Source organism: Nymphaea colorata, chromosome 14 (assembly GCF_008831285.2).
Source record: "Nymphaea colorata isolate Beijing-Zhang1983 chromosome 14, ASM883128v2, whole genome shotgun sequence".
NCBI classification, from domain to species: Eukaryota; Viridiplantae; Streptophyta; class Magnoliopsida; order Nymphaeales; family Nymphaeaceae; genus Nymphaea; species Nymphaea colorata.
The window spans coordinates 5,631,280-5,775,458 of NC_045151.1; the positions used below are offsets into that span (position 1 = coordinate 5,631,280).

At 38.8% G+C, this 144,179-nt stretch overlaps 1 protein-coding gene and 1 long non-coding RNA gene across 2 annotated transcripts; both read left to right on the plus strand.

The window, feature by feature from the left end:
• Positions 1-14,842: 14,842 nt before the first annotated feature.
• LOC116267554 (ABC transporter C family member 2-like) lies at positions 14,843-108,201 on the plus strand. The gene is made up of 28 exons (XM_031649346.2): positions 14,843-15,386; positions 16,854-17,032; positions 19,684-19,723; positions 21,572-21,728; positions 21,864-21,978; positions 22,057-22,137; positions 22,598-22,622; positions 23,249-23,305; positions 36,112-36,177; positions 38,692-38,766; positions 48,037-48,144; positions 60,902-61,036; positions 63,975-64,081; positions 64,191-64,284; positions 64,490-64,657; positions 66,129-66,269; positions 91,916-92,116; positions 92,192-92,290; positions 93,439-93,591; positions 94,960-95,360; positions 96,174-96,354; positions 96,483-96,806; positions 98,259-99,015; positions 99,543-99,664; positions 99,965-100,210; positions 103,596-103,697; positions 103,964-104,282; positions 107,673-108,201. The coding sequence occupies exons 1-28, from the start codon at positions 15,054-15,056 to the stop codon at positions 107,765-107,767; spliced, it is 4,881 nt and encodes a 1,626-aa protein (XP_031505206.1). The 5' UTR covers positions 14,843-15,053; the 3' UTR covers positions 107,768-108,201.
• Positions 108,202-132,183: 23,982 nt separating this feature from the next.
• LOC126409239 (uncharacterized) lies at positions 132,184-133,409 on the plus strand. Its single transcript, XR_007572091.1, has 2 exons — positions 132,184-132,561; positions 133,004-133,409. It is a non-coding gene; the product is annotated as an uncharacterized LOC126409239 (long non-coding RNA).
• Positions 133,410-144,179: the final 10,770 nt, after the last annotated feature.

Consider the following 144,179-nt stretch of genomic DNA (forward strand, 5'->3'; position numbering starts at 1 on the left):
GGAAGACATCCACAAACTGTTCAAACCATTGTGGATACTAGCCTAGCATGAGTCCATTGATGGGAATGGACCTAGTATCTGGTCTACCTTTAAGAATAGAGTGTACAATGTGGCCTAGTGGAAATATCTTGATCATGGTGATTGATAAAAATGATATAATGGGGGTCAAGACAGACATGCAAATGAATGCACAAATAAGAGGTTTCAACTGAAATGACAATTTTGATCAACCCAATATGAAGTTCCAATTGAAATAACAATTTTGATCTCGATTGGCTGAAGGGACCCAACACATTGACAAATGAAAGAAAATCCTAGAAGATTTTGACACAATAAGACAAGGGTTTCTTGAAAAATATGTCTAGTTTTTTTATGAAAAGTTTGGTGCATAGCATTAAATGAAATACATATAGGTAAACCTGTAATCAAACAAGATACAAACAAAAAGCTTCAAATAGCACTTCCTAATGACACAACACTATCATGCACTTGTTGATAATAGCTTGGTCACTTGAATTGGATATATAGGATTTCAAATCCTTAGTTGTTCCATATGCCAAATATGTCTATATAATTGAATAAGAAGTCCATAACACATAGCATGGACTCCTCCAAATGGGTCCTAAAGGGTGTGGATCTTTGTTCTTCTTGATCACCCACCAATATACTAGGTCTGCCTCAATACGAGTGAAAGAAGGACGAATACCTACCTCCAGTATGTTTTCTAGGCATTGAACCACCTTCATCTAATGCATACAAGGAATACTCCATGACGTGATGATTCAGGCATACAGGTTAGAAAAAAATTTTAAATATGCAAGCACATGCACAAACAGTTGGCTCTAATGCAATGGGCCTAAGATGGGGGTTAAAATGAAGGTGAAAAGCAAACATTGCTTTCAGACAACTCCTAAATTGAGAGTGGTAATATGTAATCTTGTACCTATGTGAGCATGAATTGTCCTAATGCACATCAAAAATGTATACATATAGCAAATGAGGGTACCTAGATGGCTTTAATGGTCAGACGATTAAAATATAGAAAAGCAAAACATTCTTATCTAGACAGACAGTGGTAGGTCCATCATGGTTGTCACTTTTGTTTACACGAAAAATTATTCAATCTTATATGCAGACCATATAAATGAAATAAAATGCATGTACTCACCTCCATTTCCCTATGCTGGACTCTGAGAGACAGGACCTGGCTTGTTGATATGAGGTCTGACCATCCCTGGTATCTTTACTAGGGGTAATCAGACCAAGAACTAGACTTAGTGTTCCAATTCTTAAGTCTAAATGTCGTCCATATTCTAAAAAAAAAAACAAACATGCCCTCATTTTGAAATCATACATGTTTTAAAATCTAAATAGAACTTAGAAATAGAGTGAACAACAAAGAATGTAATATGATGTTTGTTTATGTTGGGATCATCATAGACCAATCAAATTGATGACCTAAATATAATATGATGCATGAGGAACCTAGATCATTTACACTTGGAGTCTAGCCTCTATTAGGATTTGGGTGTAGGACATGGACCTAGGAGATAAATTGGATCCGAACCCAAAACTTGTGGTCATGATTTGTGAGACTATATAATTCTTGTGTTAAATTGAGATAAGAAATGTCATAGAACTCAAAAATATCATGTCATGTTGTGAAGATTTATAATTCAAGATCCAAGGTTCAATGGTCAGAGATCCAATAAATTTGATCTTATATCTTATAATTTGATCATCTAAAATCCAAATTCTAAAAGAACAAAACTAAATCTGATGATTGTCATGGTTTAAAATCTTGTATTTGGGCATGATTCTATGGGAATTGATCTAAGGTTTTATGATCTAAAATTAATTATGTGAAATCCAAACCAAAATCCAAATTCTCAAATCCAAGATCCAAAACATAAGATTTGAGATTCAACTCTGATATCCCAAATCAAAATCCAAAATTCAAGACCTGAGATCAAAAATTCAAAATTTAATATCTAGGATCTAAGGTTCAAGATCCAAAATCTGAGATCTGCAATCCTAGATTTACAATCCAACAATCTATAATCCAATTTTTGGGATCCAAAATCAAATACTTGAGATTGAAGCCTAAGTATGCTAAAATTGGCTCTAATGTCAAAGTATAGATCAGCATAAAATTCATAATTTGAATCCAATGCCTTTGAGTCAAAATCCAATGTTTGAGTAGACTAGGGGTGGGCCGGCCAAGAGGGCGGTCTTGCCTACACTGGGTTTAAACCTACTAGGAAATTGCTTTGACTGCAAAATGTGTTTGTCTTAGTTAAACCGTATGATATATGATATAAACTTCATTCAATTCATATAAATGTGTGTTTAACGAAACTTTTACTAGACTTAGGCTATAGGACTAGGTTCACAAGTAGTGGACTCTAAGACTGGTTAGGGTGGGCCTTAGAGAATTGAACTAGGTTTGGACTCTATGTCTACATGATTTAGGGTTTTTTAAATCATTTAAAAAAATTAATTTTTGAAAGTATTTTAGAAAAATCTGTGATTTTGAAAGGGTTCTTAATGATGACCAAGCTGGATTCAGGTTTTCATGTACCTGGGCTAATGCCACATCGTATGCTACTAGGCTGACCAAGTCTGGTGCTAGACAAAGGGTGAACGTGGGTGCAACGTGAGTTAGTGCATATTAAAATCAAAGTTCAATGCATGACTAATGAAAGCATAAGAGAAAACTACATTCTCTATGCAGGCCTCAAGCAAAAACTAAGTAAATACAAACATGAAAGTAAAAGTAAACATGTAAACTACTTGTGTCTGACCCCTATGCCTACCCTAAAGACATTACAATAAATAAAATTTAAAAAGTAAACATGCTAAACTACAACATTAAACCAACTAAGAGACATCTAAGACCTAAGCATGAAATAAACTAAACTAAACATGCTAAAAGTAAAAAGAAAACTAAAACCTGCATAAAGAAAAAAAGAAAGAAAGAAAGAAGAAGAAAACAGAAATTACCTAAAGCTAGAACCCCAAATGAGCCTGCTCCCATGACCTCTACATCAAGCCTGGTTAGCTATAGGTTGAGTGTTAATGGGGTCTGAACGAAGACTTAGACCAAGATCTGAAAATTTAACTTGTTTTGAGCTAAACTTTATGAGTTCTTATTTGGAATTTTACCATATAGTGGGCTTCTCAAGGTAAACTCGTGTGTAGAGAGAGGAGGGGAAGCCACTATTTATAGGAGAGAGAAGGGGCAAGCTCGGGGCTGCTTCGCTCGCCACTACTGTTCTTTTTTTTTATGCAATGTCATGTCATGGGATCCAGACGTCCCGTGCAAAATGCCTAGACCCTAAGCCGACGTCGGACTCCCTCTCGTGCTTGCCGACCGTCCTGCTTCTGGTTCATTTGGTTACTAAAAACGGAGGAGGAAACTCAGTACCAAATGCTTGGCAATCCTTGGTAGAGCTGATTCATGATTTTGTGCCGAACCCGGTGAACGAACAAATAGGTGGTCATACAAATGAGTCTTGACCATAACGAGTCTTGACCAGAAAGTCTGGAATCTCCCGCCCTCCACTATCAGAATGGTCTCCGCATCACATGACATATCACATGACATGAATCATACACACGTCATCCGGACTTCGTTCCTCGACTGCCCGACCAATAGAGATCGTTCCACCAGGTGAGGGAGGCTCTGTCCAAAGTTCCGTCTAACTCCTTTGTGTCTGTACGAATCTCTGACCGCGCGAAAGATTATCGGTACATGACTAAGCATTTTCTCTTCCTCTCTCTCTCTCTCTCTCTCTCTCTCTCTCTCTCTCTCCCCTCTCAAAAGCACAAACCATATTTACAAATTGTGCTTTCAGTCAAAAAAATGTTGATGCATTCTCATTCGGACAATGAATTCAATTTTGCAAAAAGTCATGCATGCACAGAAAAGTGTTGGTTGATTCTTGCTAATGGATTTGGATTGACATGGAGTGTGGAAAATGAACTATGCGATAATATGAAGAGGAGAAAACACACATTTGAAACCATAGATCGAAACATGATATGAAACAGAAAATGTTCACTTCGACCACATACAAATACTGATTTTGATTTCGTCTACACCCGAGTGCTCAATATGGAATTCCACATTTTTCAAGTACTATTGTGCATATTAAGCATGTAGTGAGAAAATCACGACACATTATTTGAATATAATGTGCATTAAACTCACATGTGGATCCTGGATTTGAGTTTGATACTTGGGACCTATATCAGGGTCTAGATCTAAAGAAAATTCTAGAAGATAGATCCAAGTAGGATAATAATATTTGGATCATGATTTGAGATCCGGGATTGGAATTTGGAATAAAGGAACTAGATCTATAAAGATGGATCTCATACCAAAAGCTTTGGATATGAGATTTAGATATGGAAATAAGACTTGGATGTGAGATCTGGATTAAAAATCTAAAATGGAGATATGAAAATAGCATGAACTTGGATTCGGCTTGAACTGACTAGGTGGGTTCAGTTTTGAAAATAGGGTTCAAGCCTAGATTGGGTGTTGGTTTACTAGGCTCAGCCTGGGTGCTACTTTTGGAAAACTTTGTTTTAGTGTGAAATTGGGATAAGCTAAGTCTAGGCTCAGGCCTACTAGATCCATGTGAATGTATAAAAAAAAGCTAAACTTAGGTTCATGTGACTCCTAAATTAGATTTAATAGAAAGTTCATGCATGATGTTAAATGACCAAAATACCATTGTATGCAATTTTTGACTGAAACATGATCCAATAAGGAGACTAGTTTAAACCAAGGTACCAAAAATCAAAGAAAATCATAGCCCAAGGTATATGCAGCATATACACTATATTTACATAGAAGAATATGGCACAAAAAGTGATCATTTAACTCCTATGTGCATTTCTACAGCTCTATATGAGCTTTCTCAATTTGATTGAACTAACCTATGGGTGTACTCCTAAATAGGCTTGGATTGAAATCATGTAGAAAAATTCCTCTAAGATTGCTCTAAAAATCAAAAATAAATTTTTACCAAATAGTACATGTCATGTTTATAAAGAGAAATCAAAGAGGGCCATAAAATTTTGATTTTTGTTGGAATTTTCATAGGTGCTGCTGGTGGTGCTTCGACAAACTACTTTTAAGAATATGTTGAAATATTGAAAAAAATTAATTTGATTATATAAATTTGAGCTCGGCAGTAGTTTACATAGTGTAGCAAATACTATGAATGAACTCTACAACCTCAGAACTAAATTAAACTCAAACAGGATGAATAAACTCAAATCAAGTTAAGGAAGCATTGATTTACACATGGAAAACATAATCTCAACTCGATTTCAGCTCACTCTATCAGGTTGAGTTCAAATTCAATTCAAACCCTGAAAATAGGAGAGAGAGAGAGCTTGAAACTTAATTGAACTCAAACCAACCTAAAGGAAGCTTGATTTATACATGATAAGCACGATCCAAGCTTAGTTTAGCTCATTCTATCAACTTGAACTTAATCTAGCTCAAACCCTTAAAAATAGGGTAATAAAAGTTCTTGAACTTGAATTGAAATCAAATCAGCATGAATGAAATCAAATCGAATTAAGGGAAACTTGATTTATACATGATAAATATGATCATAACCCAGTTTCAGCTTACTCCATCAGGTTGAGCTCAAACTCTTAAATATATGAGAGAGAAAGACCAGTGGCAATCTACAAGTTAGTATATGACTCGAAGTAAGTGAAATAAAACATTCTCTCAATTAACGTAAACTTGTTTTGGACTTTGTTGAACTACATATCATAGTTTTAAGTTCTTTTGAGCTGACTTGAGCTAAAAGAAAGCTGAATTCAAGCTGGGATAACCTTACTGAGTTGACTCTGATGACTATTGGGATCATGTAAAGTTAGAAAATGTCCTAATTGCTCAAATGTGAGGCAATTTTCAAAAAATTGGTGAAAAGTTGCTACTTTCTAGGTCAAAATGCCAAGATGTAGGGGCAAAATGGTAACTTTTAGCTTGAACGACCTAGGCGATCCATATTGGTGTAAAAAGTGTTTGTTTGGCTCAAAAATGACTCTTTGTTCTTAAAATTTGGTCTTTGGAAATCTCATGGTGAAGGGTAAAATGACCATTTGGACTTATGAAAATCTTGGGTGTTCACAATGACCTAGGTGATTTGGGTCGAGGTGCTCAATGATGAAATAAAATGTGCTTGTTTGGTTCAAAAATGATCCTTGTTCTTGAAATTTGGTTTTCAGGAACCAATTTGAAATTTTCATGAAGAAGTGTAAAATGGACATTTGAACTTGTAAAAATTTTGTGCTCAATACCATATAACATTCTACTAGAGTGGCATTGGTGGGAGTTCTGGCTGCAGTCCTATAAGCCCAGGATGCATTGTGTAGCTTTTGATGTCAATCTCAGCCAATACTCATGGTCCTTTCCATGACTTGGATCAGAATCTTGTTGGTGGACTCTGCTAGTAGTTTCACTGTGGATAATAAGGTGTTCAAAAGTGATGCTTGATCCTCAAATTTGAACAAAAATGGTGCATCTTTTCATTGTCGAAATATGTTCCATTATCAGAGACAATGTTGTGTGCCACATCAAATCTGCATAGAATGGTCTTGTGGCTGAAGGAAACAACATGCTTGCCTTCCACTATTCTTAAGGTAATTGCCTCCACCCACTTGAAAAATATTTCATTGCAGCAAGGAAGTATTTACACATAACGATTAATGGGGCCTACCATATCAAATGCAGTGGTTGACTAGAGTCTCATATCTGATATGTCCATCACAAATTCCATCATGGGTTTTCTAGATCATTTCTTGAGCTTCTTCCTTGTTAAGACATCAAAAGTATCCTGAGTAGAAACTATGCTTGTAATATATTTACATTAATATAAAATATCTTTCTGACATGCATTGTATGACCTTTTGTTCCTTCTTGGGCATATCCAAATAGTCCTTGATATTTTGGTACCAAGTAGCTTCATCTGATTCAACTTGATTATTTGGTCATGAGAACGACATGCTGACTAGATTAATCCTCCAACCTTGAAGCCTTTGCATGGTTCATTCTTTTTAAAGGTAATAATAGACTCCAAACTAACGAGGCCATATGCCAACTGATTGAATTCTCTTTTAACATGGAACAACTGAAATTCCCCAAGCTGTTGGACCAAGGCTTGGGTGATTTCTTGGTAGAATTTTAGTTTCAGATCTTTCACCTTTTATTCTTCATTGACTTGGTTCACAATGAGTAATAAATCCCCATATGCATGAACTTTTCTCACATTGAAAATAAGTAGTATCCTCAGTTTATGTATTAATGTTTCATATTCAAACATGTTGTGAGTACTTATGAATGTTAGTTTGAGATAAAAATGGATCATCTCATTTTTAAGGGTGAGTAGAAGAATCTCAATGCATGTTCCTACCATGTTCTTGTAGTTGTCAACATGTAAGACTTGTTTGTCTGAGAAATTGTTGTTGGTCTTTACTTCTTCAACCAGTGGGAAGTCGGCTGATGCTTGTCCTTTAATAGACTTTTGAGAAATGTATTTCAAGTCATATACATGTAAAGAGCATGTCATTTGGTGATCCTTCTTCTGACAAATGGCTACTCTAAAATGTACTTGAGAGGATTGAGTTTTGAAACCACTTTTATTCACACAAAAGTATATAGCGTTTTAGTTTCCAACACATCCACACAAGAGAGACACAAGTCTTCCCCATGATTGAATATATCCTTTTGTATTGGGCAAAGGTCTTGCTGACATAGGCATGTTCGAACTTACAATCTTCTTCATGTTGTGCTAAAAATCCTCCACATGCAGAGTTGTTCATATAGATGTAAAGTAGTAGTGGGTATCCCAAGACTAGCAGCTTCAAAACTGGTATAACTTGTGCATTTGGTCGTAAAAGATCTTTACCATGACTCTTTGGTATGTTCCTCCTGCATTCTTCAGCTTAAATGGCATTATTATATAACAAAAGGTACCCCAAGGAGTGGTAAAAGATGCCTTAGGCTGATATTTGGGAGCCAACTTGATCTGATTGTTGTTGAAATATCTGTTCATAAAGGAAAACATAGCATGGCCAACAATAATGCCAACCAGTAGACCAATATTAGGCAACGGATAGTCATCTTTTGGTGAAACCTAGACCTTCCTGTTCTTTTATTTCGGTGCTACAACTATGTTAGCAAACCATCATGTTACGATAAACTTGGCTGTTAGTAGGTTTTCTAATCATTCATTGACCTTAATTTCAACCTGTGGGTCTAATGTCCTCAGTTTTAGATTAATTGTGTGACTCCCTAGTTTCTGGATCAATCTATGCTCTACTAGCTTTGGGTCCAATTGTAGCGTGTCTTTATATGTCCAGGCAAAACCTTCTTTGTGACTTTTCAAAAATTAAACAAGCTTCTCTTCTTTTTTTTGAATCCAAGTTGTTGTCAACTTGTTATCATTGTGGGGTCTTCTTCTATCCCAATATTTACCTCCTTTGTGGGATTGTTGAGCAGGGCTAACAGCTGATCTTCTTTTTGTAGTTGAGCCAATTCTGCAGGATCTAGCTCTTGCTTTACTTGTTCTATCTATCGGGTTGGTTCTACCTGTCTCTTGATTTGATAAACATGTAGAGTTTTATGTTGCCTAATCTTATTATTTATCACTAACTTGTTGATGTACTTAAATGCCATCTTGATCCTATAAAGAGTGATAAGAAGAAAAGTTGTATATGTATTTAGTATGCATAATGAGATGAATAATGAAAACGGAAGAGAGAGATACATGATTAATAAATTTGAAGAAATGGAGACCCCCATTGTCCCTACAATGATTTAGGAAAAAAACAAGTTAAGGTAAAATAGTGACAACAATTTTCTCTTAAGCTCCCCGTTCCTTCTTGGAATGTTTCTTGGCTTTTCCCTTGGCTGCCTTTTTCTTCTAGCTGAGGTCTGGTGTGCCCTTGTGCCTAGATGCATTGCTAACATTCATGATGCCATCTTCATTAGCTCCCAAGCTCGTATATGGCTTGCACCCCATCTTGAACAACATGTGTAACCCTTTCAGTAATTATGCAAATTTTTCATATAAGGAATGGTTTTTTTATTTTTGCTTCATTAATTTGTCCTCCTAGTTTGCAGAAAATTGGCCCTCTCCATTTGATCTTACTGACATTCCCTGTGATTTCAGACTCATTCATACTCAAACATTCAAGACTATCTTATATGTCTCATATGGGTGTTGGACACTTGGCATGATCATGCATGTGGAACCATAGGCTGTAAGCGCCTTTCTTCTAGGTTTTCTGCTTGGACAATTGTGATGGTGCCTCCATGACTTCATTTTTGCATTGATATACAGTGGAGGGTACAACAATAGCTTCATGGATCCATGGCCATCCAAACAACAAATTACAAGATGGTGGTATGTCCACCACATAGAATAGGATTGTATGAACAGTGAAGTTGATGTGCAAATCCAAGTGCTTGCATGTAAAATTTGCATCTTACATGCAAACCATATAAATAGAACTTGTTAGTTGTACTCACCTTTATTTTATGTGTGGGAAACGGGACCTGACCTATTGGTAAGAGGTTAGACTGGTCTTGGCAGTTTACCAGAGGTAATCTGACCAATGACTAGACTAATCTTCTAATTCCTAACTCTAAATGTTGTTCAATACCTAAGAAGACTAGATCATCATAGATCAATGCAAATTGATATTCTAAATCTGATATGAAGCATGTAAAGCTAAGTCATGTAGATTTAGAGCCCGGTCTCCAGTGGACTTACGAGTAGGGCATGGACCTATTATGGGGAAACTAAATCTGAATCCAAAAAATTGTAACCATGATTCAAAATATTTTAATGAAATTCTTGTTCTAACTTGATATAAGAGATGTTATAGAGGTCAAAATAACATGACATATTATAGAGGCTCAGAATTCATAATCCAAAATTCAAAATAAAAGGTCCAAAATTTTGAACTTGTGGCTATAATTGATCTTTTAAAATGCAAAACTTGGGAAGATATTAAAAACAAAGTCTACGTTTGAGTCTAATTCTATGGGAATTGGCTAGGGTTTACAATCTAGTGCTCACTGCTTCGAAATTCCAAACCAAATCCAAAGTCTAATGTCCAAATCCAAAATCTAAGAACTGAGATCCATAGTTCAAGAATCCATAATCCAACATTGTAATTCTTAAGATATAAATCCAAATTCATTGTTTAAAATAAATCAAATCAGAGCAAAACTCAAGATCTAAATGACCAAGGCAAGACTGGTCAAAAGGATTGTGTTTGGGGGTTCGTGTCTCGCTAAGCTAGGTTGCGCAGACTTGATTGGAGTAAGTGTGTTTGATCTTAATCAAACCATATGATTTCTGGTATGATCTTCATCTATTTTGTTTGGTTAGGTGTTAAAGAAACTGGATAGGTCGAGGTTTGGGGTTAGGTTCACAGAAAGTGGGATCCAAGATGGGTCTAGGCTAGGTTTAGAGAATTAAACTAGGTTTGGAAACTATGCCTGCATGACCTAGAGTTTTTTAAATCATTTGGAGAAATTGATTTTGAAAACAGTTTAGAGAAAAACTATAATTTTGAATGTGATCTTCTATGAGGACTAGACTGGATTCAGGTGTTCACATACTAGGGCTAATGCTGCAGGGTATGCTATTAGGCTAACCTGGTCTAGTTTGAAACTAGGGGTGCACATGGGTGCAAGGTGATTCAGTGCATATTTAAAATACTTGCACAATGCATGATTAATGAAAGCATAAAAGAAATGCGATCTATATGCATGATTCAAATAAAACTAAGTAAATAAAGACATTGAATTAAAAGAGAGAAGGATGGATGCAAAGGGCATACCTTACCCCTACGCCTACTCTAAAGGCATGAAATTAAATTTATCCTATAAATGTGCTAAGTTACAACATTATTAAAGAAAATAAGAAAAATTTAGGACCTAAGTAACAAAAATAAACTAAACTAAGCACACAACAAGAAAAAATAAAAACTAAAAAATGTATAAAAGAAAGAAAAGAAAGAAAAATCACTAAATTACAAATTAGAAAAGAAAGAGGAACGAAAAAAAACCTACTTGTACATAGAGACCTAACTGAGCCTGCTCCTACGATACTGAGCCTGCTTGAGTGCTAATGCAGACCAACCCAAGACTAAGAGCAAAGACTCTAAAAATTGTAACATTTTGTTTCCAAGCATGTTATTTTGAGTACCAAACTGATATTTCACTAGAATTACTAGACACGGGCAGTTCTCAATGTGGAGAGAGGTGGAGGGGCATGACCCCCTTTTATATCAGCGAGGGGGGGGGGGGGGGGGGGGTTGACCGACCCCCTTCAAGATTTTCAATCTAGGACTAAAATTTTGTCCTCTTCTCCTTCAGAAACAAAAAAAAAAACTTTAGTTTAAAATCATGTCTTCAACAGAAATTTATTCGATGAGATCGCAAACTAAATCCAAATTCAATTCTCTAAAAAGCAGTCTGTGCACGAAGTAGTGTTGATTGATTTATGATAAAAGATTTAGATTGACACTGAGTCTAGAAAATGAAGAATGCAAGAATATGAAGAGGAGAAAACACACATTAAAACCATTGTTTTAAACAGATATAAAGCACAAAAAAATTATCATTCCAACCATAGACAGATATCAATTCTGATTCCATATGTGTCGTAGTGCTTACTAAAGAATTTTGAATGATTCTAGCCCCTTCATACGAATTGACATTAAGAACGGAGTGAGAATCACAATGCTTTTTCAAATGTTTTGTGCATTAATCTCAGACATGGATCTTGGATCTGGGTTTGTTACTGGGACCTAGATCAAGGTCCAAATCTAAAGAATACTCTAGAAGAAGGATCTGAATATGATACTGAGATTTGAATCATGATTTGATATTGTGATTTGAGATAATGGATCAAGATCTATGAGAATAGAACTCAGATTTGAGATTTGGATATGAGATCCAAATATGAAAATTGGACTAGGATATGAAATCTAGATTTGAAATCTGAAATGGCGCGAACCGAGACCTAGCTCGAGCTAGGCTAAGTGGGTTCAGGCTGAGAATTATGGGCTAGACCAGGGTTAGGTTCAGTTTTGAAAAGTGAGTTTAGATACCTTAACTTAGGCAACTTCTTCGTTACTGAAATTCTTGACTAAAATGTTCATGACAATTCTAAATTAGCGATACCTTAATTCAAGGTTCTCTCAAGTCAATTCAAAGTATGTGATCGGATGATCCAACTTAAGTAAGTCAAAAGAATTTGATTTATTGAGTAACCAAATTACGTTCAGTAAAAATAAAATAAACTTGGAGTGCATTTGCCAAAAATGTTTCGAAAACATGATGCAAACTAAAATCTATGCTCTAGAATGAAATTGTCAAACTTGAAGTCTAGTCAAAGTCATGATGCACCTTGACTGAATGTAGACTCACTTAGCCCATTGCGTGTAGGCTAGAGAGGTCCAATGAATCTAAAACATTGGGGAGAATTTAATTCTCTTGCCATGTGAGAAATCCTAATAAATACTTCCAGCCAATTAAAGATTAAAGTTTTTTTTTAATTGGTAGATTTTAAAAATAGAAGGAGGTGATGTCCTCACTAATTTCAAATTTTCCTTAGCCACTAGGGAAATGGATATTGGCAAACCTAGACATATCATCCAATTCAACCAATCCAAGAATTTGCAAAGTGAAAATTAAAATTCTCCTTAGTATCATTAAAATCCAACTACGAAAAACTGTTGGAGAACATTTAAATTCTCTCTCTCAAAATTGGTTTCACTTAAAGACGAAGCCTAGCCAATCATAGAGAAGCTAATTGGACATATTCCTCTCTCTCTATCTCCTTCCTTAGAATTATTTTAAGTAATTCTATTTAAGAAGCAAACAATTTAAGTCAAGACTATTTGAGAGTAGCTAGTTTGGGGTGCAGTTCTATTTTAAAATCATTTCAAATGACTTTAACAAATTTCAAAAATCAATTTAAAAGTTTATGTGTTTTAAAAAGGGTAACTTCTTTGAGGCACAGCTCTCAATTTTGAAAAATTCTAAAACCAGCTTTTGGAAGTTGGATTTCTTCAATAAAAAAAAAATGAATTAGAGCAGCCCATTTTGGGCGTGCTCTATCTCTTCCCCTTTAAAATATTTGAGAATTATCAATTTTTAAAACCAGTTAAATTAAAGCTAACAGTTGTCAAAACTAGTCAAGACCAATGAGGCATGCGTCTATTCTCATTTCAAAAAATTTGAGAAAAAAAGTCCGTCTTAGAATGATTAGCTCGATTGGAGCTCATTCATTTCCAATCCCCAATTAAGGAGCCACCCAAATGAGGCGTACTCTCCTCTCTTTTCAAATCTCCCTTGTTTTTAGAAAGATCTTAAAGTTAAAAAAAAAAAAAAAACTAAATGAGCTCAATTAAGGCTGACCTGTTTTTCAAAAAGAAAAATCAGTCGAAGAGCTGCCCAAAGGTGCGGTGCTTCTCTTTTCTTTCCAAGATCTTTTGAAAAATTTCAATCTTCAGAAAATTTAAATCACCCTTAATGGAGCTGATCTCAATTTTCTAAGAAACCAATCAAGGAGCCGCCCAAGAGGGTGCATGCCCACCTCCTTTCTGAAAAACTTTTTTTGTTTTGAAAAGATTTTGAATATAAAAAACAGATAAGTTCAAAGCTGATCTATTCCCAGAAACCAAGTTAAGGAGCAGACCAAATAGCATGCATTCGTTTTCTCTCTTTTGAAAAAGTTGTCCACTAAAATTAAATGCTAACTCAATTAAGTTAGCTGCTTTCTTTTGAAATAAAGAAGAAAATAATGAAGATGGTCCATCTTAGATGGATCATTGAATGGAAGAGGGTCTGTCCAGCTAGGCACAGTCCCCCAAAGGAAACACCTTTTCATTGAGATATTCGTGACAAATCAATCTGTACAACCAATTCACTTGGCCCCCAAGCTAAAGGGACCAAGTTCCAAATGAGTTCTTCAATTTTGAGACCTACACCATGTGAGCCCGGACCTACTCCTGCTCCTCATTAAGTAATTTTCCCAAACTCAAACTCGACACCAGAAAATTCTATTGGTCCCCATCGAGTTGGCCCTGTCGTTTGCTGTCCAAACTAGCAGCCTTTCTGCACGTCGCTACAGCAGCTTAAAGGTGCTCACCAAAACTGCAGCTACTTGCTGCCCCCGATCCCACAGCGGCCCAAAGCTGCTCGCCATCTCCCATTTAGTAGCCTTGCCGCTCCCCACTGGCGAACTAGCTACACATGCTGCAGCCACCTGTGCTTCTCCCAATTTACAAAATAAACAGAACATAAATCAAACATAAAAAAAAAAAACAGACAACAAACAAAACAAACACCAGACAAAATTAACTCGATGATATGTTCTGAAAACCATACAACAATGGACAAAAAATACCCGAACCAACACGATAGAGGCGTGAAAGACGTGTTGTCCAGTTCGTTTTATCCAGTAACATAATTATCAAACCACCTCTAAGATGCTTGCTGCCAAAGGCGCCAAAAGTGAGTCGATTATACGTCAGCTAGCACTCGAACAACAGCGAACATAATAATCACGCAAACAAGAGCAGGGGGTCGACAGATCCTACGGTCAATGTGCTAACAGGCTTCGTCACATCGTATTATATGCGGGCTGAAGGATAAATGGACTTTTCCGCGACGACTTATCACCATATTGCTTGCTTTCCCACTTTTGGGGTCATTGAGGGTAGGTAAATTGGTCATTGTCGAAAATGAATAAGGGGCGGCTACGTCGGACGATGACAATTGGAGCAGCCTCATCCATCCATTACTACCTCTTGACCCTAAATTGTTGATTTAATTCTGCATCCTGCCTAATGGATGCGTAGAAATGATTCCATTCGGTTGTCCTTTCGTTTTATGAGGAGCGGGCGAGAGACTGGGAATAAAAGTGCCAGGGAATCAGCGGTAGTCGGTGGCGAAGGAGCTGAGAGGATTTTCAGTTGCTCTGTGAATCTGTGACAGAATGGGTTTCAAGCCTTTGGATTGGTACTGCAGGCCTGTGGCCAACGGTGTGTGGACGAAGGACTTGGAGAACGCCTTTGGTGCTTACACTCCATGTGGTGTTGACACCTTGGTGTTGTGTATCTCCCATTTGGCGATGATGGGCGTATGCATCGGCAGGGTTTGGAGGCTGAGCAAGGACAGGAGCTTGAAGAGGTATCGACTGAGGTCCCCGTACTACAATTATACGCTGAGCGCTTTGGCTGCTTATGCTGCTGCTGAGCCTCTCTACAGATTGGTCATGGGCTTGTCCATCATGAATCTTGACGGACAGACATCTTTTGCTCCTTTTGAGGTGCACACACACACTCTATCTCTTTCTCTCTCTCTTTTTCTGTGTGTGTGTAGGGTTATTTTCTCCTAATAATATCCTTTATTTTACACGAGTCAGCGTTTGAACGACATGAAAACTGGGTTCCCAGTTTTCAAAAAAAATCAGGATGTACGGGGACAGTGATTAACCAGGCCCATCCAGGTAAGAACAGTGTTTCGAATGTGTCACCCAAACATAAACCATGTTTCAGGAACTCTTTAAGAAATGGCCTTCACTAAACTAAGTTTTCATAAATTTTGCTTTTGGGGGTGTCATCCAAACGCACCCTTAGGTTTGAGGAGATGGCATTAATGGTCCAAATACCCTTCCGCTTTTATCTGACCCCATCTCCATGTTTTAATTATGGGAACAATACACGTTGTATCTCAATTGCAGGTGTCATCCACGTCCTTCTCACAGGGCAAACTAACATGTTCATCTACAGAAGCAAAAAAACACGAGAATTTAGGAAGCAATCCTTTTTCCATTTATTTATGACATTTTACACGCTCATAGACATACACATAGTGCGTTTTTCTGTGTTTCTGCGTTCAACGATTTCCTAGAAAATCTTGAGAGGACCATGGGATTTATCATGTCAAAGTGTTGCGGAAACGAGCTTGAGAAGATGAGTTCTGTTGAATATTTACTTCAAACTAAAAGGACAATCTAATGATTTTAGTATTCATAAATAACAAGTGATTTTTCTTAAATTTTTATCTTATAATCAAATCAGGTTGATCAAAATGCTATTGTTACGATTTTTGTGAAGATAATATCATCAAAAGACCAAGATTGACCTTCCAAGAGATTGAATTAGTAAAAAAGTCAACAGCAGGAAAACATCAGTTTTAGGAAAGCTCACTAAGTAAATAAACTTAAACTCATTCAGGCAACTGAAACAGATACTAGTATTGGGAGTGCTGAAGGTCAGAGTATTAGAAGTTGTGCATATTGATATGCTACCTTGTCTACCTTCATTTAACAGCAAAAAAGGGGTTGTGGAACGTGCCAGCATTTTTATGACTGTTTGGTGCAATTGTACAGGCTAGACAAAGCAGGTTCATTGCAAAACTTTATTGGGCTGCATACCTTTTCTCCATTGAGTGCACATAAAGTCGTCAAACTTTTTACCTTCTTAATATTGCTTTAGAGGCGAAAAGAGTTTGTGTGGTGATTAAAGCGAAACGAACATCAAAACGAGGAGTTGATGTTGACTTATTAGTTTGTAACAAGGTCTATTTGTAATCTGAAACTGAGAATACTTAAAATTATGAGTTACTTATAAACTAATACTGCTAATGGCACATAAAATTTCAGCAGTGCAATGAGAAATTTATTGGGGACACTATCATATTTCATGGCAGATAATTTTCTAGAAGTAATGCCTTGCTTCCAACAAAGAAACCTTGTGGGGTTGTCATCATATTTCTTTGCTGTTATTTCCAGGTGGTTTCCCTGCTTGTTGAGGCTTTTTCTTGGTGCTGTATGCTGGCTATGCTTGTTATTGAAACCAAAATCTACATTTGTGAGCTTCGCTGGTATGTTCGCTTCGGGGTTCTCTATGTGTTGGTCGGAGATGTTGTGATGTTCAACCTTCTTGTTCCACTCAGAGGATATGTTAGCAAGTAAGATCCTAGTATTATTGTAGTTTCAATTATTTTATATCTTCTGTGTCTCCGAAATGTGTTGCTAACTCGAGCAAAAGTTTAATAATGGCTTTTGCAAGTAGGTTGCTGTCATGGCTTTTGCAAGTAGGCTGCTTTGATGAAAGTGAATTGGCAGTGCTTTTACAAATTATACAAGAAATTTAAATCTTTCATGTAGATTATCACTCTTTTTCTGACTGGTATTTGCTAAAAGACTTATGATGAGTGTTTTCTTGTTGTTAAAGCTTGATTTATCATTATGCACTTCAGCTGCTGTTGAAATGAACTTGTCATATATATATATATCATAGTCACAAATCTCATGTTCCGCAAGGTTTCTAGTGATCCTTTTTTTAGGATGTTAATATTTGGGGAAAATATCAGGAAGGTCAGAAGTTTTAAAACATAAACAGATAAAGAAAAATGGACCGAGGAGGCATGGGGAAAAAGGTTGGTGGGGGGGGCTTTGGCCCTGTAAAAAAAAAAAATAAAAATAAAAAAGTAAACAAAATAAGTAGGTTAGTCTTTTGAAAATAACAGAAGCAAAGTGGAAAAATATGAGGGGACTTTTACCGAAGAGCTGGAACAATATTGGGAATGCCTCAAGGTAGCATCATGACATCTTGATTTTGTTGATGTTTTGAAAATTGTGATGTTTTACAAACATTACTTAGAGTGGCTTCAAAATTGCAATGATCTTTTAATATTTTCAAAATATCAGAGATATGTGTAGCTAAGTTATGTATCTGTTAGGGGTGCACATATACATGTATTTACCATTTCAGTGATCAACTCGGACCAAGCTTTTCAGATTGATTGTTCTGTTTGTGTCAATGTTATCAGATGCTATCAACACCTCCTGGTGTAGCCTAGTTAAGTCGGTGTGGATGACATGCTTTTGGAAATGAGATGCTTTTTAGTCCAAGTACAGTAAACATTTTTCAACCATATAACGTTTCTATAATCCATGAGAATCATGGTACTATTTTTCAAAGCAGCCTAAATTTAATAGCTAGCCGTGGTGAAATTGATCCTGTCTCTCTTTGTTTGCTCAAAATTAATACTTTTAAACTTTGACTTGCTTTCTGGAAAAGCAAATTTGTTGACAACTCGGAAAGCATATTTTTTTAAATAGCAATCATGTGGCCTTTATACTATCACACCTTGAGAACCTTAGGTTAGATATGATCACAAACTCATATTCTTGCATCTGTTTGACAAGCATGTGAGTGCCATCTTGTTTTATCCAAAAATATCTATTATCATAAAAAGATGTAGTGATTAGCAAGTTCTAGGTACTTTCAGTATTATGGATATGCCATGGATTTCTGTACTTCTTGTTTTAGGGAGAATAACAAAAAGACTTAATGAAATCAATCCATCACCATCTTGCCGATTTCTGCTGTTTTTTTTTTTTTTATTTTAATATATTTACTTAATTATATTTGTAATATCTAAAATCTAACTTTTCTAAAATATGGAACACTTTTGTCATTATGTTATTCTTTTCATGTCGAGATAATCCAGGTATAATATATCTTGTTGTATTATCGAAAATCTAACTTTTCCAAAATATTGAACATTTTGGTATTAAGTTGTTCTTTTCATGTCTTGGTAATCCAGGTGTAATATGTCTTGTTGTCGGGACTAAACGTTCTTGCTACAAGCATGTATCAGGTACTTTGATTAGATATGATCATGAGGAATGACCTTCCAAGCCACGAGCCAAGATGGGTTCCTAGGCCATTGTACTTTCACCATTTGACTTTCTTGTATGGTTGACAAACTGTCAAGCAGAAGTATGTATAAATCATAGAGCTGAAAGTGGAAGCTTCAATATGGTATTAATAAAACAAGTAAAAGACAATTCACCAGTTAGCTGCTTGTGCTTGGAGGGTTTAAGGCTGAAAGGTTTTCCTTTTTGTTCTAATACGACAAAAAGATAAATCAAGTGTCCTAGGGAAATAACTGAGGCTGCAAAAACTACTGTTCAATGTAGGACAATATTTTAAAGAGTATATTGAGAGATAAATCGATCATCAATGGACAGAGGAAGCAATGCACCAATATATTCTAAGAAAAAGAGTGTTCTTAGACATTGTGTTTATCCTCAACTAATTTAAAACAAAAATGGGTCTTTGATTAATTTTAAACCCATTTCAGCTGAAACAAGTATAACAGAACAAGTTGATAATAATGAATAAAAGAAGAATGCTGACCACATTGAAGGATGTAGACATCATATCAGCATCTAACATTACCATGAAGGTGATTAGAGTGTGATTCTGGTATATGAACCTATTACAACATAAAATGTCACAGGAATGCCTTCAACTATATTGTCAGCCAGGGTGTGAAAAATCCACGTCACATCATCACGCTTTGTTTTCAAATGTTTTTTATACTTAATCTAAGATATTTATAACTTTTTTTGGCTCACTAATTAGGCCACCATTTTGCCTAGCCTATATCTACATATGGAGGAACTTTTGCTGAATTATGTTCTATACTTGAATTTGATTTAATTCAAATTTCATTCTGGTGGCTTGTCATTTGAGATTTTCTGATCTTAAAGCTTAAATAGCCTTTTATTAAATATCAGCTGTTGACCACTCAGAATCTCTTTGCAGCCTTGCATTCTCCTTGTACTGCAGTGAAGTTGTATGCCAGGTATACCAAATGGCAAAATCTACTTTCTTTGTTTATTTATTAGATGAGAGACATGCTTGTTGGCTTCCTATGTCTGTATCAATTTTTATCTTGCTGTCCCGAGGCTGCCAAAACCTTAAAAAGATAAGCAACAAAAGACTGAGCCTTCACAGTATGATGACAGGCCAGATAAATCCCTAACTCTCTAATGTAGAGTCCATCAAACAAAAGAAACATAATCACTATGATATCATGATACACATGTGCTGTCACATAAACAATCATTATAGTCCCTTACAATTAGAGAGGTGCCTACCTGTGACCAAGGCAACAACTGAAGAACGCAAAATGCACAAACGGCGCTAATGAACAGAGCGACACTGCAAGATGCTGTCGCAGGGAACCAACATGGAACACAACAGCAAGGACCAACTGACGCTGAGGAGCAAGAGGCGACGACAGAGTAGCAACAACAGAGAGCTCCGTGACAGATGAGCACCACCAAACGAAGGCAAACAGCAAGGGAGGCCTCAGGCGACAGCAACGGAGCACAGAGTGGCGGGCGATGGTGGCGCTGGGCGATGGATGACGCTAGGCGCTGGCAGATGCTGAGCGAGGGCAGAGGCGATAGCGTCGCGCGAAGGAGAACGTCAAGCGTGAGCTGGGTAGCGATGTTGAGCTGTAGCCAGAAACTAGCATCAAAGAGCAGCCGGAATCGGCGGCAATAGTGTCACAGAGACGCAGACAAGGGCATCGGCAACAGCAGAAGCGGCGACAACAGCAGGAGGCGGCTGGAACAGGTGTGGTAGAGGTTCCTTCAGCGACAGCAGCGGAGGAGCTTCACGGTAGACTCCACCGAGTATTGACGACGGCAGGAGAACTCACAGTAGACTCCACCGGAACTTCATGGTGGCAAAGAGGGGTGACGGTGCAATCCTTCCTCCAACTCGAACACGGTGAAAAGAATCAGAACCAACCTGGCTCTGATACCATGTAGAAACAGTAAAAGCGAGAAGAACAACAGATGTAACGTGGAAAACCCCTCGACTAGAGGGTAAAAACCACGGGTGAGGAGGACTGGTGCCCACTAGCAACCAGACACTCTCTCTCCTAGAATTTCATTCATACTGAAAAGAGAGATTATAGGGGTTTAAATAGAACCCAACAACAATACAAAGCGGATCGGGTCCAGGTCCAGATCCAGACCCGAAACAACCAGACCTGTCAACAGTACTAACACTTTGATTTTTTCTCCTTTAATGTTGGCACTATCTCCTATACTTTGGATTTATGCATGGGCTTCAATTATGGCTTCCATCCATCTATACACGGTAACTTGGATGGTTCAACATTGGTTTATCTATCCTTGTTTCTTCTTCTTGTTATTCATTAATTGCAACCAACAACTTGGGAAACTGGTCTAAACTGAAGCATCAGATTCAGACTGAAAAAATTAATTTTGGAGGCCTTGAGCTACTAGGATTGCTCTGAAGCGGGAGCAGATATTTTTGGAAAATTTTTGAGCATATTCCACACAATTGATGGCATCGAAAATTCTATCAAATTAGTATTCATCACCTAAAACATACATTTTTGCAAGCTGTTGCACTGCACTAAATTCGTATGTTGCTCCACCATGCTAAGGCATGTCAATTCAATTATTTTTTACAGGAATAACTACATCATTGAGTATGTTATAATTGTTCTTAATTCTAAATTTAGCTTCTCCTGACTACAAAATTTTCGATGAGTGGATCTGCATTCAAAATGTATTTTTGATTGGCAGCTTTGTCTGATGCAATTAAGTGATAGGTCCTTGTGCAGGCTTTTGATAGTTTTGGTATTCATACAGTTTTATATTGCATGCAGCTACTATATGGGATTTTATTGCTTGTATATGTCCCAAATTTGGACCCATACTTGGGCTATGCTGTGGTTCAGTCGGAGGTTCCTACTTCAACAGAATATGAAGAACTGCCGGGAGGCGAACAGATCTGCCCAGAAAGACATGTTAATATAATCTCCAGTAAGTAATAGTTGTCCATAGATAGATCAAAGATGTAAAAATTTAATCCAATTTTGTGCTTGGTGTCTGTTAAATTAGTTCGTTAGCTTTGTCGGACTCATATAACCAAGTTCACTAATTGCATGAATGGCTAAGAAATATATTTCAGATGGATGTCTCCTCTCATGCAACTGGGCTATAAAAAGCCCATCACTGAGAAGGATGTTTGGAAACTGGATTCATGGGATCAAACTGAGGTGTTATATAACAAGTATGTATTTATGGGGATTCCTTTTGGCAATTTTTTCATTTCTAGTTGGTTTGTCTTAATTTACTTTTCCTTTTCTAGTTTCCATCGGTCTTGGCTTGAAGAAACAGTTACACCAAAACCGTGGTTGTTGAGGGCACTGCATCGTTGTCTTGGTGCAAGGTATCATCTGATGTTTCAGCAAACTGCTTAATTAAGATCCCAGATAGGGATGCAAAATGGTTGGGTTTAGGTTGTATCCAGGCCATACCAAGTCCTACCTAATCTGGTTTGCATGTGCTGTCCTTTGAAACTGAATTCAAGTCTGCTAAATTAAGATCTTATATTTCCATGCAAATGGATTAGATTCTAGTCAAATTTCACTTCCAAAGTTGGATCCAGAAGAGCATATTGAATCTGAAATCTCTTAGTAACCAGATCTCTTTTCCACCATGCCCTTGGCATCCCTAATTTGAGTTATTCCCTTCTATGCTTTGTAGGATGCAGAATGCCTAAACTCTTGAAAGAATCATCGTAAAAAATTCTTTTTGCATGTTTTCTCATACATTATTGTGCTGCTGTTGCCTTCCTTCTGTCTCAATCTGTCTTTAACATTTTTCATTGTTTCTATTGTTATATGCAGATTTTGGTTGGGAGGGGTTTTCAAGGTGAGAAAATCCCTGTTTAGGTTCACTATTTACCACTTTTTATTTGACAAATAAGCTGGAGCAAATAACTGTCAGTGTTGATGTTGTGCATCTTTTTCTATTTGACACTTGAAAACACTGCAAATGTACATTTGAACCTAGAATCTTATTTTATACGTAAAAATCTTGTTCAATATGGGGCCAGTTAAGTCCATCTCTAGAAGCAAATCTTCTCTATGTGTTGGCTTTGGACTTTATGATTCATTGAATAGCTTCAGATTAGCCTCCGATGTTTTTCTCATAATCATAGTTTATTCATTACTTCTTTGGCAATTGCAATTCAAGGAAATTTCATAAAATGAAATCTGTGAAGTATGACCTGCTGTTATTGTCTTTTTGAGTGGGAAATTATGTAATTTTTATTTTTAATTAGGTTATTGGTTCATGTACTTTTATTTTGAGTTTTTAACTATCATTTTCTGGCTTAATGGGTTCGTGAAGCTTAGTACCTAGCTGTTGGGACTTGCCTTTATATGGGGTATATTTCATTTTCACAAAGAATTGTAGATGTAACTTAATAGGAACGTGTCTTATCTCTGTGGATCCACAGATAAATGTCCTCATCTGATTTTTATTGTCAAATGCAGATTGGTAATGATGCTTCACAGTTTGTAGGCCCCATTATTTTGAGCTCACTTCTGGAGGTTAGTTTATTTTACCTTATATGTCATGAGATACCATATTCAACAAATTAGCTGACTGTTTCTTCACTGTCCTGTTATTGTATTGATGTATGTGATGCAACAAATTTATTCAGAATGGACATGAGGGTTGCCGTGGCAAACAGATAACATGGTGGCTTTTCAAGATTTACCCCAATAATTCCACCCAGAAATCCAAATTCGACCAAGATCATTGTTAATTTGCCTACTCAACTCATGATATTTATTTTCGAATACACATTTGTGGGGTATCACAAGGTCTTTCTTTCATGATTGAAGCTATCTATAGATTATCATTTTTGTGAAATTACATTTGTCTCACGTCACATTATGAAAGTGCAATGGGCCTGCTAATTAATTCTACTCAAAAGGAGGATTCTGATGTGATTGAAAGCAATGGAGGTTGAAATCAGGGGTCATGTCTTCAGGTCTAAGATTGAATCTCATCCTTTGGATTGTAAAATCTGTACTTGCATCTGAAGGCAAAACTTGGGGAACCTCATGAACAATGGGGTTGAAAGTGGAATATAATTACATGCACTTGCTCAAATGCAAAAAGGTGAATTCACTCAAAAGAAGGGGTGCTGCTTCTGAATTCAAGAAAGCCCTAAAAGAAATTAATCTGTTTTCTTGACAGATGTTTCATGTTGTGTCAATGAAGGTCCTGTTTTTCTCACTAGTTGCAGCTGTCTTCCATGCTCAGATCCTGAGTTCTGTAACTATGGTGCAGATGGAGTCTGGCAAAGGAATGTTCAGATTTTTTGTTTTCTGTATGGATCATGATGTGTGAACAGCTGATTTGTATAGGATGGTATACCAGGATTAATAACTGCCCATGATTAGAGTCATGGATAAACTAGAACAGGTACAGATTCTTGCTAGAGAAAGTCGCAGGTGGAAGAAAGAATTCAGTATTGGCAGGATCACCTCTTTTTTTGCTAAAAGTAAAGTTCTAGTAGTTTCATAAAATGATGATGACGTTTCTTTCAGCATGCCTGTTTGGTGTAGTAGTATTGAAGTTTTAAAATATAGCTTTCCAAACATACCTCTTAGAGACCCCAAAACCATTGCTTTTAATGTGCGTTTGCAAGTGTCTGGCCAATATGATGTAGTTGGTCTGCCCTATTTTGGGGGCATTGGGGTTGGGGGAGGGGGGTTGTTTGTTGACAGTAAACTTTGATTTAGAATCTCTTTTTAATGTTTGAAGCCCGAACACACAAAAATGATGTACATAATTTGACTAAAAAATCCCCACATGGTAAAAGTTAAAGATAAAAACAAAGTATAGTTGCCTCCTATATAAGCTGCAATAGATGCTAATTACAAACCCTTGCCTTTTCTTTTTTATTGAAAAATATTGGTTTTGGCAATGGCATTTCAGCTGGCACTGATACCTAATATTATTGAAAGTGTTGAATATTGGAGGAAGAAGGGGACGAGAGAGAGAGAGAGAGAGAGAGAGAGAGAGAGAGAGAGGAAAACACTTTCTTGCTTATTCACGTGACCCTAATCTCATATTAAAAGAGATTAGGGTTGGCAACATAACAATTACAAAATCAGTCCACTAAATATAAGAAAATATTTAAAGAACTACTATTCAACTTTCTAATATTGCAGAAACACTCTTTAACACTCTCCCTCAAGTTGGAGCATAGATATCAATCATGCTCAGCTTGTTACAACCTCTCAGGAAATCGCCTATGGGAAGAGCCTTGCTGAACATATCAGCTGCCTGACCTTCAGAGGAGACATGAATAGTGCTAATAATTCCTTCCTGAACTAAATCCCGAATATAGTGGCAATCCACTTCAATATGTTTTGTCCTTTCATGAAAAATAGGATTGTTAGCAATATAGGTAGCCGCCTTGTTGTCACAATACATCTTCATTGGGAGATTCACTGAAACACCTAACTCTAAAAGTAATGATCTGACTCATGACATTTCAGCCGCAATTTGAGTCATAGCCCTATATTCCGACTCAACACTAGATCGAGCCACCACATTCTGCTTCTTGCTCCTCCAAGAAATAAGATTACCTCCCACAAAGACACAAAAACCTGTAGTAGACTTTATGTCATCTACATATCCTGCATAATCAGCATCACTATATGCTTCAATGTCAACACCTTCTCTCTTTTTGAACCATAACCCCTTTCTTGGGGCTGATTTTAGGTATCTGACAACCATTAGAGCAGCGTCCCAATGAACTTTCTTAGGTTTCCCCATGAATTGACTTAGTTTATTCACAGCGAAGCTGATGTCAGGGCGAGTGACAGTCAAATATAGCAGTTTTCCTATTAGAGATATGTAAGATTTAGAGTCAAAAAGCTCTGATTCATCATCATGTATATGAATGTGAGAGTTCATGGGGAGAGTTGCAGGTTTAGACCCCAATAAACCTGTTTCTTGCAGAAGATCCAAAGCATATTTTCTCTGAGATACCACAACTTCTTTACTACTACGGGCCACCTCAATACCAAGAAAATAACGGAGTTGTCCAAGGTCTTTTGTGACAAAGTGTTTCTGAAGAAACTCCTTTGTCTGAGCTATCTCTTGATCACTTTCCTCAGTGAGAACAATATCATCAACGTAAACAATTAATATCACTATACGAGATGTACCTTGCTTGATAAACAATGAATGATCAAATTGAGACCGACGAAAGCCACATTTAGAAAAGACCTCAGATAGCTTATGAAACCATGCACGAGGACTCTGTTTAAGCCCATAAATAGCCTTTTTTAATTTGCATACCTTGAAACACTCCCCTGGTCTCTTAAAACCAGGTGGTTGCTGTATATAGACAGTTTCAGAAAGATCTCCATATAGAAAAACATTTTTCACGTCCAGCTGAAATAAAGGCCATTGTCGCTGGACAACAAGAGATGTAATAAGTCGAATAGAGCCCAATCGAGCCACTGGTGAAAAGGTCTCAAATATAGTGGCAATCCACTTCAATGTGTTTAGTCCTCTCATGGAAGACAAGATTGTTAGCAATATACGTAGCTGCCTTGTTGTCACAATACATCTTCATTGGAAGATTCACTGAAACACCCAACTCTAAAAGTAGTGATCTAACCCACGACATTTCAGCCGCAGTTTGAGCCATAACCCTATATTCCGACTCAGCACTAGAACGAGCCACCACATTCTGCTTCTTGCTCCTCCAAGAAATAAGATTACCTCCTACAAAAACACAAAAACCTGTAGTAGACTTCCTGTCATCTACAGACCCTACATAATCAGCATCACTATATGCTTCGATGTCAATACATTCTCCATTTTTGAACCATTACCCCTTTCTCGGGGCTGATTTCAAGTATCTAACAATCATTAGAGCAGCATCCCAGTGAACCTTTCGGGGTTTTTCCATGAACTGTCTTAACTTATTCACAGCAAACCTAATGTCGGGGCGAGTGATAGTCAGATATAACAGTTTCCCTATCAGGAATCTGTAGGATCTAGAGTCAAAGGGCTCTAAGTCATCATCATGTATATGAATGCGGGGTTCATGGGAAGTGTGGCAGGTTTAGCCCCAAATAGTCCTGTTTCCTGCAGAAGATCAATAACATATTTCCTTTGAGACACTACAACTCCTTTATTACTACGAGCCACCTCAATACCAAGAAAATAATGGAGTTGTCCAAGGTCTTTAGTAACAAAGTGTTGCTGTAAAAACTCCTTTGTTTGAGCTATCTCTTGATCATTTTCCCCAGTAAGAACAATATCATCCACGTAGACAATCAATATCACCATCCCTGATGAGCCTCGCTTGATAAACAATGAGTGATCAAGTTGGGATCTGCGAAATCCACACTTAGATAACACTTCAGTAAGTTTCTAGAACCATGCACGAGGACTCTGTTTAAGTCCATAAATAGCCCTCTTTAATTTGCATACCTTGGAACACTCCCCCTGTCGCTCAAAACCAGATGGTTGCTGCATATAGACGGTTTAAGAAAGGTCTCCATACAGAAAGACATTTTTCACATCCAGCTAGAAGAGAGGCCACTCTCGCTGGACAACAAGAGATATAATTGTTGATAGATTGTGTGTTTCGGGTCCGGATCCATACCCGACCCGCCTTGTAGCCCGTTTTGGGCTCTACTTAAGTCATGTAACCCTAATCCTTAAGTGTTAATGATAATCTTAAGAGAGAGAGAGTCTGGCTGCTAGTGGGCACCAACTCCTCCTCATTCGTGGTTTTTTCTCCCTCGTGTTGAGGGTTTTCCACGTTACATCGTGATCATTGTTTCTCTTCGTCTTCTTCTTGTTCGTATTTCTACATGGTATCAGAGCCGTGAAGTTCGGCGTTTCTGGTTTGTCTTTTGCCTGTGTTGGAGGAGGATTCGCCCGGCACTGTTCATTGACTCGCCCGGCACTGTTCATCGTCTCGCCCGGCACTGTTCATCGCCCGTGCTCGACGCTCGTGCCCGAGCTTCACCCGACGCCTGTGCCCGACGCTCGTGCCCGAGCTCCGTCTGTCGCCCCGCCGCCGTCTCCGACCAGCGCCGCCCTGATCAGCGCCGCTCAGGATTCCGCCGTCTCCGCCTAGCGACGACCGGCCCAGCGACGCCCTGATCAGCGCCGTTCCTGTTCAGCCGCTTCCGCCCAGCGTCGGCCTGCCCAGCGACGCCCTGTCCAGCGGCGTTCCTCTCTGTCATCCGACGCATCGCCCACCGCCGCTCTGACTGGTTCTGGCGGTCTGCTTCCGCCGGTGCGCCGCTCTGCCTGGTTCCGGCGGTCTGTTTCCGCCCAGCGCCGCGCCGCTCTGCTCGTGTTTTTCTCCGGCGCTGCCTCTCTGTTGCTGTCTCTTCCGCCGTTGAGGTTTAGGCGTTCTCCGTTTTGTCCGTTGCCTGCTCTCTGCCTTTTTTGGTGTTGTTTTGTGCTGTTGCTCCCTGCTGCCCTTGCTGCCTACTGGGCTTCTCCCGTAGCTAGACTGGTCTGTGATTATGGCAGCCTCTTCCTCGTCAACCGTCAACACCAATCCCACTGAAATAGGGGCTTTTAGAACTGAGAATGTTCCCATGCAGGTCATTACTCTTCGCCTCACCAAGGAGAATTATTTCTCGTGGTCGCCTGCTATGACTATGGGGATTGCTGGCCGTGGTCGCATGACCTATATTGATGGGAGCAACCCCGAACCAGCAAGAACAAGTGATGTGTGGCATACTTGGTTTCTTGAGGATAATCAAGTGAAAACTTGGATTGTCAACTCCGTTTCCGCCGATATTCAGCCCCTTATCCTTCGGAAGAAGACTGCTAGAGACATGTGGGTGGTCCTCGAGCAAATGTATGGCCAAAAGAAGACCGCAATTCGTACTTACCAAGTAATGAAGACAGTCTATGGCATTCGACAAGGGAACTCGTCTGTTGCAGAGTACTATGGGGCTTTGAAAGCCAAGTGGGAAGAGCTTGACTATCATTCTGATATTCCTTGGCATTGTCCCCATGATCAGGCGCTCTATGTTGCTCATGAATGGGAAAACAGGGTGTTCCTATTTTTAGCAGGTTTAAATGATGAGTTTGAAGGTGTTCGAAGCCAGATTCTGAATTCAGGGGAGGTGTCCAGTATTGAAGATGTGTACTCCTGTGTTGAAGCGGAAGAACAGAGGAGGCTTGTTACAAAAGAAGGGAAGAGGGAACTTGTGCCCTATAACGAGAGATCCGCTCTCGTGAGTCGTGGTCCTGGCGGCCCGTCTAGATCCCTTCGCCGGTGCACTCACTACAAGAAGACAGGTCACACCGTGGATTATTGTTGGGATCTTCATCCAGAAAAGAAGGGAAACAAAGGGAGATCTTCGATTGGGAGAACGCCTGTGTGTGAGGTGCAAGCATCCAGTGGAGAAAAAGTCTCCATTTCTGCTGACCAGCTTCGTGAACTAAGCGCTTATTTGGGCAGGATCGATGTCAACAAGATTGAGACCTCAGAGGGAACTACAGCTAATCATGCTCTCGCGGTTATTGGAAATCAAGGTAACTCTTCTGTGGGGGAATGGATTGTCGATAGTGGTGCTACTCATCACATGACAGGTAATCCAAAATTGTTTCATGAGTATAAGTTGTCCTCGGGAAAGGAACGTGTTTCTCTTGCAGATGGTTCCTCTACCTGTGTGGCAGACGAAGGCACTCTGTCCTTGTTGGACAAATTTCATGTGCAGGGTGCTTTACATGTTCCCCAGTTTCCTTTAAATCTCTTATCAGTCAGTAGACTTACTAAAGAATTGAATTGTGAACTTATATTCTCTGCCGATCGTTGTGTTTTGCAGGACTTGGTGACAGGGAAGAGGATTGGGATTGGTTTAGCTTCTGATGGATTATATCGTCTTCCCATACGTGTGGCTACTGCTCTGTTGACAGCGATCCGCAAGACAGATAAGAGAAGAGAAGATTGTCTTCAGTCTTTTATGTACTGGCATGAACGTTTTGGGCATTTACCTTTTGGGATTTTGAAACATTTGTTTCCAGACTTGTGTTCCTCCTTTGATTTGTCTTCCATTTCTTGTGATGTTTGTCAGTTTGCCAAATATATGAGGGCTTCGTACCCTCTTTCTTCCGGTTGTGCTAATGAAGCTTTTTCCCTGATTCACTCTGATTTATGGGGACCTTCGGGCATTCATACCCGTCAAGGTTTCCAGTATTTTATCACTTTCATTGATGATTTCTCTCGTGCTACATTTATATACTTGTTAAAAGACCGCAGCGAGGTTCCTCGCATCATAGAGACATTTATTCTTCTTGTGCATACCCAGTATGGTGCGAATGTTAAAACCTTCAGGTCCGATAATGCCCGTGAGTACATGTGTCAGCCTGTTGAGGAGTTTCTTAGACAACGGGGGATTGTTCACGAGACATCCTGTAGTTACACCCCCCCTCAAAATGGGGTAGCTGAAAGGAAAAATCGTCAACTTCTTAATGTCACCAGGGCTCTTTTGTTTCAGAGAAATCTTCCTAAACACTATTGGGGTGATGCAGTTCTTACTAGTGCCTATCTTATTAACCGCATGCCTAGTCGTGTTTTGAATGGTAGGACTCTCCACTCGTTGCTTCCTGGCAGTCGTCCACCATTTCCTCTTCCTCCTCGTGTTTTTGGTTGTGTATGTTTTATCCATGATCACAGTCCAAATGTCAAGAAACTTGATCCTAGGTCTATCAAAGGTGTCTTTGTTGGATACTCCCCTACGCAAAAAGGATACAAATGTATTGATCTTACTACTGGTCGAGCTTATGTTACGAGGGATGTTACCTTCTTGGAACATGCCTCTTACTTTGGTGCGAATCCTCTTCAGGGGGAGCAGTCTGTGGGCAGGGAAGAGTATTCTCAGAGACAGGAACTTCAGTTTATAGATTTTTTGGACTACAAGAAAGCAGAATCACTTAATACCGTCGATGTGCCTGAAAAGGAGGAAAGGGGTGACAATAGCATTGAGAAGGAAGGCCCTCAGTTGTTTGGACAGTTCTACTCTAGACGAGGTACTCGGACAGAGGTGATGACTTGTGGTGCTAGATCTACTTCCAATCCCAATGCCACTCCTTCCCTGGATGAACCAAGTCCTACCAAGGAGACCGTGGAGACTCATGATGAGGTTGAAAAGAAGAATGACGATCTTCCCATTGCCCTGAGAAAGGGTGTCAGGTCATGTACTCAACACCCCATTGGTAATTTTGTTTCTTATTCCAGACTTAGGAAAGATTACAAGTGCTTTGTTTCTACTCTCTCTTTGGCTGTGATTCCCAGGACTGTCGTTGAAGCTCAAAGTGACTCCAAGTGGGCTGATGCAATGAAAGAAGAAATAGATGCCCTAAGAAGAAACTTGACATGGGAAGTGGTGAAGATTCCTGAAGCCGCTCACCTAGTTGGATCCAAATGGGTGTATACCATCAAGTACAAACCAGATGGGAGTGTTGAAAGATATAAAGCTCGACTTGTGGCCAAGGGGTTTAGCCAAAAATATGGAATTGATTACTTGGAAACCTTTGCTCCTGTTGCGAAAATGAAGACTGTGAGGGTGGTTATATCCCTAGCTGTGATGAAGGAGTGGAAGATGTATCAACTGGATGTTAAGAATGCATTCCTCAATGGTGACCTCGAAGAAGAAGTATATATGCATATGCCTCCAGGATATGAAGAACCAGAAAAGTGTTGTAAGCTGAAAAAGGCCTTGTATGGCCTTAAGCAATCGCCCAGAGCGTGGTTTGAACGACTGAGAAGAGTGATGATACGTCATGGATACAAACAAGGAAATGGAGATCACACTCTGTTTGTGAAGAAGAAGGAGAGCAGGGTTACTCTCCTGCTCGTCTACGTAGATGACATGATTGTTACTGGAGATGATGAGGAGGAGATTATCAAGCTAAAAGGGTTACTGGCTACAGAATTCGACCTCAAAGATCTTGGCAAGCTAAGGTATTTTCTTGGTATGGAGGTTGCTAGGTCTAGTACTGGTCTTGTACTAAACCAAAGGAAATATACTTTAGATCTGCTGGAAGAAAATGGTAAATTGGGATGTAGACCTACTCCTACCCCTTTTGACACTGGGCACAAGTTGAGTCTTAGAGATGGAAAGCCTCTCTGTGAAGAAGACAAGGGAAGATATCAACGTTTGGTTGGGAAGCTAATTTATCTTAGCCTCACGAGACTTGATATCACCTTTGCGGTGAATGTTTTGAGCCAATTCATGCATGCGCCAACCGATGCACATCTGAAGGCTGTGGACAGAGTGCTATGCTACCTGAAGAAAAATCCTGGTAAGGGACTCATGTATGTCAAACAAGAGACTGTGGAAATCGAGGGCTATTTTGATGCGGATTGGGCAGGTTGTGGTGATACCAGACGATCCACTACAGGGTATGTGTCTACTTGGGAGGAAACCTTGTTGTATGGAGGAGCAAGAGACAGGATGTTTGCTCTAGATCCAGTGCAGAGGCAGAATATAGGGCAGTTGCTATGGGAGTGTCAGAGTTATTATGGTTGAAGATATTGTTGACTGACATTGGAATAGAGATTGAAGGACCTATGAAGATGTACTGTGATAACAAGTCTGCAATCAACTTAGCCAACAACCCTGTTCTTCACGACAGAACAAAACATGTTGAAATTGATCGTCACTTCATTCGAGAAAGGATTGATGCGAAAGAGTTGATCTTACCTTACATGAAGTCTGAAGACCAAACTGCTGATGTTCTGTCGAAAGCTCTTCCTTCAGCTTCATTTGAGAGGAATGTATCCAAGTTGGGCATGTTTGATATGTATGCCCAACTTGAGGGGGAGTGTTGATAGATTGTGTGTTTCGGGTCCGGATCCATACCCGACCCGCCTTGTAGCCCGTTTTGGGCTCTACTTAAGTCATGTAACCCTAATCCTTAAGTGTTAATGATAATCTTAAGAGAGAGAGAGAGTCTGGCTGCTAGTGGGCACCAACTCCTCCTCATTCGTGGTTTTTTCTCCCTCGTGTTGAGGGTTTTCCACGTTACATCGTGATCATTGTTTCTCTTCGTCTTCTTCTTGTTCGTATTTCTACAATAATCAATCGAATAGTACCCAACCGAGCCACAGGCGAAAAAATCTCAAAGAAATCACACCGTAAGTCTGAGTATACCCTTTTGCGACAAGACGTGCCTTGAACCTTTCAACTGAACCATCAGAAAGATACTTGATGGTGAATACCCATCTTGATCCAACTACATCACAGTGCGTCGAGGGATCTACCAAATCCCAAGTCTCCCGAGAAAGAAGAACATCTATTTCCTCCTGCATGGCTTGTCGCCAACGTGGATCTAACAGGGCGTGATGGTGAAAAGACGGGATAACATGATTAGATAGAGCTTGATCAAACTGCACCAAACTTGTACTCAAACAGTTAGGTCCAATAGCTATATGAAAATGTTTAAAGACCACCTCTCTAACTTTCTAATATTTCAATAAAACTGTTTAACACCTGTAACAAGAATACCCAACTGACTCGAATAAAATCATCAACCAAAACAAGATAATACCAAAAACGCGAGTGAAAAGGAACCCGACTAGGACCTCACACATCCACATGAAGGAGATCAAATGGACTTTGACTAGATGGTTCTTGACTCGAAGGAAAGCTACTCTGTGTATGTTTGCCTAACACATAAGGACTCTGATATAGTAATACCTGGAAGCATGCGACGAAGTTTTGACACTGAAGGATGACCCAGTCTGAGATGCCACTGAAAAGGAGAAGGCTTTGAGGAGAATGAAGATGCAACAACATTTACTGGGACAAACAAGAAATAGAGACCCTCACGTTCATGGCCGCCACCAATCATCTTCCCAGTTAGTAAGTCCTGAAAAGAACATGTACCAAGGTCAAAAATGACTCTACACTTTAAATCAATAGCCAGCTGCTTAACATATAACAAATTAACAGGAAACTGTGGAGCATAGAGCACGTGGGTACTAGTGCCTAAATGTGGGAGATAAATATCACCGCTGCCCAATACAGGAGATAGCTTGCCATCAGCCAGTCTGACATGCTGTGGTGTAGAGAACCTGACTAATGATGAAAAAATATGTGGTTGATTACAACAGGGCCTGGAGGTGCTAGAATCTATCATCCACATCATATCTAGGTCATCGATAGGAGCACCAATAGAGAAGGAAGAGTCTATCACAGTCGTGCAGGCATATGAGAAGGAATTTCCAGCCATCTTGTAGTCATTGGAACCCTCAGACACATTACCATCAGCCATAGTAAAATTCCAACCAGAATTGTACTCACAATATGTATGTATAAGGTGCAGTAGTTAACTTCAACTAACGCACGACAACATAGAAGAATCTGGAACACACTTATGGCTCCAATCATCAACTCAGAAATTCACTAAAACAGGCAACAACATAGGCACTAACTCAGGCAGCAACTCAACAAAATAATTTCAGCCGATGGCTGCAACACAAGCAGGAACTTTACGATTAGCAGCAGCCCACAACTAATGAGACCTCAACTTATAGATTTCATATCCACGATCTGTAGATCATTCTGTTCCTCACGTCAAATTATATCCACAAGCAGTAGATCGACTCTGCCCCACACAGTCAACGTAAAAATCTAATTACAACAACAATAACCTCCACAAGATCCACTTAAGGATCAGGTTGAACACAAACACAAAGCAAATTGGCGGACTGTTTTCAGACGTGGATAGCAGGCAGCACTTTCAGATGTCAATAGTAGGTAGCAAACAAGCACAAGTTTGACAGTAGAGAAAACCTGTCTCACTTCAACGATGCAGAGAGAAAACAGAAATCTGCCTACTCCATACAATTTCAAACTTGTCTCACTTCAACGATGCAGGAAAAAGACTGAACCTGCCCACACGACATACCTTTGCCTGTGAGAATCCACCAGGCACCACACGGCTAAACAAGTCAGACTGCCCTAGCAGATCCGACATTCTTTGGCCTGAACATCTTCCACTGCTGCACTTGAGTTAGATTTGATTTTGCAGTCACCATTTCAGCAACATGATAAACTTCAACGGCAGCAGCTTTCAGCAACTTCACGACAGCAGCAGCAACACAAGGGTGCTAATCACGTTTTCACATGTTAAAAACGTGATTAGCCCCTATCCAACCAACCAATCAACTTGCTTGTTTTGTAAACAACAAGAACCCTAGGTGTGAAACCCTAGTTTCGCGGAAGAGAGGAGAGATGAGAGGAGAAGGGAACCCTAGGCGTGAAACCCTAGATCACACAGCCCTAGGTCTATTGCTCCGATACCAAGTTGAATATTGGAGGAAGAAGGGGACGAGAGAGAGAGAGAGAGAGAGAGAGAGAGAGAGAGAGGAAAACACTTTCTTGCTTATTCACGTGACCCTAATCTCATATTAAAAGAGATTAGGGTTCGCAACTTAACAATTACAAAATCAGTCCACTAAATATAAGAAAATATTTAAAGAACTACTATTCAACTTTCTAATATTGCAGAAACACTCTTTAACAGAAAGTTTATTGTATAAATTATGGCTAAAATAACGATTCATCAGCTTTTTGTCGACCTGTGTTCTAAATCTGATGCTTCTACCTAGGTTTGGCTTCTGGAATTCCAAGAGTAAAAGAACCTGTTGGTGGTGAGGTTACACCATGCTTGTTCATCCATCAAACTACCATTTTTACATGCATCTACATATCAATTTACTGTTTTTCTACATTGACTTTATCCCACACTACAGAAAAAGCTAGATTTGGATCAATTTGGAATCAGTGTGTATCAATTCTTACATTTATATGTTGAGCAGGTATATAGATGTTACCAGACAAGTGATAAGCATGTGCCTCAGCATCTACAGATTCATTTCAGATTTTGGTTATATATATCCAGCGCAATAGCAATAACATATTCTACCAGATCTGCATCTCTTAGTCTTACTGCATCTTACCAAATTTTTTGTATGACAGTAATTTAAAACCATGTCCCAAAAAGATTGATATCTTTTGAATGAGTAGTTTACCTATATCATTTTAACATTTAATAATGCTCTCTATTGTCCAACTGTTCATCTAATAATAGAGTAATAGGATCGTAGTTTATCATGCATTGCTGGGATGATGGCATAAAATTTTTGGAATTTGATTCAGCATTTTCAGGTTTGTAATATTTTGAACTGGAATGTAGATGTTTCAATTCTCCTTTGCTTTTCGTTGAGTTTTGGGTCTTCAGCATCAAGCCCATGCTCAGTTCTCATTTTCACTGTGGTTGATCTTTATGGCTAGAATTATTATCTATCCTAAGTTCCTAACTACTGTTTTTGCAGTCTATGCAAAGAGGAGATCCTGCTTGGGTTGGATATGTCTATGCCTTCACAATTTTCATGGGAGTGGTATGAGTCTAATGGTTTCTGTTGAGGCTAAATCTTAATTTTCAACTAGTTTTACATATGTTATTCTTTTTGATATATATCTAGTTATGTGCAGCTTCATGGTATGTGAAATTACACAAAAACACCAAACTCTGAAGAGAGCCAAAAAATGCTAAATAAGGTTCAAAGCGGCCTATTACACTTAAAGCATGCTTCAAGACAATATAAGTGCCCAAAATAATAAAGTATGCATCAACACACACAAATGGCATGGGAACCAGTGTCTCTATTCAGCACACAAAAATTGTGTTTTCTGTACAATAAGTGCTAAGATGAGTAATCAGGCAAGATATCAAGGTGCAACCAATCAGGAGTACGGAGTCCCATCACAGTTCCAAAAAAGCTGTTAGAAAATATTTTGATTTTAGGGAGGCTCTCAGAAAACTTTTTTTTTTTTCTAATTTGTTTACATGCTTCCAAACGTTGGTGTTGAAATGGTTATAAAAACCACTTTCAGAAATTTTTTGAGAATTGCTTGCTTCAATTTCAAAATCCATAGGATGGGGAATGAAAGTCAACTCATGGCAATGGCATGAGGTTCAGTTGTTCTTAGTTCCTTTACCAGGGATAACCAAGCCACTATAACAAAGTTGCCCTAAAATTTGTACTGAAATGGGAGCCATCTTTTAAAATGTTAAACTCAAAATGACCTTTTTAGGATAGTATCATCCTCTGCCTTATCTAGACCATAGCCACAAATATCGTGATTTTTTAGAAAATATTGCCGATATTAACGAAAAAATTGAAGAAAACAAGAAAAAGGAAAATATCACGATATTTTGAAAAAAATCTTTAAAAATTAATTTATCACGATTTTAACCGATTTTATCTTGATTTTATCGAAATTTTATTGCGATTTTTCCCACTTTTTTCATTTATTTTTTATTTCATTTTTGTTTTTATTTTTTCAACTTTTGTTTCATTGTTTTATTTCCTCTTGTTTTAGGCATTTAATGTGACACTACCAAATGCAATACACTACTTGTTAATTTTTTATTTCTTGTATTTTTACCTCACATTTTGATTTTTTGCTTTTTTTGTTTAAAACTCCGAGATTTTTCTGAGAAAAACAACTTTGCTGAAAAAAATACCCATGAAAACCCTTGCCGATAAAAACCCAAGGATGATATTTGTGGCTATGGTTTAGACAAATAAGGACTTGGTGAAACCTCAAATCCTCCAATCTAGCTCATAAGGAAGCTCCTTTGCACATCTAAGTCGATGAAATGTATGAGCTCTTAATTTATGCATCACCCTGGCTTAGGGGCAGGCAGAAAAAGAAGTCCCAGTCTATAGGATCACCTTATTTTATCAAAATGCATATTTTGGGACAGAGACTCAAAATGCACACAAAAAATAGGTATGAAACTATAATAGTAGTCTTAAATTGGTACCAAGCAGATAGTGGTCTGATCCTTGATGCCAATGTTATCCGTGTCATACGATACATACTGTAGGTTTAGAAAACCTGTACGGTATACTTATGATACCGATACGCTCGTGTATCATAAGCGTATCGATCGTACGATACGGGCATTGTATCATACGATACGGGCGATACACCCCCGTATCGTATAGTATGCAAAAAAACGCAAAAAAGGGGCATGATGACCCCTTTTTGCGTTATGTTTTAAAGTTTAAACACTCCTCTCTCTCTCTCTCTTCTTGTTTCTAAAGACTCCAAGAGACATGGGAGGGAGAGATTTTGCTCATTTTCATAAGAAATAAACTGAGGATTCATCAATTTGGGAGAGCCTACTAGCCGGTGAAGAAGCTTTCTCGTAGTGGGAATGGTGGAAAGCTTGAAAAAGAGGGTTTTTTGGTTCCAAAGATTCTATAAAATTTTCAAGTTTAAAACTGTGATGGATGCTTATTATGTTATTTGAATTTCTGATTTCTTATTTTTGAATGTGTTGTTGATATACATGAACGTTCCTTATGTATGATGATTTTTTTATATTGCATACATTTTTCTTTATTTTTTCTGTTTATTTTCTGGATTTTTTTGGATTTTATATTATTTTGTATTATTTTTCTGATTTTTAATATCTTTTTTAAATTAAAAAATTAATTTTACAATATGCTACACTACATTTGTGATACGTTACGATACGGTGTATACGTCAGCCCGACCGATACGCGTTATGCTACACATTTTACAACATTGCTTGATGCTCTTGGGTTATTGTAGGCTGCATATGTTTTAATTCTCCCCCAGCTGTAGATTGCTATGCCTCCTTGATTCTCTAGAGTTATAGCAAGGGTTCGTAGGATCTAAATCTCCTCCAGCTGTAGATTGTTATTCCTAAGATTGCATATCCAAATGTCTTAGGGTGGTAACTGGTAAATTTGGGTGCTCAAATGATCATGAGCTGCAGTACTAGTTGCTTGTAGTTGGTTCTGAAGAGTCATTGAAGTTTCATTCATTTCTTGTACGCATTAACTACTTTTGCTTTACTTCTCAAATTGGTGCAGTCACTAGGCGTTCTGTCTGAAGCACAGTATTTCCAGAATGTCATGCGAACAGGTTTCCGTCTTAGGTCAACTTTGGTATGTTTGTCATCTTGATGTCTTTGAACTGTGATTGATAAATGAACATGTTCATTTTGCATACAGGGGATTACTTTCCTTTATAACGTTTTAATGAGTTCATCAGCATTTAACCATGATGCCTAGTTTCATTTACACCTCAGAAGTTTTCATGAAACATATAGTACTTAATTTTGTTGGACCATGCTGAATGTTTTTTCTGCTGTATTGATGGCCATATTTAACTTAAATCCATGTCCTTGTGCTGCTGCAATATCTTCAATATGTTTGTAAACCTTGAACTGAGGAATGATAGTTGAGTGGCAGATATTAGAGCAAAAGGAATGATGCAATAGGCTAGACAATTTAAAAGTTTATACATATGTTTACAAACCATTTTTGTAGATGTTGTGCAAAGTGTATATATATATATATATATATAGAGAGAGAGAGAGAGAGAGAGAGAAACTGAAATCCGCTGGCTGATGGATGTTGCTAGATGGATAAATATTTAAAACATGTTGTTATCCATCCTGAAAAACACCATAAAACCATCATTCCATTATAAACCATTGCTAAATGCTAATGATCCCACAGCAAGGTGTTTCCAGTGATGATTTTCAAAAACTCTGTGAACTGGCAACATCCGGCGGCTGACTGATGTCAATTCCTTGGTTCTCTGGTACCTATTGGCTAGGTTTTTCTTGAATGTTTGAGTTGATTGTGCTTGTTATATTACTATTCCCCACATTTCAAATACTAGTAATAGTAAATCAAAGTATTCTCATATTAACGTAACTTAAAAAAGTTAAAAAATTTTGCTCATCGTTTTTGCCTAGGGCAGGCAGTGCCTTGGCACCTTGACAACACAGGGTGACTTGAAAACGCTAGTCACCATTCAATTTTCCTATATATATATATATCTATATATATATATATATATATATATATATATATATATATATATATATATATAGTATGTATGTACGTTTGTATACACCTCGCCACACCCTTGCACCTAAGGGATGTGCCGCATCGGCACCTGCACCAACACTAATGTTGCTGAATCTACTTAGTCACAAGGGATTTCTAGAATCTCAGCTTTTGGAAAACTATACTTTTGCACTTGTTGGGACAAGAAGACCCATCTTCGATAATTAGTCCTATTCATGAGAACCCTTTAGCTCCCATTCCTTCTCATACATCTCTCGTATCACAATTTACACATTCCTGTCTCACATTGAGAGATGGGTAAGCTGTAATTTTTTTGTTTTGGATTTTCAGTTGTTCCGATGCAAACCTGCAGGGAGGTTAGGCCTTCCAACCTTTATTGATAAGGTCACTCAGCTGAACACCAGCACGACAAAAACAGTGGGTGCCAATTTAAAAAAAAAAACTCATGGCAAGCCATTATAAACAAAAGGATCTGAGCTAGGATACAGCTCCCTGCATCGGAACAAAAATTTTTCAACAACAAATTGCAGTGGGTCTTCATCCAAAACAGTAATGTTGTGAATGACAGTGGATAGCTTTGGGAAGTATCTGAGGACATTGCTTTGGCCTTCAACAGCATGGTTGAGGAGCTTTCCAGCTCACCTTGTTGCTCAAAACACCAAATTCCCCTATGTCAAGTAAAATCCTGCTAAGATAGTCAATAAGAATTCTCAGTTCAGGCATAATCCTATCATCCTTATTAATAAAAACCTCCACTTGGTCGCTATGTATCCCATCCCAATGAAGCTTAACATATGAATTGCCGAGCTTTAAAGTGACCCTATATGTTGAACATGTTGTTCTTACAGGCAGTTCAAATGCTCATATATTGGAGGTCAAACAACTGCTAGGAAGAAATTTAAGATGAAAGATATTGGTCACTACGCTATTTCCTTGGAGTTGAGGTAATGCAGACATAAAAAATTTGAAACCTCTGGACTTGCCAAGCATTCTTCATCATAAGATGGTGGCGGATGATGATGATTTGTGTGATGATCATGAGTATTGCAGTTTGTTTGGTATGCGGTAGTACGTAACTTTTGCTAATTCGGGCATTGTTTACTCGGTGAATCAGGTTTCACAGTTTATGCATGAGCCACACAATGGGCATATGGAGTCCGTTAATTGCATCTTGAGATATTTAAAAGGGATCTCAATTATGGACTTGCTTTCAAAGAGGCATTGTCAAAAGGAAGGTAAGTACGAGATTGTTCATTATAGCGCCGCTGATTGGGCAGGAGATTTAGATGAGAGAGACTTCCATTTCTAGATACTATGTTTTCATTGGAAAAAATCTGGTATCTTGAAGTAATAAGAAGCAAAAGGTTATGGCTAGATCCAGTTCTAGGCAGAATGTAGATGTATGATGCAGCTACTGTTAAAGCTACTTGGGTTTGCCATTTGCTGATAGAAGTAGGCAGAAAATTGCTTTCTTGATTCTGATGTGCAATAATTAAAGTGCCATAAACATGTAGTTTGTTGAACATTGGAGGAAGAAAGGGACGTGAGAGAGAGAGAGAGAGAGGAAACTTTCTTATTGCATTCACGTAACCCTAATCTCTTTTAAAAGAGATTAGGGTGTTGACTACATATTTACAATTTCAGTCCACTATAAGAAAACAATAAGTAGACCCTTGTCTACTTTCTAATATTTCAGAAAGACTCAAATTGACTCTAGAAAACTTTAACACTCCCCCTCAAGCTGGAGCATAGATATCAATCATGCTCAGCTTGTTACATCCTCTCAAGAAATCTCCAATGGGAAGAGCCTTAGTAAACATATCAACTGCTTGATCTTCAGAGGAAACGTGGATCGTGCTAATGACTCCTTCTTGGACCAAGTCTCAAACATAATGGCAATCCACTTCAATGTGTTTCGTCCTCTCATGAAAGACAGGGTTATTTGCATAGGTAGCGGCTATGTTATCACAATACATCTTCAAAGGAAGTTTCACTGAAATTCCCAATTCTAGAAGCACTAATTTGACCCATGACATTTCAGCCACCGTTTGAGCCATAGCTCTATATTCAGACTCAACACTTGATCTAGCAACCACATTTTGTTTCTTGCTCCTCCAAGAAATAAGATTCCCGCCAATAAAGACACAAAAACCTATAGTAGATCTTTTATCATTTATTGACCCTGCATAATTAGCATCATTATATGCTTCTATGTCCATACATTCTCCTTTTTTGAACCATAACCCCTTTCCCGGGGCTGATTTCAAGTATTTTCTCACCATTAAACCAGGCTTCCAATGAACTTTCCGAGGTTTCTCCATGAATTGACTAAGCTTATTTACAGCAAAGCTGATGTCTAGACGAGTGATGGTCAAATATAAAAGTTTTCCTATCAGAGATTTGTAAGAACGAGAGTCAAAAGCCTCTGATTCATTATCATGCATATGAATCCGAGGATTCATGGGAAGTGTAGTAGGTTTGGCTCCCAATAACCCTGTTTCCTGCAGAAGATCAAGAACATATTTCCTTTGAGACATCACAATCTCTTTACTACTACGAGCCACTTCAATACCAAGAAAATATCAAAGTTGACCAAGATCTTTTGTGACAAAGTGTTTTTGTAAGAACTCCTTTATCTGAGCTATCTCTTGAGTACTTTCTCCAGTGAGGACAATATCATCAACATATACAATCAATATCACTATACCAGAAGTCCCTCGCTTGATAAACAACGAGTGGTCAAGCTAGGATCTTCGAAATCCACATTTAGAGACAACCTCACTTAGCTTATGGAACCATGCACGGAGACTTTGTTTAAGTCCATAGATAGCCTTTTTGAGTTTGCATACCTTGGAACACTCCCTCTGTCGTTCAAAACCAGGTGGTTGTTGCATATAGACTGTTTCAGAGAGATCACCATATAGAAATGTATTTTTCACATCAAGCTGAAAAAGAGGCTAATCCTGCTGATCTGCGAGAGATATAATTAGGCGAATAGTACCTAACCGTGCCACAGGCGAGAACGTCTCGAAGAAGTCCACCCCATAAGTCTGTGTATAGCCTTTAGCCACAAGACGAGCTTTGAATCGCTCTACAGACTCATCCGAATGATATTTGATGGTGAATACCCATTTGGAGTCAACAACATCACAATTCAACGGTAGGTCCACCAAGTCCCAAGTCTCCCTAGAAAGAAGAGCATTCATTTCTTCCTGCGTAGCATGCTTCCATCGTGAATCTAATAAGGCTTGGTGGTGAGAGGTCGGAATAGTATGACTAGCCATGGCTCGATCAAACTGCACCAAACTTGTGTTCAAATGGTCCATAGAAACTGAGTTAGAAATCAGATGTCTTGTGCACTGTCGCTGGCCCTTGCGAATAGCAATAGGTAGATCATTTGCAAAATAGTCATCATTTCTTCCTGAGTCAGTCTTATCACTAGAACTTACCTTATGAGAAGACGTTGGTGGGCGGTTAGGAGAGGGACCTTGACGTCGGGTATAGTCTATTGGAGGATCAAGAAAACGATCACCTGACAATGGTGGAGAGGACGAGATCAACTCAAGTGATATTGGGGGAATAGGAAGAGGAACAAACATGGGAACCTCAGTCATAGTGGAACTTGGAGCGGAAAAATATGGACGAGACTCAAAGAATGTAACATCCGCACTGACAATCTCTTTCTTGGTATGGGGATCAAAACATCGATAGTCTTTTTGATTGGCAGAATATCCAATGAACACACATTTGACAGCTTGGGCAGCAAGTTTGTTTTTGTTTGGGCCGAAGATGTGTGCAAAACAAGTGCATCCAAATACTTTAGGAGGTATATGAAATAATAGTCGATCTGGATATAGTATTTGAATGGGGATGCGTTCTTGGATGGCAGATGAGGGCAATCTGTTGGTGAGATAACATGCGGTAAGAATAGCATCACCCCAAAAATAGGCAGGCATATGAGTATGCAACATGAGGGTACGGGCCACGGTCGATGTTTGCGTTCAACAACACTATTTTGTTGGGATGTGTGAGGACATGTATATTGTGGTCGGATCCCATGATTGGCATAAAATTGGAGTAGAATTGAAGATTTAAATTCAAGAGCATTATCAGTACGAATATTTTTGACAACACCAAACTGAGTTTTTATTTCATTGACAAATTTATGAAGAATATAGATGACTTTAGACCTGTCTCGTAACAAAAATACCCAACTGACTCTAATAAAATCATCAACCAAAACAAGGTAATACCAGAAACGTGAACGACAGGAAACACGACTTGGACCCAAAACATCAACATGCAGAAGATCAATGGGACTTTGACTCGATGGACTCTGACTTGAAGGGAAACTACTATGTGTATGCTTGCCTAACTGGCATGCATCACATAAGAATGACTGACGCAGGAATATCTGGAAAAATGCGACGAAGCTTGGACATAGACGGATGACCCAGTCTGAGATGCCACTGCAAAGGAGAAGGCTTTGACGTGAAAGAGGATGCAACAACATCTACAGGGATAGAGAGAAAATAAAGCCCCTCCCGTTCATGGCCGCCACCAATCATCTTCCCAGTTTGTAAGTCCTGAAAAGAACATGAACCATGATAAAAAAATGACTCTACACTGTAAATCTCTAGCCAATTGCTTAACAGATAACAGGTTAATAGGAAATCGAGGAGCATATAGCACATGTGTAATGGTCCCAAAAGGTGTGAGATAGATATCACCGGTGCCCAGAATAGGGGACAACTTGCCATCAGCCAACCTGACGTGCTGTGGTGTAGTGAACCTGGTAAACGATAAAAACATCTGTGGCTGATTACAACAATGCATGGATGCTCCTGAGTCAATCATCCATATCATACCTGGGTCACTAGTAGGGGCACCAACAAAGAGAACCGAGTCTATAGCAGCTGTGCTGTTTGAGGCAAGAGTACACCTCAGATCATATTCTTCCTTGCTTAGGTTGAGATAATACGATGGAGGTATAGGAGAACAGGTAGGAGACTCAACCATAGCATCTGTAGACTGTGACGAAGTTGCAGTAGATGAAGAAGACCCTTCTAACCTACTACCGTCAGCCATAAAAAAATTGTACCCGAACACGCAGACCACAACCAAATGATGTGCAGTAGGTTGAACAGAAACACAAAAATAGCAGACTGTTTTCAGACGTGGATAGCCGGCAGCACTTTCAGATGTCGATAATAGGCAGCAAACAGGCACAGGTTTGATATCCGAGAGAGAAAAAAAAATCGTCTCACTTCAACAATGCAGAGAAAGGACTGAAAGCTGCTACCATGACATACCATTGCCTATGGGAATCCACCAAGCACCACACGACTAGACAGATCTGAACGTCCAAGAACTTCTTCCACGACAACAAAGGTCAGATCTGATGACTAAAACTTCTTCACCCAATGACAAAAGACTGCTGCTACTCGATTAGCAGCAATTAACACCTCACAAAGCCTCACTTTACTGATTTCACATTCACGATTTGTAGATATTTCTCCTCAAGTCAAACTGGATCTTCAACCAGCAACATGACTACACACACAGCAACTTGTCACGTCACACTGTACCCACAACCAGCAGATTAACTCTGCCCCACACGATCTTATGCAGCGACAACAAAAGGGCAGATCTGATATATCACGCCACAGATCGTCTTGCATGGCAGAAAAAAAATTAGATATCTTTAGGGCAGATCTGATACATAACGTTATAGGTTTTCTTCCACGGCAGCAGAAAATCAGATCTGATAAACAGATCTGAGCAACATAGATATTCTTCCACGGCAACAGAAACTCAGATCTGATACATCCTGATCAGATCCACCATCTTCTTCCACGGCAGCAACTTCATCAACGTTTCTCCATGTCTTTCACGGCAACAACAGCACAAGGGTGCTGATCACGTTTCTACATGTTAAATGTGATTAGCCCCTTTCCACCAAACAATCAACTTGCTTGTTTTGTAAACAGCAGGACCCCTAGGCGTGAAACCCTAGATCGCACAGCCCTAGGTCCGTTGCTTTGATACCATATTGAATATTGGAGGAAGAAAGAGACGTGAGAGAGAGAGAGAGAGAGAGAGAGAGTGAGAGGAAACTTTCTTATTGCATTCACGTAACCCTAATCTCTTTTAAAAGAGATTAGGGTGTTGACTACATATTTACAATTTCAGTCCACTAAAATATAAGAAAACAATAAGTAGACCCTTGTACTTTCTAATATTTCAGAAAGACTCAAATTGACTCTAGAAAACTTTAACATAGTTCAATCCCATTCATCATAGTAGAGGAAAACACACTGAAAGTGATCAACATTTTACAAGACAGAAGGATGAAGAAAAAGTGGTTGAAGAAGTTTGTTGAGGCACCAAACCAAGTTGCAGATTTATTCATCAAAGATTGGTTTTGGATGCTTAAAGCGAAGTTCATGATTCAAATTATATGTGACTTGAGGAGGGTGAAACACGTGTACGTTTTTGGATCTCGGTTTTTATAACACGATCCATATTGTATTCAACATTTTTTACTATAGGGATGTGTGCTGTATGGCTGATCTTATTAATGTATTATTACTACCATTTTAAAAATATATTATGAGATTAAGTGCAATTAGGGCATGCCCAGCACTATGTGGCTGCCAATTTTCTGTTGAAGCAGCTCTCTTTAGTTGTTGCTTCCCTTCTCATGACCCAATTTTTGCCAACCTTCACTCTAGTAGCCAATAGTATAAGTAATAAGATAGACCATCATTTGACCTTCACTCTAGATAACTCGAATGTTGCCTTCTATATTCTTGGCTTGCACTAGAATTACAAAATCACCAACCCATTGCAGTAAATGATAACAAATTTGACCTTTCTAATACTTAGCTCTTTTATGACTGTGCAATGCAGCTATGTGCTTTCCCTTGCCATACCCGTGTCTGCATGCCCTTTCAGAGATATGGGTGTGACAGCGCAATAGTACATGTTTGGAACTTTTGATTGGGTTTGGGTCAAACCCTGACCCAAAATATAAATATTAAAAGTAAAAAAAACTTCTGAAGGTACCTTCATAGTATTGACCGACGCACACGCACAGACACACACACACACACACACACACACACACACACACACAAAGAGATAGAGAGAAAGAGAGAATACCCTGATTTTAGGTTCTTTTCTCTAGTAGCGTAAAGAAAATGACGTGGAAAACAAACCAAAAATGACCAGCGGCTCATGACAAAATCAATCATAGAATGTGATGCCCTAATAAAAATTGGGTGGGTAGACAGACAAAATCTCAGTCATCTTTAATATTTTGCTTCATCCTCGTGTGATTTTGCATATACGCTCTTGTAGACTTAAAATCCACAATAGTGCAATATCTAGACACTTCTCTATGTCAAGAATCTTTGTTTAAAGTTTCCTCTGCTGGGAAAGAGGGTTTATCTATTGACGTCTTGTTAGCCTGCGACTAACAGGGGAAGATTAACTCACACACTCTGCTCTGGTGATGCCCAACCTCCACTGAAATCTCTAAGATTCATTGGTAATTAGGGTTAACTTCCTAAGAAACTTGTATACTCAGATTCTTTAGATTAGGGTGGGTTATTATCTCCTATTATCCACCTGATCTATCTACCTGAGGTGACAGACTCAAGCTTTGCGTATTCAGCTCTGCAGGACCCGATCTGTGACTCCCTACTGAATCAGACCCCTGACCCACAGGGTCTGACCCTTAACACGTCTCTATTGAAATCGGCTAGGGGAAGAGTTTGCATTGAGCCAACAGGTCGGTCTGAACATCCTGTACACATGTGGTAGCAGGAATTGCTATCCTATTCAATGGTGATGATGACAATGAGGACACCATTCGGACCTCAGTGATAGATTAACCCACAATCCCTCTCAAGTGGGAGAGGAGCGGGAGATTTTGGGCAAAGAGTTTGCCTATTCACCCCCTTTTATACCTATTTTATTTTATTTCTTTAACATTTTAAAATTTTTCTTAGGCATCCCCTAACTTTTACTCATACTACAAAAAAAAAAAAAAGCCAAAATAAAATCCTTATGTTATATGTATACTCTCAAGTGTCCTCATACCTAATTTTTAGAATTTTCTGGTTCTGCACCTACACTGCCATCCCTTTCTCCGGCACCTCATACCAGCACCTATGTGGCATAGATTAATGACATGCATATAGCTTAATGTTTGGCTAATTGTACATGACATGAAGTTCCATTTGTTCCATATGCTCTGTTATTTTATTTGCAAATCCATGGTTGTACTAAGACTTTTAGCTGATCAAGCCTTGTTGATGTGAAACTTTTCAGGTAGCTGCTGTTTTTCGTAAATCATTGAGACTTACACATGAAGAACGTAAGAAATACTCCACTGGAAAAATAACCAACTTGATGACAACAGATGCTGAAGCCCTACAGGTATGCATAATGCTTCTTCAGGGTTCTTGAGATTCCATCTTATATTACCTCAGCAACCGAGTGAATGATTTGTCGAGGCGTGAGGGCTCACGTGAGGAGAGAGACGCTCTGGGTAAAAGGGCTTTTCTCACTTAGGGTTTCCTTTCCTTGTCCCTTCTTTTGAAGGGGATGAGTTTGACATGAAGAATCAATTCACCTGCAATGGTGGGACACAACGAATAGTGTCGTCTCCCACAGCGGTGTTGGAGATGCACAATGGAGTGTAAATAGGGGAAGACATGGTTCCATCTTCTCAAACAAAGGCATCGTCCGATTAGCTTCGAGGAGGTGGGGCTTTTCCCCGTCCAAACAATCTGATGGAGACAGAAGGGCATGTTCTGGTGGAAATGGTAGACTCTCCCCTCTCACCACCCACTGTGGCAAATAACAGTGGTCTGGAGCTGGTGACGGTTTCCCAAAAGTTGTGGCTAATGTCATTGAGACGACCCCCACATTTGATGGTAACTGTAGAATGTAGAAAAGACAGCAAGAAGACGATCTTAAGATGGAAAACCCTCGACTCGAGGGATAAAAAACCACGATAGAGAAGATCCGGTGCCAACTAGCAGCCGGGCTCACTCTCACCCAATTTTTCATTCACACTTTTAAATTAGGGTTACAATGGCTTAAATAGAGTCCAACAAGAACAACAGATCGGATCGGGTCCAGACCCAGACCCGGACTAAAACCCAAACACCAAAAACACTTCAACACTCCCCCTCAAGTTGGGCATACAAATCAAACATTCCCAACTTGGATACATTTCTCTCAAAAGAAGTTGATGACAAGCCCTTGGTCAGAACATCAACTGTCTGGTCTTCGGACTTCATGTATGGTAGAACAAATTCTTTAGCATTAATTCTCTCTCGAATGAAATGACGGTCAATCTCGACATGCTTTGTTCTATCGTGTAATACCGGATTGTTGGCCAAGTTGATTCCTGACTTGTTATCGCAATGCATCTTCATTGCTCCCTTGGTTTTTATCCCAATGTCCCAATAATACTTTCAGCCACAACAACTCAGAAACTCCCATGGCCACAGCTCTATTCAGCCTCAGCACTGGAGTGGGAGCAAACGTCCTGTCTCTTACTCCTCCACACTACGAGATTCCCTCTCAATTAAATATAGTAGTTTGAGGCGGATCTCCTAGTATCAACACATCCTGCCCACTAAGCATCTAAATACCCTTCAATCTCAAGAGAACCTTGCTTAACATATAAGAGGTCATTGCCAGGATTCCTCTTCAAGTAACATAAAATCCTGTTGACAGCCTTCAAGTGAGCATCCGTGGGAGCATGCATGAACTGACTCATCACATTCACAACAAAAGTAATATCAGGTCTAGGGAGAGTAAGATAAATCAACTTCCCAACAAGACGTTGATCCATTGGCATCTTCACAGAAAGGCTCCCCATCTCTAAGACCAAGCTTGTGTCCAGCATCCAGAGGAGTAGAAGCAAGTCTATACCCCATTTTTTCAATCTCCTTTAGTAAATCAAGAGTGTACTCCTGTTGATTTAACACAAGGCTAGTTCCTGACCTAGCAATTTCAATGCCAAGAAAATATTTTAACTTACCAAGGTCCTTGAGATCAAACTCGATGGCCAACAGTTCCTTTAACTTTGTTATTTCATCTTCATCATCACCTGTAACAATCATATCATCAACATATACTAACAGAAGAGTAACTCTATGCTCTTTCCTTTTCACAAAGAGAGTATGATCTCCATTCCCTTGATGTTAACCATGTTGTCCCATTACCAGCCTAAGTCGTTCCAATCATGCCGGGGAGATTGCTTGAGCCGATACAAAGCCTTCCTCAGCTTGCAGCATTTTTCAGGTTCCTCATATCCTGGAGGCATACACATACACACTTCCTCTTCAAGGTCTCCATTGAGAAATGTGTTCTTAACATTAAGTTAGTACATCTTCCACTCCTTTATCACCGCTAAGGAGATAATGATTCTAACTGTCTTCATTTTTGATACCTGTCTACACTCTCATCTGGCTTATATTTAATGGTGTAAACCCACTTGGATCCTACCAGATGAGCCGCTTGAGGGATATTTACCACATCCCATGTTCTGTTTTTGTTCAGTGCTTCCATCTCTTCTTGCATTGCATGAGCCTCAGTAACAATTCTGGGAATCACAGCTATAGAAAGAGACGATATAAAACATTTGTAGTTCTTGCTCAATTTAAAGTATGATATAAAATTACCAATAGGGTGTTGAGTACATCACTTGATACCCTTTCTAAGAGCAATGGGTAACTCTTCATTTTCAGCCTCTGTCTAAGTACCTTTGACCAACATCTCCCGAACACGACTTGGGTCATCCAGGGAAGGTATAGCATTAGGATTGAGATTTGAATTTTCTTCACCAGTCACCTCACCAGTGGGCTCTGTTACAGGCAATCTTCGCCTAGAGTAAACCTGCCCAAACAAGCGGTTACATTCCTCCTCATTCCCAATTGGGCAACCATCATCCTTATTGTGCTCTAGAAGGTCTGTACCCTGAATCTCTTCCTTTTTGTACTCCAGAAAATCTATAAACTGAATCTCTTGATTTGGAGAATACTGTTCTCTTGTTGTAGACCTCTCTCTCTGAAGAGAATTCTCATCAAAATAGGAAGTATTTTCCAGGAATATGACATCTTTGGTAACATAGACACGACCAGTGGAAGGGTTTAGATACTTATATCCTTTTTGAATTGGGAATAACCTAGAAATACACCCTTAATCGACCTTGGATCAAGTGTAATATTAGGATTGTGACTGTGAATAAAACAGATACAACCAAAGACACGAGGTGGAAGAGAAAGGTTGAAGACTCCCCGATAACATAGAATGTGGTGTCCGCCCATTCAACACACGACTAGGCATACGATTAATCAGATATGCACTAGTGAGTACAACATCCCCCCAATACTATTTTGGAAGATTCCATAGGAACAAGAGGCCCTGGTGACATTTAGTAATTGACGATTCTTTCGTTTGACAACCCCATTTTGAGGTGGGGTATAACTACGGGACGTCTCATGAACAATTCCCTTTTTTCGAAAGAAACTATCAACAGAATGACACATATACTCATGAGCATTGTCAGATCGAAATGTCTTAACAAATGTTCCAAATTGAGTTTCCACAAGAACAATGAAAGTCTCTACCCCCAACCAGCAATCCCCATAGTGATAGCAGTAGACCATTAAAGTTAATTATCCTTGGTAAGACGAATAGTGGTGACTTGAACATGGATATTTTCAGTTTTAGAGGCCCCAACATCTGCCTGTTCAGTACTAACAGCAGAGGAGGCTGATCCTGCCATCACCGAGGCTCAACAATGTAGCCAGCGATGGCAGCTGGCGCAGACAGCGACAACAACAGATTCAACAAAGGTCACAACAGAGGGCAACGACAGCAAGGGCACCGGTGGCAAGACACCGAACAAAGGTGCTTGGTGTCTGGCAGAAACAGAGAAGAAAGGCAGCAAGTGGAGCGGAGTCTGGCAACCTCAAGCAATACAACAAAAGATCGACACACCGCAACAATGGCTGAGAAGACAGCAACAGGCAGCAACAGCCGCTGCGCAACAGAGGCAGAGACGGCGACGACACTTCATGCATGGCAGGCGACTGCAGCAGACACAGGTGAAGGCTTGGCCAATCAGGCGAGGCAGCAAGCTTTGTCGGGCAATGCAGCAGAGAGATCCCAAGTGACGTTAGACAGAGAGCGTAGAGCAGAAGAGTCTCAGCCACGGTGATCGCAGCTAAGGATGAAGGGGCGAGCAAGAGACACTTAGCAACATAGGCAGACGACTGGCAGGCATTGACCACCGGACGACTAGTGTGTAACTCAGGCAATGGCTGACTGCTTGGGTTTGGATTTGGCAGAGACATAGAGAGCAGCGGCAGCAACTGGCACAGGCGAGTCGTACCACCGCAACGGGAAAAACGATGACCACGATCTACCACCGGAACTCCATGGCAGAACCTCAACCGTCTGAATGATATACACAACACTGACAGATAGAGTTGGGCGACTATGGCGACAGCAAGACCCTCATCCAAAACGAACAGAAAAAAATTAGAACCTAGTCGGCTCTGATACCATGTAGAAAGTAGAAACGACAACAAGAAGATGATCTTAACGTGGAAAACCGTCGACTCAGGGACAAAAAACCACGATAGAGAAGATCCGGCGCCCACTAGCAGCCGGGCTCACTCTCACTCAATTTTTCATTCACACTTTTTAATTAGGGTTACAATGGCTTAAATAGAGTCCAACAAGAACAATAGATCAGATCGGGTCCAGACCCAGACCCGGAATAAATCCCAAACACCAAAAACACGGCAATAGTAACATTCTCCCTAAGTTTCAAGTTATCCAAACAGGGGAGAGGCAACACATTTTAGTTACCAAAGAAGCCTTTGAAGGTATGAAGTTGTCCTTTTGTTGGTTTGTGATTGGATGTTTCTTCCATGGCACAGACAAGGTTCGTGTTGCAACGAAACTTGCTGGGGGCAACACATTGTAGTCAGCAAAGAAGCCTTTGAAGGTATGAAGTTGTCCTTTTGTTGGTCTGTGATTGAATGTTTCTTCCATGGCACAGACATGGTTAGTGTTGCAACGAAGCTTGCTGGGGGTTAGGCCCCTTACCTTTATTATAACAAAATGATATATACAGGGGAAGGTCTGAGCTAACAAAAACAGACCTTAGCCATAAGAGACATAAAGAACTGACTCAGTTCTTCACAAACCATAATGAGCTCTAAACAAATCAGCTATCAAAAAACACAAAAAATGTCATCCCTATCCTTATGAACCTTCCCAAAGCCAAATCAGTTGAACTATTTACAACTGAGATTCTTCCCGAGATCCCCCACTCTCTGATCCCGCTCACACCAGACACGTGTACCTTGAATAACTTGTCTGATTCTTCTAATTAGTTCTCCATTCTCAGAGCAAACTAGAATTTGGTCTCTGTATTCTTGTGGTATTTGACTCTCTTCCAAGGCTGCAATCTCTCCTTGAAAAATTCGTTCTCCAACTTTCTTCATGAGAGCTATTTGAGGTTGACCTTTCCCTAGGAAACTCATACCAGCAACACAATGCCGGCTGGGCAATTAAACATAAGCCAGATTAATGTGCAGTACGCTTCTGCTATTCACCTCCATTTCGTCGCATAACAGTCCAGTAAGGCACCATATTCGGACCTTCTCCTCAATATCTCTAGGCCATCTGATTGACCTGTAAGCATCGAACAGGAATTCCAAATGTCAACATCAATCAGGGTTAGTGTTGAATCCAAGTTTGCAATAGAAGGATTAAAGCGCCTGTGGATGACCTCCCAGCCTCCATGGTTCACGACACTTGGCAAGGGAGGATTTCTGGTCAGATTTGCCCATGCTGAAGATATGTTCTCAGCATTGTGACGATGATCTTGGCGTCTGGCTGGGAAAATGTTTTGTCATTCAATCGCTGAGACCCTTCGCTTGATGTTGAGGTGGCAACAATTTTTAAAATCCCAAACTGGATTCAATTGCCAAAGCTGGCCTTCATATTGTGGCATGAATCGATTTTCAGGGATATTGCTAAAACTCTAAAGGCTAATCTCATGACCATAGACCCTCACACGGCTGGGCTCCTTAGGACAGATTATACCAGGATCTGCATGGAGGTGCCGCTTAATTTTCAACTAGTGAACGAAGTTGACATTCAGCTGGATGAAGGGGTTACTCTTGTTCAATCCATTCCTATGAAGGAAGAATAAAATACTATCCCAGATGCAAAAACAATTCTCATTTGCCTGAAAGAGATCCTTGCCAAAAGAGGCTGGTGATGGTAGCAGACTAGATGCTGCTCAACAAAATCAATGGGCAGAGGCCTAGATGAGGAGACGCCGGCAAGAAGACTCCATGAGACACTCTGAGCCTCGAGTCATTTCCCATAGCAACAACCGATTCCATAGTCTTACAGTGGATGAGTCTTCAGGAGAATGACGTCTAGAAAAAGAAGAGGATTCAGATGTGAACTTGGTGCCGATGCGCCTGGAGTGCCCTAGAGAAACCGCCCTCTTTAATGGAAAAGAATGATATGGAGTACCATGTAGAGCAACATCACCAACCTAGCGCAGGTGTGCAGTCCTCTGAAGCCAAACTGAGTACTCAGGTTCTAAAAACTCATCAATTGTCTCTCCCTTGCCCTTGGCTAAACCGTTCTGGCAAGGGTATAGCTAAACTGTCAGAGGTCGCGTCAGAGGACTCTGGATTATCCTTTGTTACATCTCGAAAGAAGAAGAAGAGTGGTGTTTTGTATGGGCAAGTATAGTGCTCCGGGTTCAAGTGGCTTTTCTGTGGGCTTCTACCAATAGTTATGGCATACTATTCGGAAGGATGTCACTTGTGCAATCATGACTTTCTTTGATACTGGAAAGATAGTCTCCAAGCTCAATACCTCTCTCATTGCCTTCATTCCAAAGAAAGAAGGTGCAAAAAGGCCTGAGGACTTTAGACCCATTGCTCCATGCGACTGCCTATATAAATTCATCACAAAGCTAATGGCTGAGAGAATGAGACCAATCCTTGCGAGGATCATCTCTTCAGAGTAAGGTGCATTCCTAAAAGGAAGGCAGATTCAAGACAACATCATAGTGGCACATGAGATAGTTCATGGTCTTGCTTGTATGCACCATCCCTTGGGAGGTCTGAAAATACATCTTTCCAAGGCCTACGACAGGCTAAATTGGACATGCCTTCAAAATGCTTTGCTTCATGTAGGATTTCACCTAGTTTGGGCCCAGAGGATTATGAAATGTGTAACTACCATGGCCTTCTCAGTGATTATAAATGACGCGGGAGGATATTTTATTCATGCAGGTAGGGGCATTCGTCGAGGATATCCAATCTCTCCTTATTTATTTATAATTGTCATGGAGATCTTTCAATGGAGAGTAGCCAATCTCAAGTAAGAGGTGATGGTGATTCCTTCTTCAGTTTCCTTTAAACACAACGATCCAACAATCATCGTATGTATTGATCATATATTATGCTTTTCTAGAGCTTCAATACGTCGATCCGAGCTATAAGACATGCTTTCAATGTTATGTCACATAGGTATGGGTACGGGTACGGGGTATGGGTACTGGTACGACATTTTCGTAAATCTTGGTATGGCGGTACGACGATAATTATATGTTTTTAATTCAAAAAATTGAAAAAACAAATGATATCATCACATCATTTAAGCAAGTAACTTAAATATAACAAGTCAACAACAATCGTAAGCTGCATAGTGCATAACTTATAATCAAATTAACGAACATGTCTGAAAACTCGACAAGGGCATATGCAAAACCACTTGCGTTTTGCACATGAAAGAGGGCTGAGTGCAAATTGGGAGCCATTAAAATCATTAAACAGTAAACACGGTTCTGTGAAAAGACAGTCTCATTTACTCCATTTCAAGCATTGCCAAACTCCAAGTACACTGGCACCCAAAAACAGACATCAGGAACGAGTTGATGTGCAAGTTACAGTTTTCACAGAAGAGAGAAACCAGCAGTCAGCAGATTCTTCTTCAAGCCACAAGAAAAGAATATGCTCTCTACCATTTTCCCGAACAAATCATCTCAGTTGAGAACTGAATGTATCAAGAAAAAGGAAAAAACTCAAAACATGCCATGCGGTGAGACAAATGAATAGGGAGCAGGAAATCCTTGATTTTCAGCAGACAGCACACCACTGCCGGAATGTGCTTCCAATTTAAGATGGCGAACCAGTTATGAACAAGCCATCAATTTTGAGAAACTAGAAAGAAGAACAAATCCCCAAACAAACATGTTGATCGGAACCCTAAAAATCAAAACGAAACATAGAAACTAACAAAATAAGAAACCAGCGATCCGTCCGTCAAATGGAGAAAGGTTGCCGTCCGTAGGGCCGCTGTCCGTCTCCAGCTGCTGAAGCACCAGGTGGAAGGTGGAAAAACAGAGAAAATTGAGAGGGAGAAGACGAGCGTCGCGGGTCAGAACCAGATCCAAACGAACCACGACGTACCCGTTTTGCCATACCGGCGTACCGGTATGAGTACGTGGGTACTTTTGGCATACCTGATGACATAGTTTCAATGATTTTGTTACCTTATCAGGGCTTACAGTCAATGATCAAAAGTCTTGCATCTTTTTCTTTCATGTAGGAAGGGAGAGATAGAGAGAACTGTTAGACATCCTCCATTGGAATCATACTACTCCCTTCTACTTATTTGGGCATTCCCCTCTTCAATGGTAAGATGACTACCACTCTTTGCACTTCTCTCTTTCGGAAGATCTCTAACAGCTTACTATTTGAAAAAGCAAAATCCTTTCATATGCAGGAAGATTATGCCTCCTTAAAGCTATTGCCTCCCAAGTTGTGGAATACTAGATTGCCACAATGCCTATTCCCCTTATGGTTGTTCAAAATATAGAAAGGATCATGTCTAAATTTCTATGGGATGATTGGCCTGAAGCAAAAGCAGCCACGTTATATAGCTTGGAAACACCTTTGCAGACTCTACATTGAAGGTGGCATTGATCTAAGATCGTTATCAGATCTGAACAAAGCAAGTATGGTCCATCTTATGGCTAAACTCCCTATATCTCATAGCTTATGGGCTGATATGCTTTCAGGAAAATACCTTCATGATGATAGTATATGGACCTGTAAAGCCAATAGTCGCCATTCTTGGCTATGGAAACACATGGTGAAGTCTTGGGCAGCTGTTAAGCATCAAGTTGAATGGCTGGTTCATAATGGTCGGCATGTCTTCTTCCAAATTGATAGATAGCATGTCTCCTTCTGGATTGATAGATAGGCATCAGACATTCCTATCCAAGCTGTTAATAGAGATGGTCTCCCATTGGTGCTTCAAGATGTTAAGATCTTCTTTTTTAACATAAGGGACTCCGTTCAGAGGTCTGAGCGGGGTGAGGACTTGTCTAACTTCATTTCAGATAAATTGCAAAGTAGGCCAATCACCAACCCTCCGACATTTGACAAATTGATGTGGGGGGATCACGAGGTCAGCTCTATGAACCGTAAGGACATCTGGGTGATTATCAGGGAAAAGTCAACCAAGCAGACATGGAGAGAATGGGTTTGGTACAGTCCTTGTTACCCACCTGGCAAATGGTACCTGCACATGGTGTGTGACAACAAATTGCCCGTCTAAATAGGTTAAAACAACTACGGATTCAACTCCCTAGTCGGTGCGCATTGTGCCAGAGTCACGAGGAGGACTTGCAACATCTATTATTTGATTGTTCACACTCTGCTAATACCTGGGTTTTTATTTCCAAGAAATTCCATAAGGAAACTGCTCCTCACACCAACGTTGTTCAAGGGATCAAGAAATGGAGATTGACATACTTCAAAAGGGGCTGGCTGAACACATGTTGGAACATTGTTTACCCCCTCAGTTATTTGGAAAATCTGGACTCTTAAGGAATAAAGCTCTTCACCGCAGGACCCTTTGTACTATTGCAAAATTTAAATGGGTGGTGTGGAAAGCATGTGTAGAATCCTTCCTAACGATTGACTGGAAAGATGATGAGAAGGAGGTTTAACTGTGCATTAACCATGACCTCCTTGCTGACCCTTGGCCCCATTTTCAGCGTGTCAACATTTGCATTCATCTCATATCTCTCCGTCGTGGGAACGGCATGAGAATTAGTTATGCCATTAGCCAAGATGAATACATATTGCTGGAATGGAACGTCTATGGTGGATGTCATGACTACCTATTTCCGGAACTCAACGTGCTCAACCATGTTTTGATGAAAGTGGTGACAACTGGTGTACCCTTGGGCATCACCACTGACTCTAAAAATTTAGAGGTCTGCTTAGAAGGACAATCAAAGGTAGGAATAGTCTTTTGAGATGTTTCCCTCACTTGCTGGAATCCTCCACAATTATCCATATATCTCAAAATTTGAGCTTCCACTATGGGTTATGAGTGGCTCTTGCTTCCAACGCACAAAGCTGTAGATTGCATTTCTTCTCTAAACTAACTAGCTTGTGGCTTGACTTTGTATTTTGGCATCGCCTCAGCCGTTGCTACTGATCCTTGTGGCTGGTTTCAGTAGAGTGTCAGGGTTTTCCTGAGAACAAAAACATGGTTTCTGCTGTCACGTGGGTGCTTCTAAATGGCTGCCGCACTCATGTTGCATCCGTGTCAACACTGGTGCTGGTGCTTCTCTGACATAGCACATTTAGTTAAGTCAACCAAACTGGGCCAAAACTGACCATTTTAAATGTTCACATAACTAAACTGTATCTAATACAAAACGTTTATATCTAAATATAGACAAATAAAATAAGGCTACTAAGCAGTTAAAACTTTGTAACAAATGATCTGCATCTAAACTTTTTTTGAAAATTGTTGTATCAATACCCGCATCCATGTGACATAGGTTTTCTGAGTGGTGTTTAATTTCTATTATTTTTGTCCCTTCTTGGAGATTTCAAAGGGAGGAGGTGAAAGGAATCGCACAATCTCTTTTCCTCTAACTACTGTTTGTTTTCTCCATCTTAGAGGCATCCGTCTCTCTTTCTCTTCCTCCCCCCCCCAAAAAAAAAAAGAAAAAAACCCTCTCTCCTCTCTCCAAAAAACAACATAAGGATGGAAGATGATGATGGTGGTGGTTGCAACGAAGGGTAGAGGAGGCTCTTGTTATTGTTTTCATTTTTCCCCATCTTTATGATCTTCTTTTTGTTTGATTCTTCTTTTCGTTCCTTCTGTGCCTGCAGTGCTAGGTAGCTAAGTGGTGTCTGGCCAGGAGCTATGTCACATAGGTATGGGTACGGGTGTCGGTGCTGGTACGGACCATTTTTAAAAAACTTGGGTACGGGGGTACAACTGTACACACACATGCACATATACATATATATGTCAAAAAATTTCAAACAAAATAACATATTTGCACATATATATATCAAAAATTACAAACAGAATAACATATTCATAAATCATAATCCAAAATTTATCAGTCTTGATTCTCATTCTCCTCAGTCTCATAAGTAACATTCAAAATACATCAACTTTGTTGATTTTCATTCTCCTCACTCCTCAGTTGCATCATCAAGATTAGAAGGAACAACAGGTTCTGTAAGATCTATATTAAGAGCATGCAAATCATGTTCTCCTTCAAGTTCTACGTCAATGTCTTCTGGATTAACATCCCAATACTTGGATGATCCTGAACTGCAAGTTGCAAGAAAATCAAAATATGATTTAAGTTAATATTAACTTTAACAACCAACATAATATACATATGTAATATGTATACATATCAAAGATACAAAAAGAAAGAAATACCTGTAATCATTTGAAGTACGTGAAAGTAAGCATAGGTTGGAGTGGACATAAACTAAATCTTCTGCTCGCTTACTAGTTAGCTTATTTCTCTTGATGTTGTGAATTTGAGAATAAGTGCTCCAATTTCTTTCACAACATGAAGAGGTTGCAGGTTGAGATAATAACTTCAATGCAAGTTGTTGGAGATTTGGTGTCGATGCTCCAAAACATAACCACCAATTAACAGGATCTTTTTCATCTCTTGCCATTGCAACTTGTATTGAATCATTTCTTCCACCAGAGAAGGTCACAAACTCATTATTTATTATCTTCAACCGATGAGAATCAAAATATAGTCTTCCCAAACATATCTCCCTATTTTTTGATATTTCTTGATCTCGATTAGGAGGAACACGACCAGTACTTCCTGCCAACCATGTTTGTCCATAATATTTGAGATTTAAGGAGTGTGCCATACAATGCAAAGGGTTATTGTTTCTGTTCCATCTTCTTACTAAAATTCTATGCACATGATCGAAAAACTCAGAATCATCAAGTGCAACATACAATGCAAAGGGAACACAACCACAAACAAAAGGAACACAAAAAATAGACTCAAGATCGCCGACTGTCGTCGCCGGCGGCGAAGGCAAGGGTGGAGCCGATGAAAATGAAAAGAAAAATGAAAAATACCGTGACAGTCGTCGCTGCCATCGCCGTTCCGCCCCTACCTTCGCTGCCGCTGCCGTCACCGGACGTCGATCGGTAAGAGGTGAGAAAACCCTTAAAACTTAAAACGAAAACATGTTTTAAGTTTTAAGGTTTCGAACTTACGTTTTTTTTAACGTTAAATTAGTTTTAAAAGATAAAATCAAATAATCGTTAAAATTAAAAAACGGACATATTTGGACTCGGTCAACTTTGACCGTGTCCAAAAAAGGACGGATACGGCCTCCGGTGCATTGACTATACCAGTACGGTCAACGCCGCACCAATGGAGTACCGAAGCCCGTACCCGTACCGGTACTGGTGTCGTACCGGTACCGAACGGTTACAGAGGCCAGGAGGAAGGTTGTTCCCTCCTCTGGTTGGTTTTTAGAAAGTCTTCTAGTCTCCCATCCTCGCTTTTATTTTATTTCGGTGATTCTTTAGGGTGCATTTGTACATCCAAGTGGGGCTACTGCAAGAGTGTATAGGTTGCTAACCATAAATACATTTTCTTCTCATACAATTAAGTTAATTTTTGTTCATGCTTAAAACAAATAGCACCAGCTTATCTTATCAATTTTTCCTTTATTAAGCTATAAAGGTAATTTTGACTTTATGTTTCTTCTTTCCAAGTTATTGCTTTCTTTCTCAGGAGGTTTTTTTTCCTGTTGGATAGATGGTATGCCAGCAGCTTCACAGCTTATGGTCGGCTCCATTCCGGATCATCCTTTCAGTGGTTCTTCTGTACAGGCAGCTAGGTGTTGCTTCACTTGCTGGTGCACTAATGCTAGTTTTGCTGTTTCCTGTACAGGTGCATGAATGCTACTTTCATATGTTATTCAGTTGTATCTTTATTAACACAAGAATAGACATTGTCCTGTTATCATGCAAGTTTTGCTATCTCTTATTTCCCTATGTAACGTTGCCATTAGTATCACCCATTTCTTGTTTATTGTTTTTTCGATACTGTATAAATATCTGCATCAAGCTTTAACTGGTATAATTGATTTACTCTATATTGCTGATGTTAATTTTCTTCCTTATGGTTATGAGCATGTTATGTACATGCTAACATTTTTTCTTGTTATATGTGTGGCCACTAGCATAACAACATTCCAATGGAAGCACAAAAAACTTGTCCTTGAGGAATTCTCAAAGCATAGCTACAAATATGCCTTCAGGTTTTTATCGGCGAGGTTCTCTTGGCTATTTTTCTGTGAAGCTAATTTTCTCAAATTTTGGAAAATCTCAGTAATTTTTAAAAAAATAAAAAAATGAAAAACAGGTAAAAATAAAAATAATGCAAAACTAATGAGAAGGCATAAAAAATGTCAAATTAGAACGATAAACTTAAAAAATGATATCTTCCTGATCTTGAAAATGACAATAAATAATGTGATTCAAGTTTAAACTGAAATTGTTGAGTACCCTAGACTCTAATTTGTACAGCCAAAAAAATTGCATACCTAGAAATCAAGTGGTTGAATGCAGAACTTGAAAAAAGAAGGTAAAACTTGAAAACGTAAGGCATCGCAGGCTCCTTTCTTGAAAAAACTGAATGTCACTGAGTCTATAAAAATGAACTTAGAAAAAGAAAAAAGACATCCTAGGCTCCCCTGATCTATTGGCCGGAAGTGGAAAAAAAATAAAAAAAAAACTAATAAAAAATAAAACATATCTTTTGGTGGTATACACAGGTGGTCTTCTCTCGCATTCCCAAGGAAAAGTAAAATAAAACCGTGAAAGAGGGAAAAAGGAGGGCTTAAAAGCTGAAGTTTCCCTTTTTGGTATTAAAAGAAGAGCAAGTCTAATAATGCCCTATTAAGACCTTTTTTAACATACATTACCCTTTTTTAAAAGAAAAAAGAGCACATACATGCTAAAGCTTTTGAAAATTTTGCGAAATTCCACGACTGCCCTCGCTTGACCACATGACTAAAACGCACAAAAGAAAAACATGTTTTAAAGTGATTGATAAATGTTTTCTTGGGGATATTTCCAAAGATCATTTCTTTTTCCCATTTTTTTGTTTTGCTTGTTTTTGTTGTTAATATCACGATATTTTCAAAAATATCGTGATATTTGTGGCTATGCAGGCTTGGAGTATCATAAGACTAATAAAAAAGGTCAATAACAACAAGTAGAAAATTGAATCATTTAACAACACTCCCATAATGAATCCCTAACACAAACCCATTGCCATGTGGTCTGATGTGAATGAACTTGTAAGCGTAGTTTGCTTGTACTTCTTGCAACCTAAAAGGAAGAAAAGTAATTCTGATGGACCTCCTTGTTAAGGTGGAAGCATTTATTTGAGTTCCTCAGGTCCTGATGGCCATACCCAGAAGAAAGTGCCACTTATTCTCATTTTTATACCTGAATATGTTTGAAATAAAATTTAAACAAGCACAATAAGAAACCTAGTTACCAGCGTTTCTTGAAACAAATGAACTCCTTTCTTGAAAAAACTGAATGTCACTGTGCAATGACACTGAGTCCTTAAAAATTACATGAGTCTACATTTAATGAGTAACGTTAAACTTCTTCTATTGATTTTGCATATTCAATGAAGTTAACAATTAATTTTTGATCGTTTAAATTGATTGTGCTTGTTATATTACTACTCTCTACATTTCAAATATTAGTAATAGTTAATCAAAATTACTTGACATATTAACATAACTAATTTTTTTTTTTTAAATTTTGATCGCCTTTTTTGCCTAGGCCCACCTAGGCGTTAGGCGCTGTCTGGGCATCAGGCAGTGCCTTAGCGCCTTGGCAACATAGCCTACACCTGATGGTCATGCTTTCAGAGAAGTGGCAGTCTGGTCTGAATCTGATCTGAACTGCAAAAATAATTGACTAAGCTGTTCCTAAGGGGGCCATTCTCCTTGCTGGAAGGGCAGTGCCACAAGGATTTTCTTTGCTATGCTTGTTCTAATCAAGCCAAGGCTCTATGCTTTGCTCAAATCAACTCTGTCTATTCTGGTTTGGATGATAGGCAGGCATATTTTTCTTGGATTCCATGCTGACCCTCCCCATTGAAAACATGCAGAATAGTGTATCTCAAAAAAATTACAAAGAACCATTATTCTTTCTATTATGAGCTTGAGATGCACATAACTTGCTGATATTAAAGTGACCCATGTCTCGCTATGGTCCACCTGAGTCACCATGAAACTTGTATAGTTGCATGAGGTTTTTCTTTGAAAAATAAAAAAATCAACAAAGCTTGCCAAGTGAGTTTTGGGCAACTTGTCCTGAGTTTCAGATCTAAGCGAGTCCCTCTATTAGGTTAATCCAGTAGAGGCCGAGCCCTGCCGAGCCAGCCAAGTCACAAGTTGACTTGACAAGTTCTTAAACATTTTTGTTCAGCATTTTATGGTTATATTCTCTTGAATGATCACTTGGGTTGAGTTGAAAAGGATAAGCATATGAATAAAAGGAATTTCAATTATGATCCCTATTCTAGAGCATTGGTTTTAAAATTGTATATGAGGCTGATCCCTGGAACTGGTTTTTTTTACTTCTCTTCTTTGGTACTTTCTTGTACACTATGTTCACCACTATCTGAATCAGTATGTTCCATTAGAATGTACGTTGCTGCTTATGGTTGCTAAGTTTGAAAACTTTGAAGGTTGACTATGTTTTTGGCCTACATGTGGGCACATTTTATGTAATTTGTTTAACCTGTGGTCACCTTTTTGTTGGAACTCACCATTTACTTGTTTTGCTCTCTTGTACATCAGACATATGTGATTAAGAAAATGAGGGACTTGACTAAGGAGGGACTGCAACGCACTGACAAGCGAATTGGCCTTATGAATGAAATCTTAGCTGCTATGGATACTGTAAAGTGCGTCTGCTTCTCTGTCTATTTTTGAAAAATCAGACATCTTTTTTCTCCATGATCCAAATAGAGTTTTGGAAAATTTCATTTCTGAAAATTCATAAGTATAATGCAGATGCTATGCATGGGAGAAAAGTTTCCAAGACAAGGTGCAAGGTGTTCGCAATGATGAACTATCATGGTTTCGGAAGTCGCAACTATTAGCAGCGGTAGGTGAAAGGGAACATATGGGATGTGTAAATGGAAAATACAAGATCTGCTATATTTATAATAATTTTATATTTAGTTTTCATTTGAGAGTGCGTGAAATGTAATATTGAGATTTTCCATAATTTTCATTTCCTGGTAGTGTGTCTTCATATTATGAAGCATTCTTACAGTTTCGAATTCTGACTGGATTTTTCATTCTTTCAGTGCAACAGTTTTATCTTAAACAGCATTCCAGTTGTGGTGACTGTAGTTTCATTTGGAATGTACACGCTGTTAGGAGGGGAACTGACACCTTCAAAGGCTTTCACATCTCTCTCCCTATTTGCTGTCTTGCGTTTTCCTCTGTTTATGCTTCCCAATTTGATAACTCAGGTTGGTGTAATTTCTTCTAATTGTTTTTCTAAATGGTACCCCATTTGAAATTTATAGAGGAACTTGTCGAATTGGCTGAGAATTGGCAGAGATAAAAGTACCTGTCAACGTTGAGGACTGTTCTCATGAATGTAGTCATGACATGGTGCTCTCTTTCCTGTATGTTCAGTACTTTAAAAGGCTGCCTATATTACGTAAAATTTAATCTCATGGATTCTGTCTTATTGATCACTGCATTATGAAAATGGTAGGCAGTACCTCTACGTAGTCCTCCTAATTTCTTCATCACTTTTACTTTCTCTCTTGCTTCCCTGTAGTTGAATTTGTGCAGTCTCAAAAACTGATAATTTGAATACTAAAAGAAATTGCATATGCACACTGTTGAATGTCCCGTTATTTTTTAAAGTTATCTGTGACATAAAGTTGCAAATTGCAGTCGTACACTTTCATGATAATACAGAATTACAGATTAGGCAGCAGAGCTGCGACCTGTCTCCTGGGCTCTTATGAGTAATGTATGGATGACATGACTGCAATCAGTGCATACTTAAATACAAGACATACCTTCCACCAAGGAAATGCTCCTCTTTCTGCAATCTTCCAAAGCAAGACTTTCAGCCAACATGAATCAGAACCCTGAAATATCTTAGACATTGTCTTTTTTGGACTTGGTTTGAGTTGCTTGTCTACCATTTATTATCTGGTATCCAGTTAGTAACCAAAACTTCTCATGAGAAGTGTTCAGTGTCTCAGTTTGCAGTTGCAAGTGCTGCAGCTGCCTTGATAGCTCCAAACCACAAAATATGTATCACAATCTTCTCTAGGACTAGTTCATGTCAAAACTAGGAAGGCAATAGGAGAGGGTACTACTCCTTACAATATCCATTTCGGAAAATTTATGAATAAGATGTCCTATGGAGCAGGTGGTGCAGGTCAAATAACAGTAAGGTGTCCCATGTGATTGTATAACAACCCGACCCACTCCCGGGCTCGGACCCCTGGTTCGGCGGATGTTCACTATAATTTGATTCGAAAGTAATGCTGTTGGGTAAGACAGCTCATGTGGGAGTTCCACTGTGGGCTTTCTGTGCAAATCAGTTACAGCCAAATCAAAAGCAAAGCTTGAAAGTCAATTCCTTGTTACTACTGCTAAATAAAAGGTTACTCCTTTTTGGGTTTGCTACCTACTAGTCAAGTTAAAAGAAAGTAGTTACCAGTGTTGTGAACTTGAGCAACTGTAAGTAGAGTAGGTGTAATTTCTCAATCAGCAGTTTTAATGCATGAATTTGAATAGCTGACCTCATTATTGTATGCTCGGCTTAGTCGCGCTTAGAACAGAATTGCTCCCTTATGTCCTCTAAATTGTGCCATTTTTTATTTCTGAAATCTATTTCATTTTCTGTATGGTTTTAGTTTTTTCTATTTTCATTTTATGAGTAGTTTAATAGACTTTGTATTCTTTCTTTTTTAGGTTGTAAATTGTAACGTGTCATTGAAACGACTGGAGGAGCTTTTTCTTGCTGAAGAAAGAATTCTCTTACCAAATCCTCCTCTTGAGCCAGGGCTTCCTGCCATCTCAATCAAGAATGGTTACTTTTCATGGGATACAAAGGTTCTTTTTGCATCTATAATTCATCTATTTTCTATAATATCCATGTTAACATATATTGTTTCTGATGGCTCTGATCTCACTCCCGAAGGAGGGGCATCATCATTGTCAATCTTGAGAATATTGTAAATCAGGCCCAAAGAAACAACCTCTTCAAGTAATATCAGCCTTGAAGCTTTCACCAACAAGTCAATCTCACAAACCCTCAAACAAGAGGTGAAGAAGAACTTAAATTAATCACACAAAGAGATACAAGAAGTAGGCTAAAAAGCCATACATAAAACAATGGGAGAGCTGCCCTATTTATAGAGGAGAGGGCCAAAGAGAAGAAGGAGGAGGCAGTCCCAACGACTAGAAATCTAGCTGTTGGGACTAGTCTCCCTCTATGAAAAATAGAAAAAGGAGAGGGATAAAAGGGGAAAACAGAAAATAATACATAAAGAAAAAATACATAAAGAAAGTGAAGATTACATAGGTGTCCTAAGTACCCAAAATATAAAATATATATATATATATATAAAGCATATATTAGATGACTAATATATGTGATATATATAAATGTATATATGTATACATATGGGATACATACATTCTAACACCCCCCCTCAAACTTACGGTGTGATAACCGAAAGTTTGCCAAGGAGAAAATTAAATCTGGTAGCAGCGAGAGCTTTAGTGAAGAAATCGCCAAGTTGATACTCTGATTGGACATTGGAGAGATCTATGTTTTTCTGAAGGAACTCTTCACGAACATAATGGCAGTCCATCTCTCTATGCTTTGTTCTTTCATGGAATGTGTGATTGCTAGCAATATAGATTGCACTTTTGTTGTCGCAACAAAGCTTGACAGGATTCGTAATATGAATTCCCATATCTTTCAGTAAGCTTTTGAGCCACACTATCTCCATTGTTGTAGTTGCCATTGCTCGATATTCAGCTTCTGTTGATGATAGCGATACCTTATTCTGTTTCTTGCATCGCCAGGAAAAAGGAGTCACCTAAAAACACACAAAAACCAGTGGTGGAGTGCCTATTATTGGGATCTCCACCCCAATCAGCATCTGTATACGCAACTAATTCTAATATAGAAGAAGAAGACAAAAATAGTCCTTTGTTGATAGTGTTTTTCACATAACGGACAATCCGCATTGCCGCTCCCATATGTACTGAGGTGGGTCTTTGTTGAAATTGGCTTATCACATGCACAGCATGAGCAATGTCAGGTCTGGTGATGGAGAGATAAGAGAGAGCGCCAACTATTTGCCGAAAAGGAGTGGGATTCTCCAATATCTCTCCATCATCAATTTTCATTTTTACTCCCAGTGCTGCTGGAGTATCCACAACTTTGTCATCTGAGATACCTGTTCTGTCAACTAATTCACTAGCAAACTTCATTTGAGAAAGAAGATAACCTTGTTTGCTATAAGCAACTTCAATTCCAAGAAAATAAGTTAGTCTTCCCAAATCAGTCATTTGAAAACATTTGCTAAGAAAGTGTTTTACCTCTATAATCCCTTCATCATCACTCCCAGTAATAACCATGTCATCAACATACAGTAATAAAACAATTACACCTACGGAGGTAGTTTTTATAAACATGGCAGTATCAGAGTAGCAAGATTTAAAACCTTGATTAAACATGACACTACTAAACTTGTCAAACCAGGCTTTGGGAGCTTGTTTTAAACCATAAAGAGCTTTCTTAAGGCGTAAAACTTTGTTTTGGGGTAGATCAAAACCAGGGGGAGCACTCATGAAAACTTCTTCTTGTAGGTGACCATTTAAGAAAACATTTTTAACATCCATTTGAAAAATAGTCGAATGTTTAACAGAGGCAATGGCAATAAGGGTTCTAACAGAAGTCATGCGAGCAACAGGAGCAAAGGTTTCTTCATAATCAATCTCATATCCCTTGGCAACAAGTCTGGCCTTATATCTTTCTAAGGTTCCATCACTTCTAGTTTTGATTTTATAGATCCATCTACAACCAATAGTCTTTTTCCCCGTTGGTAGAGGCACAATATCCCAAGTTTCATTGCTTTCAAGAGCTTTAAGCTCAAGATTCATGGCTTCAATCCAATTGGGATCTTCTTTAGCTTCAAGGTAAGAAGATGGCTCATGAAAAGAATGATGTGCCATAATACAAGCTCGAAATTTTGGAGAAAAAGACTCATAAGAGACAAATCTTTGAGGAGGCCTAATGTGCCTTTGGGATCTCCTAGGAAGAGATTGATTAGTTTCTTGATTTTGGGGGTCTCTTCTTCTATAAACTAAGATCTCTTTTGGAGGGATGATATGAGTAGAATTATCATTGTTGACTTCTTCAATTGGTACCTCTATACCTTTATCGGGTTCATCATCATCAATATCATCATCATCATCAATATCATTAGTCCAAAGAAAAGTATAATCTTCTAGTTTCTTGGGTTCATCTTTGAAACCATCTTCATTTTCTAAAAAGATCACATTTCTAGAAACATAAACTTTATCTTTTTTAATATCATAACATCTATAACCCTTTTGAGTTTCGGAATACCCAATAAAAACACAACAAATAGCTTTGGAGGAAAGCTTATCGTCTTTGTCACTTAACACAAAACATTTGCAACCAAAGACTTTAAGTCTATTGTAATTAGGTTTAACATGATGAAGTCTTTCAAAAGGAGAAATATGTTTCAAAAGTTTGGTAGGCATTCTATTAATTAAATAGGTTGAAGTCAAAACAGCCTCGGCCCAAAAGTTTTTGGGAACATTTTTAGATAAAAGAAGGGCTCTAGTAGTTTCAATAATGTGCCTATGTTTACGTTCGGCCACTCCGTTTTGTTGTGGAGTGTTAGGACAAGATCTTTGATGAACAATGCCTTTTTCTTTTATAAATTGTTGAAATTCATTTGACATAAATTCTCCTCCCGAATCACTTCTAAAGACTTTGATATTTGAGCCAAATTGGGTATAGATCATGTTGTAGAAATTCTTAAAGTTTGTGAATACTTTCGATTTGTGCTTGAGAAAATAAACCCAAGTATGCCTAGAATAATCATCAATAAAGATCACATAGTATAATAATCCTCATTTTGACATAATAGGAGCGGGTCCCCACACATCCGAATGCACCAAATCAAAAGATTTTTGGGCAATAAAATTTCTATTATCAAAAGGTAAGGCTTTCATTTTAGCCTTAATACAATCATTACAATCAAAGTTCTTTTGACAAAAATTCTCCATGAATGGAAGATGAGACATTTTTTCTATATTGGAATGTCCAAGTCTTTGATGCCAAGTTTGAATGTCACATTCTTTGGAGATATTGCAAGATGGTCTTGAAAGGTCCAAAAAGTCTATGTAGTAGAGATTATTTGTTCTAAAACCTTCCCCAATCATCTTCTTGGATATCCGATCTTGTATCAAACATTTGGATTGTGAGAAGATTACATCAAAACCAAGGTCGGCTATTTGAGAAACGGACAATAAATTTAAGTTTAATTTAGGAATATGTCTTACTTGAGGTACTTTTAAAATTTTGGATCCAAAAGCTAGGTCAAGATTTCCAATAAAATCAATTTCAAGAGAGGTACCATCCGCCGTTTTCACAAAGGAATAAGAATCATTTTTAGTGCATTCGGTGAGAAGGGATTCATAAGGAGTCATATGAAAAGATGCACCCGAATCAATAATCCAAGAGTACTTACTTGAAGAAGTAGATGCCACGGTCGCTCCCAAAGTCGAAGGTGTGCTTCCTCCTTTTAGAAAAGGTTGAAGAGCACTTATGAGTTGCTCAAGTTGGAATGAACTTGCTTCTTTCTTCTCTTCTTGAATTTGAGTCGCAACATTGCTTCTTTTATCAAAAATTCTAAGTTTTGGACATCTTGGCTTGGTATGTCCTTCTTCTTGACAATGATAGCAAATAATTTTTCTCCTTGTTCCTTCATTTGTACGATTGAAGTGAGGAGGTCTATAAGGTCTCAAGTGGGCCCCCGGCCTAGATGTGGCAAGCACATTGTTGACTTTCTCTTTATCAAGACAAAGACGATTTTCCTCCATTTGAAGTTCCGCAATAGCCTCATTCATAGATGGTGTTTTAGAACGATGAAGTAAAGCGGTTTTGACACCATCAAATTCCGGTCTAAGACCTATGATAAACTTGTAAAACTTCTCACGTTGTATTTGCTTTTCTCTAAGAATAAGATCTTGTGTCCAATGTGGTTCAAAAATACTCAATTCATCATACAATTGATCCATTTCAGCCACATAATCTTTAATGGATCTATCTCCTTGTTGAAGATTGTGAATTTTGAGTTGAACATGATGCATATAAGCAACATCTCTCATGGTATGAGTTTTCTTTAGATATTCCCAAGCTTCTAGGGCAGAATTTAATTTAGAGATTTGCCCGCTAGTAGCATTGTCAACACAAGTCAAGATCCAAGTAATGATTTTGTGATGACCAACACTCCATTCTTCCCATTTTTTGTTGTATTCAGCCATTACCTTCTCTTTTTCGGTTGCATCCAATTCCATAGCCCTTCCATCAACAACTTTCGTAAGGACTAGTTGTGGTTCAAGTTTTGTCCCATCAACTAGTCCCCAAAGGCTTTTACTACGAATAAAGTGTTCCATAGTTCTAGCCCATTGTATGTAATTTGTTGATGAGAGTGGGAAAAGGAAGAGAAGAGACTTTGTCATCCATGGGCACAATCAACAAGGTAGATCCACTTACAAGTTATGAAGAAGATGGCAGCCACGTGAAAAGAAGTCCACGGCAAGGATAAAAACTCAACAATGATAGAAACCAGTCACCCTTTCAACAGCCACGAGCTCACCACCAAGGGAGCTAGATTTCGTCAAGAAATCACCAAAAAGAAGCCAGCAAAAACACTCTTCTTCTTGTGTAAAACTGCAGCAAGCAATATCTCGAGCACTTGGAGTGTTTCACAGCTCCAACGCAAGAATAAAAACTGAACCTTCAATCTTGAATGGCAGCAAGACAAAGAGCCAAAAACCTGGCTCTGATACCATGTAAATCAGGCCCAAAGAAACAACCTCTTCAAGTAATATCAGCCTTGAAGCTTTCACCAACAAGTCAATCTCACAAACCCTCAAACAAGAGGTGAAGAAGAACTTAAATTAATCACACAAAGAGATACAAGAAGTAGGCTAAAAAGTCATACATAAAACAATGGGAGAGCTGCCCTATTTATAGAGGAGAGGGCCAAAGAGAAGAAGGAGGTGGCAGTCCCAACGACTAGAAATCTAGCCGTTGGGACTAGTCTCCCTCTATGAAAAATAGAAAAAGGAGAGGGATAAAAGGGGAAAACAGAAAATAATACATAAAGAAAAAATACATAAAGAAAGTGAAGATTACATAGGTGTCCTAAGTACCCAAAATATAAAAAATATATATATATATATAAAGCATATATTAGATGACTAATATATGTGATATATATAAATGTATATATGTATACATATGGGATACATACATTCTAACAAATATATCTTCTGGTTTGTTCTGATGCATTATTATGTTCTTTTACTCTATTTCTCTTGACTGTCAGAGTTATTCTCTCCTTAGTAGTAGTAAAGGAGTGGAGGATGTACTAACTAGATGTTAAGAACGCATTTCTAAATGGAGACCTTCAAGAGAAAGTATATATGTGCATGCCTCTAGGATATGAGGAACTCAGAAAATGTTGCAGGTTGAAGAAAGTCTTGTATGGGCTCAAGCAATCTCCTTGGGTGTGGTTTGAGCGACTCAAACTTGTAATGAGACAACATAGGTATCATCAAGGGAATGAGGATCACATCCTCTTTGTAAAGAGAAAGGAGTACAAACATGGTAACTCTTCTGTTGGTATATGTTGATGATATCATTGTCACAGGTAATGATGAAGATGAAATCATGAAGTTAAAGAAACTATTGGCTATCGTGTTTGACTTCAAGGACGTTGGCAAGTTAAAATATTTCCTTAGCATTGAAATTGCTAGGTCAGGCACAAGTCTTGTGTTAAATAAAAAAAGGTACACTTTAGATTTATTAAAGGAAACTGCGAAACTTGGGTGTAGACATGCTTCTATTTCTATACATGTTGGAAACAAACTTAGCCTCAGAGATGGGGAGCCCATTTGTGAAGAAACAACGAGAAGATATCAACGTCTTGTTGGGAAGTGGATTTATCTCACTCGTACTAGACCTGATATTACCTTTGTTGTGAATTTGATGAGTCAGTTTATGCATGCACCCACTGATGTTCACTTAAAGACAGTTGATAGGATTTTATGTTACTTAAAGAGGAGTCCTAGCACGGTCTCTTGTATGTTAAGCAAGACTCTCTTGAGATTGAAGGTTATTCAAATGCTGATTGGGCAGGATGTGTGGATACCAAGATATCCATCTCAGGTTACTGTATTTACTTGGGAGGAAATCTCCTGGATTGGAGAAGTAAGAGACAAGACGTTTGCTCCCGCTCCAGTGCTGAGGCTGAATATAGGGCTATAGGCTTGTAGCCATGGGAGTCTCTGAGATGTTGTGGCTGAAAGTGCTGTTGGTTGACATCAGAATCAAAATTGAGGGTCCAATGAGGATGTACTTTGATAACAAGTCCGCAATCAACTTGGCCAACAATCTAGTTTTCATGATAGAACGAAGCATGTGGAGATTGATCTTCATTTCATTCGAGAAAGAATTGATGGTAAAGAGCTTGTCCTGTCCTACATGAAGTCCGCTGACCAAGGCCTTGCCATCTACTTCATTTGAGAAAAATGTATTCAAGTTGGGCATGTTCGGGCCTGTATGCCCAACTTGAGGGGGAGGGTTGACGTTTTATATATGATTGGGTCTGGGTCTGGACCTGATCCGACCCATTCTAAAGGGGCAGTCCATGTTGGGTCCTATTTAAGTAACCTTTGTAACCCTAATTTGTGTGTGAATGAGAATTAGGAGAGAGAGAGTGACCGGCAGTTGGTGAGCGCCGGAATCATCTCTTATTATCCTCGTGTTGAGGGTTTTCCATGTTACATTTTGTGTTCTCTGTGCTTTTGCTGTTCAAAAATATTTATACTTAGATGTAGGCTCGTATTTACTTTTTGCTACAGATCTCCACTCAGAAATGCACTTTTTATAAATAACTATGATATAAATATAGACCTATATTAATAACCACAATTAGAAATTCTCAATGGAAGAAAGTGCATTAAGTCTCTAAACTAAATAAGAACAGTTAGAATTCAAAAGCATACAAGAAAAGAGGTGCAATATGGCCTTAAATAGTCCTAACAAAGAGGGTGGGATCTTGAAGGGCTAGAGTCCTAGCTGTTGTTCATTGATATATTGATACTTGATACTTAAGTTATGTTGGAGGATGCAATTATAAAGTAGTTGTTGCACGTGGAAGAGAGAGAGAGAGAGAGAGAAAGAGAGGGAGAGAGACGTGAAAGAGATATTTCTTATTATCGTGCCCTAGTCTCTACTTAAAGAGAGGTTAGGGCACGTCTAGAGCTGTTACATAAGGGAGCCTCATAAAGTTGTAAAAAGACAAAACAAGACTCCAACTTTTAAATAATCAGAAAACTGCTACACTTAAAATAAACTTTTTGATTCAACACTCCCCTTCAAGCTGGAGCATAGATATCAACCATGCTTAGTTTGTCACAACATCTAGAGAAATCACCAATTGGATGAGCCTTCGTAAACATATCTGTTGCCTGATCTTCAGAAGCTACATGAACTGTAGACACCACACCTTTTATAAGATCCCGAACATAATGACCATCCACCTCAATGTGTTTAGTTCTTTCATTAAATACTGGGTTGTTTGCAATATAAGTAGCAGCCTTGTTATCGCCGTACATTTTCATAGTAAGAGGAACATGAATATTCATATTTGTTAGCACAAATTTAACCCACGTCATCTGAGTAGTTGTTTGAGCCATTGCTCTATATTCAGATTCCGCACTGGATGTAGAGACTACATTTTGTTTCTTACTTCTCCATGATATGAGCTTGCCCTAATAAAGATACAAAAGCCAGTGGTGGATTTTCTATCATCAACAGACCTTGCATAATCAGCATCACTGTAAGCTACAAACTTCTAAAGATTCACCTTTCTTAAAGAAGAGGCCTCTGCCCGGGGATGACTTTAGGTATTTCAACACCATCAACGCAATATCCCAATGGACTCTTCTAGGTTTTTCCATAAGCTGACTTAATTTCCCAACAGCAAAGCTAATGTCTGGTCTTGTTACAGTAACATAAAGAAGTTTGCCAATGAGAGACCTATAAGATCGTGAATCTACTTGATCTGATTGATTATCATGAAGATGAAGACGTGGATTCATAGGGAGATTAGCTGGCTTGGTCCCTAACATCCCTGTATTCTGGAGTAGGTCAAGGACATACTTCCTTTGAGACAATACTATACCTTCTTTGTTTTGCGTAACTTCAATCCCAAGAAAATAGCGCACGTGACCAAGATCTTTCGTGACAAAATGCTTTTGAAGGAAAGCCTTTGTAGCTGAGATTTCTTGATCTCAATCACCTGTCAAGATAATGTCATCAACATATACTACCATAACAACTATACCTTTGGAGGTCTTCCTGATGAATAGAGAATGATCCAAAGGAGATCTTTCAAATCCATATTGTGAAACCACCTCTGATAATTTGTGGAACCACGCCTTGGGACTTTGTTTGATCTATAAATCGCCTTCTTCAAACGACACACTTTACTACACTCCCCCTGTCGCTCAAACCCTAGGGGTTGCTGCATATATACAGTCTCCTCAAGATCACCATAAAGAAAGGCATTCTTCACATCAAGCTGATACATAGACCAATCAGAGTGTACTGCAACAGAAATAACGAGGCGAATAGTGCCCAACCTGGCCACAGGAGAGAACGTCTCAAAAAAGTCAACGCTGTATGTCTGAGTGTAACCCTTAGCCACTAATCGAGCCTTATATCGCTCTACTGACCCATCTGAATGATACTTGACCGTAAATACCCATTTGGAGCCAACAATGTCACAATTTTCAGGTAGATGAACCAATTCCCAAGTATCATGTTGTACGAGAGCATCCATCTCATCTTACATAGTTTTCCGCCATTTACAGTCTAGTAATGCCTGTTGATGACCAGTTGGTATAGTATGGACTGACATAACCTTAAGAAACTGAAGATGGTCAATGGAAACAAAGTGAGAGATAGGATGCATGGTACACTGTCTCTTGCCTTTGCGCAGGGCTATAGGCAAGTCCTGTGAAGGATCACCATCAGGTATACTTACTTCACTGGAGCTCACATCCTACGGAGAGTCTGATGGTCGACCATGAGAGGGATCCTGTCGCGGAGTGTAGACCAATAGAGGGTCCTGGAACCTATTCATAGTCGAAGTGGGACAAGGAAATGGTGAAGGAAAAGATTGCAACAGGACAGGAGGAATAGGTAGAGGAATACGACATGACATCTCAGAAGACACTGAAGTAGGACTAAAGTAGGACTAAGACTCGAAAAAAGTGACATCCGCACTGATATACTCTTTTTGAGTTACAGGGTCAAAGCACTTGTATCCTTTTTGGTTTCTAGGATAGCCAACGAACACACATTTAATGGCTTGAGCAAAAAGTTTATCATGTTTAGGCCCAAGAATATGAACAAAACAGGTACACCCAAAAACTTTAGGTGCAACAAGAAATAAGCTTCGATTGGGATAAACAAGTTTAATGGGTATTTTGTTTTCAATGGAGGATGAAGGTAAACAATTTGTCAGGTAACAAGCCATGAGTATGGCATCACCCCACAAGTATGCAGGTACGTGATTATGAAGCATTAGGGTACGAGCAACAGTTAGAAGTTGCCTATGTTTTCGTTCGGCAACTCCATTTTGTTGTGAGGTATGAGGGCATGTAAATTGAGAAGAGATACCATTTTCAGCATAAAAGGTCATTAAGATAGATGATTTGAACTCGAGAGCATTATCAGTGCAAATACACTTAACAACGGAATCAAACTGAGTTTTTATTTCAATAATCAAGTTTTTGAGAATACAAACTGCTTCAGACCTTTCCTTTAAAAGGAACACCCAACTGACTTGAGAGTAATCATCAACAACGACCATAAAATACCTAAACTTAGTTCGACTAGCAACCCTACTAGGCCCCTACACATCAACATGGAGAAGATCAAACAACCCTTGACTCGAAGGAAAACTACTACGAGTGTGCTTGCCAAAAGAATCTGGGACTGAGACATTAGGTAAGATAGAACGGAGCTTGGGCGCTGAAGGATGACCAAGCCTGAGATGCCACTAGAAGAATGTAGACTCTGATGTAGAGGAGGTAGCAGCATGACCCATAGGAGCCGACAGGATGTAGACGCCTCCTTTCTCATAGCCGCCACCAATCGTCTTCCCAGTTTGTAGGTCCTGAAATGAGCATGAACAAGGGTAAAAAATAATGCGACAGTGTAAATCAATAGTCAACTGTTTGACGGAGGGCAAATGAGATGGAAATTCAGGAGCATATAAAACATGTGGAATAGTCATGGACTGAGAAAGCTTCACATCTCCATAACCCAATATGGGTGACATTCTACCATCTGCAATTTTGACATGACGTAGCTGAGAGAATCTATGTAAAATAGTAAAAGAACCAGGTCTACTGCAAAAATGTCTCGATGCTCTTGAGTCAATAATCCAAGAGATACCTGATTCAAACGTGGACGTATCCGCTGAGAAGGCTCGATCAGTTAAAGCTGTGGACGCTGAAGCCTGTGAGGCTTTGTGTGCCAAAAACTGTTCATACTCAGATCTGTCAATGCTAACTGTAACTGTCTCTGATACTGTGCTAGACGACGGGCCATCCACAGTAGGAGTGGCAACCTGTGCAGAACCCATAGGAGGAAGAGTAAGACTCTTGCCCTGTTTGGTGACCATACCTCTCCCCTGTGACATAGAGGATGGACGACCATGTTTATCCTAACAATGATCCTCCAAGTGTCCCATTTTTCTACAATAGGTGCATTGGAACCTCCCACGACCACCAGTTCCACGACCTATACCTCTTCCTCTGGCACTATAGGTGGTGCCCTGACCACGACCACCCCCCACAGCAAGCGCAGAAGCTGGCATCACATTAGCTGGTTGGGACAAGCTAATAGCTAGACGACTAAGTCTGTTGTATGCATTAGAGAGATCAGGAATTTCACTCCCAGTGAGCATCTGATCTTTGGCAGCGGCATACTCAGGAGAAAGACCAGCAAGTTAGGTTCAAAGTGTGACTTATAACAAGATTTGCATGGAGGGCGCAGGAATTTCAGTCGCTCATACGTAGCTTTAACTGTTGCAAAGTATTGTGATAGATCTTGATTTCCCTGTCGGAGATTGTGCAATTCTTCTTTAACTTAGAGGATTTTACTTACATTTTTATCTTGTGAATATGTCTGCTTAAGGAATTCTCACATCTCCTTAGCAGTAGTATAATAAGTAATAGTAGAAGCAATTTGTGGTTGGACGCTGTTCATAATCCAAGACATAACCGTGCTGTCATCCTCTTCCCAGGTCATGTACTTCTGCGGCTTGTCAATAGGTTCATCCTCTTCAATTATGTGCCTCTTTCGATGTCCTTTAACTGACAACATAAAAGACCTGGACCACAGTTCATAGTTGTGTCCATCTAACTTCACAGTAGATCCAGAGGAAAAGGGATTTTCAGCTCCTTTATGATGATTTGTTGCTCTCAGCCATAATGAACCACAAAAGAATTAAGAACAAGAATATCGCGATAAAATTGTGCAACAGCTAGGGCACATGAAATCAGTCCTATTTATAATCAGTCAGTCATGCAAAGGAGCTGATAAACAAAGTAGACATCAGCAACATTGCATGCACATCAATAACCCACAGAAAATAATCTTGCCCTTCTCCACGAAGACTTCAACAAACAAAACAGCAAACGGCACAAACCTCCTTCACCAATCTGCCTATTGACTGTATTCTGTAGCAGGAGTTTCAGAGAAAAAAAAAAAACAGCAAACGTGCAGACTTTCTTCATGCAGATTTTACCAGACTACATACCTTCAACCACGACATGCCTTCAACTTCATAATTATATAACAAAAATAACTAGAGGTAGAGAACATCAAACCCTAGTATCCACACCGTAAACTTCTGAAGAATACAAATCAGTCATCCATTAACCACAAGATCATTCAAAAAATAGTCTGCCTTTGACTGCAACCATCACCCACAACTTTGAAACATGTGTCTTCATATCTCCAACGATCTTCAGACCTTGCAACGACCAGATCTAGGGCATCTAATCACTACTGATCATGTCTTGGCAGTGATTAGATCCCTGAACTCCCATACGATGCAGCCCCTTAGGGCGAACTGTTACCCACGGCAGATCTGGACAGAATACTAAAGATGAAGAGGAAGAAGAAGAGAGAAGGAAGGCAGGAGAGGGGAAGACGACCAGCAGCTGGAGTCAGACAGGTCTAGGGAGACGAGGCTGTGATACCATTTTGCACGTGGAAGAGAGAGAGAGAGAGGGAGGGAGAGAGAGAGAGAGAGAGAGAGAGAGACGTGAAAGAGATATTTCTTATTATCGTGCCCTAGTCTCTACTTAAAGAGAGGTTAGGGCACGTCTAGAGCTGTTACATAAGGGAGCCTCATAAAGTTGTAAAAAGACAAAACAAGACTCCAACTTTTAAATAATCAGAAAACTACTACACTTAAAATAAACTTTCTGATTCAACAGTAGCAACAGTAGCTTGATGCCTTAATTTTGTGGCTTTTAGTTATCATATGAGTAAATATACCTAGTTATGACTTGACTTAATGCTAGTTTGATTTATTTCTGAATTACATGATGAATTAGGCCACTACACATTCTTTTTTATGTTTGGCAAGTTATATATTGTTTTCTTTCAAGAAAATAGTTAACAAAACCCATCTGGTCACCGAGTTGTCTCTCTAAGCTTTGAATGAAGAATGGCCACATTGATACACCAAAGACACTAGGACTGAAGATGAAGATAAATGATGGAGAAATTCTAGAGAACCAACGTTTAAAGCTACTTGTCTATCACCAAACCTGAAATTGCATATGTTCCTATTTCGCAAGCCTGTTCTAGCATATCCTTGTTTCTGTCTGTTGAGAAAATAATAAGATTGCAGTCTGATTTCTACCATCCTTTCATATCTCCTAGACAATTCAGTGAAAAACTATTTGACCAAATGGTGATCTTGATTTGCCCTCCACTTCAAGCTGGATACTCTATATCAGCAAAAGGAGCAGAAAAATAATTCACGACTGTGTGATAAGACACCAACTTAATTCTGAAGCCCACAGGTCTGACGAGCCCTCTCACAACTCAAATCTGTCTACTGCTTAACATGACAGAAACAAGAATATCATGACGAGCAAGCACTGAAACTCTTCTTGTCCAACAGTACTAGGGCAGAAAGTAACCCATGACATCAAATGATGCTACAACTAGGGCACAGATCAGACCAGAAAACTGACTGCTCAAATCAGCAAATAAATATCAAAATTATCCACATTTAAGTCTTACTTGCAAACCGTTGACTAATGACCATGAAATAGAATCTTCGTCACGTGAACTTCAGAAGACATCTTCTTGACCCAACTTCAGAGAATCCTCCAATATCACCTGAACATATAGTCTGCTTCATAGCAGATGACAGACAGCTTCAAACATCTACAACGATCAGCAGACCAGATTGCCTTGTTTCCAACGTTGATGTCAACAGCCACCGAGATTCTGATTGCTTAGGTTTTCTTTACCGTGAGCGATCAGATCTTTGGTCACATGATTCAAACCAGAGATGCCTTCAAATGTACAGAATAGAAGATAATGGTGAAGAAAGAGAGGAGAGAATAGAATGAGAAGAAGGAAGAAGTATGGCGTCAGACCCTCTTAGGAAACAGTGGCTCTAATACCATATTGCAGTTGAGAGAGAGAGAGAGAGAGAGAGAGAGAGAGAGAGAGAGAGAGAGAGAGAGAGAGAGAGAATCATCTCATTATTTTAATCCTAATCTCTTAAAATATAGGTTAGAGAGACGGTGGAAGAATTACATATAAGCCCATATAATAAAATGAAAATATTAAACATTCATCTACAGTTTCTAAAATTCTAATAACCACCTGACTGAAACCTTATTATTTTCTCAACAGAAGCCTTTATGTATTTATCTATCGCTAAATCGAATACTTCACATGCAATGTTTGTCGTAAACCAGTTGCAACAAGATCCCACATTTGTACACATGGGACTAGTTATGAGGATTGTCCAGTATGTCATCTTGTCGTGAGAGAAAGAGAGAGAAGAAAACACGTTCAACTTGTTATTGATCTCCAACTTGTTATTGATCACTTATCCTAACCCTTACTTAAGGGAGAATTAGGGTACAAAACAAAATTACAATGTAAACCCAAAAGTTATTGAAAATAATTAAAGAACTGTCAGGTCCTTTAATATTTTAAAAACTACCTCAACGTCAACACTGCCCTTCAAGCTGGAGCATAGATATCTACCATGCTCAACTTGTTACAACACTTTGAAATTCACTAATTGCAAGAGCTTTAGTAAAGATATCAGCAGTTTGTCCTTCAAAGACCATGTGAGTTGTAGAAATCACTCTTCCTTGAACTAAATCACGAATGTAATGACAGTCTACTTCAACGTGTTTAGTTCTTTCGTGAAAGACTGGGTTATTTGTAATATAGGTGGCTGCACTGTTATCACAAAACATTATCATAGGTAGTTGAACTGAATGTCAAGGCTTTCAAGTATGGATCTAACCCATGTTAATTTTGCTGCCATTTGGGCCATGGCCCTATATTCTGACTCAGCACTAGACCGTGAGACCACATTCTGTTTATTACTCCTCCAGGATATAAGATTCCTTCCTACAAAAACACAAAATCCAGTAGTAGATTTTTTATCTTCAACACATCTTGCATAGTCTGCATCACTATAGGCTTGGACATCTAAGGTTTTCCCTTTCTTGAATAGTAGTCCTTTACCAGGAGAGGACTTTAAGTATTTGAGTATCATCAATGCAGCTTCCCAATGAATCTTCCTTGGTTTCTCCATAAATTGACTCAACTTTCCCATTGCAAAACTAATATCCGGTCTTGTAACTGTCACATAAAGAAGCTTTCCAATTAAGTATCTATACATCTTGGATTCTACAGGTTCTGACTGCTCATCATGTAGGTGCAATCATGGATTCATGGGAATGGTGGCAGGTTTTGCCCCCAACATTCTAGTTTCTTGCAATAAGTCTTTGAGAGAGAACTATTCCTTTCTTACCACGAACCACTTCTATTCCAAAAAAGTACCTCAACTGTCCAAGATCTTTTGTGACAAAGTGCTTTTAAAGAAATTCTTTGGTCTCAGATATACCTTGTTTATAGTTGCTGGTCAATATAATATCATCAACGTATACTGCCAAGATAACCATACCCAAGTCTCCCTTCTTAACACTAAATGATCAAGAGGTGACTTCTGGAATCCACTCTGTGAGACAATATCAGATAGTTTATGAAACCACGCACGGGGCCTTTGTTTCAGTTTGTATATGGCTTTCCGCAATTTGCACACTTTCCCACACTTTCCCTGAACCTCGAAGCTAGGTGGTTGTTGCATATAAACTGTCTCCTCAAGATCGCCAGACAGGAATGCATTTTTGACATCCAATTGATGCATCTGCCAGTCATAGTGAATTGCAAGAGAAATCAAGAGGCTAATGGTACCTAACCGGGCCACTGGTGAGAAGGTGTCAAAGAAATCAATACCATAGGTCTGAGTATATCTTTTTGCAACCAGCCGAGCTTTATAGCATTCAAGGGTGCCATCTGCATGGTATTTGATAGTGAATACCCATTTAGATCCAACAATATCACAACCAGAAGGAGGAGCAACAAGGTCCCACGTGTGGCATTCCTGTAAAGTATGTATTTCCTCTTCCATAGTCTGGCGCCAATTAGGGTCTAGAAATGCGTGTTGATGACATGTCGGAGTAGTATAAGTAGACAGAGAATGAATGAATTGTTGCACTTTGTCACTTACATATTCAGACGTCACAAACTGTGAAATGGGATGAATGATGCATTGACGTTTACCCTTCCGCAAGGCAATAGGAAGATCCTGTGAGTCAGAGATAACCGGAGGTGAGGAATCAGGTACACTTACCTCAGGAGAGGATGATAGAGGTGGGCCATGTGAGAGACCCTGTCGGCAAGAGTAGACTAATGGAGGATCAGAGAAACAATTTTGGGGTGGTGATGAACTCAGAAGGGACATAAGCGGGAAAGATGGGATTGGCAAAGGGTATTGAGGGAGACTTTCAGGGCAAGAGGTAGATGGTTGTAGGAAATATGGACGGAATTGAAAGACACTACATACTCTTTCTGGGTGAGAGGGTCAAAGCATTTGTAGCCTCGTTGGTTCTTGGGATAACCAATGAAGATACATTTTTGGGCTTGGGCAGCAAGTTTGTCTCGCTTTGGTCCAAGGATATGAACAAAGCATGTGCATCCAAACACACGAGGTGGAGTTTGAAACAATGGACGAACTGGGTAAAGCATTTGAATTGGAATTTTGTTAAGTATAGATGAGGATGGTAGGCGATTAATGAGGTAACAAGCAGTTAGGTTCGCATCCCCCCAAAAGTAAGATGGTACATGGCTCTGTATCATGAGAGTACAAACAACTTCTAATAAATGTCAATGCTTTCTCTCTACAACACCATTCTGTTGCGAGGTATGTGGACAAGTGAATTGAGGAACAATTCTATGTTTTGAGTAAAATTTTAAAAGATTGGACGATTTGAATTCAAGAGCATTGTTAGTGCAAACTGACTTAACAGAAACTCCAAATTGAGTCTTTATTTCAATAATAAGATTTTGAAGGATACATATAGCTATAGAACGTTCCTTCAAAAGGAAAACCCAACTAACACGAGAGAAATCATCAACTACGACAAGATAATACCAAAATTTAGATCGGCTAGCAGTACGACTAGGCTCCCACACATCGACATGAAGTAAATCAAACATACTATGACTTGAAGGACTTAGACTCGAAGGAAAACTACTCTTAATGTGTTTTCCAAGTTGACAGACTTCACACTGGAGTGACTCTAACATGAAAAGCTGAGGAAACAAGCAACGAAGTTTTGACACTGATGGATGCCCAAGTCTGAGATGCCACTGAAGACTGGTAGGTTTGGATGGAACTGATGTAGCAGCTGTGTCCATGACCTCAAACAGGAAATAGACTCCCCCTCGTTCATGGCCTCCACTAATCATCTTCCCAGTCTGCAAGTTCTAAAACCAATACGAACTAGGATAAAACATGACTCTACGGTTCAAATCATGAGTCAACGGTTCAAATCATGAGTCAGCCCTTTAACTGAGAGAAGATAAGTGGGAAAGTCAGGAGCAAACAACACGTTATTCATAGTTAAACAATCAGAAATTTCACACTGCCCCAACCGATAATAGGAGAGAATCTCCTATCTGCACGCTTCACCTGTCTAGGTTGAGGAAAATGGTGAAGCATAGTGAACAAGTTTGGTTGACTGCAAAAGTGCTTGGAGGCACCAAAATCAATAATCCATGACATACCTGGATCATAGTTCTGCATAGTGGTGGAAAAAGCAGAATCACCCACAACTGTAGACGCCAAGGAGGAAGATGAGGTTTTCTGAGCAAAAAATTGTTCATACTCCGATTTACTCATACTAACAGTGACCTTTTCTGCATTTGATTATGTGTGGTCATCTTCAACATGTGAAACTTTTGGGATATGAGATGAACTCTTGATCTTTGATGACTCAGGGCCTCGAACCATTGGGCAACCATGTTTATTTCAGCATCTATCTTCTAGATGACCAAGTCTTCCACAAAACGTGCATTGAAATCTACTACGTCCACCTCCTGAACTACGACCTCCTCTCCCTCTATTGAAGGCCTGTCCTCGGCTTCCTGAGATGGCTAAGGACTGCCCATGTCCTCCTGGGACAACTAATGCTAAAGAGGGTGCATCAGTTGAGGATGGAGAGAGTCACCACCAAACGACTGACCCTGTTATAGGGATCAGCAAGGTCTGGAATTTCAGCTCCAGTCAACATTTGGGCTTTGCTCACTACAAAATCAGGAGATAACCCAGCTGAAGAGGGTGCATCAGTTGAGGATGGAGAGAGAGTCACCGCCAGATGGCTGAGCTTGTTATAGGGATCAGCAAGGTTTGGAATTTCAGCCCCAGTCAACATTTGGGCTTTGCCCACTACAAAATCAGGAGATAACCCAACTAAAAATTTAGCCACCATGTGCTGCTCAAAGTGGGTTTTGTAGAATGATTGACACGGGGGACGTGGGGCTTTGAGCCTCTCATAGGCTGATTTGACTAACGCAAAGTATTGGGCCAGATCTGAGTCACCTTGTTGGAGTTTAAGAACTTCTTCTTCAACCTGCAAGACTTTGCTCATATTCTTATCTTGAGAGTAAGTTTGCTTCAGAAATTCCCACATATGCTTGGCAGAGGTATAATACGCAATCGTAGAAGTGATGTGTGCCTGCACGCTATTCATAATCCATGACATTACAATATTATTATCTTCCTCCCATGTAGAATATTTTCCTGTCTTAGTTAGGGTTCTTCCTCCTCAATAACATGTTTCTTTCTGTGCCCCTTAACAGACATCATAAATACGCGTGACCAGATTTCATAGTTTGAGCTGTCTAACTTCACGGTAGACCCAAAAGAAAGAAGATTCCTAGAGACTTTATATCTCCCTGCGTATCAGCAATAGCATCCCTCTGCTCCATAGTGAAGATCAAAGAAAAATCTCTGCACACTTAATGTAGACTGCTGAACCAAAAAAAAAATGAACGTGCAGGCAAAAAAATCCAGTCACAGATTTTAACGTCTAGATGTTGTTAACATGCATTTAAAGCAGGTAGCAGTCACACCTCCTTCACGACCCTGAACAGCAGAAAACTTTATTGACAATTACTGCTGAAAAACAAACTTACAGACGAAGACTGCCGCTGCTTTTTCTGTTCTCAACCTCAACTCTCAAACAGCAAGTCCACATCTTGCTGTTCCACAATCAGCAATGTCAACAAACCATCTCCACGATCAGCAACAGCTATCCACGACCAGGAACAACAACAGGCAATCTCTGATCAGCAACAAGGACAGGATCCCAGCAGCCACACCATGTCCGCGACAGGCAACCTCTGATCAGCAACAACGACAAGATCCCAGCAGCCACACCATGTTCCATGAGTGGATCTGATCATGCGTTCCACATAAGCGTGATCAGATTCCACCCATCAGCGAGCAGTAGAGAGAAGAAGAAGAAGGAGACGAGAAAGGAGAGGGGGAGACGAGAGAGGAGGAAGAAGAAATCTGACAGTCACCGGAGAGGAGATCGTCGGAAATCTGCCAGTCGCCGGCAGCCTGAAGTGATCACATCGCTGGCTCTGATACCATGTCATCGTGAGAGAAAGGGAGAGAAGAAAACACGTCCAACTTGTTATGGATCACTTACCCTAATCCTTACTAAAGGGAGAATAAGGGTACAAAACAAAATTACAATGTAAACAAAAAAATTACTGAAAATAATTAAGGAACTGTCAGGTTCTTTAATATTCTAAAAACTACCTCAACGTCAACATATAAAAAACACAATTACTAAAGGACTATTTTTATCATCGTCTTCTTGTTTAAATATAATGGCTCCTATTGATGTTGATTGGAGTGTGGATCCTAATAATATGCACTCTTTTACTGGTTCTTATATTTTCTATTGTGATTCTCTGATACCTTGACATTCAAGAATAGAGATGTCCTCCTCAGTTGTATTTACCCCGTTAGCTTCTTTTTTCAGTTTTTTTTTTCTCTCTTTCCTTTTTTTTTTTGGGGTGTTAGGGAGAAGAATGCCCACAAACTGCTTAACTGCTTACATGGCATAGAATAAGAAAGTGTTGCGAGGACAGTGAATACAGGTGGTCATGAAAAAGATTAGTTTTCTTTTAGATGTCTGATATGTTTCAGCATGCTCTTTTCTCGTCTTGAATAAGCAGAACAGGCTGCTGCTTCCTGTCAAGCAAAACAGGGAGTGGTAGAATAAAGAAGTAATGAGAAACAAAACATAATCAGTCTGGCCTGTAGATGTGAATATATCGGCTGAAAAGGCATGCTGGAGGAGAAGAAAACAGCGAAGCACAGAAAAGCAGGCCGACATCAACTAATATTCAGAAGGCAGAAATTCGTCAGATGTTGGGGAAGTTGCAGACAACAATATGTAGGAGACAAAAAATGGGAGACAATAATCAGGCAGCAGAGATTTTTCAGACGACAAGCAAATATAGTAATATAGATATTTCAAACAACAATGAGCAGAGCAAGTAGGATCTTTGAGGCAGATGAGAAGAGAAGGGGAAAGGTTGCAACACAAGCAAAACATTTTAGACAATAAAAATAGAAAAGATGCAGGAAAAGCGAGAGGGAAATGAATAAAGCTGAAATTCTGATTTTGAGGCAGAGAACGAATCAATCTCCCAGGTTATACATTTGGCAGCTAGCTGTTCCTCATCACCTACCCTGATGCCTTGTTAGAATTGATTACCTGGAACTGTTTCATGTGAAGGAAGAATAGGACATTAGTGGCTAGAGAAAGAGATCTGTTCAACAGGTCAAAGGCATTGATGCCAAGGGCATGGCCTCATCTTGATTATATGAATGAATAGTTACATAGACTGACGAGTGTAAAACATTATACATAAATAACAAGATTGCCAACATGTGGATGCATGTTATTATTAACACATAATAAAGACATGTTGCATTCTGGATTGGATTGAGATCCAAACCCAAAACAGCAATGATGTCTTTTCAGTTGGGATAGATCATTCCAATCGAAACTGATTTCATATAATAATCTGTAAAATGTTTATCTTCTTGCTTGTTTTTCCTAGTTTTACTTGGAGATAATATCTGTGAGCAATATCCTTTTGTATCAACACGCTTTTAAGATACTCCCATGTTGCACTAGCTTTCTTATAGTAACTAAATTTGAAGCAATTTTGTGGGCTACTCCACTATATATCCGTGAAAGAATTATGGCATTTTTCTTTCCCAGTTATCCATCTTTTTGAAGTATTCCTCTGTGGCTTTTTCTTTTTCTCCATCATCTAAAGCCCCTTTTCTACACCATTATCAATCTTTACTAGTTTGAGAGTATGTTGAATAACCATGCCTTCTGTCACACCTCAACCCTTTTGACCCTCAAATAACCTTTTTTTTAACATAAAACATTGAGGTGCAACGACACAACAATTCAAAAGGAAATGAGTCATGCAATTCAAAACAATAGGGTAAGCTTTCCATTATATAATCAATTTCGTTCATACAAAATTACTCCACATTTCTCAATAACACATATTACAAAAATGCTCTAAAACCATGACATTGAAGTATAACAAAAACAAGACATCAATAAGATCAAAACAAGACGCGCTGGCACTATAATTGACCCGTAACCTCCCCAATAGAATGTGAGTAGAGCCATCTGATCTGCCTGCTACCCCGGGTCCGCCAAAGCCTGAAAAAGAAAGACAACTGAAGGCTTAGCCTTTGTAGTATGACAACAAGCCAGGTAAATCCCCAACCTCTAAGGTAAGGGCTCAAATATGAGATATAACAAATATGAAAACAAATTACTATCATGTTGTGATAGGGCATACAGTCACATGACTTGTCAAGAAGGCCCCTCACATAAAACACGACATACAAAAACCACTCAATGGCCACGACCAACATATTTCATAATCACATTCACTTCATGAATATTCACTTCATTCACATTCTTATCATTTACATTAGCTTTAGTGAATTGACAGTTCCTGTGAGTGCAAACACAGACACGTGCACACCGCGGGCGGCCTACAGCAGGGAGACAACCCCCGTGGTGGCCCGAAATAATATGGATCCATTCACACTGCAGCGGAAGAGCACTCATCCATGGATGTGTGAATTCCAAGGAGAGATAGTTAGCCTTCCCTAGGACACCCAGTTTGGGAAGGCGGGAGCCCAACACTCCAAGCACTTCATACAACAATACCCTGGGGCCTTGTAGCGCCTCGCTCCCAAACACATTGCCACAACCTACTGGTCTCTCATCTCTATTTTTTCTTTCTTATCATTCTGATTGCACATTCACAAAATGACTGGCTAGCTCATGAGGTTGGTTCACTTCACGAGTGCACCCACACCTTCAATTGCCTCCACATGAGGGCTACACATAACATTAACATTCTTAGCTAGCCGTCATAACTTTACGGGTACAACTACCCTTCAATTCATTCATTTGTATCATGCCCATGGAAATGCACATGCAACTTACCACAACATTCACATTAATCAACTACATAAATCACATCTTTCAAAACTTAGCCAAACCACGAAGAGTAGTCTCTATCCGTGATTGGCTCGTAGCTGTCCTATGCAGTTATCATTGTAGGATGCTTTCTAATGCACAATCGAGGTCGAGGAGATACTCGACTCAATACCCTACTTCATCTATCCTAAGCAGTTATCAATTCTAGCATGCACATGCAATTGCGTAGTAATTTTCAAAACAAAACTTATTACAAAGACATTCAATTCTCATGTATACAATCATTCAATCACATCACAACCATTCAATCACATCACAATCACATAATCCAACGATCCTGGAAACACACATTCAAAAGTTGGTCCCAGGAATTTGCCTGGAATGCCGCCATACCTGTCGCACGTCGCCAAAATATCCAAAATGCCTCAAGCTTCAAACCTGGTCACTCAAGGTCTACTGGACGTGCCCGGTGTACCTGCAAACACAATCAAGCGATAAGTTCTCTACTCGCTTTGCTTTACAATTTATACAAATATAAAACATAATCATTGAGGCATGTCATCACTTCAAGAGGATGTCGACAGGTAGTGTCGACCCACAAAGCCCTCCAATAGGCCGCTTCCCAACTCCTTGAGGTTGTGACCAAATGGTTTAAGCTTCACGTTTTCGATTTGAGCCAATCACTAATCCGGTTTCTCACTTGCTTTCTTTTGTTGAGGCGTCTTTCCAATAATTACACCCAACTTACATGCTCTTTCTCAACCAACAACGCAATACGCCCATTGAAAATAGCATGCGCCAGGTGTTTGTAACAACGGTCCCACATCTTCTCAACCACATCAAATCTCTATCATGTTTCCTAATTGCTTCGAAAATCAACTTATCGTGCTAAAAAGACAATTATACACGTAGTTCCTCGTCCTTCTCAAAATAGTCATAAATTTTCTCCAAAATAACAACATCGCTAATATGCATTCCAAATCATCGAATCATGAGTCTAGCATGCTCAAATAATAATTATCAATGCACTAACAGTAAATTTTATATAATTTAAGCTGGATTAGGCCTCGCTCACCCCAATCTTAGTGTCCAAACTGCTGTAGTGTTCCCGGCAGCCACCTCAAATGTTCGATTGATCCCCAAACGGCTAAAATTAATTGTTGCTGTCACCTCCCAAGCCTTCAACTCGCTGGTATAAGGGGAATGATGCGTCCCCAAACTGCAATCCAATCCAACAGCCACAAAAGAGTGATAATCAGTGAGAGAGTGCAAGAGGAGGGTCTGCCATTAGAAAAAAGGCAGTCAGCCGTGAGATAGGTTGTTCGGTTGAGAGAGATAGGGCAGGTGCGAGCGAGAGAGTGCAGAGAGGGGGAATGCTCGGTTGAGGGGCTGACGGTGGAGAGAGGAAGCGAACAGAGAGAGAAGGGAGAGGGTTGCGCATGAGGGAGAACGGGCAGGTTAGAGGGAGAAGACTCGGTCAATGGAAAAAAAAAATAGGTAATGGGGAGAGGGAGTGAGGAGCGTAGGCAGAGAGGGAGGTCGAGCAGGGAGAGAAAGCATGGGTAGAGGGAGTGAGAGAGGGTGCAGACAAAAGGGGGAAAAGAGGAGGCGGACAGAGGGAGCGAGAGAGACTGCAGGGAGAGATGCGAGCAAAGAGACGGGAGCGTGGGCAGAGGGAGAGCGTGTGACGAGCGTGGAATGAAGAGGGGAACTTGACAGAAACAAAACAGGACAGAGGGAGAGGCGACAGAAACAACGGGAGAGGGAGGAGGAGGAGAAGGAAGAAGGAGAAAGAAGACGGAAGAGGCAGAGAGAGGTCAAGAGGGCTTACCGGAGTACCGCTGCCGCCATCTCCCTTCCTCCGGCCCAAACGTCACCGCTGCCACACCTTCCACCTCTTGTTTTTCTTCTATGCTGCGGTCGTAGCAGAAGAGGAGACGAAGAGGGAAACGAGGGAGAAGGAGGCGACGTCGGGCTCCTTCACGTATGGGGCTCGGGTCCGGGTCTGGACCCCCTCCGACCTGACCTGCCCAAATTAAGTAACGTTACACCTTCAGTGACCCATAATCCTTGGCCTTTGATGTGGGCTTCCAAACGACCCATACAAAATGCATAATTCCTTCCATCCAACTTAAATGTAGGATGAAATTTCGCGTTGTTAGGAATAATTTTGTAATGATTCTGCCATAATACTTTAAAATCTTCTTGAAAAATAAGCTTTCAAAGTTGATGAGACAAGTGTGGGAAGTGTAAGACAGTAGTATACAATAGAAGAGAACTTTGCCAAAAGTGGGCCAAGTTCTGATGCCATATATAGATGGCCAACATACAAGACACAATGAAAACAAGGTACAAAGACTTATTCTGCACTAAGGCACAAATGATAAAACTGAAAGACCTTTCCACCAAAGGATGAATAGTGAGAAAGAGCTGTCCTCTATTTATATAGGGTAGCCAATGGGGTAGCCGGTGGGCTATAGCTCATTGCTGCAAAATGAGCAGCAAAAAGAAAGAAATAAAAACGAAAAAAAAATACAGAAATTTGCACAATAGAATTTGTACAAATTATTCCTCTCTCTCTCTCTCTCGATATATATATAACCATAGTCACAGAAAATGCGTTTTTCTCGGAAAAACCTGAAAAAACGGTATAAATTAAATGGTTGTTTAAAAAAAAAACGTGTTTTTTTGAAAAAAAAAGTTAAAAACGAATTTAACGTCTTTTTTTCAGTCTTTTTCACCTTTTTCAGTTTTTTTAATGTCAAACAGTTTTTTTTTCATTCTCTTTTTTTTATTTGTTGCAAATCTACTTATCTTTTAATGTTTGTGTTATTAGTTTCTCACTTATTTTGTTTTTCCCCCATTTTTAGTTTTTTTAATTTTTAAAAACTTACCATTTTTTTCCTGTTTTTTTCCAGCTCCCCGCATTATACTCAAGAAAAACCTCACTGTTTAAAACTCCGAGACGTTATTGTAACTATATATATATATATATATATATATATATGCACACACACAGATATATCCAATAGTGTGTAAGTACATATATTGACTATCATATATACGAGCAAACATATAATATGTTTACATGTATATTCTAGCATTCACCATCTTAACATCTACTGTCAATTCTGTTTGATCTGCTTTCTTCTGTGGCTATGTGATGGTTTGAATTGATATAGTTTGCCATAACCTTTACTTTGATCATGAGACAGATGGATAAGCCCACACTGTCCAACATCAATTTAGAGATTCCAGTTGGTAGCCTTGTTGCTGTGGTTGGAAGTACTGGTCAAGGGAAAACGTCTCTGGTATCAGCAATGCTTGGGGAGATACCTTCTATGTCAACTACGAATGTTGTTATAAGGGGAACTGTTGCTTTTGTTCCACAAGTCTCCTGGATATTCAATGCAACAGTAAGTTTAATATATTTTGGAAGAGGAGATTGGCAACTGTCAACCCTTTATTACTGATAAATGTCGTTTTCACAGGTTCGTGATAATATCTTGTTTGGATCTACTTTCCAAGCTGAACGGTATCACAAAGCGATTGAAGTTACTGCATTAGAGCATGACCTGCAGTTGCTACCTGTACGTATTCATCTTGATTGAAATAGATAATGTATAATCCATGCCTATGTGACATTGATACACATTTAGAATTGGGATATGGCTCATCTTGGAAATTTGGTTTTCTAAGAAGACTACTTTTCTTATGTTTTTGTCAAATATTGGTCTGAGGCTCTACGCTACGTTTTCTCTTGTAAAAGAGTTGTATCAGTTTCAAGCAATGTCACAAATGTCATGATATTTTCGATAATATTGAACTGATAATGAAAAAATGAGAACAATGTGAAAAGCTTGAAAGATTGTGCTTTTTGAAAAAAAAAAAGTGAAAAAAGAATTTATCTTGTCTTTTCCAGTTTTTCTCTTTCTTGTTTTTGCATTTCTCATTTTTTCTCTTTTTCATTGTTAATACTATCATGGAATCAAATTTACACTTAAACTGAGCTGTTTGTCATCATTAATACATTAATTTTTTCACTTTATCTGGTTTTTTAGGTCGTTTTATCAATTTCTCATTTATTTGATTTATACTGAATTTCTAGAAAAAAAATTTGTTTTATAAAAATCTGCCAAATTTTTCTTGAGGAAAACATGTTTTTCTGAATACCTGAGAAAAATATTGCCATTAAAAACTTGAGAACAATGTCTGCGACGATGTTTTTAAGTTTGGCCTGCATTGTGGAAGAGATGAATGGGCAATTCCTTTTTCCTTGCAGAGGATACATTTCAAGTTTATGCTTTTAGCCTAGTATCTGTGACCAAAAATAGATGGCCCTTCTTTTCCTCTATAAAGGAGGACGCTTTAAGGCTATAGGCATAGTTTCTTAAGTGCTGCCTTGTCCCAATGGCTATTTTTAATGGGTTTATGAAAAGTCATAGAAGCCCTTATATTAACCTTTCAGTTTTCCCACCTTCAGTTTACTTCCTGTATGAGTTTTAGAAGTTTAAGTTTTTATGTGCTTGTGGGTAAGCTAAGGGAACGTTTGGATACGATTTGATGGTGTCCCTGCAGGTCGGTTTCTGAAAATTCAAATCCCTGTTGTGTAAATGATAGCTATATCCTTCGTGATAGGTGCATTAGCAAATAATTCCATTTCTACACTTGTTATGCTTGTGCACTGGCATTTGATATTTCTTCATTCAATTTGTAAGTTCACTATGGTCATTCTTAGGGGGGTGACCTTACTGAAATTGGAGAAAGAGGAGTTAATATTAGCGGTGGACAGAAGCAAAGAGTTTCGATGGCAAGGGCTGTATATTCCAATTCAGATGTATATATATTTGATGACCCACTAAGCGCGTTAGATGCTCATGTTGGGCGCCAGGTAATTTTCTTTATTTTGTCCTAAAATTACAGCAACCACTTGTAACGTATGGCTTCATGTAGGCTGCCGCTCAAAATTGTCTTTTCAGTGTGTGAAAAAAAAGAACATCTTTTAACAATGGAAGAAACAAATCATCTTAAATTTAAAAGATGGGAAAAAATAAAATATCTAAAAGAGCAAATGGTATATCATGAAGAATGCAAAAAGTTTGATAAAATTTTACTTTTGGAACAACCTTTTGCTCTTAATTTCACAGGTATGCACCATGTTTTCTTGAATCTGATTTCTATTCACATCTATGGTCTCTACCATTAGATTCTTTACCATTGCCTCTTATCTCCACTTGAAATGCTAGTCAAGATAAAGCGAATGGTGTTCATGCCATTCTCTTGTGTATAAGTGAAAAATATCTTTCAAGTTAGAAGAATGATTTTGTGAAAACATAAAGTTCACATGTTCAGGTGGAAGGATATATGTTTTTTTAAATTCATATAGATAGTGCTATCATTGACAAGAGAAAATTGTTGACAACGTGGGTATAATTTCTCAAATTTAGAGAGAGAATGCTAGTTGTCACCAGTAGTTGAAATTTGGAGAAAGAGAGAGGGAGTGAGAGAGAGTTGATGATGAGCATGGGGAAATGTAATATCCTTTGGTTTCATAATCAGGAGTCGAAGGAGGGGAGGTTCCTCATGTTTATTGAAATTTGAGAACCTGATGTTATCCAGCTTACTTAGCATTTGGTTTTCCTTTTTCCAGCTTGCTGGGAAAAAAATAACTGTTTTTACTTTTCTGGTTTTATATCGAAATACTTATTTCTTAGACATTGTTACTTTAGATCAATATATAAGTTTTATTGGACATTTTGTATAACCAATCAGCCTTTTAAGGAAATCAGCAGGAGTGTCTTCTAACAGTTCTGTCTACACACTATTTCAATGTTGTTTCGTAAGAAAAATTCGGAGATGCTGCTGCAGGTCTAACACAGAGACTTTCATCCCTCTCGTGTATGTGTGCAAGTGTAATATACATATAAAACTGTGCAATTCATGGTCGCCAATATCATTCTCTGCAATTTCTCGTGAAAGTTTTTCTTCAAGCATGTTCTTGCTTGTGTGCTACTAAAAATAATTTTTCATGTCTGATCCCAGATATTCTAAGGTTTAAAACATGTTTGTTAATTTGTCATATAAATTTTGATATGTATGTATGAAAAGCTTGATTTGTTTGCTTCCGTTGTGGGTTTCCAACCTTGTGGAAACACAAGCCCAGGTTGTGTTCACAAAACTACCTGTACACACATGATTTTCGCCGAAGAACATACAACTTCAGCAAGCTATTGTTGACATTGGCCTAATTTATGTTCAGGTTTTTGATAAATGTATCAAGAATGAACTGGAAGGAAAAACCAGAGTCCTAGTTACCAATCAGCTCCATTTTCTCCCTTATGTGGACAGAATTGTTCTTGTTCATGAAGGCACTGTCAAGGAGGAAGGATCCTTTGAAGAGCTAACTAACAATAGTGTCTTATTCCAAAAGCTAATGGAAAATGCTGGGAAAATGGAAGATACCATGGAAGAGAAAGTGGAAAACACTGATAGCGGTCAAATGCTTCAGAATCCTACTTCAAATGGGGAACCAGATAAGGAATCAAAGGTACAAGGTGGTTTCCTAAAAGTAAATAAACCTGCTAAGGAGGAAGGGAAATCTGTTCTTATCAAGCAAGAGGAGCGTGAAACAGGAGTTGTCGGTTGGAATGTCCTCATGAGGTAACTACATCACATGCATCTTTCTTGGTAATTTTGTCACAGTCTTCGCAACCTTTTTCATGCATGTATAGAACTAAGTCACATGGATTCATTAAAACAGTCATTGCACCCAAGTCAACATGACTCGGGTGCAATAATATCTTATCTGCTTTCTTTTTTATTGAACTGTTGGTAGCGCGACAACTTTTTTCATTTTCTTTTGGGAAAATAGGCATCCACACCTTGCACTTGTGATACATAGACATAATATATATGTGTGTGCTCATGTGTGTATCATAATCACAAATATATTTCTTGTCTACATTTCTGGAATGTTGTTTTTCTCGAGAAAATCTTGAGAATAAAAGTATAAAAGACAAGTGTAGAAAAAATAGAGAAGTTATGAGAATAGAGTATATAACTCCACACAATAAGTGTTTAGTGTTTACATATATATCCACATGAAATGCTTTTCATAAAAATTATATGTATCGGTTTTGTTTCCATGGTTTCAACTTTCACTTTTCTGGACTCAATGAGTTATTGTTGCTTTGCATGGTAGGATTTTGGCCAGCATTTTACAAGGACTGGAAACCCTCTCAGACTTGTTGAGCTTACCAAATCTAGTTCAATGCCCACTTTCACTTGGCAATTGGCATGCAATTCTTCTGGATTTGAAATTTTTTTTCATTCAAGTAACTTTAGCTGAAAGCATGCTATAGCTGTTGTGCCTCCACATGTAAATCTCTCCATTTTGTGGTTTTTTCTTTCTCCATGAAGGCATCACCTTGTGATGTGAGTGAACTACTACTACTTGTGAGGCTCTTGCTGCAGGTATGCGAGTGCATTGGGGGGGTGGGGGGTGGTTATGACCATTTTTACTTGTTATATCTCAATTGAGGTCCTCCGAGTTTCTAGCAGCACATGGTTGAGTTTGTGGACCAATCAAAGCTCCCCAAAGAGGCATGATCCAGGATTTTACAATATGATATATGCTTTTCTATCTTTTGGTCAGGTACATCAAGCAATCACTAGTTAAAGTTCTTTTTTTTTTCTTAAGAAATTGCTCATGTACATCTGTGCTCTGCAGTTCTGTCTTGTTGATTGGAAGATTTATGCCATTTATATTTTTCACTATTTCAGGTGCTGGTAACCTTGATCAATTCGTATTCGTTGATTATTTCCAGTCTTTTTGCTGCCAAGAGGCTTCATGATGCTATGTTGAATTCCATACTAAGAGCTCCTATGGTGTTCTTCCACACGAATCCAATTGGTCGGATTATTAACAGGTTTGCAAAGGACTTAGCAGATATAGACCGAAATATTGCTTTCTTTGTCAACATGTTCTTGGGCCAGATATTCCAGCTCCTATCGACATTTGTTCTTATCGGAATCGTTAGCACCATATCATTATGGGCTATCATGCCACTTCTGATCCTGTTCTATTCAGCTTATTTATACTACCAGGTATGCTGCCATATAGCATATGATTTGAAGCGATTACAGTTCCATTTGTGCAACAATCTTATGTTTTTCCTTTCTCCTGATGTTGTTTTTCTGCTTTTTTGAAAAATATCAGAGAACATACCCTGGAATGGAGATATTATGGAGATCAGCCCTTGTGACTGAAAAAATAGGTGCATGCACAAGAGGGTGGCCCATTGGCCAAAAGAAACCCCTGTAATTGCCCAAACCCATTCGGATTGTGTCACGATGCAGTGATAGAGCGATCTCCTTAGAATAGAACTAAAAGTAGAGAAGCTCTATCTCCCTTAAGGAGCACAGTTTGAGAAGGCTGACAAACTAGGATATGCTCCTCTAGGGCCTTGCACTGCCTACCCTCCAAGCAGGCTAGCCAGTGGAAAACATAAAGTGCACCCACAATGAGTGCTCCTTCCAAGCTGGCCATCATACTTTTAGTACATTATTATTTTTAGATATTGGGGATAGAACACATGAACAAATGAACATTTATTCATTAATAGTGGCATATACAATAATAATCCCAGACTTGATTCACTTTCATTCACAATGGATGGCTCATAATTTAGTCACACTCGCATGAGGTCGTAGTAGTCAGATGATAACTGAGCCGAGCCTCTTTGAGATTCATCACAATACATTACCTTGGTTTATGTGTGTAGATTTGATTAGCCTAAGACCTGGGTGTATTCATTATGTCATAATTAAAATTACATGTTCCAAATTTCCAATCAATTTTAAGTAGGCTGATTTACATTTCAAGCATATCAATCCAAACCCCGGAGAATATTCTTCCTTCTCTGGTTTGCAAATAGCTGTGCCATACAATTATCAGTCTATCATGTTATCTAACGCATGGGTCATGCTCGAAGAGTCAATCTCACCTTGAAGGCACATCTATACTTCTAAACAAGTGTATATATATATATATATATATATATATATATATATATATATATGATATGCACATGTATGTTTGTACCCATTCCAACTGCAAGCCCAAACTTAACATCCATATACACATGAAACCAATATTCCTTCCAAATCTTCATTTAACTAAATTCCATCAGATAAAATAGTCGACTAAGGCCATTATAGGCATGAATTGAGCTGGGAAGCCATCATGCCTTCCATGTGTGTTCTTAACTTCTTTCCCATTCAAATTCCAGTTTTTTTATACTCCTCTAGTGACCACTTGGCTATGCACAAGGATCTTCTTTGTTACTTAGTCGATTGCATATGTTGTTGAGTGCTAAACTGTGTTCTATGTATCAAGTTTAGAAGATATGGGAACATCACCTTGCAAACATAATGCTACATTTTTTCTGTAATCAATCTGGTGATTTAGGGCAATGTCCGTGTTACATAAGTTTCCTAACTATTTTCCTTTTTCCAACTGGAATAACTTTTTGTCTTATTATGCCTTTGCTGGGACAGAGCACTGCACGTGAAGTAAAGCGTCTGGACTCCATAACCAGATCTCCTGTCTATGCTCAATTTGGAGAAGCATTGAATGGCTTGTCGACAATACGTGCATACAAGGCATATGACAGGATGGCTAAGATAAATGGGAAATCGATGGACAACAATGTGAGATTTACACTTGTTAACATGAGTGCAAACAGATGGGTTTCAATTCGGTTGGAAACATTGGGAGGACTTATGATATGGTTAACTGCAACTTTTGCAGTCATGCAAAACCAACGTGCAAGCAATCAGCAGGCATTTGCATCAAGCATGGGTCTGCTTCTTACTTATGCTTTAAACATAACAAGCTTGTTAACATCAGTTCTGAGATTGGCGAGTATGGCAGAGAACAGTTTAAATGCTGTTGAGAGGGTTGGAACATATATAGACTTGCCTTCAGAAGCTCCTTCTGTTGTTGAAAGCAACCGTCCTCCACCTGGCTGGCCTGCATTAGGAACTATAAAGTTTGAGGATGTTGTCCTGAGATACAGACCTGAGCTTCCACCTGTTTTGCATGGCTTATCATTTACAGTTCTACAGAGTGAGAAAGTCGGAATTGTTGGAAGAACTGGAGCAGGAAAATCTAGCATGCTAAATGCTCTATTTCGTATTGTAGAGCTGGAGCAAGGGAGAATCTATATTGATGACTATGATGTTGCTAAATTTGGCCTGGAAGACCTAAGGAAGACCCTTGGAATAATACCCCAGTCGCCTGTTCTTTTCTCAGGTATGTCCATTCATTAATGCAGGGTCTGTTACTAGTGCTGAAATAAATAACCTTCATGGCAAAGAGGAAGACTGGATTACAAATGAAATACTGCATGTTATTAAGTGGCGTTCATCTGCAGCTGTGCAGATTTAAAGACTAATTAAAATTTGAAACTGCTCTATCTACATCGATTTGTATATAATTCTCTACAGAGTAAAAGGTGTGTCGGTGAAAGAGAATCTGATACTGGAAGTACTTCTGTCTTGTATATGTTTTATGCAGTGATGAATGAGATGCAGAAAAATGTTTTATCCTTGATCATGTGAAATTGTTTTATCTTCATTAATCATTTTCTAAAGAAAGGTTATTGTTATTCATAAAAAGAAAGTATTGCTGCTCTGGATATAATAAGGAGTTCTGACTGTTGGTTATGACTGGGATGTTCTTAATTATCTATTTCTTTTGGCTCTTTCGTTCACAAACTATCTTTTATAAAATCAGACTGTTCACAAGTTTGTGCTTTTTCTTGTTTTCCTTGCTTTTAGGAACGGTTAGGTTCAACCTTGACCCTTTTAATGAGCACAATGATGCTGATCTTTGGGAGTCCTTAGAGAGAGCACACTTGAAGGATGTAATCAGAAGAAACCCTTTGGGCCTTGATGCTGAGGTACAATATGGATTCAATTCCTGTTAACAGCCTTAAATTGTTGGGAACAGTAACATTTTTGCAAATCTGGGGTTACATTATATTATAATGTTCTGATCACCTGTTCCTGTTGCTTAATTCACTGTAACTTGCTATGATATATTCCCTTTCAGAATTTTATCAACTCTCAGGAAAAAAGGGAAAATGTTTGCGGCAATAATACTGTCACTTTTTTTTTTTAACAAATGTTAAAAGTGGTAAATTGGATTTCTTCACCATTCTGGAAATGGGGTATATTTTTTTTTTATTTGTCTGTTAAAGGTTTCTGAGGCGGGGGAAAACTTTAGCGTGGGCCAAAGGCAATTGCTTAGTCTTGCACGAGCGCTGCTGAGAAGATCAAAGATTCTTGTTCTTGATGAGGCAACAGCAGCAGTTGATGTTGGAACTGATGCTTTGATTCAGAAAACTATCAGGGAAGAATTTAGATCTTGCACAATGCTCATCATTGCACATCGTTTGAATACGATTATTGACTGTGATCGTGTTCTTCTGCTTAATGCTGGCCAGGTATGCATTGATTTCAGACTATCATATTACTCACAGTGGGTACAAGGTCTTGCGAGTCAATTAGAATGTTTTCTTCCATTCATTTTTTTTAATTCAACAGTTACTAGTATCATTTTAATATGACTTCAACTATTTGATGACCTTATTTTTTACGAAATAATTTCTAACGAATCCAGTCTTTCTCCTTGTTAATGTATGATGTGCTTTTCAAAAGATCTTTATAAATCATTGCTAAATGGTTGTGCAATTGCTTATAAGATTTATGCTGTCAAAAACCTTCATTCAAAATTGAATTGTGGATAGTCAAAAACAGCATAGTAGTAGTATCTTTCTTGGTTCAGCCGGTGGCGATATCAATAGTTTATTTTTCTCTTAAGTATCTTTCTTGGTTCCACTCTCCTTCTCTTCATTATGTTGACTCTTATTGTTGTTCTAAGAGTTTATACTAGCAATTTGCTTTGACATGTCTCTTGTTGTTACAAATGAAACAAGTAGGAACTATCCTTTACCCCAATGCATTAGGCGACATAATAGGAGTAGGCAAGAGTCCTGTTTCTCCAAAGCAACCACAGACATGTCCTCCTCTTCCATGATTTTTGTAACCACGTTGTCCTCGTCTATAAGATATAGTAGTAGCCAACACATCTTGAGGGCTACTCTTAGAAGTCTCTTGTCTCAGAAAAATCCTTCAATGTTGGTTGATACTAAATCAATTTAACTCACAGTATCTCATACTTGGGTAACTCTGACAAACTAGTCAAGGTAGTAACCAACATATTATAATCTGGCCTAAGTGCACCTGCACCTTTTTGACATCATTAATGGGAGAACCCACAAGAGTCAACTGATCTGTAATCAACTTCACCTTGTTGAGATATTCTAATATTCACATTTTTCCCTTCCTCACCATCTGAAACTCCCTTTTCGAGAACATAATTTTTGCTTGTGGGGCCTGTTAATATGCCTTCATAAGCATATCCAAGAGCTCAATGGCTGAACAAAACTCATTGACCTCAACAAGAACCTGTTGTGATAGGATTGATGTGATGTAACACAAAAAACTGATCCTTCCTCTCCCATGCCTCAGTCGGGATTTCTAACCTGCACCTTGGGAACTGTCTTTTTCTCATATTTTTCCTTTTGATGAATAAACTTTGGTAGGACTAATGTTGTGACACTCCAATGTCATGCACAACTAAACACAAAAAGGAAATAGATACAAAGAACTTTTTTTTTATAGGGTCACTATGACCCAGCAGAAGGGAACAAATTACACACCTACGTTAGTTGGCATAGGCCCGATCTATCTATTGCATACAGATAACTTTCTTGTGTAATTAGCATACAGCACGATCTGTCCTAGCAGTTAATGTTTCTAATGAAAAACTCCTATTATTAAAAACATTAACTTTATATCGGAGAGCCACATCTCTCAAGTCCAAGTCTCAAACAACCAAAAAGTTGTACAAGTATGTATAAACAAAAGTGCATAGGGAAAATGTATATGACATTGTTGCATTTCTTCCCAGCAATCCCCTATCCTTCCAACCTCCCAATCAAAGAGTTCATCATCTGTTATATAGTGAGAACCTAATGAAGGCAAATAGTCATAGTATCGGCATAACCTCTGATTACAATGAAAATCGTAACAAGATCTCTGATATATCATTTTAGTGTAAAGTTTATGTATTGTATTGACTGTTAAAATAATAATGAGTGAGTATCATTACTGTAGGCAAACTCACTCCAACACTGGTGGTAATACTTGAATCGTAGTTCAAAAGGATCAATAATTTTGGTTTGCTGATTTCTTCAGCATTCCAGCGAATCAAACTCAATCTAATTTGTTGATATGTTACGATATGGGGTACAGGTCTGCCTGTCCGATATGCGATAAGTTGTCCCTTTTACAACATTGGATGATAATCTAGTATCATGTAGTAACAAGGAAAAGGTTGTAGCCAAGTCCTGTGTTGAGGCAGAATGTAGATCCCTGGCCATTGCTACAGCTGAAGCTACTTGTGTTCATAACTTGTTGACTATAGTAGGCAAAGATGCCAAAAAGATTGCTTGCTTGATTCTACCATGTGATAACTGAAATGCTATGAACATGTCATTCCGATCCTATTCACCACAGTCAAGCTATGCATATTGATTGATCTAAATAGTTGATGAGAAATTGGGTCTGAGTTTGTTAAGATTGTGAGTAGATTGCAAATTTATTCAGCAAAGACCAAGGATAGGCACTGAATACTTAGACGCAAGTTGTTTGTGGTCTATGTTCACCGTACAACCTGAAGGAGAGTGAAAGATGGGTATTGATGTTTTTGATCTTGGTTCTCTCAAATTATTCATATTGTATTTTAGCATAGGTGCATTTGACTAATGTTAATTCTGTAATTTTGTAATTAATTAATGTATTCTTATGACCATTGTAATCTGTGTTATTATGACCAAATACAATTAGGACACATGCAAGGAGGTGTGGCTTCCAACATACTGCTGAAAGGATTCCTCTTCTCTCTCTCTTCTTGTCTGCTCGTAGAACAAATCTGGGCATCAAGATCATACAAGCTTCCCGATCCACCTGGTTTTAAAACCATGTGGTCTAGTGTTTATAGCCATGCCCAGGCAAGTGCCTAATGGGTGGCAATAAGATGTTTTAGGCAACATAAGAAAATTAGAAACTTCATTAATCACAATTGTGGGTGTTCTTTCCAAATACACATGTGTATGTTTGGGTTTGTATGTGTGTTCCATTTTTGTGCTTGCCATCTTTGTTGAAGAAGGGAAGAGCAGGCTGTAGAATCCCACAGATGGTTGGAAAGCAGCAGCCACAAAGTCGGAAGGCACAATTCCTCTTATATATATATATATATATATATATATATATATATATATATATATATATATATACCACTGGTGGAGTCATAAAAGTTTTGGCGCAGGGGCACTAATTCAAAAAATGTTGACCCTTAAAATACATTGTAAATTACTAAGAAGATCATATATAAATAAGTAAATGATTGAGGGGCACGAATATATAAAACAAGCAACAGCAAATACACTGATTTTGTGGGCCTGTCTTGAAACTGCCTACATGAACCCACATGTGGCTCTGCCCCTCATATATATACTGTTTTTTGGTGCTGACAAGATTATATATTCTAAGCAGAACTTTGCGGGCCTGGTGCCTAAGCATTAAGTGGCACTTTTGACAACTTAAAACACGAAAACAGCTTTTCTTCCTATGGAGGCAGGTCCCCATTATGAATTTTTTGTCCTTAAGAACAGGTCCCACAATACTATTTGTCTGGCAACACTGGGTATGTCTGTATATAATTTCATGTATTGTGATGTCTAATTGTAATAAAATGCTTTGCAGGTTTTGGAGTTTGACACACCTGAGAATCTTTTATCTAATGAAAACAGTGCCTTTTCCAAGATGGTTCAAAGCACTGGAGCTGCAAATGCACAATATTTGAAGGTATCTGTCTCAAAGTTCCTAAGTAATGCTTCAAGTTGGTGATCCTTATGTTTATCATCCTCCCATCTGTTCCACTGATTTTGTCTTGTTTTTTATTTTGATGGTTTAATTTTTCTCCATTTTATGTCATCATGAAATGCTGAATCATGTCTTGCACTTGTATTTGATGCTTGCTTCACCTTGACTTGTTCGGCTTGGTACTGGCTTTTTCACCTTTTTAGCTGTTACGATACTCTTGTAACTTGGCAAAGATATCTATGATGCAGAGTATTGTTTTGGGTGATCCTGAAAATAGATCAGGAGGTACCAAGCAATTGGATAAGAAGAGAAGATGGATGGCCTCTTCACGTTGGGCAGCTGCTGCACAATATGCTCTTTCTATCAGCCTCACTTCTTCACATAATGATCTCCAACAGATGCTGGAGATTGAGGAAGAAGATAGCATCGTCAGGAGGACCAGGGATGCTGTAATTACTTTGCAACGTGTTCTGCAAGGGAAGCATGATAGTGACATCGAGGAGACATTAAACCAATATCAGGTCCCAAGAGATAGATGGTGGTCCACATTATACAAAGTAGTTGAAGGTATTGTAGCTTAGTGCCTTTTTGTCATTTGAAATGGGCATGCCTTTGAAATAGGATTTCTTACTCACTTGTTTCTGAAAATAGTTGTGGCTACACTTCCCTGTTTGTTTATCTTATTCTAATACAAGTTTTGCTCTCCCATTGCTGAGTATTGAAGCACCTACTTTTGAATCTGAAAGTCTTCTATTTTTCGTGGGGTTTGTAGCTGCAAGTATCTCACTTATTGGTTTTTTAATTCCTCCATCAACCACATACTCATGCATTTCAATATTTCTGTTGTAGTTAACTCATTTGGCCATGGGATTCATTTCATTTTGTCAAGCTTTGGTCGTCACTGAAGTTTCATGGTTGAATTGTTTGTGATATGGTGGTGAGATGGGTAGATCAAGGCCCTCAAAATGAGAACCCAAATTGGTGCAGTGCCTGTCAAGAATTATTACTATCATCCATCTGAAATTATGTGTGTAGGGGTCTGGCTTGAGTTATTATTTGTCAGATTTTTTATTTCCAGACCTGTTCGACGTGAGAAGAAAATATGACACAACAAAGAAGGGGTTTCTCCAACAATATGGCCGCAACTTCGGAACCTTCAGCCATGCCCCAGTTTTCAACATAAAAGACTTACATTACTTAAGAATACAATGTAAAGTACATAAATTGTAGTCCTCCTTACATGGATTTGGGTTGAGTCTAATAATAAACATATTTGTTTTTTCACCCCCACTCAAGTTGTACATGGTTTTGAACCGTAAACTTGTGTTTATGCATCTACAACCTGTGTTTAAGCATTTTATAAATAAATCTGCAGCTTGCTCTTCACTTCGAACAAGTTCAAGTTTAATCTCCTTTTCTTCTACCTTCTTGCAAAGTGTTGGTGGATCTTGATATGTTTGGCACAAATATGGTGCACTGGATCAAATTAACATATTTATGGCACTTTGACCTTCACGTAATATATGACATCGAGAAATCCTTTCTCCAACTTCGGTTAACAATTGTTGAACCCAGTAAACACACTGTATCCTAAGACCAACCACCGGTCGTAAGGATCTCTTTGTAAAGGACTCCACCGAACTCTCAAGTCAAGTTCAAATGACTTGATATAAATCCTCAAAAAATAACTTACAGTAAGAAAAATTTGAGACAAATCACTCACGAAAGATAACTAAAAGTTGCACCAATGGATAATTTTCAAGAAGGGAGAAATCCCTTGTTTATAGAGGAAGAAGAATAGTGCCTAGAGCTTTGCTGAACAACTAGTCAAAGTCTGGTCAAAGACCAACGTCAACCGGATTGCAGCTCAAAAATATGGAATAAAAAGTAATTAAAAATGAATAAAAATACTTACATCCATATATGTGTGTATGTATATATATGTATATAATATCATTTTCTTATGTATACATATTTGTACGAACACATATATGATAATGATATATGTACAATGGCATATATACATATATTTACTGGTTTTCTAAACACCCCCTCCCTCTACACTTACGTGTAACAACCAAATGTTTATTCAATAAGAAATTAAATCTACAAAGCACATAGGGCCTTGGTGAAGAAATCAATTAGTTAAGTATTTGAGGTCACATATGATAAGTCCACAGTTTCCTTTTAAATATTCTTCTTGAACATAGTGGCAATTCATTTCTATATGTTTAATTGTCTCATGAAATGTACGATTACTTGCTATATAAATAATAGCTATATAAATAACACTCATGTATCAGATGTTGATAAAAAAACTCCCGTCCTGAATTAATTTCTTCAACCACACAATTTTCCATAGTTCTTGTTACCCTAGCTCAATATTCAGCTTCAGTTGAGGAACGTGACACTTTTTGTGACTTCTTACACCTCTTTGATAATAATGAATCACCTAAAAAGACACAAATTTAGTTGTGCAGTCTATTTGTCAAGGCAGCTAGGTGCTACCTGCCTAGTAGGCCAAAAAGGTAACCCATTTTTTTTAATCTTTTTAGTTATATAATAGTGTTTAAACTTATTACTAATATTTGAAGTGTATATAATAGTAATATAACAAGCATAATCAATTTTAACGATAAAAAATTAATTGTTGGTGAGATTGAAATTCAATACAATCGTTGAATATGCAAAGTCAATAGCAGAAGTTCAACATTTCTCAATAAATACAATGGTTGAGTATGTATATATATTGAGAGAGAGGGGGCGACAGAGAGATAAACTATTGTGTAATTTTTTATGTGTACGTGCGCGCGCGCACACACACACACACACACACACACACAGAGAGAGAGAGAGTGTATACACACATGCATGTATATAAATGTATTTTTTTATATATATTTTTAAATTTTTTGCATTATTGTTGCTGTCAATGGCTGTCATGTGACATATGTCCAGCTGTGCCATATTGGTACTGCATGTAGGCTGCACAGCAGTGGCAGACATACATGGGGGCTGGTGTGGGCAGCGGCCCGCACCAGCCAATCAAAAATTTCTTTTAAGGACCTTGAAGTTATACTATAATGATTCAAAAATTACTAGACCTGGCTGGCGACACGTGTGCCCCTCAGCGAAAAACTCCTTGCGTCGCCACTGCTGCACACTCAAGTCAGTTGCAAGTTGTGCGCATTGCAGCTGTTGATCTTATATGTACACACACACATTCACATCACCAGTCAAGTGTTTTTCTGAAAAACTGCAAACACACGTCTATATGAGAGCTGCTGCACTGGCTGTTGGGACTTTCTCGACTGCTATTTTCCCCTGCTTGACGTTATACGTATTTGGGGCTTTTGCAACACTAAGTGTATTGGAAGTTAGTTTTTAATTGGCGTGTCCTGCTTCACTAAAAAATTGTGATCCTTTTGTGTTTGAGCATAATTGTTCCTTTGTAGCTCATGTGGGCATCGTGTTTTATTTTTCAAGCCATTTTGTATTAGCTTGAGGCTTGTACCTTTTTCTAATATCAACTGTCACAGATTTCATTTTATGTTTTTTATTGGTAAGGCCTTTCTTAAGTATTAATCAAAAAATTCTTTTTTCCTGAAAATCATAGAGAATTCATAACATGTAAAATAGGAAATGTCTGACATTATGAGTTCTGTACTAACTTAATTACAAAATGAGAATTCAGAACTGTTAGTAAAATGTTAAAATAAACTAAAAAGAGTTTTCCCTTTTCTCCAACCTCATGAAAAGCTCACAAAAATGTCTAATCCACCTTGGCAAATATTTTTGAAATGTCAAGATTTTTTTGCATTATTTTCTTCATGTTTTAGATTTAAGCATGATATTTTGAGGGAAAAAAAGAACTGCTCGTGTTGTTAAATGATCTGGGACAAAGCGAAAATGCTATTGCCTGCTTCTGCTGATTTAGTTTGAACTTATTGATTGCAGGTTTGGCAGTGATGAGTCGCTTGTCTCGAAGCCGGGTTCTGCAGCCTGATGATTTTGACGACCAAAACATCAATTGGGATCATCTTGAGATGTGACGAAGTACCAAACAATTGTCCTTTTAGTTTTCATCAGTTAAGCCAAAGGCCTAGATGCGCTGTTGGAAGAGCATCTGGTATGCGGCCACATATAAATTTCAAGTTGGTTTACGGTTGAAATGATGATGGTGAACGGGTGTTGATATCATTATTAGTGTCATTGAAAGAGAATAGGCATAGAAATTCCATTTATACAGTTACCTTCTAATCAGCATTCAGGTGCCATGTATGAGGGCTTTTTCGTGAACCTTTGCATTTATCAGATATCATCAATCCATATGCAGACAGATATCTTTTATTGTAGGGAAAGAAAAAAAAGGGGTCACTTTGATCTTGTGGACAATTGGATGTTGGCGCTTTGTGGCAAAATTTTTCTTCGGTAGTGAAGAAGTCCAGCCTAAACTTTAAGCTGGCGGGTCATGTCCTTTATATTATCTTGCTTATTGACTTTGTACCCGTGCATAGGCATATACAACAAAGATAAATATGCCAAATGCTACTATTTGTTTGCTTTCTTATTCTCGGGAGGCCAAAATGAAACAAATGGTGTGGAGCAAAATTAATACTGGAAATGTTCCTAAATATTTGGTTGACACTGAGGATCTTTGGAGGCAACGGATGTTAATAGAAAAAAGAGAAGGCCATGGACAAGGACTTGTATCTTCGGGATGAGTTTCAGGCCTTGTTCAAAATGGAGGCATTTTGGAAAACTGAGTTCCGTTGAACATGGACTCAGCAGCATGCCAACGCTTGGTTTTCTCGCTAGAGGTTGAAATGCAAACTAAATGCGCCGTAAGATATTTTTGAGGATGTTGCATAATTTTGCTGAGCTGTTGGAAGACAGTTATCTGACCATAGGCTCGTAAATGTTGAAGAAATGTCACAATGGAGGTGATGTTTTTACTCTCAAATTTATTTGTTTCAACATAACACATCAATGTGCGATGACACAACCATTAAAATGAAGCTACTCGTACCAAAATAACAATAGGGCAAATAATTCATTTATGCACCAAAGATATTTCATGTAAAAATGATTTTACATAGTTATCAATGATTTTTATGATAAAAATGTTTTTAAAATAAAATATTGATGTCTAAATAAAAACAAGGCATCAATGAAACAAAAACATGACACTACATCATGATTACAAACAAAAATTCTTTAGTAAGTTGTTAGTTGAGCCATCTGATCAACCTATTGTCATGGGTCTACCAATACCTAAAAAATGAAAACAATAGAAGGTTGAACACTTACAGTATGACGTCAAACTAGATAAATCATTAACCCTTTCCAGTAAGGTTCAAATTTGGAACCAAACATAAAAGAAACACGATCACTATCATACAATGAAGTATGCTTGCATTCTCTTAAACTAGCATTGTAGTCCCTTTTAATTTTGGAGAACACTTTTGCATTTTGAAACTAATCAATCAAGTCCTCAATTCTAGAGAGCGAATAGTTATTCTTGATGGTGACTTGATTCAACATGTGGTTGTCAATGCATAAGTATATAGTCTCATCTTTTTTTTAACAAACAACACGGGTGCTCCCCAAGATGACACACTGGGTGGTTTGAAGCACTTATTTAACAGCTCTTATAATTTCGCCTTCAATTCTTCGAGTTTTGCCGATGCCATACGATATGGTGCCTTGGAGATGAAGGCTGTTTCCCAAACTCCACTTCCCTTGCTGGATGTGATTCTTCAAGAAGCACATCAAGATATTCACTTACAATGGCTACATCTTCTAGTTTCAACGACTTAGACTCAATAGCCAAGACATTGGCCAAGAACGTAACACTTACATTTTCTAACAATCATTTGACAATTTGTATTGCAAACACCATTATCTTATCGATTCGCCTGGCTTTCTGAGCTTAGAATTTCATAGGCTACATTTTATGATTCAACAATTGTATTTGCTTCTTTCTGCAATCTATGTTAACGTAATGTACATAGAGTCAATCCATTTCCAGAATAACATTTAATCCACTAAAACTTATGATCACCAACTGTGCAACCGATGGATCTTTATATATATATCGGGGTACAAAATCTTGAGCATATATAGGGCTGGTGACTTTTAAAACATACGGCATCATCTTCACCGATGCTTTCAATGAAGTAACAAATTGACTAAATATGAAAGAATAAGTCGCTCATGCATCAAACAACACTCGAACAATGTGAAAACCCACACGTAATGTATGATGAGATCATGTGCTTGTAGTTTCTCCATGGTAGTAGTAGCATACATGCGCCCAGTAGTCTTCTATACTCTAGATGGGCCAGCCTCAGGCTTCTTCAACTCTTTCTCCCACATTCATGGGCAGTCTTTGATGAATTGTCTCATCTTACTACAATACAAACACGCTCCGATCTCCAAATAACACTTCTCGAGGTGCACATGCAAGTACCTGGGACACCTATATGGAGTCAAAGTCGTTACTATCCTCTGGCTGATATCATCCCTGGTAAGTTTATTTCACTTGTATGCTCTATTGTCTCGCCTCCCTTAAGGCTTTGCCTTGCCCACAAACTTGTTTCACTTGGCGTGCATCTCATCCACGGTGCATGTCTTGGTTTGGCATCTTATGATAGTCCTTCTGTGTCCTTGCCCAGTTCTCCTTCATGTGTCATGGTGACCATTTCGTCCAAATCGTGAGACCTATTTAGACATCATCTTGTTTTGTAGTCCATCTAGCAGTCCATATACAAACTTATTTGCTCTAATATCATCAATGGTGTAGAGGTACAAAAAATACACCTCTAAGTATCAGCACTTCATGATATGCTTCTCAAAGCTCATATAGTTTTGCTGCAGATCCAAAAATTCCTACACTTTTTTGTTCATTGTATGCATTAGAAAGTAGTTGTTGAAGAAAGGTTTCTAAAACTGCTTCAATGAGATCAGTTGTTGTTTTGCAAACCAAATATCACGTGTTGATTGCCACCATCATTTTCATCGCCTTTCAGTATATATAAACTTCACCTTGTCTTTTTCTAGCATCTTGAAAAGCTCGAAAATGTTGATCTACTCATTTGCCACATCCAGTTACCATCTCCAGTAAAAATAGACGGCTTCATTGGCAGCAACTATTTAAAGGACACTAAAATTGTCTTCTCCTTAAGCGACAAATTGGTCTCTCCTGTAGGCGGCACATGACTCCTCTGGTTGCTGGCCATTGGTTGGACTAATGAGGCTAGTGTCTGTAATGTCGTCAGCAGTATTGTCTATTGTTCTAAGGGTGGAGTCTGTACTGGTGCGGTATGGACAACCACACCAGTCTAGGCAAACTATTGTCCGATGTACGATCGTCCAAAGGGATATGTGCATCTGATGGGCTGAACTCATCTCTCTTTGATCCTCACTAGCCGATCCACTCTGCTTCCTACCCCTTCATTGATACTCTATCTATACAAGTAAGAACCTCCATTTGCATTACAAAATCTATAACAGACTCTTTAAGTCAAAACTATAAAGATGCATCATTATAAGAATGTCAAAACAACAATCCAACAAACTTTCATATGTCAATATGTATATAATCTCAGTTACATTAAAAAATACTATATGAGCTCAGTCAAGTAGGGAGCGTACTTGTTGTGCAATCAGGCTTTACAAACAGCTTTTGCTCACATTCATAGTGGGGGTTTTTCTTAACTCTGATACTAAAGTTATCACACCCTGACTCTTTACCCCTAATGTTTTTTCGTTCGACATAACAAATCGAGGTGCGACGACACAACAATAAAAAATGAAGCAACACACAAAATAACAATTGAGCGAATAATTCATTTATGCATCAAAGACAGTTCACACAAAAATTACTCTATATGGTAATCAATAACCCTCGTGACAAAAAATGTTTCCAAAACGAAACATTGATCTCTAAACAAAAATAAGGCATTAATGGTACAAAAACGTGACACACTGGCATGACAATACACAAAAAATCTCCAGTAGGATATGAATTGAACCATCTGATCAACCTACTACTTTGGGTCCACAAAGACTTGAAAAGGAGAAACAACAGAAGGTTAAACCTTCACAATATGACATCAAACTAGGTAAATCTATAACTCTCTAGGGTAAAGGCTCAAATCTAGAACCAAACATTCAAAAAAAAACATTATGACTTTCATATAATGAAGTATGCAGACATTTTCTTAAACTAGCACTATAGCCCCATTCATATTCCAGAATATATATGGATCTAACCTATTGTAACAGCCAATACACCTTATGAATCATCTTTGATTCATTCACATTCGTTTTAACAGCTCTTGTGGGTGTAAAACAGAAGCACATGCACACCATGGGGGAGACTACCCACGTAATGGCCGAAATACTATGGATCCTTACATGCTACAACTGTAGAGCAATTTGCTAAGGAAGAGTGTAATTTAAGAAAAGTTGTTTGGTCTTCCCTAGGACACCCAGGTTGACAAGGCAACTGCTTAATGCTTGAAACACAAAGCACAACGATAACATAGGGTCTTGTACCATCTACGCTTTGACTAGGGGTGAGCATCGGGCCGGGCTGGGCAGGCCCGGCCCATTAAGACCCGGCCCGGGTTGGCCCATCGGGGCCTACCCGATATCCCGGGTCCTGGCCCGGCCCGATGGGGGAACTGGGAAGGGGGAAGAAGGAGAGGGAGACTGGAGAGGAGGTGGAGGTGGAGGGGGGAAGAAGGAGAGGAGGAGGAGGGGGAAGAAGGAGAGGTGGAGGCGGAGGGGGGGGGTGGGGGGGGGGAGGGATGGAGGAAGAAGGAGAGGCAGAGGAAGGAGGAAGGGGTGGGGGGGAGAGGGAGGAGGAGGAGGATGGGGGACGAGAGGAGGAGGATGGGGGATGGGAGGAGGAGGAGGAGGAGGATGGGGGGGACAGGAGGAGGATGGGGGACGGGAGGAGGAGGAGGAGGGGGAGGAGGATGGAGGACGGGCCGGGCCGGGCCAGGCTGCCACCAGGCCGCACCATCGGGCCCGGCCCGGATCCAGGCCCGATTGGGCCGGGTACCCGCCAGCGGCCCGGCCCGACACCCAGGCCTAGCTTTGAGTAGATGAGACCAATGGAGAGGAAGAGATGTAACTCAAACATGTTGTCATAACCCACTAGCCGTAAATCAATTAATTTTTCTTAATTACCAATATAAAAACACATTCTCATTATGATTGACTAGCACACGAGGTTGGTTCACTCCCTGAGTGTATCCAGACTTCAAACTGCCTTCATAAGAAGGTCATCCATTCAGTCAGTACTATTGGTTAACCAAACCAAACTCTAAGGGTACCTCTATCCGTTTAGTTTATTCAAATATAACATTTCACAATTGCAATGCAAACAAAAGTCCCACAACAATCAATCCATATGAAAATATAGCGAAACCAAGGATAATAGTCTCAATTTGTGGTTAACTTGTAGCTGTCCTAAGCATATATAACGTTAGGATGCTGATTAATGCATAATGAGGGTCAATGAGGTACTCAACTCGACATCCATCCTAAGCTATCCTAAGCAGAGCCGATTCATACATCATTCAACATGAACAAAATCGTAGAATTCAATGATCCTAAAATCCTACTCACTTGAAAAGATAACACACAATTCATATTTGGCCTGAGGTAGAGCTTTTCTTAAAATGTCATCAATACCTATCACACACCTCCTTAATTACAAAAATCGCCTTGAGCACTAATCATGTCGCTCAGGGTATGCTCAATGTTCTTGATCCAACTACAAAAACTCAAAACAATAAGTTTTCCATCCATTTGCTTTAAAACCTATTTTGATAGGAAATAAACCTATCAAGTTGAAAGTTGTCGATTATAAAAATGGTCAAGAGCTTTAATCTACCTATAGGACATTTTTAAAAAAAATTTCACACTTATGAAGTCATGGCATACAGATATAAAACCCCAAGTCTACCATTCAACCCATCAGTGGCACACTTCCTAATTTACCTTTCAATTGAGGCCAAAAAGGAATTTAGGAGTGTCATTTCTGGCTTGACGGTTCAGGCTATGGTATCGGGAGTTGCCACATAGCAATATATACACATGTATACACACATTCTTTACTTCATGGGATCTATATTGTTTAACTAGCGCATGTTCATAAGAGTCTTCATGCACTTAACATGAAACATGATCTACCCCCATTTTGTTGGTTGCAAGTACAACGTCATTTTATAAACCATAGTTCACACCTCTCACTTGCTAGACCCAATGGCCCATGGAACCACTTAATGAGGTCTGTAGGTGTGAATCTGCCCCAATTATACATTTACATACCAAATCAAATAGTTAGACACCCGTTCTAGATGGCTAACACCCTATTGAAGCATCATCATTATCATTATGTTTTTCCATTAATCATCAATAACCATTTGATGACAACTCAACCTCAATTCACTAGCAACAGCATAAAATCAATAGAATCAAACAGAAAAGAACATTTCTTTGCACCCTAGTGTATGTCTGAATCCAATAATTTTTACATCTTTTCTTCTCTCAAACCTTAGATTTGACATGCAAGTTTATATAAATTTTCTTTCCCCTCAAGCTACACCGCATTCATATACATGGTAACGTGCATTAAAAGTCTGCCAAAATAGCCTAAAATCTTACTTAATATAATTTATTCCCTACCATGCTCCCTAAATGTTTATTAACACTCTTTCTTTGTCAGTTTTAATGCAACCAATGCGTCGAAAGCAACAATTGCATGTGAATTGCAATTGTGTTATCGTGGCCATTGAGTGACCTTTACATGTTGTGGTCTATGTGAGGGGCCTTCTTGACGAATGATGTGACTATGCCCTATCACGACATGATGATGATTTACTTTTATAATTGTGATTATCGCATATTTGAGCACTACCTAAGAGGGTTAGGTATTTTCCTGGCTTGTTACCATTCTACGAAGGCTAAGCCTTCAGTTGTTTTCTTTTTCAGGTTTTGGTGGACCCGGGGCAGCAGGTTGATCAGATGGCTTCACTCACATCTTACTGGGGAGGTTTTGGGTCCTTTGTAGTGCCAGCGCGTTTTATTTTGATTTTATTGATGTCTTGTTTTTGTTAGGCATCAATTATATGGGTTGGGGCATTTGATTTGTATTAATTGAAATTGTTATATAAATGAAAGTTTTCCCATTGTTTTGAATGCCATAGCTCTCTCCTTTTTGAATTGTTGTATAGTCGCACTTCAATGCTTTATGTTTAGAAAAAAAAATTTTGTTTGAGGGTCAAAAAGTTAGGGTGTGACGGCTTTCGTATCAGAGTTATGGCAAAAACCCACTATGGATGTGAGTTAAAGCCTATCTGTGAAGCCGTGTTGCCCATGTACGCATTTACTTGACCAAACTTCTATTGTAGTTTTGATTTTTTAGTAAAGTATATGTACAAAAGGTGATTGTTGTTTTGAGTGATGGATGTTTTGAAACATTGTGTTGATGCACTTCTGTGATTAGATTTCAAAGATTGGTCATAGACCTGACTTGAAAATGAGGGTTGTTGTTTGTACAGATGGAGTACCAACGTAGGGGCAAAAAGCGAGCTGGGCTGCCTGCAGAAGCACAAAGAGAGTCAAGTTCGGTCCATTCTGATGCACGTACCCCAGTGGATGATAGTACGTCAGGGCAATAGAATGCCTAGACTAGTGTAGGTGCCCAAATCCCACCAAGGCAAACTCTACCTGTGGATCAGCAGACTATACTACTGACAACCTTGTAGACACTGACCTTCCTTGTACAATCGATGGTCAGTAATCAGAGGAGCCATACATCCCCTACTGGAGACACCACTGCGCCACTTCAAGAGAAGTTAACAACGGTGTCGTTCTAGCAGTTTATGGCGATGCAACCGCCTGTCTTTACTGGAGATGGCAATCCAGACAAGGCAGAGGAATGGATTGGAGAGATTGAACACATCTTTGAGCTTATGAAGATGCCAAAAGGAAACAAGGTGAATTATCGCTCTTATCTATTGAAAGGTGATGTTAAGAACTGGTGACAATCAATCTGTGAGATCCTGTTTGCAAACCAACTGTCAATCTCATGGAAGCAGTTTAGAGATTTTTTCTTCAGCACTTACTTTCCAGTGCATGCTAAAGACAAGAAAATGCAAAAGTTTCTTAATTTGCAGTAGAATCAATTGAGCTTGGAAGAATACGTTACGAAATATCGGCACTTGAAGGTGTATTGCCTGCACCTCTACACTACAGATGAGGCCAGAGCAGGCAAGTTTGTGCGTGAGCTACGTGATGGACTGCGAAGTAAAGTTATGTCAAGCAGACCTCACGACTTGGACGAGGCGGTCACCATGGCGAGATGCATGAAAGAGGATTGGGCAAAGACCTAGAAGGACCATCACAAGAAGGCAGGCCAACACTCACACGGTGGGCGAACACAGGTCAAACACCACCACTTTGCAGGCAGGGCAATGCCTTATGAGAGGCGTGATGACCGAACATTCAGACGGAATATGCCAAACCGCAGTGAGGCCACACAGGGGTCAGTGGCCACCCCGACTTCACCGAGGTGCCCCACTTGTTCACATGTACACCCCGGAAAGCCATGTTATCGGGTGACCAGGGCGTGTTTACATTGTGGAGGAATGGAACACTTCTTCAAAGATTGCCCCATAAAGCGAGAAAGAGAGTTGAAGAAGCCCGAGGCTGGTCCTTCTAGTGCATAAAGGACAACCGGACGTGTCTACGCAACTGCTGTGGAGGAGCTACGGGCACACGACCTTATTGAAGGTACTTTACTTATTGGTTCTCATATTGCTAGAGTGTTGTTTGATGCAAGGGTAACTCATTCGTTTATATTTAGTCGATTTGCTACGTCACTAGAAGTGTCGGCTAGGATGTTGCCGTATGTTTTAAAAGTGGTCAGCCCTATGCATGCTCAAGATTTGTGTAATGTGTATCTACCTGATGTGGACATAGAGATCCATCAACATCACTTACCTACACAGTTGGTGATCATAAATCTCAGTGAATTCGATGTGATTTTGGGCATGGATTGGCTTTATGTGCATTATGCCAATATTGATTGCAGGAAGAAACAGATAATTTTGTTGGCTAATGAGATGCAACCTGTGAAATTCCATGATCGTAAAACTAGTCGAACTGATAAGATAATAGTGTCTGCACTAAAAGCTAAACGGTTATTAGAAAAAAGAAATGTTGCATTCTTGGTCAATGTGTTGACCAATGAGACCGAGTCGATGAGGTTACTAGATGTTGCCATTGTGAATGAATACCCCAATGTGTTTCTGGATGAATTGTTGAGTTTGCCTCCAACACAAGAAGTGAAATTCAAGATAGAGTTGTTACCAGGGACAACTCCCATTTCTAAGGCACCATACCGAATGACACCACCAGAGTTAGAAGAATTGAAGAAGAAATTGCAGGAGCTCTTAGATCTTAGATAATGGCTTCATTCGACCTAGTGTGTCACCTTGGGGAGCACTTGTATTGTTTGTTAAGAAAAAAGATGGAGCGATGCACTTGTGCATAGACTTCCGCATGTTGAATCAAGTCACCATCAAGAATAAGTATCCGCTTTCAAGAATTGAAGACTTGTTTGATCAGCTTAAGAATGCAAATGTATTCTCCAAGATCGATCTAAGGGCAGGGTATCATCAACTCTTGATACAAGAGAAAAATGTTACTAAGACTGCTTTTCGAACTATATATGGGCATTATGAATTCAGGGTCATGTCTTTTGGGTTGACTAATGCTCCTGCAACGTTTATGGACCTCATGAATCAGGTTTTTCAAGACTACTTGGATCAGTTTGTTATTGTTTTTGTGGATGATATTCTGGTGTACTCAGATAGTGAGGCAGAGCAAAGAGATCGCTTAAAGAGTGTGTTGGGTATTTTGTGCAAGCATAAGCTTTATGCCAAATATTCGAAATGTGAATTTTGGTTAGAGAATGTAAACTTTCTTGGTCATGTGATCTCGAATGATGGAATTTCTGTCGATCTGGCTAAGGTGTCGGCTGTACAGGATTGGAAGATGCCATGCAGTGTGACTGATTTTAGAAGCTTTTTGGGATTGGTAGGACACTATCATAGGTTTATACAAGACTTTTTGAAAATACCTACGCATATGACTAAGCTATTAAGAAAATGAGTAAAGTTTGTTTGAAATGAAGAGTACGAAAAGAGTTTCCAAACTTTGAAGGACAAGCTTACCACCGCCCCTATTCTGACGCTTCCATCGGGTCTTGCTGGATTTGTGGTGTACACCGATGCATCGGGAATCAGTTACGGTTGTGTAATGATGCAACATGGTCGTGTAGTGGCTTATGCATCAAGACAATTGAAGGACCATGAGAAACACTATCCTACTCATGATTTGGAGTTGGGAGTGGTTGTGTTCGCATTGAAGATGTAGAGACACTATCTCTATAGTGCAATTCTTGAGGTGTTTACAGACCACAAGTCATTGAAGTACATATTCTTACAAAAGGATCTCAATTTGAGGCAAAGAAGGTGGATTGAATACTTAAATGATTATAATTTCTCAATATCATATCATCCGAGAAAAGCGAATGTAGTGGCTGATGGTTTAAGCAGGCAAGCTAAGGCGACATTATACAGTATGATGAATCACTCTTGGATGTTGTTGCAGGATATGATAACATGGCAGCCTCACCTTTGTGACGAGAATAGGGCAACAATGACTGCTTTGGTGAGACATCCTCTATTGGATGAACTTAAATTGAAGCAAAAGGAAGATCCCTATGTTGCTAAGAACATGGAAGAAAGTAAGAAGGTAAATTCTCTTTGGCATCAAGATGAAGATGGTTCATTGTGGTTTCGACAAAGATTGTGGGGTCCCTAGGGATGAAGGGGTGAAATGTTAGTTATTTGTTGAAGCTCACAAATCCAGATTTGCTATACACCCTAGCACTACAAAGATGTTTCAGGATATGAAAAGAAATTTTTGGTGGCCTGGAATGAAGCGTGAAGTTGCAGAATATGTAGCAAAGTGCTTAGTTTGCCAGTAAGTCAAAGCAGAGCATCAACGGCTAGAAGGCTTGTTGCAAAGAATTGATATTTCAGTGTGGAAATGAGAAGATATTACGATAGAGTTTGTGGTTGGTTTTCCTCACACCAGAAGACAACATGATGCCATATGGGTGATTGTTGATAGACTCACGAAGTCCGCTCATTTTCTACCAATCAGAATCAGTCAGTCATTGGAAAGTCTCGCAGAGTTATATATTAGCGAGATAGTGAGATTGCTTGGAGTGCCAAAGTCTATTATTGCAGATCGAGATCCACATTTTACCTCTAGGTTTTGGAGGCAATTGCAAAAGGCATTGGGTACTAAGCTTAAGCTGAGCACAGCATTCAACCCCCAAACTGATGGGCAATCTGAGAGGACCATTCAAACATTAGAGGATATGTTGCGTGCATGTGTCTTAGATTGGAAAGGAGAATGAGATAAACTTGTGAAATTGACAGAATTTGCATAGAATAACAGTTACCACTCTAGTATCGGGATGACACCTTTTGAGGCCTTGTATGGAAGGCTATGCAGATCGCCAGCTTGTTGGACCGAATTGGGTGATAGCAAGATCGAGAACCCTTTAGTATTGCAACACTACACCGACTAAGTGCAATTGTTAAGGAAAAAGTTGTTGACCACTCACAGTAGACAGAAAAGCTATGCCAACATTCGACGTAGAGAGTTGGCTTTTGAGGTTGGTGATCATGTGTTCTTGAAGATTTCACCTACTAAAGGCAATTTTCGATTTGGTATTAAGGAAAAGTTGAGTCCGAGGTTCATTGGACCATTTGAGGTATTAGAGAAGATCGGAGAGGTGGCATACAGATTGGTACTACCACCTAATTGAGTTATGTTCATGATGTTTTCCATGTTTTCATGCTTCGAAAGTATGTAGCGGACCCTACACATGTGATTGATTTTCAAGGTATTCAGGTTCAAGATAATTTGATAATGGAAGAAAAACCTATTAGAATTGTGGATCAAAAAGAGCAAGTGCTTCGTACTAAGAGAATTCCTCTGGTAAGAGTGGAATGACAACACCATGGGTTGAAGGAGAGCACCTGAGAACTCGAGGAGGATATGCGAAAGAAGTATGCACATTTGTTCTTGCATTGAGGTATGATCTAAATTTCGAGGACGAAATTTTATTTAGGAGGGTAGGATGTAACACTCGACTTTTTGGGTGGGCCGGGGCGGGTCCAGAGCCGGACCCGAACCAGCTTGCGTGAAGAGCCCGTCGTGCGAGGGGCTCCTCTCTCATGTCTTCTCCTTCGACTTTCCCTCTTCTCCCTCGTCCTGTTGGGTTGCACATAGCACAGAGAAGAAGAAGGTGGAGGATTGAACAGCGGCGACGGAGGTTAACGGCGACGGCGGCGGCAACACGTAGGTAAGCCCATCGGTCTCTCTCTCTCTTCTTTTTCTTCTTTTCCCTTTCATTGCTCTCAGTCGTTTTCCCCCCCTTGCCCCGACTGTTCCCTGTCAAATCCCCCTCTTTCTCTCACGCTCTTCACTCGCAGCTCTCTCCCCATCCCTTCTCTCTCTTTCTCCCTCTCTCTCTCTCGTGCTATCCCCCTTCCTCCGCCACTCTCTTGTCTCTCCCCTTTGTCCGAACTCTCTCTCTCAGTCTCTACTCTCTGTCAGCGCCCTCTCTGACTCGTTTCAGCCACCCTCACCGCTACCATGGGGCTCTTCTTGTGGCATACCCCTCTCTTAAACTTCATTTTCACTAATTTCGACTCTTTTGTGGCTATTGAATGGACTTCAGTTTGGGGACGCTTTCTCCCCCTTTTAACAGTGACTAGCATGCATTGGTGGTGATAGCATTGAGAGATTTTAGCCGTTTGAGGATCTCTTGAACTCGTGAGGTGACTGTCGGGAGGACTGCAACAGCTAAAACTTTAAATTTGGGGTGAGCAAGCCCTAATCGAGCTTAGATTGTTGATTGTTATCTATTAGAGCATGTATAATTATTATTTGAGCATGCTAGACTCATGATTTGATGATTTAAAATGCATGCTAGAGATGTTGCTATTTTGGGGAAAGTTTATGCCCATTTTGAGAAGGGCGAGTACCTACGTGTATAATGGTTCATCTAACATGTTGGGTTAATTTTCGAAGCAATAGGGAAGCATGATAGAAATTGTGGTGATGTGGAGAAGTTTTAGAACCGTGTTATAGAACTCGTGAAGTATGTTTTTGTTAAGGTGCACACACGTTGTTGGTTGGGAAAGAGCATCATGACTAGCTAATGGGCCAAATCGACATCATCGACAGACAGGGAAATACAAAAATCAAGTTCATAAAGCCAATGAAACACAAACAACCGGTAACAATTCCACCGACACTTTTACAGAAAAAATCTTACATTGGCGGTTGTTCCACTTCCACCACACTGTGCGCAGGTAGACTGTAACCTAAATGGACCCCTTTGCATGAATATCTATGCATTTACCAAAGAATATCTAGAGTGAAACACAACAAATATATACTTGCATGCACAAGATCTCTAGGATAAAGTCTCACCATTCCTGATCCTCTGCATGACTTGCATATTTCAGGCCTGGATCCAGGAGGAACACCACTACCACCTAAAAAAAGTAACAAAGGAGACAAAACAAACGCTTTGACTGGCTGCACATGGGGACAAAAAAAAAAAAAGAAAACAACAACCAAACAAGTACCACAAGCATCACAAGCTAAAGGGGTCTGGAAAGTCACAGTCTTTGTACAAAATAGCAAAACAATTCAAGGCTAATATAATTAGCACCAGCCAAACATGCAGTTGATATATTGAAATGAACAGTAGATGAGCAAACCTTTACATCCTGCCCACCAAAGCCTTTTTGGTTAAAAATGTTCTTACACGCCTGTCATTAATTTATTCCATGAAAGTTATAAGACCAGTGAAAGAGACAAAAAAACAAGTAGACATACAAGAAAAATATTTCAAGTTCAGATTATGTTTAAAGTATAAACAGTATTAAGAACCAACTGGCACAAGAAGTGTTTCTACAATTAAATCTGCTAGAAACAAAGGATATGACGCTGACAGCATAGTTCCCGAAGGACTATATATTCCAACACTTCAAGATCCATTACGTACCTAATCACGTACTACAAGTTACGTCTTCAGCATTTACTACACACTTATCCCCATATAATGTGCCGTAACAAACTCCAGATTCCTACTGTAAGACCAACTTTATTGGGCTGGCGCTTTTTGTGCAGGCATGTCACCTGACCCGACCATAAGCCAAGCTTGAGATTTGAGAATGAGAGAGGTTAAGAATGAGAAGAACATGTATTTGACATAAGCTGACATCTCAGTCAGCATGACAGAGGTGAACAAAGAATGCAGCTTGTGGCTTTTCTAAAGGAAACCCTGGTAACCAAATGGACCAACGTCTAGTTCAGCACATTATGAGCATCCTCTTTGGGTACGAATCAATTCCAGAGATTGTCAATTTTAAAAATTGAAGAACAAACACACCATAATCAAGTTTGTTCAACAAATGCTGATACCTCATTAAATCCACCACCAAATATGTCTTCAAAACCGAAACCAAAACCACCACCCCCAAATCCAGGACCACCTGCAACCCCTCCAGAAGCTGCTTGTTCAAACTGTTCAGGTCCAACCTGTTCAATTCCATTAGATGTCTGAGACTGGGATTCCTGAGGATGCGTAAGGTCTGAAAAATACCAGTAGCATTGCCAGCCCATTAAAGTTTGACTAAAATGAAAGCCAGCTAGACAGCTCGAGCTCAACCAGAGTCAAATATACAAAGTAAAATTTTTATATTATTTCTGAATATTATTTCTGAAACATACATCTCAAAAGGAGACGATGGGTTTCAACCCGAACCTCCTAGCACCATGTCATGCACCCATCAAGTACACCAATACTACATTTTGTGACATAAATTGTTCTCATCAAGCGTAAACAAGTACACTCAAGCTGAGTTGGCCCAACCAGAACTTGTGTCTCGCTTTTCAGTCAAATTCAACTTGTTTAATAAAGAATTCAATTACGAGTAAATCCAATGCAGGCCGAGATCAGGCTACTCGGCCAATTGTGCAGCCCCAGTAGCATCTGAATTAAGGTCAAATGTGAAATAAAAACAGCACTAACAATATACCTGGTCATAGAGTGTTCGCTTTTCATCATCTTTTAGAACCTAACGTCCACATTAGAACATGTTACACATAAAAAGAAAAAACCAGCAACAACTCCCAAACCCAAAAAAAAAAACCTCGTATGCACGCTTAACTTCTTGAAACTTTCTCTCTGCATCTGCATCATCTTTGTTTGTGTCAAGATGAAGCTTCTTCGCAAACTACAGGAGAATGAAGACAATCAAACACAGACAAGAAGCACAAAAGACTTAGACTAACCTATTAGCATTCAATGAACCAATGGAAAGGTTGCATATAAGCACTGAATGGTTGTAAATTATGTATTTCATAGGAAACTATATTTATAAGATCATAATACTCTACCCAACCTTTTGAGAAAAAGGGACTTAGAATGTTGAAAAGAATTTTGAAAAGGTAAGATAAGAAGGGCTTGAGATCTTCAAATATTGACCGATCAAATATTTTTGTGATCACATTAAACAATGATAATTGAGTTTTATTTTTTTAACTTTTAGTTTTTGGATAATTGTACTAGATAATAGCCACATATATTATGTGTTTTTAAGAAAAAATGCAATATAACGTCAAAGAAGAGATCACTGCTAGAAACAAAAAAAAAACCATTTTTAGAAGAAAATGTAAAAATAAATTTAACATGGTCCCATCATAATTGTTTCTTTTTTCCATTTTTCTCTTTCTTAACGTTCATCTCTTCACTTATTAAAATTTAAACTTATATTAAATTATCTTTCATCATTTAAACATTATTTTCATCATTTCATTTGGTTATTTTATGTCGTCTTATTAGTCTCTCACTTATTTTGTTTTTACCTAGCTTTTAAGATTTTTTTAGTTTTTAAGAACTACTGAATTTTTCTAGAGAAAACTAACTTTGCCGAAAAATATTTGAGCAAAAGCTGTTAGAATGTATGTGTAATATATATATATATATATATATATATATATATATATATATATATATATATATATATTCTGGTACTTAGGATCTTTATGTAATTTTTCCTTCTGTTTATGTATTTTCCAAAGTCCATCTTACAGGAAATCTTCTTATTATATTTTGTTTGAATGAACTGTGTGTTTTTGGGTGTGTATGTTATGTGCATATTGATTGAGCTTTGAGAAATTAAGTTTTAGGATAAGACCGCAAAGTGCAGATTTGCAAGATATGCATATGAGTATAAATGATATCGGTGTTATGATCTCACTTCAAAATGTATTAGAACCTCCGACAATGTTGTTTTTGATGAACATGGTTTCGGCATGGACGTGTCAAATCAAGTGCAACCCACGACAGTGGAGATGTGTGGTCAATGGTTAAGTGTTGATCTTTTTATCATGTCAATCCATTCATTCATCTTCATGCAGTAGTGAGGGTTTAAGCAACTATCAGACCAATGAAGAACATCCTATTGAGTGCTTTTCTAGACAAGTATATGTTAGAAAAGGCAGAGAAAAGGGATCGAGTAATCTAGAGGTAACCACTAATGAACAAGGGCAGAGATCGATTCATATTTGGCATCCAATTCAACAATGGGTGAGTCATGATGCATTTTCTGTTGACTTTCAACTATTTATGTCTCAACTCATAAAGCATGATGAGCCACTCTCTTTCAATCAAGCTGTCAAATAGCAACAATGGATTGAAGCTATGAACGAAGAAACAGAGGCTCTTCATGAGTGTCAAACTTGGGATGTGGTACAACGTTCAAAAGGAAAATGTTGTTGGCTCCAAATGGGTTTATAAAATAAAATATAAACCTAATGAAAGTATTGAAAGATATAAGGCATGTCTTGTTGCTTGGGGTTTCATGCAACAATATGGCAAAGACTATGATGAAACTTTCAGTCCAATGTTTAAAATGGGTACAATACGTATCATCATTGCTTTAGCTCTTGACTAAGGATGGACACTCAATTAGATGGATGTTAAGAATGCATTCTTGCATGGCGATTTGAAATAAGACATTTATATGGAATAACCCCCCAGGATAAGTAGAAAAAGATCCTTCCACTTGGGTGTGCAAATTGAAAAGGTCTCTATATGGGTTAAAGCAGCCATCTCATTCTTGGTTTGAGAGTTTTTCTGTATAGATTCAAGGTGTTGGTTTTAGAATATGTTCATTGGATCATTTCTTATTTGTCTATAAAAAAAAAGTATCACAACTATTCTCCTCATATAGGTTGACGATATTGTTATAACAGGGAGTTCAAATGAGCATGTAGGAGAGGTAAAACAATTCTTAGTGAAGATCTTTAAGATGAAAGACTTAGGAGAATTGAGGTACTTTCTTGGTTTAGAGGTTGATAGACAAGGGGACACATTGACACTCATGCAGCAAAAGTATGCTCATGATCTCTTCGAAAAGATAAGCATGACAAATTGTAAACTAGTTACTACTTCTAGTGTATTACATGAGAGATTAAGTTCTAAAGATGGGGAGGCTTATGCCAATCCTACAAAGTATCAAAGTATTGTTGGTATTTACAGTCTCTTACATTTACCAGACCTAACATTGTTTATGCTTATAATCAGGTTTTTCGGTTTATGCATGCTTCAAGAGAAGGCCATATGGAGGTAGTGAAGTGCATCTTAAGATGTCTAAAAGACAATGGAAGAGAAGGTCTTGTTTACCATAAGAATGACAATACTTATCATAGACATGACATGATCACTTATATAAATGCGGATTGGGCAGGTGATTGGTTATTGTGTTTTCATAGGGCATAATCTTATGTCTTGGAGCAGCTGAAAAAAAAAAAGCTGTGGCACGAACTGGTACTGAGGCAGAATATCAGTCAATGGCTGCAAGCATAGAAGAAGCTACTTGAAATAGATATTTGTTGAATGAATAGGGGAGAAGATTGTTTGCTCACCGCTCCTATGTGACAATCAGAGTGCAATTAACATTGTTTTTAATCCCATTCAGCATAACAGGACCAAGCACATTGAAATTGATCAACATTTTATTCGACAAAAGGTTAAGGAAAATGAGGTAAAGCCCCAACATGTTAGAACTAAAGATCAACTAGCAAACTTATTTACTAAAGGATTAACATGACGACAATTCTGGTTGATAAAGAACAAGTTGTACATAACGCATGACCATGTACAACTTGAGGGAGGGTGTTAGAATGTGCATAGGTTTGGGTCATGATATATGGATCTGGATCCAGATCCAGACATCATATTAGGTGTTGTTTCCTTTTCACATTATGTTTTCTCATTAATGGCATGGCTGTCATATTCCATTTTTTTATAGGACTTATTAGTACATGCTGTAAAAGATTGATCTTATAATATAATGTTAGGGTTTAGTAGATAGTTACTGTTGTTGCCGCCCCAATCTGTTGGCACTTCTCTTCTCCTTCTCTTTTGTTTTTTGTGCATAAGGCTTCGGTGGATGATACAATAATCTGTTATTACAAAATCTTAGAGAGGTGTTCTCATTTACATGTAACTAATGAAGAACAAAAATTTTTAAAACAATAGCATTTATTCTTTCTCAAGAGACAAATAGTCTCTTCAAAAATGATAAAAATAAAAATAATGTAACAAAGAAATTTCATGTAATAAGCTAAAATACCATGTATGCCTAACTATATGGCATTAAAGACACTGATGTTGTGTTTCGTCAGAAAAAATGCAATATTAACATTAAAAAAGTGATTTTTGTTAAAAACCCAAAATAATGCTTTTATTTGGAAAAATTTGAAAAAAAAGTTAATGTGCTTTTATCATGTTTTTTTCTTTTTTTCTTTCCTTTTGCTCCTTTTTAATGTCAATACCATCATGGATTAAACTTTTAACTTAAATTGAATTATTTATCATCATTAAAACACTATTTTTATCATTTTATCTAGTTATTTTTATATGCCATTAGTTTCTCATTTACTTTATTTTTACCTATGTTTTAGGATTTCCTCATTTATCTTAAAAATTGATGAGCTTCTCCAAAAGAAACAATTTTATCAAAAGATACCTGAGAAAAACCACATCTTGAAAAAGCTAAGAATGATATTTATGGCTATGGCTTACTTCATTCGACCAAAGGTAAAATAATCTTTTGACAACTACAATAACAATTGAATATGGCTTATCCTGCTATACAATCCTAGAGGAAAAGAACAGAAGATATGGTCAAGATGAAAGGTAAAAAAATGTCCATGGGAGAGCCAGTCAATAGAAAGAGGAGTTTCCTTCTTTTCTGGATGACAACATATTTCCATAGTGAAAGGTATGAAATTTTTCATTTTCACTATGAAGATATGGCTTCTAATAACCCTGCATGGCAATGTTGTTCCAAGTGAATGACAATAATCAGATCAAATTAGTGTGTAAGTTTGCAAGAAAGAGACTGCCATAAGAATCTCTCATCTAATTAGTCAAGATGCATGAAAATGTGGTCTCATGCAGCTTGATCTACAAGGGCTGTGCTACGGTGACATGCAAACATTGAAGCTGTAAAAGGTAAAAAATGAAGGGGAAAAAAATGTAAGATGTTGAAATGGGCAATAATGAGCCCTAGAAAATGGAGGATAATGATGATTTTGGACTTCCTATGTCTAATCTTGTTGATACTACCATAAGGTCAGACATGGCTAGTTTGAGGGAAAAGAAAAGGGTGGTGCATCCAAGAGGTAACTCCAGCAGAAAGTGAAGAAGTGGAACAAATGGTCTTAAGAAATTGGATTTTTTCATATTTAAGACCCATCATATTCAATTTAGATTTGAGTTTAAGTAAATCTCCAATCATTTTTTAATTTTAATTCAGATTCAGATACAGCTTCAAATAAATATCACATATCTAATATCCATGTATTTTGAAGTCGGTTTTTAACATATCATCAAATCCAGTTTGTGCATTTAAAAGTCAAATTTGGATTCAGATGTGAAAATAGAGTTAGATTTGTCTTGGCTTGGTATTGTGAACTTAAAAATTGGATTCAAATATGGGATAGACTTTTCTTCATTTGTATTGTGATTCGAATTTGAATCCAAATATGTGAACATCAAACAAATTGGATAGGGTAAAAGGTACATCTGATTCACATCCAATCCATAGGATGTAAACTGCATTAGAGATCCATATGATAGGAAATTACCATTGAGGTATTGTGTTCCTATTGGGCCTAACATCGTTTCTTGGAGCGGTAGAAAATAGAAAGCCATAGTGAATTCTAGTACAAAAGCAGAATATAGAACTGTGGCACCTACCAGTAAACAACTAGGATTAGAAATTTATTGCTTAAATTGCAAAAATTGATTTCCCAACATATTCTTTATGTGTAACCAAAGTGTAATTCAAATTTCAGCCAATTGTATTCATCACACCAAAACCAAGCATATTGAAATTGACCAGCATGTTATCAGATGGAAAATTGAAGACAATGAGATTTGGGCCTTATTTTATTTGTTCAATGATCAGGTTGTTGATTTGTTCACAAATAAACTCACAAAGCATGTTTTGGTTTCTGAAAGACAAGATATCCACACTTTAAAACCATACATAACTTCAACGGGGAAGGTCAAGAAGCATCTACTTATATGTTGAATATCATATATACCTTGTTACATTTGGATCAAGATCTGAAACTTATAGTTCAATCCAAATAATATAAGTTTTGGTATTTTTGTAAATGCCCGTCTCTCACAGGGCAATACTTGCGCTGTATATGAACATTAGGACATCGCCTTTTATAATGAAGAATACTATCACCGTTTCTCACATTAGGACATGTGGCATTTTGATTTTTTTTCTTCCTTTTCAATGTCTTCCTATTTTCACCTAATTTTGGAGATCTGGTACACATATTCTAGGAGGAAGATGATCAATTTATCATCTGTCATATGGATCATGGATGTGCCAAAAATGGCACCATACCCACATTGGCGCAGGTGCAGATTCGCCTCCGACAAAGCACCGTGCTACTAATCGTACTTGCCCCTTTTTACTCTTGTTTTCCCTTTTTATTTCCCCTTCTTCCACCCTCTCTCTCGCTCTCTCTCTATGGTAAAGGACGACCAGGCCTGCTGTCCTTTAAAGTTTAAAACATTATTTTATTTAATAAAATTTTGAACCAAAGTAATCTTCATTAAGAAAAAATTAACAATGTAGACGAATAAAATCATTAAACTTTTAATTGACATAGACACACACATATATATATATATATAATTACCCCTGCCCCACATGCATCCAATTTTTTTAAAAATTGTGCATCAGCATCCACGCCACCCCGCACTAGTGTGGTCTAGTAATATCATGCTCGGCCGAGAGAGTCATCATGTTGTTTGGGTAGAGAATTGCACAAGCAAATAAGACTAAAATACAAGTCGAGATAGTGACTGCTTTAAATTGGTTTCTGTACCGAAACTCTGATATGCAATTATAATGAACAAACACAAGTGAACATCAAATGAGTCACAACCTCATAAACCCATGTCAGCTTGGTTTAGTGTTAATCATGCAGATGCAGCTAAATACCAAGAAACTATTCTTTGGGATGTTTTCAAATAAGAAAACGAAGAGGATGATCTGGCCAATAAAGATAGCTTCGTCTGTATATATATATCATGGTCAGCATGCAATATATATATATATATATATATATATATATATATATATATAGAGAGAGAGAGAGAGAGAGAGAGAGAGAGAGAGAGAGCATGTAGATATTTTCATGTCACATGCACATCAGACTCAACTACAAGTATAAAGAATGATGCTTTGGAAGGGCTTTATTGAATAATGTTGCACATGCTAAAACATTAATCTTCTTGATTTGGTAGTAAGACTGTGACATGCATTAATAATGGAAAAACAAGTGACCATCCAACGAGTCATATAGCCACACACACATAAGTATCAGTTTGTCTTGGGGCAGGATGATAGAACTAAATACCAACAACCAGTTCTTTGGAATACTTATGAGTAAGATACAAAAAGATGATTTGAAGATATTCAAAGGAACAAATATCACGATATTTTTGAAAATATCGTGATATTTACCATAAAAACAAGAAAAATGATAAAAAGGCAAAATATTGCGATATTTTCAAATATCACCAAAAAAAAATATCACATTTTTATCGTGAAAAAATGTGTTTTTTGTCGCCGTCTAAACCTGCACTCAGACAGAAGCATTGTTGGTATTTTTTGAAAATTTTTAAAACATTAACTGCAGGTGCTCCATTTCATTTTTAAAAGTGGTAGTTTTCGTAAAGAAAAAATTTTGAGGGGCAGTTTTGAACTCTTTTTTTTCTTTTTAATGCCAAAAAAGGAGAAGGAAAAGAGGATTATGGACTTTTAAGGCCCTTTTTCCCTCCACGATAGGGTTTAGGAACTTTGGTCATCGCTGCTCTTGAGAGAGTCGGAGAACTTTGAAGTCGCGAGAAGAAAAAGACCTAAGCCCAGTGGTAGGTTTTATTTCTTGCAGTTTTTTTTTTTGTCTTCGTTGTCGGTTTTCCTTCACTCCCACCTACTCCACTTTGCAGATATGGAATGCATACTTTGATTAGAGATAAGGACATATGAATGACTTTGTTTTCTACTCAGATAGACCTATAACTTTATAAGGCTGGTAATCCATCAATCTTTAAATTGCTTCCCCAGCTTAAACTTTTAACTATTCAATAGAAGAGCAGTGAACAGCAAGCTTTATGCCTTCAAGTTCTGTTTCCTTGTCCTATTTTTTAAAAAGAAATTGCCGAGATTTTCTCGAGTTTTTTTTTCAGGAAAATAGCTTCACAAAAAAAAAACCTGAGAAAAATCTCGCCGATATTTTCCCAAGAACAATATTTTTGGTTATGTTTTGAACCATAAAGATAGCTTTTTGTGTGCATATATGTCATGGTCAGCACGTTGAGAGAGTCATGCTGATAGTTTCACGTCCAAGTAGGGACTTGCACAAACACGTTTTTTAAAATCCTACAAAGGTTGCCTGATGAGTTTGTATGAAGCTCATGGGGGAAAATGAACTTAGTATCAAGACCCAACCTTGAACTCCCAATGTCTATGGAAAAGACCATGAACGACAAAAAGGAATAAATGATGCAATAGACTTCATGAGCAGGCAGGCAGGCAGGCAGGCAGTATATTCTCAAGTTGCCACCAGCTGATTCATGACACAAATTTTTTAGCTGGAAAAAGATATTCACTAAACCATTTAAATGAGCCCATATTTTCATATCTTTTTACAGTCTTATATTTGAGAAAGCAAGCAAAAGATATCTTTGTCCACTACAAATGCATAATAGACACACAAGAAATGATATAATCAATGACAAATCATCAAGGAAGAGACTCGCCGGTGTGCTTCCCCGGTGATTTTGCAAGTCGAAAACCTCGCCGGAAGTCCGAAATGGCTTGGGTTTTGAGGTCCCAATTTTGAAAATCGTGAACCCAAAATCGAAGAGCGGAGGTCTGCTGGGTGTCCACTCGTTTTAACTTTTTTCCCATTCGTTGATGAAACGTTTATGATTTTTTAAGTTTTACATTTTATTCATTTTTTTCCAGATCTACCATTTAAAATTTTCGAAAATTACAATCGACGCCACCGCCTAAAAAAAATCTCAAAGACGCGAAAAAAAATTACGTTTTTTGCCTTTTTTTAAAAAAACGCGAAGAAGACGCATTGCGCTTTTTTTCCGGTTTTTTCGAAAATTACGCATTTTTTGTGATTATCCGCCTTAAAACACATGTTAATAATGTCTCGCCATAGCAACTACAAACCTAGCAAGATCCACTTTATTTGGATGAATTACTTGCTGGCACAGGTATGCGATACAGGTATGTGATGGGTACGAGTACTACCGTTCAACATAGCCATAACACAGTCAAACTTATGTCAAGGGCGGGCAATACCCCACTGCTGTACTGTCTTTTTCTTATTCGGACAAAGTTGACGAAGCTTACTTTGCAGTCGCTAAAAAGAACTCCACTTATTTAACGGTATTTTTCTGCAAGATTTTCTGGTTTTCGACAATTTTTCAGCAATTTTTCTTGTTACTTGCTTTTCTTTAATACAACTTTGTATATTGTTTAGTTTATTTAAAACTTTTTTTGTTATATTCATTGATTGATTGATTTATTTATTTAGAGTTCTTCCATAATGACTCTGAGGGCTTTAACATCAGGAACACCAAATGGTGGCCGTCCGATCTAGCGCGATCGGACGGCCATCGTCCGTTTTTTTAACCATCGCACTCCCTGTTCCCCCGCTCGAGCGATACCCCGACCACTCTCACTCATCCCCTCTCCTCCTCTCGCTCCCTCCTTCGCTCTCGTTCTCCCCGTCTGAAGCTCCCTCTGTTGCTCGACTGACCCCTTGCCCCTCCCCCTCCCTCTATCTCTCGCCAACATTAGCTAAAGCTCTCCCTTCACCCTTCCTCTATCTCTCGCCTCCATCGCCCCTTTCCCTACCTCTGGCCCCTCAACCCGTCCCACCTCTCCATCGTTTCGATCAACTGGTCAGTCCCTCCCTCTTTCGCCCCTTGTTCGTGCGAATTAGATTGCATCAGGCTGGGGCATCAACATTGAGGAAAGAAGACCTTGATGGTCCGAATCCTAACCCCCATTCGGTTGCAGGAGAACCCTACCCCCCGCAGGTATGTCCAGCCGCCGTTGCATTTTTTGAAATTATATCGCTAGGGTTCTTTTTGCTTCATTTAATTTTGGTGACCTTGCTTCGATAATCCTTGCGGGGTCATTCCATTTAGCATATAAAATTTGGTAGTTCTTTATACTTTTTTAACATTTAAGCTAAGACGATCGAAAGTGCATGAAGAGTTTGGCTAAGTCTGATGCTTATGTTGTTTGGTGAAATTGCTTCGACCAGCTTTTGTAATTCCAAACTATTTCATATCTTAAGTTCCAGGATTTCGGATGGTGATACATTCTTATTATCGTCTTGAGGAAATAGTGAAACTGACTACCTATTTGGAATTATTAAAGCTGGGTTATCAAAACTGACTGGTTAAATTCGTGTTTTATATATGATAGACTTATTTTGTCTGTTATTTACTTAGCCTACTTGTCAATTTTCAACAGGAGGCACCTCTACAGTTGGTGATAAGCAGAAGGATTTTGAACTTGGGGAAGCTATTATTGTGACAGGCAGTTGCGTGGATCCAAAACGAGCCTCCTGCTCTTTTTTCATTGTAATTGCTCAAATTCCACGTGGTATGATAGTGGGTGATGAAAACCTGCATGCATAGATCAGATTTGGTTAACGGAAAGAAGTTCGCTGCGGGAGGAACTATCTGCTTATGACATATTAATCCACTGCACTTTGATGAAAATTGACTTGTCGTGCAGTCTAATTTGTTAAGTGGTCAGATATGATTTGATGTACATGAAACTTGAGACTATCCTGATGAACATGTACTCTTTTTTCTTTTTTTTGTAGTCATAGAATCTGATTTTGTTAAATAAACATATCTGAGTTGATGCGTAAGCAAGTTGAGAGAGTGAAGGTTTGACGCTTTTGACGCAAACCTTTTTTTTTATTTTGAAATGAATCAGCTCTGAGTTATTGCACTTTGTTCACAGTAATACAATTTGACAGTCAAAACAGCCCTACCCAACACATGTTGTTCTTGATAACACTGGAACTTTTCTTTTGTGATCTTAAAAAAACTTTATTTTGTTCATGCCATTTATAAGTCAGATCTGATGATTAATTCAAAACTATGAAAAGGCAGTATATAATGGGTCTATTAGGTGTGGTGTTGTTGATGAAGCTTCCCTAATGGTTTGTTTTCCCATTGTGAGGCATGAATTTGTGAAGCTAATTGTGGTTTGGTCCCTCTACACCTTCAAATTCCAAATACTTTGCATAACTAAACTTGTTACATAATGTTCGCACCCCACCCCATCCTCGGGGGAGTCAGAATGTGAATCAACAAAATTTTCAAATTGGGTTTTGAGAAAAATTTCGCGAGAAAGGGGTCCGTCCTGATAACGGAATTAGTAAAGAGGATAAGGATGCCAAATCAGTTAGAGAGAAAATCGACAATCAGTAATTGGATAAACACGTGAGGCTGGTAATGGAAGATTATATGAGAAAGGAAGAAAAATTAAAAGATATGGAAAGGCGACAATCTTGGTATCAAATGGAGATTTCATCTAATCTAGGCAAGAACAATCTTGCCTATGATAACACGTAATTGTTTTCTCTATAAAAGGGACTTGACCCCAGCATTGTATTATTATCTTCTTCTTCATCAATACGAATGCAGTCTGAGTGCCTTCTAGTCATGGACGTAGGCTTTAACAAGCCGAACCCCGTTAACTCTGGTCTTCCTTGTTCTCTCTTTTCTTTTTCTTAATGGTATCAGAGCTAGAGAGAAGCAGCTACGAGAAACAAACTATATTTTCCATCGGATATCACCACTTTTGGTGAGTATCTCTCCCCACGTTATCCTGCAGGAGTTTAGAATTATCCAAGGCACCTGCATATTCTTCCCAAGGTGTTTTTATTGTTTGAAGCCGAGGGAAGAGAAACGGTCGCTGCAGACGAAATCCCAAAATCATTTGCCTGTAACAGAGCACTCACCTGCCTGGACCCGGCCGCGATTTTGGCCGGCGTAGTCAGGTCTGAAAGTGGAAGTTGTCGAACAAGGGCTCTTTGGAATCGTTTTCATCTGAAGATCATCTCCACAATTTTTCATAATTTTTGGAGCAATCGTTAAACCTCTACAATTTTTAGAAGGACCGCCTATTTCTAAAACAGACGTAAAACAAAACACTCGCCTGCCTGGACCCTGCCGCGATTTTGGCCTGCGTTGTTAGCTCCGGCGATGGCAGCTGTCCAGCAAGGGCTCCTTGCCTTGGAATTGTCTGCATCTCAAGATCATCTCTACAAATTTTCATTAATTTTGGACCAGTCGTTGAAGAGCTACGATTTTTTTAAGGACTGCCTATTGCTGAAATAGAAGCCTGTTTCTCCTGTTGCTGAAACAGAGGAGAAACAAGGCCACGATTTTGGCCGGTGTTATCAGTTCCAGCAGCGGAAGTTGTCGAGCAAGGTTTCTTTGGAATCTTCTGCATCTGAAGATCATCTCCACATTTTTTCATAATTTTTGGAGCAGTCTTTGAAGAGCTACAATTTTTTGAAGGACCGCCTATTGCTGGAACAAAAGTTGTTCTCCTGTTTGTTCAGAAAAACGCTAATTGGCGTTTTTTTTTTCTCCATCAACCGGTGTCCTCAAATCAGGTTCTCATCCCATAGCTTGATATGGCGTCTTCTTCCACTCCGGTTTTTCCTTATCCTTATACTATCAATGTTGCAAATTTCGTCTCTCTCAAGTTGCGCACTGAAAACATTCTCCTATGAAAAACACAAATTTTGCCACTGGTTGAGAGCCAAGATCTTCAAGGGTTTTTGATTGGTGAAGTTACTGCTCCTCTGGAACTCATTGATGATACTTCTTTTAAGAAAATGTTCAATCCTCAATATATGACTTGAAGGAAAACTGATCGCCTAATCAAGGGATGGATAACCAGTACGTTGTCTGAAAGCGCCCTTGGTCTAGTTGTTAGCCTTAGACATCCAAAGATATCTAGAAGGCTCTCATGAATACTTTCTCTCGTAAGTCGCGTGAAAGAGAATTCCATCTCACGAATTTGTTAACTTCACTTAAGAAGAATGATGATTATGTGGAAGCCTATATAGAAAATTTTAAACGCATATACGACGATATTTCAGCTATTGGAAAATCTATTGAGGAAGGGACTTAAGTTTACTGGCTGCTTCAAGGACTTGGAGAATGATATGAAGCTTTTATTGCATCCATGCTTCGACCACCTACACTACCTTATGAAGAAGTTGTTTCTCTTCTTCAAAGCTTTGACTCTCGGATAAAAAGTCCTACTCCTCCTATCATGGCTATGACACATCAACAATCTAGACGTGGACACGGCTATAGAGGGTGTGAACAATATCAAGGACGTGGACACTATCAAAATCGGCCACATGAAAGTTCCAATCCCTCTTCTAATGGTGATGAGAAGAAAAGCAAAAACCCTATCATTTGTCAAATCTGTGGTAGAAAATATCATTATGCAATCAAGTACTTTGAACGATTTAATCATGCCTATCAAGCCGGAGATGCCCAACAAGCACTCGCCACAATTACTATTGATGATGCAAATGACTCAAAATGGTTTAGCCGATACTGGAGCATCAGTTCACATGACTAGGAATCCTCGTAAGATTTCTAAAATCTTTGCTTATCATGGAAGTGATCACGTTATTGTTGGGGATGGCACGTCTCTCTCTATAACCCATATTGATAATAGTGAAATTGATACAGGCGATTCATCCATTCCTCTTTCTCATGTTCCATATGTTCCAAAACTAAAGAAAGATTTACTTTCGGTCAATCAATTAACTAGTGAGCTACCATATGTTTTTGAATTTTCTTCCTCATGTTGCCTTATAAAGGACAGGAGAACAAGAAAAATAATGGCACAGGGCAGCAAGCATGATGGAGTTTACACCATCGGTAAGGCTAGACATACAACATATTTTTCATCCAGATTTCGACGTGTTTTAGAAGAACAATGGCATTTCAGATTAGGACATCCTCATAATGGCATTGTGAAACATTTGCAGCAGAAAAAATTGATTAATGTTTGCTCTTATTAATGTTTGCTCTTCAGTTCCTAGAACTTCTATTTGTCATAGCTGCCAACTTGGCAAATCATGTAGGTTGCCGTTTCGTGAATGAGAAAATAAATCTGTTGAACCTTTTGAAAAAATCCACTCGAATTTATGGGGACCAGCACCTGTTTGTTCTCATTTTGGTTATCGGTACTATGTGATTTTTATTGATGAGCATTCTAGATTCACCTGGCTATATCCCTTAAATTCGAAATTTGATTTTTTCGCTTGTTTTCAACATTTTCAGAAATTTGTTGAGACACAATTTAATAAAAGGATAAAAGTTTTTCAATCGGATGAAGGAGGAGAATATACAAGTACAAAATTTAGAGATTACCTAAAGTCTCTTGGAACAAAGCAGCAGTTTTCTTGCCTGTATACAAAACAACACAACGGTATGGTAGAAAGAAAACATCGTAACATCACAGAACTCAGTTTGTTTATGATGTTGCATGCCAATGTTCCCAAACACTTCTGGTTTGAAGCCTTTAGCACTGCTGTTTTTCTCATCAATAGGCTACCATCATCTTCTCTTAAGATGGATTCTCCTTACTTGAAAGTTTTTGGGCAGCATCCTAAATTTGATTCTCTTTGTGTTTTTGGATGTCGATGTTTCCCTTACTTGAGAGATTATGCTAAAGATAAATTGGAGTCTCCTTTATTGCCATGTGTTTTTCTTGGGTATAGTGATAGTTACAAAGGATATCACTGTTTGTATCCGGCCACTGGAAAAATGTTGATCTACTGACATGTTTGTTTTGATGAACAATGTTTTCCTTATAAAAATCCTGCTAAATTATATGATGGAGATTCTCTAGCTTCAGATTTGATTTCTTTCAATGAGGAACAAGTGAACATAGAGCAACCGACTTCGTTCATGAGGAAGAACGAAGTGAGTTTGGCACTCGCTCTCAATCTCAAGAGCTGATGATTGACAATTTGCCCATTAATGAACAGACGGTTCACAATTTGTTGGATAATCTCAATCAGGGCATGCATCAGATAATCATGTCTGACACCATTGAACAAAATCAAAGTACATAGAGATGAAGAAAGCATTATGGCAGTAAATGAACAATCGGTTCACAATCAGATGGAAGAAGATCAAGGTCAATATGGAATTCTTGATACAAACACAACTGAAAACTTGGAACAAGGTGAGCACACTTTTACTACTACTTCTCCTTCTGCTATGACAAGAACGATGGTCACTAGATTGATGGTGGGAACCTTTAAACCAAATCCAAAGTATGCCAACTTACATGTTTTGTATCAAGGAATTCCTAAAGAACCTCCAAGTGTTAATGAAGCTTTGGAAAATTAGTTTGGAAAAAGGCTATGGACGAAGAAATTAGAGCCTTAGATGAAAATAAAACCTGGAGACTTGTACCCTATGATCTCAAGATGAATCTAGTTGGTTCGAAATGGGTGTTTAAAACCAAACTCAAATCAGATGGGACATTGGAAAAACTTAAAGCTAGACTTCTTGCTCGAGGATTCACTCAAAAAGAAGGAATTGATTTTCATGAAACCTTTTCTCTTGTTGTTTGTCCTACTACTATTAGGATGGTCCTTTCCATTGCTACAATTTGACAATGGAAAATGAGGCAGCTTGATATTAAGAATGCTTTTCTACCATGTGCTATTCATGAAGATGTATACATGAGACAACCTCCTAGGTATGAAGATCAAACAAAGCCAGGCCATGTTTGTAAATTACAACGAGCTATTGATGGTCTAAAACAGGTATCACGCATGTGATACACTAGATTAAGCAGTTTTCTTCTTAATTATGGTTTCACTACTAGCATGGTTGATTTGTCTATGTTTACATTGCATCAGCATTCTAAAACTCTTGTGCTCCTTGTGTACGTTAATGACATGATCTTAACTAGAAATTGTTCTATATTTTTGCAAAATTTTATTAATGATTTATGTAAGGAGTTTCCTGTCAAAGACCTTGGCAGGTTGAGTTATTTTTTCAGAGTAGAAGTGACTTGGACAGAACAAGGGATTCTCCTATGTCAAACCAAGTATGTTAAAGACATTTTTGAAAGAGCAAAGATAGAAGATTGCAAACCAAGTACCACACCAATGAGCCCGAAAATGCCTCAGTATAAAGGTGATGAGATAAAATTTGGCAATCCTACTCTCTACAGGCAGATAGTTGGTTCCTTGCAATACTTGACTCTAATGCAACAAGACATCTCTTTCGCTGTCAATTATGTTAGTCATTTTATGCATGAGCCATTTCAGATTCACTATCAAATGGTAAAAAAAAATCTAAGGTACATCAAAGGATCAATACACATGAGACTAAACATATTGATGCAAAGTACTCTCGATTTATATGCTTTTTCAGATTCAAACTGAGCAGGATGTTCTTGAACTAGGAGATCCACCATAGGATTTTGTGTTTTTCTTGGAGTTAATGGTGTATCTTGGAGTGCTACATAGTGTGGCAAGATCTAGTACCGAGACTGAATATAGAGCCATGGCGTCGACAACAGCAGAACACATGGATGCAAGTCTTAATGAAGGACATTGGAATTCGGATTATGAAAATTCCAATCCTATAATGTGATAATAAGAGCTCTCTTTATATGATGACAAATCCAATGTTTCGTAACCGAAGCAAACATATTCAAATTGATTTTCGTTATGTAAGAGAAAGGGTAACTCAAAGACAACTGGAGACCAAGTACATTTCAACCAACAATCAAGTCGTTGATCCTTTTACCAAAAGTTTATCAAAGCACATCTTTAATCTCCTCAAGAACAAACTCGGCCTCTAGCAGCGGCTCGGTTTGAGGGGGAATATTAACAAAATCAGTAAAGAGGATAAGGATGAAAAATCAGTTAGAGAGAAAATCGACAGTCAGAAATTGGATAAACACGTGAGGCTGGTAATGGAAGATTTATGAGAAAGGAAGAAAAATCAGAAGATATAGAAAGGCGACAATCTTGGGATCAAATGGAGATTTCATTTAATCTAGGCAAGAACAATCTTGCCATGATAACACGTAATTGTTTTCCCTATAAAAGGGACTCAACTCCGGCATTGTATTATTATCTTCTTCTTCATCAATAGAAATACAGTCTGAGTGCCTTCTAGTTGTGGACGTAGGCTTCAACAAGCCGAACCACGTTAACTTTGGTCTTCCTTGTTCTCTCTTTTCATTTTCTTTACGTCCATTGGTACGAGGTCCAACCTTCTTGCTCCCTTTAATAGGGGTAATTAGATCAAAGACTAAGAATTATTTAGATCATGTACAAATTATTGATGCAAATCCTATATGCTTATGCATTGAGGCTTTGGTTTTGAAAATCAAAATTCATTTCGAACAAGTGATTTAAACTTATTTTGGAGTAAAATTGAGATAAATGACTTGTCTTGACAAGTTATTTGAAGAATCTTTGTTGGGTTTTCAAATTGATTTGAAGACCATTGTTTTGATTGAATACGTCATTTGAATTGGTATGGATTGATTTGAAATGATAATCGTCATGATTTTGAGAGTTAATTTGATGTTTTAGATCATAATTTGTAGGGAAAATTGGGGATTTTTGACGATTGAAATTGAATTCTTTGTTGTGAACTCAAGATGATTTTTGAGTTGAAATTGCGATAGTCTTATGATCAATTTTTGGGAAAATGGCTAAGTTGCCTTAGCAAGTTGAATTAATTTTAAACTCTCTTTTGCCAAATCATGTGATTTTGGGTTTCTACTTAAGTAGAATTTGTTCATTTGATGAAACATGAATTCCAAGATGCTAAAAAATGTGTTGTTTTCCAAAACATGTTTTGGCCAAGATTATGGATGCGGGATGATTGTGTTTTCTTTAGAAATTAAGTGAGACCTTCAAATTCTTGTTGTAACATGACTTGGTCACCTTCCATAACTTAAATTTGAATCACTTAATTTCTAAAGAATGTGTACATTGTCACACCTCGACCTTTTGACACTCAAACATTTATTTATTTTTTTTAACATCAAGCATTGAGGTGCGACTACACAACAATTTCAAAAGAGATGAGCCAAGCAATGCAAAACAATGGGCAAACTTCCCATTAAATAAGAATTTCAGTTCATCTGTACAATGACAAAAATGCCCAACTCACAACATTGATGCCTAACAAAAATAAGACATCAATAAAACCAAAACAAGATGCGCCGGCACTACAATTGACCCAAAACCTCCCCAGTAGGACGTGAGTGAAGCCATCTGCTCAACCTGCTGCCCCGGGTCCGCCAAAACCTGAAAAAGGAAACAACTGAAGACTTAGCCTTCGCAGTATGACAACAAGCCAGGAAAAGTCTAAACCCAGTTAGGTAGGGCTCAATTATATGTGCAAACATCAGAACAATCTATCATCATGTCGTGTCAGGGCATAGCCACATCATTTGCCAAGAAGGCCCCTAACATAGACCACGACATGTAAAGGCCACTCGATGGCCACAGTAACATGTTTTCAATTCACATGCGAGGCACGACTAAACGTATCATTTCGTTCACAATCGCATTCTTTTCATTTACTTTAACTATGAAACAATTTACTATCATGTTGTGGTAGGACACACAGCCACATAACTTATCAAGGAGCCGTCACCTATACCACAACATGCAAAGGCCACACACAAAGGCCACAATACCACATTCAATAACCAAATGCAATTCAGAAATAACGCATCATTCTCATTCACACTTCATTCATATACATTTCATTTTCATCAATATCAGTGAATTGACAGTTCCTGTGGGTGCAAACACAGGCACGTGCACACCATGGGCAGCCTACAGCCGAGAGACAACCCCCATGGTGGCCCAGAATAGTATGGATTCATCCATCCGCTGTAGCGGTAGAGCACTCATCCATGGATGTGTGAATTCCACGGAGAGATACTCAACCCTCCCTAGGACACCCAAGTTGGGAAGGCGGGAGCCCACGCTCCAAGTACGTCACACAACAGTACCCAGCCTTGCACCGCCTACGCTCCGAACAGGCGAGACCAGTGGTGAAGGCGGGACAACTCCCAAACACATAGCTACATCCCACTGGCCTCTCATCTCTTATTTTTTCATTCTTACAATTATCCTTGCACAAACACAATTAACTGGCTAGCTCATGAGGTTGGTTCACTTCACGAGTGAACTCACACCTCCAACTGCCTCCACACGAGGGCTATACATAACAATAACAGTTTTGGCTAACTGTCTCAACATTATGAGTACAGCTACCCTCTGTTCAATCATTTGTATCATTGCCCACGGCAATGTGTATGCAACAAACACAACATTCACATTCATTATCACAATAATCACATCTTTGAAAAGCTTAGCCAAACCACAGAGAGTAGTCTCGATCTGTGATGAGCTCGTAGCTGTCATATGCAGTTATCATTTTAGGATGCTTTCTAATGCACAGTTGGGGTCGAGGAGACACTCGACTCGATACCCCACCTCATATGTCCAAAACAGTTATCAAATCTAGCATGCACATGCAAAGGCGTGATATTTCAAAACAGACTTCTAATAGCTTTTCAAAACACATCATATCAGATATCAAACCACTTGCATGCATACACACATTCATTCACCAAACAATCAATCACATCACAATCCAAAGATCCCACGATCCTAGGAACACACATTCACACAGTGCCCCAGGCAAGGATTTGCCTAAAATGCTGTCATACCTGTCACACGTCCAGAAAACTCTCCAAAATGCCTCAAGCTTTGAATCTGGTCGCTCAAGGTCTACGGGACGTGCCCGGTGTACCTGCAGACAAAGACAAAGGTAAGACCTCTACTAATTAGCTTATCAATCCAAACCAAGCTAAAACAAAATCATTGAGGCACATATCATCGCCTCAAGAGGGTGTCGATGGGTAGTGTCGACATACGGCCCTCTAATAGGCCTCCTCCTAACTTCTTGACATTGCCACGAGACCCCAAAACTCAATGCTTCGCTTAGTCTATCCTTAACACATTCTTAAATGCTTTCTGTAGTGTAGGCGTCAACCCCATTGTCACATCCAACTTAAGTACATTTTCCCCAAATAACTCCAAGATACGCCCGCTCGCAAAAGCGTGAGCCACGTGCCCAAAAAGACGGTTCTAAATCTTCCCCCACAACATCACAATCTCTACCATGTTTTCCTATTGCTTCAAAAATCAACACCACAAGCTTAAAAGATCAATATATATAAATCATCGTTTCTCCAACATAGTCCTAAACTTTCCCCAAAAAGCACAATCGCTAACATGCGTCCCCAAAACACCAATTCTAAATTCTAGCATGCTTCCACAATGATTATACATGCTTCAAAGGAAAATATACAATAAAATGGGCTCAATTATGCCTTGCTCACCCCAAATCAAGAATCTAGACTGCTGCAATAGTCTAGGCAGCCACCTCCAGGATTCGATCAAGTGCCAATGCCCAAGATTGCTTGCTGTCGTTGCTATTCACACGCCCTATTTGTTGGTAAGAGGGGGTAGATAGACTCCCCCAGCTGCAAACCATTCAAACGGTAATATATGATGAGAATCCGCAACAAGGAAAAGAAAACAGAGGTCTGCCGTGAGAAAAAGGCAGCTGGCAAGGCAAAAAGGAGGGGTTCGGTTGAGGGAGGCTCACACGGTGAGGGAGAGGGAGCAGTCAAGGGAAAAAAAAAAACAAGCAGTTGGGGTGAGAGCACGTGAGAAGGGAGAAGGAGGCGTGAGAAGGAGGAAGAGAAATCGTGAGGGCATAGGGTGCTGACGGAGAGGGGAAAATCAAGCAAGGGGGGGGGGGGGGGGGGACAAGGGGCTGCGCAGGAGGGAGGATAACACGGGAGAGTGAGGGGGAGACAGGAAGAGAGACCGTAGAGGGAGGTGCAAGTGAGGAGCATGAGATAGAAGAGGGAGACGGTCAGAGAGAGGTCATGTGGTTGAGAGGGGAGACGGTAGAGACAGTGAGAGAGGGAGGAGGAGAAGAAGGACGAGGAAGGAGGAAGAGGCGGAGAGGAATCAAAAGTCTCACCTGAGCACCACCGCCGTCGTCTCATCGCCGCCCAGCACCTACGTCGTTCTCGTCGCCGCCCAGCACCTACGTCATCATATAATCTCTCAAAGTTCATTCAATGTATTTACACATCATACAATTTACATATAAAGATTGATTTTAATTTGAATGTAGGACTTTTTCTAAATATGCTTATCATATGCTTAAGCACAAGTGTTAGAGATGCAATCCATAAGCTTGAGTCATGGATAAGAATCTCAAAACAATTAAAAATCATATTTTATTTTGATTTAAATGGTTTAAAATTAAAATTTTGATTCTAAGAATGTTTCATTCTTAGAGAATGATGGAATTTGAATTGGCTTCATACAAATTAGGTATTTAAATCAGCAAAAGTGGCATGTGCTTCTTGAGGACATGCTTTGTTCATATCATGAAGTTTGAGAGACTTTTCTTTTTTTCAAAACCAAATTAAATTTTAGATCAATTGCCAAAAGAACTGTCCATTTCTTGGATGACTTCATCACTTTTGATCTTGTTCTTTGGAAGAT

Bases quoted from the DNA above. Each gene is read 5' to 3' on its own strand.
- LOC116267554 (XM_031649346.2), top strand. From the start codon at position 15,054: ATGGGTTTCAAGCCTTTGGATTGGTACTGCAGGCCTGTGGCCAACGGT. The intron at 21,979-22,056 runs GTATGTATTTAT...TTCCTTTTCTAG, and splicing joins ACTGAGGTGTTATATAACAA to TTTCCATCGGTCTTGGCTTG. The intron at 96,355-96,482 runs GTACATCAAGCA...TCACTATTTCAG, and splicing joins CTTTTCTATCTTTTGGTCAG to GTGCTGGTAACCTTGATCAA.